The sequence below is a fragment of the Schistocerca piceifrons genome, chromosome 7 (assembly GCF_021461385.2).
Source record: "Schistocerca piceifrons isolate TAMUIC-IGC-003096 chromosome 7, iqSchPice1.1, whole genome shotgun sequence".
NCBI classification, from domain to species: domain Eukaryota; kingdom Metazoa; phylum Arthropoda; class Insecta; order Orthoptera; family Acrididae; genus Schistocerca; species Schistocerca piceifrons.
This window is the reverse complement of record NC_060144.1, coordinates 122,807,640-122,938,139: the sequence shown is the minus strand read 5'-3', so window position 1 is coordinate 122,938,139 and position 130,500 is coordinate 122,807,640. Positions and strand designations below refer to the sequence as shown.

Below are 130,500 nucleotides of genomic sequence, written 5' to 3'. Positions count from 1 at the left end.
ATGATCAGCCGCCTTTTCCCTACAGCCTGTACGTCCCGATCACCTGATCTTAATTCATGTGGCTTCTGGCTGTGGGGCTATCTGAAAGATGTTATGTTCAGCGCTACGACTACAAACTTAGCTACATTGAAGGCAAGCATTGCGCAACACATTCTGATTGTGACCCCAGAAACAAATCGATCAGTTGTGGAACATGCTGTTTCTCGATCTCAACTTATTTCAGAAAACGGTATACAGCATATTGAACATGTTTTAGGGTGATGCGGTTTTTGGCGTCAGGATAGCAAAAAACCAATGTGATTGATGCTTTTTGTGTGGTTTTTGGCCTCAGGACAGTTAAAAACCGATGTGATTGATGCTTTTTATGAGGTTTTTGGCCTCCGGACAGTTAAAAACAGATTTTTGCCATCCGATGGTATATAACCTTGCCGTGGTGGATGGGCTTACGTAACTAACAGTATCACACCTGTACACCCATTCACACTGAGTTGTACAGTTTGTTTAACGTCAAAAGTACACCGTAGGCTTTGTTGTATGATTCATTTGTCAGTTGTAGCTGGCCACTATTAAATTATGATGCTTACAGCGCCGTCTAGTGCTACGTTTTGTAACTATTTATTTTGCTTCTGAAATATGTTTTCCCCCTTCTCCAATAATATTCCTTCGGAATGGTGTTATTTCTACAGCGGTTTGAAAATTTAATTATAGTCAATCTGTATTAGGAACTCCTGGAAGTTCTGTTTATACCTGCCACGATTCAATTTTGTTGTTTTATCTATAACGAGAAACTCATACTGTGAGTGATTCCAGAAATCTGCACATATCATTACAAAATCATTGAACATATCAGTTCCCACATGAGCCTGGTAAATGAGTTTTAAATTCAAACTATCTGTTTGAATTCCCCCTTGCAGTTGTGCATTGAGAATGGCAGGGTTTGCTCCTTTCGAAATGTCGGCGGTGGTCGATGACGTCACCCGGCAGCAAACCCGTAAGTTATTTGAACATTCAATTCGCCGCGAAAAGTTAAGGTCTCACATTTCCTATTTCGCCCATCAAATGAATCAAAAGCTGTTCACACTACCTCCTGTAAGTTCATGGTGATCTTCTTTGATTGTAGGGGCTCTCTGCTCATCTAGTTCCTCGAGCATGGAATTGGAAACTATGCAGACACTTTGCAGAAATGGCCAGGAACGCTGTTGTATAGAAGCAACCAGTTCCACGATAACGCCTGCCCCCACTGCCAGTTTGACGAAGGCTGTCCTTCAGCAATTTGGTTAGGACCCATTGTAGCATCCTCCAACCATGGCATATCTTTCACTGTGTGATTTTCACATCCTTGGCAACCTGAAGAGAGGGGAGCATGGACGTCGCTTTCAGTCGGACGAGGAAGTGCAAGAGCAATTGCGGTAGTACAGCCGTTCAAAAATGGTTCAGATGGCTCTGAGCACTATGGGACTTAACATCTAAGGTCATCAGTCCCCTAGAACATTGAACTACTTAAACCTAACTAACCGAAGGACATCACACAACACCCAGTCATCACGAGGCAGAGAAAATCCCTGACCCCGCCGGGAATCGAACCCGGAAACCCGGGCGCGGGAAGCGAGAACGCTACTGCACGACCACGAGCTGCGGACAGTACAGACGCCAGCAGCCGACTGCATTCTACAAAACAAGACAAGTGGTCTTATCATCCAGTCGAATAAATGTCCTTTGGCCTTTTGGCTGTTGTGGTGGGTGTTCGGCTGTTATTTAAATGCACCTTATACAGGGTGACACAGAAAAACGGGAACATTTCCACAATCCAATAAAACTAGAAGTGATGAAGGAAAGAAATAGCATACATACATAGTAATTGAAACCTTACAACTCTGCCATTTACGAAACATTGATGGCATTTATCATTTTTTAAAAATTACATCTTTTAGATGGCGTCCTCCTGTACGAATACATTCGTGAAATCTGTTGTTGAGATTCCTCGTTGACTACTGCAACATCTCAGCTGGGATACTGTGAATTGCATCTCGAGTTCTCTGTTTTAACTAATCCAGGGTTCTTGGTCGAGTCGTGTAGACTTTGCTCTTGAGGTAGCCCCACAAGAAAAAATCGCAAACGGGTAAATCTGGCGCTCTAGGGGGCCAGGGAATGTTACCGAATCGTGAGATCACACGGTTGCCAAACAATTCTCGCACATATGCCACTAATAGTCGTGCAGTGTGTGATGTGGCAGCGTCCTGTTGAAACCAGGCTTTTTGAACGTTTGGAAAGTTGTTCAATGCAGATGTAACGAAAGTCGTAACATCTCCACATAACGATTGACATTGACAGTTATTGTGTTTCCATGTTCATTTGTGAAAAAATATGGTCCGATAATCCAATGTGATGAAACATCACATCTTGCTGTCACTTTATTAGCGTGTAAAGAGCGCACATGAGCTCCATTAGGATTTGTGTTTGGCCGTTATTGGTAGTTCTGTTTATTCACATAACCTGTGAGGTGAAATTGTGCCTTATCTGACATCCAAACCGTGTTTAGAAATTCATCGTCATTGTTTACTTTTGTTATCACTTGTTGACAGAATCCTACTCGTAACCGGTAATCGTTGTCCTACAATTGCTGCACCATCTGTAGTTTGTGCGGATTAAATTTTAAATGAAGATGAAGAATTCTGCGAACACCCCCCTGGGGCATTCCAACCACTGCTGCTTGCTTATGAATTGAACGCCGTGGGCTCCGTATGACAGACTCACGTACAACATCAATGTTCGCTGGAGAGCGCACACTTCTTGGTCGTCCTGTTGATCTCTTCTTGGTGGCAGATCCAGTCTCTTCAAAGCTATTAATCCAACATTTTATCGCGTTTATCGACGGAACGGCATCATGACGTCCTAAATTATAAAAACGTGGAAATTTCTCCCTCGCCACTATCAAACTGTCATTGTTTTTATAGAACATTTTTATGGCTAACGCACACTGTTGTCCGTTCCACTGATCTATGATTACTGGAATGGCGGAGTGTTTAGTCGCTAATTGTCACGAACCGACAGTGCTGCCACCTGCCCGTGGCTGCCAGTACTCATTTCAAGCATTCCCGTCGTTCTGTGTCACCCTCTACTACAGAAAATTGCAGAGAGGAATTGCTGACGTATCAGTATCACTCACGCAGCTGCTAAGGAAAGGCGTGAAATTCATGTCGACATAAGAGTGTCAGAATGCAATTGAATAAATAAAGAGAGATTTGACATCTAGTCCAGTTCTAGTATTCGCTGACTTTCAGAAGGTCTTTATCCTTTTGTGTCACACACCTAATCATGCTTTGGGATGTGTTAAGTCAGGAGGTTAGTGGAGATAAACATCCTGTAGCCTACGCATCGAGTCAGCTGCATGCAGCAGAGAAAAACTGTTCGACAACAGAGAAGGATATACTAAGCCATATTTATGACGTCACGTATTTTAGATGTTTATCTTTATGGGGGGGGAAAATGTCAAATAGCGACCGAGCACGCTGCCTTGAATTGGTTGTTGGTAGTGAAGCACCTGGCTAGCTGGCTGACAAGGTGATTTCTGAGACTTCACGAGTTCGACTGCAAAATAGTACGCAAGCCAGAGCAGAAGCACAGGAAAGCAGATACATTAAGCGGAAAGGTAGCAGTGTTGTATGTTCTGGGTCCTGGTCTTGCGCAATAGCAGACAGTGCAGGGAACTGACAACGATTTAAACAGTACAGGACCCAACCAAAGTTTTGCTCATTTGGTGGGCTGTAGTTCATAGGTAGTACCAGAGACGTTTAAGGAGCAGATTTTAAAGGACGCGAGTGATCATGTTTTATCTGGTAATGGAGGGTGCAGAGCGACAAATCAGGGAGCAGCCGAGGGGTGCGTTTGGAGAGGAGGGAAGCGGATGTGGGAAGCGAATGTGGGATGTGGGAAACGGATGTGGGTCAATACGTGAGGAACTGCGTACGGTGTGCACAGTGAGCGGACTTGAATCGTAATTGAACGCCATTTCAAAAGCTACCAGAAGGGTCAAAACCATCTGAATTGCTTGACATTGATGTTTTAGGAGGGTTCAGTCATACACCAGCTGAAAACTAATTCGTATTGACTCTCACAATACCAAGGGGGGAGGAGGTGTACATTACATTCACATCTGGAAAATATTGTAATTAGTCACGTATTTTACATTTCAAAATTCTGAAAAAGATATTTATTGTTTTTAATGGTATACATTGTATGCCAGGTTCTGTAGTTATTTTAATTTTTTCAATACAGCTTAACCTAAAAAATTTATCACAAGCTGCTACATCGTCGCGACAAAACAGTGACCCGTATATATAATAAGTTTCCTTTAATTTATGTCTATGGTCACAAACTTTTTGTTAACAGATTACCGGTTTCGGTCTTTAATGACCACCATCAGCTCTGTTTCATAAAACATTAGGACCTTGTTTTTATGAAACAGATCTGATGCTGGTCATTAAAGACCGAAACCGGTAATCTGTTAACAAAAAGTTTGTGACCATAGGCGTAAATTAAGAGAAACCTAAAAAATTTATATCTTAGTACTGATTGCGAAATTTTGCATCAAATTTCATATTCTTAGTTTGAGGTTCAGGGCCTTCTATATACATTAGTCTACCATCAAAAAGTATACTGTGAATAAAAGTCAACGACAATTAACGAAGTCTGTATTATTTTAAAATTTCTGTGGTGTAAAGTACCTCTCCCTGCGTGTACACATTACGCAACATGCATTAGTACTACTGAGATGGCAATGAAAGACATTTTCCGGTTATGGACCACACCTACACTAGTACCTATTTATAAAGTATGTTAATAAAAGATAACAATTAACGAAATTACAGACTAGGTACAAATTTCATCTCGGACTTTCTAAAGGGGACGTATGTTTGTTGCATGTGAAGTAGTTAAGCCCTAATACACTTCATCCACTGGCCAGTAGTAAAACGGAACTGGTACTTAGAACAACAGGTCGTAGTAACTGGGATGCAGATCTAAGATATGTCATGATAGCATATAATTCAGAAGTATGAATGAAGACTGTGTTGTCCCCGTATGAGGTGGAGTATGGTCGGCAAATGCCACCACTGTTCGATTTGATAGAGGTATAGAAAAGTATAACTTGAGAGTCACTACGTGAGTTCCCAAAAACTATCCAGAAATAATGGAAACAAGTACAGAAGGCAAATAAGAAGGCGTTAGAGAAACAGGAGGAAGCAGTGAGACGTAAAGCAAGTTTACCACAGTATGAAGTAGAACAATAGGTGAGGTTATCCAGCCCATACAAGCCAAAAAGGGAAGATGAAGAAGTTCATCACAATGTATCAACGACCCAGTTATGTGGTGGAGACTACTTCACTATTCAATTGCAAGCTCCAGTTACCAAAATGAATGGCAATAGTTCGTGTTGGGCGTGTACGTCATCTTCGAGGAAGTCCAGTGTTGATTCCAGGAGCGTCAAGGATGGAACCGGACAACTCGAAGGGAAGTAGTTTGGTTAAGAGACAAGATGTGGTTGAGACTGTAGATGAACTACCACTTGCACTTAAATCAAGAAGATTGCTTTGTTTATGTGTTTGCGTATGTATAAGATTGTTATGAATGACTTATATTAGTGTCGAGTTTTGTCCTTTTATTTTGCTGTTTGTGCATGGTCTTGCTAGTCACAACAGACATCTGACGCAGGAGGAGGAATGACTTTTATCCCTGCTCACGGGTTGTGATATTTTCAGGACAAGGATAGAAAAGAATACGAGTCATAGCTCTATTAGGTTTTGTCGCGTGAGCAGTACTTGCTGGGGTCACGGAAAACATGAAGGGAGCTACTGCCTCAGTTTAGCCTATTCGCGGAACCAAGCAGACAAAAGCCTACCCTTCTACTAACACACAGCATCAGTACAAGTAAAGACTGACTAAGTGCGATTTTATATTCTAATTCAATTTATAACAACAGAAAAATATGCACAGTTTTAATGATATGCCATTCACACGTACCCAGTGAAGTGAAGTGTTCTTGGAAAGCTCTTGAGGGTGAACATTCGCGAGGTATTATTTATTTCTGAAGTTCATAATAGGCATGGGGTAATGACGCAGGAGTAACAACATTGACGCCATCGTGTGTCTCACTGGGGTGATATAAACTAACCAGAACACGTCCGCGGTGTAATTATTCTTATATCAAGAGAAGGGAACAGATCGTCCAAGGGATGACATGGAACACAGACTGCATTTTAAAAGGGCTGTAAGTACCATGGGACTTAACATCTGAGGTCATCAGACCCCTAGGCTTACAACTACCTAAACCTAACTAACCTAAGGACATCACACACAGCCATGCCGGAGGCAGGATTTGAACCTGCGACCGTAGCGGTCCTGCGGTTCCAGACTGCAGCGCCTTTAACCGCACGGCCACTTCGGTCAGCAGCAACAAGCAGCATAGAAAGTAGATTTGTATGCAGTATCTAATCTATGTGGGAAAGTTACTTTTTTTTTCTTTATTGTTATTTTGCACCTCATACAAGGTGGGTTGGCAGCGGAAAATGTTACTCTACTCTTCAGCCACAAGCAGTACAATAAAAGAGAAAACCAATGAAGATAGAAAAGCAACACAATGGCGGTTAAAAATCAGTATATACAATAATTTAAAAAAAAACAACATGAAGCCGTTCACACTCGACGAAAAACAAGAAAAACTGTCTGCACTGTGCACAAACACTGATTATTTAGACGATACACGTGAATGAAGGAGCGTGGGTGGCGAAAAACATTGAATCACAAACACGACGGCACACACACGAAAAACTGATGGCGATGACCACCGGCGCACAAATGTCCACTTAACGTGTGTGAGTCTGGGGACCTACCAAGAGGGGAAGAGGGTGGTGGGGGAGGAAGAGGGGAGAGCAGAGATGCCAACGGCAGAAGAGATGGTGGAAGGAATGAAGGTATGGGTGTAGGGGAAGACCGGGGGGAGGGGGGAGGAAGGGAGGAGGGAGGGAAGGGAGAGAGATGGGAGAGAGGGTGCCCATAGGAAAAAACACAGGAAAGGGGGGGGGGGTATCAAAGTTGATAGGAGGGATAAATGGAGGGGAGAATGGCATCATGGAGGGGCAGCTGGCGGAAGCCACCTTGGGAGAGGGTAAGGAAAGTGGAGAGATGGAGAGCAAGTGGGACGTGGAAATACAGGCGCGGCAGCAGATGGGGGTGGGAGAGTATGTGAGAGACGAGTGGGTGGGAGGGATCTAGTTTACGGGAGGTGTAGAGGATCCATACCCGTTCGAGGAAATGGAGGAAGTTTGGGAACGGGATAAGGTCGTACAGGATCCGTGTGGGGGAGACGGATATGATAGGCGAGGCGAAGAGCAAGGCGTTCGAGGATTTGAAGGGATTTGTAAAAGGTAGGAGGGGCGGAGATACAGGCAGGGTGGGCAAAGCAGAGGATAGGGCGGATGCGGGATTTGTAGGTGTGGTGGATGGTGGAGGGATCCAGACCCCACGTACGGCCAGAAAGGAGCTTGAGGAGACGGAGTCGGGAGCGTGCCTTGGCTTGGATTGTCCGGAGATGGGGGGTCCAGGAGAGGCGACGGTCAAGGGTGACGCCAAAGTACTTAAGGGTGGGGGTGAGGGCGATAGGACGGCCATAGATGGTGACATAGAAGTCGAGGAGGGGGAAGGAAGGGGTGGTTTTGCCTACAATGATCGCCTGGGGAAGTTACTAGTTGCTTTAGTTGTAAATTTTTCTTCCTGTTTTGTGCGTATGTGTAGTATTACGTTAAACTGGTTATAAGGTCTTGTTGATTGGAGGAGGGATAATGTAGAATAAGGACTATACAAGGTGGTCCATTGATTGTGAGCGGGCCAAATATCTCACGAAATAAGAGTCAAACGAAAAAACTACAAAGACGAAACTTGTCTAGCTCGAAGGGGGAAACCAGATGGCGCTATGGTTGGCCCGATAGATGGCGCTGCCATAAATCAAGCGGGTATCAACAGCATTTCTTTAAAATAGGAACCCCCATTTTTTATTACATATTCGTGTAGTATGTAAAGAAATATGAATGTTTTAGTTGTTTGTGACTACTACAGCCCCATCTATCACAAAGCGAAAAAAGTAGTCCAACTAAAACATTCATATTTCTTTACGTACTACACGAATATGTAATAAAAAATGGGGGTTCCTATTTTTAAAAAACCAGTTGATATCCGTTTCGTTCTCTGTAGTTCTTTCGTTTGAAGCATATACGTGATATATTTGGCCCAGTCACTATCAATGGACAACCCTGTATATGGGCACATTAACGTGAGCATGAGGAGTGCGTTGTAGTAGCACTGACAGCAGGAGAGTTTGAGAAGTTACCATTATAACATTTCAATGACGCCGACGCAATGCTATGACGCACGTTAGCTTTTTGAAAAGTGAACTCAGCAGTACTGCGCTGACTAGTGCAGCAAGGGGCAATGCAGACTTCCACGCTGACAGTGGTATCAGTATTTCCAGAGAAGTGTCTGGTAGTGGCGCACATGCTCAGCAGGAATGCACAAGTCACTATTGTAATTGAATCCTGCTGAACATCGTAGCCCAACCAGGACGACGAAACTGTTCCGGATGAGGACATAACATGGGTCTGCCAACAGAAGTCCCTGATCTGAGACCACAGAAAGGCCACTCCTTTATGCACTAAGCCCCTCCCCAGACATAGCGCCACGGTGCAGTGGCCCACTCCAGGTCATCTCCAACATCACTACTACTTCCCATCCTTGGGGCAGTGGCCACCACCAGTGAACACCAGCCGTGTACACGGTGCTTGCACAGGGCCTGCATGGCTTGCTTACGTAACAAGGCCGCTGATGTACAGTGCGGGCACTGTCAACAGTATCGTGGGATGCACGGGCAGGCAGCCCATCTGAATTCAGTGGCCCGTGGGTTGATGATCAGGTGCCAAAACCAGCTCAGATGTGATCTCTGATTAGATGCATAAACTAGACTGATAGTGAAATTAACAGACCCCTTATGCGCCGAACTCAGTTGCCATATTACAGACTCCAATGATCCACTAAATGCCAATATTTTGCGCAGAGTTTCTACTGTAGAGCCGTGGCGCCCTCGTGTTCCAGGCACTCCGGCCATTCATACGTAAGCGGGCATTCCCAAACATTACATGGAAGCCAGGCCACAATTCAAAAGCATGATGATACAAATATACCTTTCCAGCTTGCCATTTCTGTAGGCCGTTTCCTTTTTCCTGAAATGATAGCTGGAGATGACGATAAACTCCAGCCAGTTGGGTACCCTCTAGTATGCCACTTGTGGGACCCATTAAATGTCACCCAACAATGTATTTGTCTCTCTGATCCCTTACGACTGGAATACACTACTGACCATTTAAATTGCTACACCACGAAGATGACGTGCTACAGACACGAAATGTAACCGAGAGGAAGAAGATGCTGTGATATGCAAATGATTAGCTTTTCAGAGCATTCACCCAAGGTTGGCGCCGGTGGCGACACCTACAGCGTGCTGACATGAGGAACGTTTCCAACCGATTTCTCATACACAAACAGCAGTTGACCGGCGTTGCCTGGTGAAAAGTTGTTGTGATGCCTCGTGTAAGAAGGAGAAATGCATACCATCACGTTTCCGACTTTGATAAAGGTCAGATTGTAGCCTATCGCAATTGCGGTTTCGGTATTGCGACATTGCTGCTCGTGTTGGTCGAGATCCAGTGACTGTTAGCAGAATATGGAATCGGCGGGTTCAGGAGGATAATACGGAACGCCGTGCTGGATCCCAAAGGCCTCGTATCACTAGCAGTCGAGATGACAGGCATCTTATCTGCATGGCTGTAACGGATCGTGCAGCCACGTCTCGATCCCTGAGTCAACAGATGGGGACGTTTGCAAGACAACAACCATCTGCACGAACAGTTCGACGACGTTTGCAGCAGCATTGACTATCAGCTCTGAGACCATGGCTGCGGTTAACCTTGACGCTGCATCACAGACAGGAGCGCCTGCGATAGTGTACTCAACGATGACACTGGGTGCACGAATGACAAAACGTCATTTCTTCGGACGAATCCAGGTTCTGTTTACAGCATTATGATCGTCGCATCCATGTTTGGCGACATCGCGGTGAACGCACATTGGAAGCGTGTATTCGTGTATTCGTCATCACCCGGCGTGATGGTATGGGGTGCCATCGGTTACACATCTCGGTCGCCTCTTGTTCGCACTGACGACAGTTTAAACAGTGGACGTTAGATTTCAGATGTGTTACGATCCGTGGCTCTACCCTTCATTCGATTCCTGCGGAACCCTATATTTCAGCAGGACAATGCACGACCGCATGCCGGCCGGTGTGGCCGTGCGGTTCTAGACGCTTCAGTTTGGAACCGCGTGACCGCTACGGACGCGGGTTCGAATCCTGCCTCGGGCATGGATGTGTGTGATGTCCTTAGGTTAGTTAGGTTTAAGTAGTTGTAAGTTCTAGGGGACTGATGACCATAGATGTTAAGTCCCATAGTGCTCAGATCCATTTGAACCACGACCGCATGTTGCAGATCCTGTAGGGGCCTTTCTGGATACAGAAAATATTCGAGTGCTGCCCTGGCAATCGCATTCTCCAGATCTCTCACCAACTGAAAACGTCTGGTCAATGGTGGCCGAGCAACCGGCTCGTCACAATACGCCAGTCACTACTCTTGATTAGCTGTGGTATCGTGTCGAAGCTGCATGGGCAACTGTACCTGTACACGCCATCCAAGCTCTGTTTGACTCAATGCCCAGGCGTATCAAGGCCCTTATTACGCCCAGAGGTGGTTGTTCTGGGTATTGATTTCTCAGGATCTATGCACCCAAATTTCGTGAAAGTGTAATCACATGTCAGTTCTAGTATAATATATTTGTCCAATGAACACCCGTTTAAAATCTGCATTTCTTCTTGGTGTAGCAATTTTTATGGCCAGTAGTGTACTTTGTGCCAAACGCACACGGCCTCGGGTCACTTTATCGGCAACAGACACATGAGGAGATTAATATTGGCTTGCAGTTACCATGTCATGCCTCTGTGCGTTGTTCTAACGCCGTTTAAGTCCTTGAAGCAATGAATTCACATGGATGTGGAATATCCCTCAAATTCTCGAAGACAGTCTACATCCAGATTGAGATTTTCACTCTGCAGCGGAGTGTGCGCTGATATGGAACTTCCTGGCTTAGCCACAGCCTGGGGGATGTTTCCAGCCATGTCTCCGCAATATCCTTTCTTTCGGGAGAGCTTCTGTAAAGTTTGTAAGGTAGAAGACGAGATACTGGCAGAATTAAAGCTGTGAGGACGGGACGTGAGTCATGCTTGGGTAGCTCAGATGGTAGAGCACTTGCCCGCGAAAGGCCAAGGTTCCGATTTCGAGTCTCGGTCCGGCACACAGTTTTAATCTGCCAGGAAGTTTCAGTGAACATCTGTTCTACTTTAAAGTATATTGACGATATAACAACACAGTAACTTCGTGTAGCTGAATGGCCAGGTCCAATTCCCTCAATTGCACACTACTTTGGAGACTTGTATATCGCTAACCTACCCCAATAATTCTACTGCATAATGGAGACCTACAGTTATAGTGGAATTCTACCACGTGTAATTCCTAGCAAATTTCCATAAAGAGTAGTGGAGGCTAGATAAATCCGCACCGAAAATATCTGTTTTCCAATCACGATTCGATCCCGTGACCCCTCGCTTTTCAGATTTAACCGCTAGCTTCCACACAGCTCCACCAGGCCTGACTCTAACTTAGGGTTCGCATGTTCCAACCTCTGATTAACAATCTTTGCAGTCTCGTTCTCTCTTTGTAGTAGGCCCACTGTTTGTGCTGCAGCTCATGTACGACTTCCCATATACAGCAGCATGAGGGATCCTGGACACCGTCAACGTGCCAGCACGTGCAGGCAGAGGACAGCTTTCACGTGAAGCGGTTGATGGGCGTAGTACCTGCAGATAACAAGACACGCCCAGAAACCAATAACATCAACAGAAGCAGCAGCAGCGGTAGCGGCAAACCCTGTGGGGCGAAGGCCGTGTCGTCTCTTCAACAGCTGCAACAGCATCAGTGTGTTGCCCCTACGGAGCACCAGCCACCACCATCTCCACCACCTCTCTGTATTCCTCCACAGCAGAGCGATCATTTCACTCCCGCGGTGCCATCTCTCCCGCAATCACAACCGCTCCCGGCAGCACCATCACACTCATTATCACCATCAAAGATTCCAGAGCACTTCCAGGAAATCAAGCAGCCAAATCCACAACAAATGCAGCTTCCGCGGCGTCGACGGCAGCAGCTCCGAGACTTGCCAGAATCTTCCCGGAGACCTGAAGATCTGCCAGCAAATCCAACTTTATCCTGCGAAGCAGCCACCGAGCTGCAGAGGAATTACGAGTGTGAAGACTGCAGCAAGCTCTTTGCCACCAAGGCGTCTCTCAAGGTGTGCAGTCTTTTTTGCTGGACTTCGCCATTTTGCGAGTAACTCTCATAAGGGTTTATATCTGTATCTCTTTTTCCCATTATTTTTATTTACTTCCTTACGAATGGATATTCATTGCTTGATTTTGTTACCGATTTGCACTGATAACGTACATATAAAATTTTCTGCGTGTACATAAGACCAGAAATCTCTATTTTTTTTTTTTAATTTTTGAACAGTTACTGCTAGTAGAATTGATATGCTGCATTTTGTACAAGAGTTTGTTACTGGTTCGTACCCTCTAGTTACAAGACTTCTTGAAAGTTATTAGTTATGGTCATCACTTAAACTACTCGGCTCTATCGTCATCGGATAAATATATCAGATGAGTAGCTAATTCCTCCTTCAAATTTGATTCTATTTTTTTATCCTCTGAAAGACATCGATTTCTGTAAACCTCACGTTGGTTCCTGTCACGTAAACACAGCTATTTCTATTTTCCTGTTAATGTTTTTCGATGCGCAAAGGCATTTGTAAACAAGTCTAGCCTACCTCGTGGCATATGAAGACGGCGAATAATGCTGCAATCTCTATCTCCGTTAGTTTTGCTAACTTCACGTGGATCCTTTCTTGATTTAACCCGAATATACACTAACATTGTCATAGACATTCTTGGGAAAGAGACTGGCTTGAATCTAACGGCTTTTCAGAAAAGCACTATTAAATTGGGACCAGAATAGTAAGGAATAGCCACGTGGAATTTATTGTGCCCGTGACTGAATGAAGTGACACACACTTCAATATTTTTTAGGTGGTTCAGGAATGAGCATATTTATTTACACTATTTACAGTACTGATAGCTTTACAAATAACTTCGTTATCCTTGTATTTTTATTATACTGTGAATCACAGGCTGGAGCCCAAAGATCAATTACTCTTTGACTGTTAGGAGATTATTAGTGTCATGGCAAGTGCATCTAGTCCCATGGCAGGTCTTCTAGGATGTGGGACGGAGCTCAGTGTCGCGACGTAAAAGGTCTAGTATTTTAAATTTACTCACAATCGCTGATTTTTAGTCGTAACCGATATATTGTTGTTTGTGCGTTCCTTTATTAAAATAGAATATGTACGTAAGAAAACTAAATGTGGTATGCTAGCCCAAAAGTGTTCTTTAGTAATTACACATTCCTAGCCGTAATTCAGTAAAATGCCACGTTCTTCCGTCATTTGTAGCTCACTCGTCAGCTCCTCTACGCTCTTGCTGAATCTGTACGTAATTTATCACCTTTACACACCATCTCTATCCTCATTTTCATAGTGTCCAGAAAATCTCACTTCGACACTCCCTTTCTCTCTTCCTTCAACCGTTCATTTCTCGTATTTTATGCAGTTTTTTAATCTCTTTGGGCTCATCACCTATGCAAAAGAAAATTTATGAGAACAACAGAAGGGATTAATAACAAAATCACAGCTTCCAGAAGACTCAAGTCATAGTTTACAGTGCTGGTAATAGGGAAAATTAGAATTTCACCATTTCTACAACATCAAATGAACACTAAGGTCCTTCGCTTTTTATTACCAGAGATAAAAGTAGGGAGAACATCCATTTTGTGTTTGATTCGTATAAAAGGTACCCTTACCTCTTACTTAAAATAAACAATGTAATGAAGCTCATAGTAATTAACGAAACAACAGACTTTCATTGTTATAAAAAGGTACAGTACTGCATCAAAATTTTACTTATTGATTTACAAAACAAGAGATTTTCAACCTATATTAAAGCATCATATGTGTCACACTTGTTGTTGCCAAGTCAGTACCGACATCATCACCTGCATGTGTACCATGTTATAAGAATTCACCGGTCTTCGTTTCGTGGGATAGGCTTCGACAGAATGTATCGGTGGCACGAATTGCAGAAACTCCATCAGGTCTCCCTGTTTTTTATATTTTGGCATTGGCTTTTAAACAATGGGTTGAAGGGTGGAAAGTTGTCCAGGCACTTTACCTGTTTCTTGTATTGTCATTGGGAGTTCCTGTTGAGGCAAAATACCTTTAGCTGATGTTGTTTTGTGAAAAAGAGTATTTGAGTAGGCCTTTTCATAATGAAGTACCTACGTTCCTCGTACCCACGGCACAGTTTTCTTGTAGTATTGGTTTAGTGGTTGAAAATCGATGAAATCTTCATCTGACATTTTAATAACAAAAAATTTACGACGCTCTGCGGCAGTTAGATTATTTAGGTCTTCTGTTACACACAAGTCACGTTTATTCTTCTTTTTTAAGTCAATGATCGCATAATGCTGATCACATTTATTGTGTGAGTGTACAGAAACTAGGAAAGGGGGATCAACAGTTTTAATTTAAATGTTCTGAACACTATATCACCAAATTTTTATTGTTAGATGGCTTTTCTTCTTCCTCCCATAGTTTTCACTGTAGGCTGAAATGTGCCTCACAGTGCGAGGAAGACTCTGGATATAGTTCAACAGACAAGATGCTATCTCCTGGCCACCCCTGCTTGCTTGTCCTTCCTGTCACATAAACATATGGGCAGTATCACTGCTTGTACAGCTGCTGCTAGTGATAGTCTTAAGAGTTCGTTACAAGTGGTTTCATCATCATCTTTTGAACACCAAAGCATATCGCAACATGGTTTTAGTCCTTTAATTTCTTGCATTTCTTTTGGCTTCTTTTGCTGCCTCTGCTTACCTTGAAAGAATTTCTTTTTCCAACTTCAGCTGCATTTTTTTTCATCAGGCATGCATTGTTTGATTTATAATTTGCAAACTTTCACAAGTTTCACAGGTATGAGGCCTATGAAACCTTAGGTTAAACTCTGTCTTGAAAATACGTCTATGTAAACTTTCTCTTTCAGGTTTCACTTTTTTTCTTCTTGATAAAATGATTCACTCATTGTTGACACACTTAAGTTTGAGTTTAAATACCTTGGGTTGTTTGCTGGGATTTTATTTGGGGGCTTCTTCTTTCTTCGTATGCCACTTGATGAAATACTACATGGATTTTATTTTTTAAATGGTAACATTTCTTATGCTTTTGTCGAATATTTCAAGAGTTTTTTCCCGTAAGTTTTGTACGCTGCGAAACCATTCAGTTTTCAAATTCCTGATACGTCTTTGGGAGTGACAGCTGTGGTTTTCTTACTCACCATATGCATCTAAGAACGATGTCTGATGTTCCCAGCTACCTAGTTCCGAATACACTTTAAATATTACTTTCCTCTGCTTATGGCAAACATTTTCATTACATTTGTCCCCACGCTGGTGACTGTATTCACGTAACCTTTTCACTTCATGCAACTTCATATTACGATCACTATAAACGTGCCTTGTGTACTTCTGTTTCATTTTCTTGCGACAGTTCCAGCTTTGCTCTCTTCTTCCCCTTTTCCCAGGAGCTGAGGTTAAGGGGAAACAGCGTTGGATGAGAAGTCTTCAATTGGACCAGATCCTTCTTCTTTTGTGTTATCTACGAAATCAAGTTTTTGTAAATTGAACATAATTTTTTTAAATATTAAGAGTTAAAAATGTAAGCGCAAAAAATCCTACTTATAAAAGATTAAAAATGGAATTTGCCTGAAAAACGCTCTTGGATTTGATCACTGTCATCCGAATTATTGTAATCTCTTCTTGATTAGAATCATGCCCGACTCCAAATAGCGGTGCATCACTGCAACTAATAATAAAACTGCCACTGTCATTGTTGGTATCTTCAGGACTGATTCTATTACCTTCCTCAGCCATAGGATATGGAAAAAATTACTTTATTAAAAAATTATTTGTACACAGTTTGATTGTTTATTGCTACACTACTAATAGGTCTATATCAGACACATAATAGTACTATTACTAAGTAAATAAATTGCTAATCTACATCTATGTGATTACTCTGCTATTCACAGTAAAGTACCTGGCATGGAGTTCAATGAACCACCTTCAATCTGTCTCTCTATCGTTCCATTCTGGAACGGCGTGCGGGAGAAACGAGTAATTAAACTTTTCTGTGAGAGCCCTGATTTCTCTTATTTTACCGTGATGATCATTTCTCCCTCTGTAGGTGGGCGCCAACAGAGTGTTTCCGCAACTGGAGAAGAAAACTGGTGATTGAAATTTCATTAGAAGTTCCCGTCGCAACGGAAAACGCCTTTGTTTTAATGACTGTCACTCCAATTCACGTATTTCGCTATAACACAAAACGAGCTGATTTTCTTTGTACTTTTTCGATGTGATCCGTCAGTCCCACTTGATGAGTATCCCACACCGCACAGCAACACTCCAGAATATGGTCGACAAGCGTGGTGTAAGCAGTCTCTGTAGTAGACCTGTTGCACCTTCTAAATGTACTGCCAATGAATCGCAGTCTTTGGTTTGCTCTACCCACAACATTATCTATGTGATCGTTCCAATTTAGGTTATTTGTAATTGTAATCCCTAAGTGTTTAGTTGAATTTACAGCCTTCAGATTTGTGTGGCTCATCGCGTAATTGAAATCGAATATATATAAGGAATCAAGTATACAAAACTAGTATTGTACTTAAAAATTTACCAGTAATTTGAATGTTACGTTGAACTTCTTTCTCACTCAAGTTCACTTTACACAAATTACGTTTTTACTTTCAACAACTGACATTTAGAAACACTAAAATATGACTCAAGCTAGCATTAACGGATTCCTTGTCTTTTAGTCTCATAACGATGACAGTATGGTGAAAAGCTTTTTAAGTAGCACTGATGTCTGCTTCCAGTAACGGAATCATTTGCACTGTTTTGTGGTAAAGGGTGTCTTAGTGCTATTGGACCTCTAGTGCTTCGAAGTTGAATTACAACCAACTAAATAATTAAGAGGTATGACGCTAGGTAATAGAGGATGTCAAGAAAATCACTTGGGTCTCTTTACTACCTAAAAGATAAATATTATCACATCCCATTCTGGTATACAGTTCACTTGTTAAAATGTCGCATAAACCTCTTGACTTTTGTTGTTCACATATAGGTGCAGCACTTACATACATACAAATTTACGTATGCCAGGTAATATAAAAAATATTATATTAAATAAAGACGTCAGGAAAATTTAGTTTTCGGCTTGATTTCATTATCATGAGAATTAAATAATTATACCTGTTCAGAGAAAACGATACAGGATTCTTGTTAAGTAATACTAACTTCACTACTGATAGGAAGAAGAACCAAAATGTTCGTATCGACTTACGTCTAGAAACTGATGGTGAATCTGAAGCCAAGCAATTAGTACCAATACATTACATTACACATTACATGGTATCAATTTCTTACGTGCTATAAACGCCGCCATTGGATTCAGCGGAAGCGTACAAACGTATCACACTTTCCACGTCTTATACTTTTCAGTGTTTCACGTGTCAATCTAACGGTATCACAGGCTGTTCAACGATCTGCACGTCAGTCACCGGTTCAGCATACGCAATACGTTTCAGATGCCACACACGTAAAAGGCGTTGGCAGTTTAAGCGAATCATCGAGGTGGCCAGGCACAATTGCCTTCTCTCCACCTCCAACTCCTGGGAAAGACGATATTGAAGTGCTGATGAAAAATGATACGGAAGTGGGTTGGTGCTCGATTTTGCAACAGCCACATTACTTGTTGTATTGGTAAATGCGCAGAAAACGAGAAAAAATCTTTCGAAGGAACGCCACATACGTCGTAGGGAAGACAGACAGGTCCAAGTAGGTGGCCACTAACGATCCCTGCTTATACACAGATGCTAAATTGTTGCTGATACAACAACTAAACCATTTCCGAGGATCTTCTGTGGCTCACCAATGTCGACTGTGTTAGCTTATGTTGGCAACTCGCTTCATCAGTGAAAAGTGCTCATGAAGTAATTTCCGCAGTGATGGAGGTTTGTTGCAACGGCCAGCTAGCAACCTCCTCTCGTGGAGGAATACCCACAGCGATAACCTTTCCACACGTTGCCAGACATGCTGCAATTAAGTAAAAAGATTATACCACTTAATGTGTAATGTAATGTACCAGTGTTGTTTATACTACTACGGACTCAGCGTCCATTTCCGGATATTGATGTGCACTATTTTGTACTTTTTCCTGTTAGGAATATCCTTCTGAAGTTTATCCGCTAACACTATATTCACACTGCGCAGCCTGGGCTCGATGCAGTAATGTGGGAAGCAGACGATGGGGAGTTATCACTACCTCACCTTCGTATCCGGTGGTACGCCACTCGTCTGGTGTGGACTCTTACGGATAGACAGTATAATCCGTTGTAGTAACGATACGGGAGCTGAATTTGTTACCAATTGAAAAATGGCCATGTCAGAAATATGGACCTGCACACCTACAATCGAGGAGTTTGGAAAAAACGGTGATAATGCTATGCTTCAAGAGAAGGAATGCCACAGAAAGAGTAAAGTATCAAATTATAATTTTGTATAACAGTTGATTTCTTAGTCCCTCTGATTTGTAGAAGATCATAAAGGAATAACACTCTCTCCACATACACATCTCTAAAATGAGTATTGGTACACTGGAATTTTGCCCATACTTTTCCTAACCATAGACTGAACATTTCAACATTCTAATGTAAAAGTGTTAGTATGGGTTCTTAATGGAAAATTTCATGACACGCAAATTTTAGTTTCAGTTAAATCTTTTGGAACAATCCTTTGTAATATACCTGAAACATCGAATACGCTTCATAGAGAGCGTACATTTGAAGATTTAAAGTGATATTTTTCCACGTGGATAATCTCAGGAAGATTCTTTAGATTTAATTTAGATAGGCTGAAAGAGATCTGCCAACGGGGCGACTACAGTTAAAGTACCTTGGGAGAACGCTGTCACTAGGAGAAAGGTTTGCACAACGAAACTGCCAAAATAAAATATCCCTTATATATCAGTACACACATTTATTTCTCAAGAATCCGCATACAAGGGTAAAAACTAAACGTAACGAATATCTACATTAAACAATAGCAAAATATGCATGAAGCATGAACTGTCTCAGTTACCCGTAATACACACATGATTGTCCCGAAAGTTACTGCGAAATTTAATATACAAACATGTTATCTACAGTGATCGCGACACAATCAGCTACAGTGATCGCGACATGGCAGAAATAATTACATTACGTATGATACAAGATGAGGTACTAATCAAACATGAACAAGAAATAATACATGCACTTGCAAAGATAAAGATATGGTAGCACGAAGTTTTAATAAGAATCTACTTCCACAACGCGAAAAAATTGGAAACAGAAACTAAGAATGATGAACATGGCTTTAAGAAATGCCTAACATTATCGTGACACTGCTAAAATTACCGCGGTGCCAGTCTCAGTTAAATTTGGAGGCTGATGCGCGAACACTTGCCACAGCACCAGAATCATACCACGAATTGCTCTAAGAATTGTGCGTCTACCCCTCTGCTCATCGCCAAAGTCGGCCTCTGAGTGACAAAGAACTTCTGCTTCCGAAGTTTCTGGAAACCTATGAAAGAAAAGACTGTGCCAAAATCATAAGTACCCAGTGACGGTCCGTGATTACTTCTTGACCTAACAGAGTTGAGGGAATATTCCACTCGATCCTCTTGTGTTCTGTTGTGTCCCTGAGAAAATCTACACATTGACATTAGCAGCCAATCGGAGCTTTAGGCTCATTGTTGAACTATGAGAGAAGAAGAAACGCTTGTGCCTTTCCCTTCCATTGTGGGTATTTTTGAATTATCCTACCAGGATAACAGACGACAAAAAATTGCGCGCTTTTGCACGGTACACAGGCAACCGCCGCCGCTGCACGTCCTTCTCGTCTGCAGGCGCTTCCATTGTCAGTTAGAAGACTGGATTCTCCAGCGCATTCCGGCCCAAAATATAGTGTCGACCCCCTGCTTCACTTGAAGCCTAGCGACGAGGGACCCTTCTCGTCACAACGACACCTGTGTATATTACGTGGAAGGAGTCTTTAATGACTGAGGAACTGTGTCATAAAAGACACGAGACAAGAGTGAGATTCCTATCTTGAGAACATTACACCAGACGGAAACTAATATTAATTTACTAAAATATGATTTACTTATTCCTTGCAACGTTAAGAGGAGCATCTTATTATGTATGAGTGGTAATAACAGGGCTGGCTACTAATCTGATTGCTATTACTTCTGCTCTGATATCTGCTTATTCTTACACTGAAATAGATGGAAGAAATTAATATCAAATGATGTATGATCAAAGCAAGGGGATCCTTTACTCAGTGTTCAATAGTGGAACCTACACCTGTGTCTTCCTGTATGAACTTTATTAATTTTTCTCTATGTTATCCATTGTGAGAGTGAATTACCGTATTATTTGCCTTGGGAAAGCAGTAAGGGATGCGAACTCATACTATTTATTGATTATTAAAACCTAAAGAATACAGTGATACCTTTCCTTGTGACAGGGTACACTATCTCAGCAAACAGGCAGCGAATGGAGGAAAAAGAAAACAGTTAAAAAATGCAGAAAGATAGATCAGAGGAATCTGAAGGATTACGTTCATCAGATTATGCTTACAAAAAAGGAAATGTTTCGAGACTATCTTGCGGTAAAAGATTAGTTCCAAATATTTTCTAAAGAAAATTATATTTGTTTCTTTCACTGTGCCCTCTAGTTTGTAACACGTAATATTGTAGGATCAGAGCAGTGAATTAGGGACCAACCTTCAGTTTGTTTTCAAAAATCATAGATCAAATACTTGAGTAAAATTGTTCCTGTTATTAAAACAGATCAGAATAAGTTTACAGTGTACACACAGTGCCTTAAAGTTCAAGAAGCTTATAGAGCTAGGCCAGAAAAGGTGTAAAAGGAGTCAAGAGACAATACGTGAGTCACTAGATTACTACAAGGAAACTACAGTAAAATAATCGAATTAAAAAAATTAAATGCCGAAAGCAAAGTATATTAAATGTGCAAAAACGCAATATCCATAGCTACAAATGCTCTAAAAGGCATTTAAAAAGCACAGACCATAGTGTAACAGCATCAATATCTCCAGTGTCAAATACAAAGCCATAGAATAATATCAAAATTCTATTGTGGAATAAAAATTCCAATCAGCCAAGTACCGACCGAAATGCACAAAATAGAGCTGAACTTATACAACAATGCAGGTCACAAGCGTACACCAGAAAATCGAAATAAAACTAATTAGAGTTCGTAATTTGAGATGACAATAAATGTCAAACATGTAAATAGATCAGCTAGAACATTATGACCACCGATCTCCTATCGGCGTAAACCGGTCCAGTCAATAGCAAAGTCACCTGGCCAGGAATGACTACTAGTCAGACACACAAACGGTGGTGTTGTATCAGTGTGCGTGCTGCCCATGCGTAGAATGGGAAAGATGGGCGATCTGTCCGTTTGACCGAGGACAGATTGGCACTAGCATTTCGGAAACTGCACGACTTGTTGGGTGTTTGACGACTGCTGTAGTGATTGTCATCAACACGTGGCGAAATCAAGGTGAAACCGCGTCCAGACGTCTGGGGGTTGGCCGGCTACCCTTCGTGTCAGATGTAACTTGGGCGGACTGGTAAAACAGGACAGGCGGTGAACTGTCGCGGTACTAATATCCGACTTTAATGCTGGACAGAGTACAAGTATGTCTGAACACACAGAGCACGAAGCACTCCTGACAATGGCTCTCTGGGTCCGATGACCCATGAAAGTGCCAATGTTAACACCACGACATTGTCAACTATAACTTAAATGGGTACTTGAACATCGGCCCTAAACGTTGGCACAGTGGCTGAGCGTTGCATGGTCTGATGAATCCCGATGCCTTCTTCATCATGCCAACTGGAGGGCGCGAATCCGTGGTCTTCCAGGGGAACATCCCTTTGACACCTGTACTACAGCCCAAAGACAGTTTGGTGGCGGCTCCAGCATGGTATGGGAAACATTCACGTGGGCATCCATGGGTCCAGAGGAGCTCGTGCAAGACACCAAGGCGGCCGGCAAGAAGTACTATATTTGGTTGCAGACCACGTACACCTCATCATGGCGATCGTATTTCCTCACAGCAGTGGGATTATTCAACAAAACTCGATATGTCACAGAACCAGGAATGTGATAGAGTTCGAGGAATCCAGTGACGATTTTCAATAGATGTAGTGCCTCTCCCCCCCCCCCCCCACAACTCGTCAGATCTGAACCAAATCAAACACATATGGTATGTGACTGAACGTGGCGTCAGAGAGCATCGCCACTCTCCTGCTCTCCTGGAATTTGCGGGAATTAGACGACTTGCGTGTGCATATTTGGTGTCAACTCCATCCAGCGACCTACCAAGGCCTCATAGTTTCCATGTCATGAGGCGTTATCCGTGGCAAAAGAAGACATATCGGCTATTAGGTAGGTGGTATAATATTCTGGCTAATCAGTGGACATGTACTTAGTCCCAAGTGAGAAACAAAAGTGTAAAGGAAATGATTATCACGTATTTATTGTAAACACAAATGATGTCAATTCAATTGTTCCTAATGAAAGAAGACCATCAGAAAAGCAATTCATCGCAAGCAGTAGTCAAAAACGTATAAAATGACAGTGATATCTAATGTAAAAAGGAAATGACGTGTGACTAGCACCTTTGATCGGGTAGACCGTTTGCAGGGTGCAAGTCTTCCGATTTGACCCCTCATCGCCGACTTTCATGTCGATGGGGATGAAATGATAATGATGAGGACAACACAACACCCAGTCTCTGAGCGGAGAAAATCTACGGGCCAGCCGGGAATCGAAACCGGGCCGTTAGGATTGACATCCTGTCACGCTGACCACTCAGCTACCGGGGACAGCCAGTGATATCTAATTATACGTATCGTAATTCGTTACAAATATACAAAGAAACGATCATCTAATAGAAAGTGAAGACTGTCCAGAGGTCTGTTTAATAATACACCAAATCTGGGTTATTTAACATGAAACTGTAGACGTAGCTGGGCCACAGTAGGAAAGGGTGGAGCGATTGATTGAGTCAGGATTACACTTCCATTTTTTAAAATATTTATTAAAGACCATATTTGTATAAATCCTCGGTCGCTGATCACCGAACAAAAAATTCTCTTTAGATTGGTCCACAATACAATAATAGTATCAAACATTGAAACATTGGAAGAAAATTTTTAAAAACGATACTTTAGTTCTGAAACAAACCTTAGAAAGTTATCATCAACCTCTCAATTAAAACAATAAACCTCACAATTTGATGAAAGGACCTAACTTTATCCTACAGTAAATTTCGACGGTGTTTACTTTATGCACTAGTAAAGAACTACCTATTCACACTGACTTACAAGGCAACATAAACATAGCAACTGATACCATTACGAGTCGCTAACCAATTAACAGTTTCACGCTTTAGAAAAGAATCTGTAGCACTAGATATTAATTTTCACTAAGTGGTACGTAATCTGAGATGGACAATAACTTCTCTTGAATCAGATTTTCACTCTGGCAGGACCGAGACTAGAACTCGGGACCTTTGCCTTTCGCGGGCAAGTGCTCTACCAACTGAGCTACCCAAGCACGACTCACACCCCGTCCTCACAGCTTTACTTGTGCCAGTACCTCGTCTCCTACCTTCCAAACTTTACAGAAGCTCTCCTGCGAGCACACTCCGCTGCAGAGTGAAAATCTCATTCTGGAAACATCCCCCAGGCTGTGGCTAAGCCATGTCTCCGCAAATCCTTTATTTCAGGAGGGCTAGTTCTGCAAGGTTCGCAGGAGAGCTGCAAGTCACTGTGTCTCCCACACACATCGGATGATCCGCTAACCACTCGGCCCGGCGTAGCCTTCAGGAAAAGGAACAGCAGCGCTGATAAACCTCCTTGCCACTTACGACAGCCTTCGTACCGCTCTTCAATGTCTGTCGACAAAAGTGTTAAGTATTTTGCCGCCAGCTTCCTTCTTCCCCCAAAGCCCACTCGTTCGCCTAGATAAATCCATTTGGAGCGGAGATGCTTCACTACATCGGGATAAGAAAGTCCCGACAACCAATTCCAGCTGCTGCCAACCTAGATAAAAATCCCATACACGACACAAAATAAAGCTGACAAGAAAAACACATTTGTCACACAGTTCAACGACAATCATACAATTACGATCGTACGCAGTCTTACATAACGAACCAGATGCACAGACTGTCAAGAATTCCCAGTAAGATACACCCATCTTCATGGGAAGCATAAATAGTACTATATTCATCTTCACAATCCCTATTACACTAGGTAATGGGACGTGCTGCTGCGGCAACTGTAGGGCAACTGCTTAATTAGGCGACTTGGAGAAGAAATTGAGAGGAATTTGTCACACCAGTTGGGTGTAGATGGGCCGTAGATATGCAAAGACATCAATCAGTTCGGTCTCTTGCGTTTATGCCATCTCCACCATCTGGCTCGCCTCCTCTGCCATCGAGGAAGTGACAGCAGCGTGTCGAAATATAGTTACTTTCAACATGCACATGTGCTATATAAGCCGCCTAGTTTTCTGGTTAATAATGTCGTGACAGACTTTAGGAAAATGTCTTCTCCATGTCATGAGCTTAATTTTGCCCACTACTGACAAACTGGCCGATCTTTAACCTTCAATGTTTATGTCATAATCCAAGCACGGCCTCTTCCTATGATTTGTCGCGTATTACTACAGACTTGTACAGAGTTCATAGGCCAGCAATTCACCATCTCTTTCATATATAATCCAAGGTTTTATGATAAGCAACCCCATTAAGTAATAATTTTCGTCTAAACGTCTGTTTCGAGGACACGCTCTTACAGTTGTCATGTGCCACACGTCCGTCGATAGAACAGTGGCTCTCCAAGGTTAGAGGAATACTGTTGAAAGCAACAGTCAGCCAAAAGTAACTGCGACGAAGGAGTGAAGTCACCGATGATGGGATTCATCTACGCCCATTCAGACACTAGTAGTTGGGTAAAGAGACTACTAGTGCTGCCAGTATTGTCAGCATTGTTGCAGAATTTAAGATGACAGACCCTCCCACCACCTCTGCCTGGTGTAGAAGTGCCAACATCGCACTGATGACTTGAGCAGATGACATCATTGGTTATTCCCGCACCTTCACTTCCTATAACTTCCCTCAAATCACCTCCCCAAGCCCAGTAGCAAAATGGCGGGAAAAGTCGCACGGGGTATCCTGAGCTGTTCATATGGAAGGAAATAGGATACTTTCGTAATTTTTGGGATGTGCAGGTGCTACCCTGTTGAAAAAACTTTATAAAATTTTCCTCTGTGTGTATTCTAGTTCACGATAATGCCGTACTGGGAAAAGAAATCTCACTTCCATCCCATCCCCGCTCCCCTCCCCCCCCCCCAAAAAAAACAAAAAAAATTGTGGGAAAATCTTTCTTCTCCCCATCCTGCTTAGAAATTGGGGGGTGGAATGCTCGCTCTGTGCTGAGCTGCTGCCTGGAAAGACGTAACATAGTCTTTATTTTCATTCATTTTAGGGATTATCCTGAATGTTCACCACCTTCTGCCTCCATCTTGATGAGAAATTCAAAAATCAGTGGAACAAGTCTATTTTTTTCCTCTGACTGTGAAGCAAGGGAGCTGGGGAAGAGTAGTTGCGATTGATTGAGCACTAGAGAGTAGGTCTAGCCAGTCTCGCCAATAACTGCTGGATATAGAGATGATATTTTCGCTATTGGTCTAGCACTAGAGAGTTACTCCATCTATAATAGCCAATAATGTTATGTGGGAAGGATGGGTAAAAGTAATAAAAGTACTCCAGACTATCATTGAAGTGTAGGGGAGTAGCCTCCAGCCAATCTACAAGTGAATAGCTGCTGGCAGGGACGTACGAATGGGTTATAATTTTAGTAAAGTGACCCACTGTCCAAATAGTGCCATAAATCTATTCTCCCTATGTCCAGGAGTCCTGTACCAACAGCATTAGGAAATTAAACATTCTTACAAGTCACAGATTTTGGCGATTTTGGTATCCAAGAAGTAAACGAAGTCCAGTACATGGCTCTGGCATTGAACATAGAAATTAAATCAAAGAGAACCTTCGCGGAGAAACCATACATAGTGACAAAGACACATTTATGTGAGCAGTGGCGCCATTAAGTTAGTGTACTGTTCTGTATCGCGCCTCTAGGTCGAGGGTAGTATCGACTATCTCTCTTTCCGGTCCCATTGCCAATATCTATCTATCCTGGAGCTGGTGGGATTGTAGCTGATGCAGATGAGGTTTATCCTATCACAACAGCAGTGTAAGTTGCTGGTGAAGGTCTGGTTGTTTCTGGAATAGATTTGGCTCGGGCTTCTTCTTGTGAACACAGATATAGTGATGATGACGGTGGCAATGAAACAGCAATATGAACAAAAGGCGCTGCTGGCTGGTACAGTTATGACACTGGCGGCAGTGGTGGCAGTGGTGGCAGTGGTGGCAGCAGCGGTGGTCGTAATGGAGCTGCTGTGCTTGCTGGGGCACTGATATCTGCACATGAGAAGGTAATAAATCTGGGGATAGAGTGTGTGAGAGGAGGAAGACATGTGGTGTCATCGAAATAGTGGGAAAGGAGGGAAATGAGAGAAGAGCAGAAGAGGATGTGAATATAATAAAGAAACAAGTGGAGATGGTGGAGTACAAATGAGAGTAGATGATTATGTGACTGAGGATGGTGTAGTTATAGGTTGATATATTGGTGAATGAGGGCAGCTACAGCGCTGTTTTGCTGATGGAGGCGAACATTGAAAGCAAATATGTGCATTTGCACTCACTGACAGTGACCAAGTCTGGTTGCAGCAACAAGTGGCAGAAAAGGTAATAAATGGAAGCAAGAACAAGCAGCAAAGATGAGAACTGGGGGCAGAGACGATGACAGTGGTGGGCAACTCATCCTGTTGGCACTGGTGATGACGTAGGGCGTGAAGACAACAGCCGAAATATGTCCCTATCGAGATTCCATCTCTGAGAGCAACCTGGGCAAGTGTTAGTCGATATGGAAAGAGGTGTAACAACCCTCATACCGCCATTCAGAAGTTTGTTCTCGCCTTAGTATTATTTCATCCCCCTCACTCCACATGGGAAGAACTTGGACTGTCAGGGGATACAATTTTCTGCTCTTCAGCCACATGAGAGTAATAATTTTAAAAACTTTGTAGTAAAACTAGACATTCCACTTGACAAAAAAGAATACAGTTTTGCACAATAAAAAATATATCGTCGGTTGTATACGTTAAAAAGTAAAAGACTGATTTGTTGATTACTTAAAATATAGACACAGATGAATGGAACCTGAGTGCTGCACACAGATATATAGAGACCAGTTGACAATAGCATAAGGTAAAACATAGAAGGACGATGTGTTAACTGATTGAAGTAGATGACAGAATTGCTGATTGGAAGTAGATTGTCAGGGATATGGGTATCACAAGAGCACAGCTCTTAAGGATAATATGTATGAGGTGGCCTGTGTCTGTGGTTGTTAGGAGAAAGGATTTTGGAAGAATAAGGAGGAACGCAGTTCTGAACCAAGAATTAAGAGCTAGATGGAGAGGGGTGGAGGGGAGGCAGTCCCGGCAAGGGAACGGTGGTAGGAATCTCTCAAATGTAATAGGACTGAGATATATCAGAGTGGATTCATGGTCAGGTAAGGAAAGGCGATCAAAGTTCCGTTAACAGAGGAAATAAAGGATATGGATGTGTAGTGTTGAGGGAATGTGATGGTAGATGCATGGCAGAGTACCAGGATCAGCCAGCACAGAAGAAACTAGTGGTGGCTTAGCGTTCATTTACAGGCAATGCAGGATCCTCAGAGGTGTTAAAGATGGCTGACTACAGCAGAGAATCTTATGAGTTGGTAGAGGAGGATAGTGGGGGGAGTGGGAGGATAAGCGGATCCAAAACATTAGTTGGAATACATGGCAAACATCTATATGGTGTCATAACATAAGTGGCGAGCAGAAGCCCATGCTCCATGTCCGGCATTGGTAGTTCTAATAATTTTAGTGCATTGTGGGCCTCGTGCTGAATGGTTGGTAGAAGGGGCTCCCTTGTGACTTGGCGTCAAGTGTAAGTCAGAGGTATTTTAGTGTACTAGTTAGTGGATAGAATGGTCGCAAATGGTAATGCTAAAGTTCTTGGGGTTACTCTGCTTGTAATTATTGTCTGAATATTGGTAGTGTTTATTTTGAGGGACCACTGGTTGCACCAGAAGGTGGAATGATTGAGATGGAGCTGGATGGATCGTTGCTATTTCTGGACAGTAGGGTAGACCACGAGAGTCTGTGTCATTGGCATACTGGAGGAGATGAACAGGAGGAGGGATCTTTGGCTTATTGGCTGTGTAGAGGTCACACAGGAGTCAGAGGACAGCAACTTGGGACAAACTTGCAGTGGGATGGAAGATACTGGAGTTGGTGTTGTTCATGATGATATAAGACGAGCAGTTATAGAGAAAGGATTTGATGAGGTGGACATATTTTATGGAAAGTACATAGGTCTGGAGCTTAATGAGGTGATCAGAATGCCATACATGGTCGTATGGCGTTTTTTGGGGTTATAGGAGATAAAAATGACGGATTTTCAGTTTTTGGTGAGAGAGGAGATGAGGGAGGTAAAGGAGTCGGTTATAGGAGTAGAAAGTGGAAGCTACATTGATAAAAAGGAATGGCTAGGTGTTAATGGATATGTAAGAACTGCAAGAACTTAAAAGCCTTACTTAAACACCGAGTAGAGGCTGATGGAACAGTAGGAGAATGTGTCAGGGGCAGGTTTATTAGGTTTAAAGCAGATGAGGATTCGACAGGTTTTCCACCGCACGAAACAGAAACTATTTTATAAAGCGTAGTTAGGATTTCTAGGAAGTAGAGGAGGTATTCTTCCAGGTGTCTGTAGGTTATGCAGTCGTTACTGGGAGCAGTGTTATATTAGTCAGGGGCATTTGTTGAATGAGTTGTGTTGATATCGGAGTACTGAGTTCTGTCTGTGGGATACTGTTGAGGTATTGGAAGCTACGAGCGAAGTGTGGGAGAGCGGTATTGGTATACTCATAGACTTAAGGAAATAAGAAGTAATCAAAGTGGATGTCACCTAAAATGATGAAGATGTCAGAGGGATAGGAGGCAATAATGTTGGCTTTGCTTGGGGTGTCAGGGAGAAGATGATTATCGTGCAGGTGTGTCTCAGTGTGTCTCAGTTTACAAGTCTGCAGGAAAATCGCAAAAGTGATGAGATCCACAGATGAGTAAGATAGCTTGTGTAAAGAGAATGGGACAGTAGGGATATATTGGCTTTGTCGGAATGTGGTGAATTATGGCGTTTGAGAATATCTGTTGTAGGAAGGCGAGAGAATGGTGGTAGGGATGATAAGGAGGACAGGGGAGTGGTCTTCCAGTGGGATCAAGATCTACTAAAGTAATGTGCACAAGGACGTTAGGAAAGGTGGAGATAACGTCAGGAGTGGAACTGCAGTGTGAAAGAGGCTATATCAGCATGGAATGAGTCAGTAAACCGACACAACCACTGGAGGTCAGCATGGGACTGGCTTTGGACGTTAAGGTGAGCAGTAATAGTAAAGGTTGGAAAGGTATGGTTTAAATGGGTGAGGAAGTCGTATGGGATGGAATGATGTGATCGTATATAGGTAAAGGCATAGGAAACAGTCATAGGTTTGAAGAGGAGAGCGTGAATAAGATGTTTAGTAGGAGTATTGCGTAGGGATTGGGGGCGATGCTCTTGCAGCACCCAATAGCAAGTCCACCATGGCCCATGGGTAACAGGTTAACTGTATGGTGGAGGATGTATGACGAAGTGCAGATAGTATGATGGTGTTTGGGGAAGAATTCATTGACAATGACCTTCAATTTGATGTTAGGGTATGGTGTCCAGGAAGAGATATTTCTTGGCTAGACAAGGAGTGGATATTTTATTTTATTTGTGTGGTTATTCACTATTTAGTATGGCCAGGTTTAGGGCCTTGGGCCCTTTCTTACATCTGGACAGGAACAACACAAACAGAAAATATTATTATTCATTGGGGCCATCTAGGATCACGTTAAGATTTTTGCATCTAGCGCGGACCTTGACTTTTTTCTAAGCGCAGATTTCCCTGCTTGCTCTCTTCTTACCAAAGTGTGTCTTATTTTCGGTTGCTCGTGTCGGATTATTCCGGTTCCCACTATCGTCTTTCAGAAAAGATCTTTGGGTTTGATATGTAGTATCATGAGGTCTTCTTTGGTGTTTTTAAACCATGGCATTATAGTTCTAGGTTTTGAATCAAAACAGAGGAATATATTTTTGATTAACTTAATTCCGTCCATTCTTTTCAGGTGACCATAAAATCGTAATCGTTTTTTACGGATTACGTCTGTAATTTCTTCTATTTTACTGTAGACTTCCTTGATGGATCTCTTTTGATGGATGCCATTCTTCTACTTGGATCCTATGATTCTTCTAATGATTTTGCACACTTTTTTCTTCAGTTCTTCGAGGAGTGTTCTATCAGCGTTTACGGATAAGGTTTCGGTTGCATACAAAACTAGAGACTTCGAAACTGTTTCTTAGTGACGAACGTTAGTATTCTGGGAAAGGTATTTCTTGTTGTAGGTCGTGTGGCATGTTTCTAGTTTGCGTATCCGTTCCCAAAGCGCATCCTTGTGCAGTCCATTTATCATGATGATCTCACCCAGGTACTTGAATTTGTCTGCCCGGGCGATTCCATTTTGGTGGGGTGTCTTTAATGTTAGTCTTGACTTATGGTTTCTCAAATGACATTTGCAGACCAGTTTCTTCATCGATTTCTTTTAACAGTTCGATTTGAACTCTAACAGTATCTACGTCGTTTGACAGAACGGCAATGTTATTGGCAAAAGCCAAGCAGTCCACCTATATCCCCTTCGATTTGGACCCAATTTGCAACTAGCTATAATTAGCTTCCATTAATCTTTCGTGACTAGTTCTGACGATGTTTCGAAGGACGCAGTTGAAAAGCACTGTAGACAGGCCAACACCTTGCCTGACCCCTGTTTTGACAACAAAGGAATCCGAAACACACCCGGGGAATTTTATTTTGAATTTTTTAACTTTTAGTGTAGCTCTAATTAGTGCCTGCAGTTTAAGGTCAACTCTGAACTCATTTAGGATGTTCAGAAGGTCATCCAGGTCTATGCAGTCGTATGCCTTCTTGAAGTCCACGAAGACTAACAAGTAGTGTTTGAACATTACAGTATAATATCTGATTATTGTTTGGATGTTGTAGATCTGTTTGTTGAACAACTTTTTATGAAGCTCCCTTGGTATTCACCTATTTGATGTGCGACTTGACCTTCTAAACGCTGCATAATGGTGAGTGAATTTTATAGTTTAACGGGAGCAGGGATATTCCTCGATAGTTGTTAATATTTCATGCTGCCTTTCTTGTGCAAGGGATGGATCAGGGCCGTTTTCCAATCTTCAGGCAGTGTTTCCTCATTCCAAATTTTTTTCTGTTTGTTTTTGTAAGATTTGAAGTGATTCCTTTGGGGCATATTTCCAAAGCTCTGCTACGACTGAGTCTTCTCCAGGTGCTTTGTTGTTTCTGAGACGGGCAATGTGGCGCTTGATTTCATCTTTGTCAGGTGGTCTGGACTCTGGGCACTTGAACAGTGAGATTTGGGGCTTTATCACAGTACAGTAGGTCTCGAAAGTCGTCTGCTAGAATATGACAGTTTTCTTCGTTAGAAGTCGGCACTGTACCATCCTTTCGTTGAAATCATAGGGATAACGGTTTGTAACCGGTCAATTTGCGTTTGAAGGCTCTGTAGTACTCTCTGGTTTCATTCTTCCTAAAATTTTATTCAAATGGTTCAAATGGCTCTGAGCACAATGGGACTTAACTTCTGAGGTCATCAGTCTCCTAGAACTTAGAACTACTTAAACCTAACTAACCTAAGGACATCACACACATCCATGCCCGAGTCAGGATTCGAACCTGTGACCGTAGCGATCGCGCGGTTCCAGACTGAAGCGCCTAGAACCGCTTGGCGGCACATGCCGGCTAAAATTATATTATATTTTCTCAATGATTGATTTTTCGTACTTACGCTTCTCAGATCTGATTGCCCTGGCAGTTTGGGTACGTTGGATTTTGTAGTTTTCCCAGTCAGTTTCCAATTTAGTTGAGTAGAAATGTTTCCATGCACTGAGCGTTTATTTGAGGACTGACTCCCATGTACCATTGTTTGTTTTGATTTCTGCAACTTCTTTGGCAGCCTCTATAAGGCACTTATGATAATGAAGTCACAGTCTCTTGGTCTTGCCTTTTTTTTGGAACTCCATGACCCTTTGGCGAAGTTTATCATTGTCAAAGCGTATAATTTTTTTGTGGTCTTTCTGGTGTCTGTGGGTATAGGTTCGAGTTTAATTATGGACATATAATGCTCTGAAGCCACATTTATGTTTTTCTTTACTTTGGCATTCATAATTTCAGGGCTGTTCCTCCTGGAGATCGCGACGTGGTCTATTTGGAACTCTCTCTGTAGATGGTGAAAGTACGCCGACATTAGTTCCAGGTTGTGATTTTCAGAGATGGATACAGATATATCGCCGATTTGGTTGGTTTTCTTATGGACAAGGTTATTTCATACAATTTTCTTGTATTTTTGTTCTCTGACGAGTTGGGCATTGCAGTCACCCGTAAGGAGTTTCATATGGTGTTTAGGAATTTCAGATAGTTTTTTATCCGGTAGGTCCCAGAAGTTATCCACTTCTTCTGGATCAGATCTATTTTAATCAGTTTAGGAGCATGCACGTATACTAGATGGCACATTTCACTGACAGTTTGGGTAATCTGTCATTCACTGGTTCAAAGTTTGTGACCGATTTAAGGATTGTGGTTCTCACAACAAACGCGGTTCCAGGAATCACAGCTCCATTGAGGATCAGTTTTTGGTCTCCAGTCTTAAAAAAATCGGTAACCGTCGGATTCAAAAATCTCTTCATCTGGTACCTTGTTGCTTGTAGGGCAATTATGGAGAACTGATTTTCTTGTAGGGCTTTAGTGAGGCTTTTCAGCTCGCCAGTTTGTGTGAGTGAGTTTATAAGTTGCTAGAAAGGTTTTTGATTTAGTTTTGACTTTTTGATAGCGCGTAACACACTGAGACGCTCCGATTCGTATCATGTATGATGCCGAGTCTCCCCCAGAATCCGAATGAGGCTCGTGCGCCGTGGTTTCCCCCTGGGGTAATTTTCTTGAAATGTGCCATCATGCTTCTTGAATTGAATTTGTTTCGGACGCATACGCATCCTGGTTTCAACATAGCTGTTAACCCTAGATGCTGGCTCAAGATATTTTCTGGCTTCTGTGTGGTTCTTTCTTCTCAAGGTTTTCTTCCTTTAGCCTTTGATAAGGCAACATCACACTACAAGGCAACAGCCGCTAGTTTTGGTCCACGGATTGACAATAATAATAATTTTCATTATTAATAAAACTAATAATAATAATAATCATCATCATAATAATAGTAATAATAATAGTAACATTACTAATTACAATAAAATAATGGAGAAATTAAAATCGATAATAATTGCTTATTACATCACAAATTCAATAATAATAAAAAATTAATGATTTACAATAATGATAATAACACCACTAACAGTAATAATCGATATCCCCCTTACTGAATTCCATGCTGAATTCCTCAAGTGCAACTTATATAACCAAGTTTACTGTATCTTCCGTCACTTCTTCGGCCACGCCAAATATACATAGACTATTTCATGTTTTGTACTGTACTATCTCGTCCATTGCAGCCGACGGTTTTTCTCCAAAATGTGTCTCTTTCTCATACTTACACAGCCATATTTATTCAACAGTGTCACGATTTTTCGTTAGAACTGCTGCCGTTTCTGCGTTTGATATAGTGCCAGCGATCATATCGAGCATATCTTTCTCGTAAAGCGCTGCCCTTACCTCGGAGCTGACCCGTACGGCTATACCGGGAACTATGGCTTCACATTCCACCAAGAGCTGAGCTGCTACTCCTAATTTCACTGACTCAACTGTTTATACGATAAACATGCTGAGATAAAAACTGTAAGAATGAGGAGAAGACCTCCACCACGGCTTACTGATCAACTCAGCCATCTTATGACTATCAGAGACGCAGCACACTGGAATTATAAACGGCACCCGACCTCCGAGAATCATCTCGCCTACAAGCGACTACGCAACCGAGATAGTCAGTCGGTAGAAATTTAACTCTCACGTACGCCCACTCAGTAAGAGAGGACTTTCACAGGTCCTCTATCATGTGGAAAAATGTACGACGTCTAGGAACAGGCAAAGAATCTGCAGCTGAGCATCTCGTTCCTATTGAGGATCTTAATGAGTATTTCTCCATGTCAGCATCTCTAATAGACCAACGAACAAGGGCTCAAACAATCGAATACCTTGTGGCATCTGCTGTCGGTACAAACAAAAAAATTTTTCTGCATCCGGTAAGCATTTTACACAGTCATGAAGTCAATTGCGCGAATTCATTCTGCTACTGCAGGACGCGACAATATTACAATACAAGAGATCAGATTGCTTGTAGATCCATTAATTCCGGTAATAAGGTATATTTCTAACCATTCCGTGACGCCCAGCATCTTCCGAATGGGCTGGAAAGAGACACTCATAAAACCCCTACCCATAATGGAATCTGCCAAGGAACCTTCTGATTGTAGGGCCGTTTGCATTCTACCAGCATAATCTAAGTCTTTAGAGCTCATTGTTCGCTATCAGCTTACCAGTTGCTTAACATCAACTTTGGATGAATACCAGTCTAGTTTCCAGAAAGACCGAAACACGAGGACAGCGCTTATAAAAGTGGCTGACGAACTGAGACAAACAATGTGTGGCGTCGCAGCTATTACGTGACTGCATATTTTTGCAGTAAGTTTTGTTACGTTATGGCAAGTTGTTTTGGAGGCCTGCAGTATAGTAGCATTCGGCGGCAGCCGACTTGAGGCCTGCCGTATGCGTCATAGAGTCATAGCGCTAAAGCGGACCGTGAGCATGCTCACTGTGGCGTGTACTTAAATCACTTATTCACCTCACCTAAGAAACTAACTAACTATGTTAGATATTATCTGTTTCATTCCAAATTAGGTACACGACCTTTTGTTATTCAGACGAACTTTATGTCAAAATTTGATACCACTACCTATAATAGTTTTGCAGATATAAAAAAGCCATTAAAAAGTACTTAACTAACACGTAAGACAGTAATTTTAGATAGGAACAGTAACAGTTTATATTTCTTTTGTTATCTGAAAACATTAATAGCAATCTCATTGTGCTGGTTTATTTTATAAAGATTTTCAATTCTAAACTTTCGATAATTTTTCTTTCGTAATGAAAATAACAGTTTAAAAGTTAATACTTATATTTTGTGTTACGGTGAGTGTAAATCAGAGTGAATGTGAGTGTGTATTGGAACATACGTCAAATGTAAATTCTGTATTGTATTACACCTTACGTAACTACAGGGTGTTTCAAAAATGACCGGTATATTTGAAACGGCAATAAAAACTAAACGAGCAGCGATAGAAATACACCGTTTGTTGCAATATGCTTGGGACAACAGTACATTTTCAGGCGGACAAACTTTCGAAATTACAGTAGTTACAATTTTCAACAACAGATGGCGCTGCAAGTGATGTGAAAGATATAGAAGACAACGCAGTCTGTGAGTGCGCCATTCTGTACGTCGTCTTTCTGCTGTAAGCGTGTGCTGTTCACAACGTGCAAGTGTGCTGTAGACAACATGGTTTATTCCTTAGAACAGAGGATTTTTCTGGTGTTGGAATTCCACTGCCTAGAACACAGTGTTGTTGCAACAAGACGAAGTTTTCAACGGAGGTTTAATGTAACCAAAGGACCGAAAAGCGATACAATAAAGGATCTGATTGAAAAATTTCAACACACTGGGAACGTGACGGATGAACGAGCTGGAAAGGTAGGGCGACCGCGTATGGCAACCACAGAGGGCAACGCGCAGCTAGTGCAGCAGGTGATCCAACAGCGGCCTCGGGTTTTCCGTACGCCGTGTCGCAGCTGCGGTCCAAATGACGCCAACGTCCACGTATCGTCTCATGCGCCAGAGTTTACACCTCTATCCATACAAAATTCAAACGCGGCAACCCCTCAGCGCCACTACCATTGCTGCACGAGAGACATTCGCTAACGATATAGTGCACAGGATTGATGACGGCGATATGCATGTGGGCAGCATTTGGTTTACTGACGAAGCTTATTTTTACCTGGACGGCTTCGTCAATAAACAGCACTGGCGCATATGGGGAACCGAGAAGCCCCATGTTGCAGTCCCATCGTCCCTGCATCCTCAAAAAGTACTGGTCTGGGCCGCCATTTCTTCCAAAGGAATCATTGGCCCATTTTGCAGATCCGAAACGATTACTGCATCACGCTATCTGGACATTCTTCGCGAATTTGTGGCGGTACAATCTGCCTTAGACGACACTGCGAACACCTCGTGGTCTATGCAAGATGGTGCCCGGCCACATCGCACGGCCGACGTGTTTAATTTCCTGAATGAATATTTCGATGATCGTGTGATTGCTTTGGGCTATCCGAAACATACAGGAGGCGGCGTGGATTGGCCTCCCTGTTCGCCAGACATGAACCCCTGTGACTTCTTTCTGTGGGGACACTTGAAAGACCAGGTGTACCGCCAGAATCCAGAAACAATTGAACAGCTGAAGCAGTACATCTCATCTGCATGTGAAGCCATTACGCCAGACACGTTGTCAAAGGTTTCGGGTAATTTCATTCAGAGACTACGCCATATTATTGCTACGCATGGTGGATATGTGGAAAATATCCTACTATAGAGTTTCCCAGACCACAGCGCCATCGGTTGTTGAATATTGTAACTACTGTAATTTCGAAAGTTTGTCTGCCTGAAAATGTACTGTTGTCCCAAGCATATTGCAACAAACGGTGTATTTCTATCGCTGCTCGTTTAGTTTTTATTGCCGTTTCAAATATACCGGTCATTTTTGAAACACCCTGTAGCAAGTGTTATGCCACCAGGGTGTCATGTAAACTGTAAATCCCCCTAACACGCGGATGATATATGCCTACGAGTGTTTGTTTTTGTAATAAGGCAGCCAGAAAGATAATAACAAGATAATTAGTTCTAAAGTACATTTCAAGCACAGTTTTCTCTTAGTTTTCGTTTGGTTTGGTTTGGTTTGGTGGAACATTTTGTTAATATTATCTGCATGAAATTACGTAAATCCATCTGCGAATGTTGATTGGAGTAAAACATTTTAAGCGCGAATATGATCTACGAAGATTGATCTGATTGGCTGTTCGTTTTGATCAACCAACCATAGTGCATTCTTTCCCGCGCGTTGGAATAAGTTATATGCACTGAAAGCAACGGCATTCAGACAGTCGCGGATTAGTTTCCAGACGAGAAGGTCATGTTAGACGTGTCCGAAAAAGTTATTTGTTTAATGAAGAAGTGACTGTTATTTCGCGTTCTGTTTTATCGCCGTGCAAGCAGATGCCTTTTCAGATAATTCGGTGAAGATGGGGGCATTTTGGAGTGTTTATTATAGAGAAAACTGTGTGTGAAACTATCGGCCTTTGTGAAGAATTCTGTGTGGCATGTTCAATATGCATTTACAGAACATTTTTTGGCGAGCATCTTCCTTTGAAGAATCCACTGAAAAGGACCGAGTGTGAAACTCATTTCGTAGCAGATTATCTCGTAATATTTTGTGTTGGACTTAGTACATTTCTGGCTGTCTTGCGTGTGATATAAGCTGCACGAACTAGTAGTAGATGTGCTATCGACGTAAATGGGGGCTTGTTGGTGAAGGAAGGAAGCATTCACTTTTGCCCATTACTACTAGAGATTTACAGATTTATTTTTTTACCTGAATTACGCGGACTAGGCAATCGTAAGTATGGACGATGATTTTCTTCAACACTGCCTTTAACATCGTCTGCATAGTACCTACGAATGCAGAGCAACTGATAGTGAACGAACGCTGTACTGTGGTAGGTGTACATTAATTTTCCGCCTGCTGTCACTGTTATTATTATTATAATTATTATTATTATTGCCGATTATTAATCGTATTAAAAATGCAAATTATTATTATTGTGATTGCGTGGACAAAAACCAGCGACTACTGCCTTGGCGTGTGATATCGGCTTATCAAAGGCTAACGGAAGAAAACCTTGAGAAGAAATAACCACAGAGAAGCCAGAAAATATCTTGAGGCAACCTCTAGGGTTAACAACTCTAGTTGAAACCAGGATGCGTATGCGCCCAAAACAAATTCAATTCAAGAAGCATTATGGCACATTTCAAGACAAGTCTTCGGCGCACGAGCCTCATTTTGATTCTGGGGGAGACTCGGCATCATACATGAGACGAGTCGGAGCGTCTCGGGATGTTCCGCGCAATTAAAAACTTAGAACAAAATCAAAAACCTTTCCAGAAAGTTTCAACATAAACTCACTCACACAAACTGGCAAGCTGAAAATCCTCACCAAAGCCCTACATGAAAATTAGATATCCATAATTGCCCTACATGAAACAAGGTACCCAGATGAAGAGATCTTTGTATCCGACGGTTACCGTTTTTCAAGACTGGAGCTCAAAAACGGACCCTCAGTGGATCTGTGATTCTTGGAACCGCGTTTGTTGTGTGAACCACAATCCTTAAATAGGTCACAAACTTTCCACCAGTGAATGACAGATTACCCAAACTGTCAGTGAAATCTGCCATCAAAAGCTACGCTCTAGTAAACGTGCATGCTCCTACAAATGATAAAAACAGATCTGACCCAGAAGAAGTGGATAACTTCTGGGACCTACAGCATTAAAAACTATCTAAAATTTCTGAACACCATGTGAAACTCCTTATGGGTGACTGCAATGCTCAACTCGGCCGAGAACGAAAATACAAGAAAATGGTATGAAATTTGCCTGCCCATAAGAAAACCAACCAGAACGGCGATAGGTTTGTATCCATCTTTGAAAATCACAACCTGAAACTAATGTCGACACACTTTTGCCATCTTCTCATAGAGTTCCAAATTGAACATCTCGCTATCTCGAGGAGGAACAGCCCTGAAATTATGAATATCGAAGTAAAGAAAATCATAAATATCCATAATTAAATTCAAAGTTACACCCACAAACACCAGAAAGACCACAAAAAATATTATCCGCTTTGACAATGGTAAACTTGGCCAAAGGGTCATGGAGCTCCAAGAAAAGGCAAGACCAAGCGACTGCGACCTCAATATCACCGGAGAGTGCCTTATGGAGGCTGCCAAACAAGCTGCAGAAATCAAAAGAAGTAAGAAACGCCTGGTGGAATGAACATGCGAGTCAGTCCTCAAGGGAAGGCTCACTGCATGGAAACAATTATACTCAAATAAATCGGAAACGGAATAGGAAACCTACAAAATCCAAAGTGCCCAAACAGCCAGGGCAATCAGATCTGAAAAGATAAGTACAAAAAATCACTCATTGAAAATTTTAGGAGGAATGAAACCAGAGACTACAACAGAGCCTTTAAACGCAAATTGACCGGTTACAAACCGTCGCTACGCTTTCAGCGAAACGACGGTACAGTGGCGACTTCAAATGAAGAAAACTGTCATATTCTAGCAGACAACTTTCGAGACCTACTGATTGTGATAAAGCCCCTAACCTCACTGCTCAAGTGCCCAGAGTCCAGACCACCTCATAAAGATGAAATCAAGCGCCACATTGCCGTCTCAAAAACAACAAAGCACCTGGAGAAGACTCAGTCGTAGCTGAATTGTGGAAATACGCCTCAAAGGAATCACTTGAAATCTTATAAAAACAAATAGAAAAAAATTGGAATGAGGAAACACTGCCTGAAGATTGGAAAATGGCCCTGATCCATCCCTTGCACGACATAGGCAGCATGTAATATTACCAACTATCGAGGAATATACCTGCTCCCGTTAAACTACAAAATTCACTCACCATTATGGAGCGTTTAGAAGGCCAAGTCGCACATCAAATAGGTGAATACCAAGGGAGCTTCATAAAAAGTTGTTCAACAAACCGCTCTACAACCTCCAAAAAATAATCAGACATTATACTGTAATGTTCAAACACTACTTGTTAGTCTTCGTGGACTTCAAGAAGGCATACGACTGCATAGACCTGGATGACCTTCTGAACATCCTAAATGAGTTCAGAGTTGACCTTAAACTGCAGGCACTAATTATAGCTACACCAAAAGATACAAAATCCAAAGTAAAATCCCTCTGGTGTGTTTCGGAGCCGGCCGGGGTGGCCGACCGGTTCTAGGCGCTACAGTCTGGAACAGCGCAACCACTATGGTCGCAGGTTCGAATCCTGCTTTCTCGCTGCGCAGGATCAGCCGAGCAGTCTAAGATGCTGTAGTCATGGACTGTGCGGCTGGTCCCGGTGGAGGTTCGAGTCCTCCCTCGGGCATGGCTGTGTGTGTTTGTCCTTAGGATAATTATTTAGGTTAAGTAGTTTGTAAGCCTAGGGACTGATGATCTTAGCAGTTAAGTCCCATAAGATTTCACACACATTTGAACATTTTTTTTTCCACAACTTCAATTCCAACTGTCATTCTCATTCTTCGTTTCACTCTTCAGTGAGCTACTGCAATCTATTCCATCTACCCCTTACCTTGGGCTTGTTATCAAGCAGAAACCACATCATCATCATCTCCTGCAACTCACCGCCTCTGAGAAGCTTGCCATGAAATGTGAACTCCACCATATAGCATCACCAAGAAATTTCACTCTTCATAGTTTGTTCTCCTTTCTATGTTATTATTACAACTGTTACATTTAAAAGTTGTAGGCTGAAGAGTGCCTGCATCACTGCTGACAATAAAGAAAAAAAACTTAGGAATGGGTGTTTTTCATTACCTTTCCAGCAGCTTATATCTTTACATATAAATTTCTTTTTCAATACTGTTATATGTATTTGTAAACCACATGTGACTACATACAAAAATGATAAACATTACTATGGAAATAGTATGACCACTATTTCGGAATTTTGCATGCATCTTCAATCACAGTATGCATGGATGTTTTTGGTGTCCTCTGCACATTTACTTCAAGCTATACTTTCATATTATACCATTACACTTTTTAGTAATGAAGAGGTTGAGTTTCTTTGGCACTAATATCAGCTTCTGTTTATATTCAAGTTTTTGTCACCCGTCTAGACTTACCTAAATGGATCTATTGAATGTCAGCTATTATATGTTCTGTTATTGTAATATGACTGCAGTTGGTTCTATTCATGTAATATTTAAGCTCATGATGGTTGTAAACTTCTAACAACTAAGCTGTTAATATGGTCCAATATTATACCATTACATTTCCAACAAATTTAAAAGTAATTTTAATTGTAATATTAGCTTATATATTTATCAAGTTGTTGGCACTCATTTAGCTTGCCTAAATAGTTGTGTTGTATGCAGGTATTGTATGTTCGACTATCATAAATGACTATGTTTGATCATACTCACATAGCATTTTAGCTTGTGATGATTATTAACATTTTTTTAAAGGAATAACTCTGAAACATTATTTATTGTCATTTCATTTACGACATATGGTCATTTTCAAATATTCAGAAAGCAATCAACCATATAAAATTACACTGGTAATTATGAAATCGACAAACACGGATAGTCAAAATTTAAAAGCTTGTTAAATGGGGTGTTGTAGCCCACTTAATAATATAAAGCTGTGACATGTTGTGTAAGAGCAGGTACATACAGTGATGTGAATTTTTCTGCGTTCCACATACTATACATGTTAGAAAACTAGTGAAATAATGATGTCAATGCTTAAATCTCGTGTAGCAAAGGTGGTAAATGGATAACACCACCTCACTCTGTAACTACGTTTGCATTAATGACTTCCAAAAATTTGTTTAAGTTGTGGCTCACCAGTCCTTGTATTGGTAACTTTGATTTGATGCTATTTATCATTCGCCATGTAGTATTGGAATGAGTAGACAACACTTTTCTCTGTAAAAAAATGAGAAGCGATATTTGGTTACAAAACATAATTGACAAAATAGGAATATGCCATGAATACTACTCTACAAAATCTGAAAACGTAAACAGACGCAAGTCCATTTTCACATCCTACTCGCTCCTGACACCAGCAGATGGCTGCACTGAAAAATCGATATTTCTCTATGAATAATTGCAAACCAACGTTTGCTTGCAAAATGTAAATAACTAATTACCTATTTATATTTGTTGACCATGAAGATGACCAGAAATACCCTCCCACAAACCCAGGAAACGCCAAATATGGCAAATCCGGTTCCACAGGGCAGTTGATGGCTGCACAGAAAAATCGACCTTAGTTCGATCTCTGTACCACGTCAACAGATGGCTCCACCGTTGAAATCGTCCTGAGGTCGTTTGCTGTACCATATCTGAAAAATGCATTGGCAACACAAAGAGAACAATGACAACATTGCTAACTGAAGTTAACACATGGAAAATGCCATTTAATGTTCCAGCATTGCAAAAAAGCATTTGGAATGTAAAAGAAAACGTAAGTCAATTTCCATATATACGCATGTTCGCCAAATTGTTGCCCAATATCCTGAAGTACGTACCTCTTTGATAGATTTCAAGATCTATTAACAGTAAATAGTTCAAAAGTTAGGTCTAAGAAATTCAATGTTCCAACTTATAATAACGGAAAAAGGAGTCCAGGCAAACTTCCAGACTGAATGTAACTAACTATGCCTACTCACAACACACCGACAAACTATATATACCAGCTTTTATAAACGCTCTCAAGCACCATTTTAGGAGTGGCAAAGATAATGCCTCATATTACTGATTAGCAATAACATAACGAAGCTATTCCATGTCAATTATCGCTATTATTACGAATGACACAGACCGACTGAAGTCTAAGTAAAAAATAGTAGCTGTTTGTAGACAGAAGTCTTCCAAAAAGCTTAATAGTCCATATTTGTCCGATACCATTGCTCGCAGTTTTAAAAAAATACGTTAGCGGTGCGAAAAAAGCGATGCTCACGTATGGTATAAATATGTAAGGTGTGCATTCAATCTGTACAGATGTGTTTCCGGAAACTATGGCTCACGAAAACAAAAACCCGTAACCAACTACACCAGTGGAAATGGACACGCACACACAAACACACACACACACACACACACACACACACACACACACACATACACATACACACACGCACACACACACACAAACACACACACACACACACACATACATACACAAAAAACAGACGAGGAAAGATAGAATGAATGAATAACGTGATTTTGTTCTTAAAACTGTCACACAAACGACAGAGAAGCATGTAGCCTTCAGTTTGTAAACACATGACCAAACACAATAACAGTGGAGGTTTGACATTTTCAAATATTATGTTAGAGTCTATATCTAAAAAACCACTTACCATATATCGTGAGACATCTTACACTTTGCAAGCACGAAGTAAATGTTTCCAGATCTAAATTTTATTTACAACTCATAACAATACATATTTATCGTAATACAAACAAAATCTCAACCAAAATTCGATTTCGAACGTCTTTCAAACACAAAGAGCTATCGCAATAGGCCTAACGTAAGACTTTGTATGTTAACCTCCACTGCTATAAATGCTATAACACTTTTTAAAGTGAAGCTGTTCTCTGTAACATACACATATGTCGGCGTCGACGTCGTTGTGTTCTAACAATTTTGTGAATTACAGCCAGAAATGACGTTAGGGTTCTACCAACTATGAAATTGTCTCAGCTGGAATACAATCTTCATATCAAGTCCTCAACCACATCATTCATTTTTTGACGTCCAATAAGGTTAATCAAAGTGGTTCTAAATATTACGAGATACAGAACCTTAGAATTGCTGTGTGACAGCATGATAGTACCAGGTTTGAAAGATGAAGATATCGACGTCGTAATACACGGAAAACGGAGACGAAAGAATATAACTGCTGCATCGACAGCAGTGAGGCATTAGCAATAGTTGCCAAAGTAACGTAATTACGTTCCGTAAGAGAGTAGTTGACATGTAACACTCAAGTCATCATGTGAATACCCGAACAGTATTTTACTTGGAACAAATACACGAGCCATTCTGCAGTAGTCTCAAGCCAGGTAATAACATCTTAAATCATGTCTAGTAAGGTTTTTAAATCTGTAAGGTGGCTACCAACGATGTTACCCTCTCCTGAGCTTGTGATTTGGCGTATTTAATATAATAGACAAGTCTTACTCTACAATTAGAGGGAACCTGCTTTAAAATGTCAGCCCTAACTGTCTTATCGTATAATGCAACCCTGGGTGCCGCTGTATACGCGACATGTTGCACCTACCTCAGGAATCGAAATGTGCCAGGATGACAGAGAAATTGTTTGGGAGAGATGAATGAACCATTCTGGGGCGTACAGAAATACATGTGCAGGTTTGGCATTGACTTTTATTCTGCGTCCGCTGATCCCGACGACAGTGGCACGGCACGTGTACTTGTGCAAGCGCGAATGCCACTGAGCGAATCTGCTGCTACAGCAGCTAGCTGCTCCATCCTCGGGCCAGATGTCCGAAATTTAGCGCTGCATAAGAGTGGGGAGCATGTGAGCGGCCAGCCCCCGCTCTTTGGCTGACATTGTCCAACGGACTGCAAGCTTATGTCGGCAAGGGGAAGGCTGGGACGTGATCTCGTGGTCTCCGAATTGAGAGGCTGTCCTCAGTCACTGACCAAACGACCCTGGGTGGACGACTGGAGCAGCTGAGGCCCAGCTACAACGATGGCTGCAGATATTACCCTTCGGCACTCCACGTGGTCACCATGTGAAGCCCTTGAGAGAATAGCCAGCCACACTCTGTAGGACAGGCGCGAGGCATCTGGCCCGAGGATGGAGCAGCTAGCTGCTGTAGCAGCAGATTCGCTCAGTGGCATTCGCGCTTGCACAAGTACACGTGCCGTGCCACTGTCGTCGGGATCAGCGGACGCAGAATGAAAGTCAATGCCAAACCTGCACATGTATTTCTGTACACCCCAGAATGGTTCATTCATCTCTCCCAAACAATTTCTCTGTCATCCTGGCACATTTCGATTCCTGAGGTAGGTGCAACATGTCGCGTATACAGCGGCACCCAGGGTTGCATTATACGATAAGACAGTTAGGGCTGACATTTTAAAGCAGGTTCCCTCTAATTGTAGAGTAAGACTTGTCTATTATATTAAATACGCCAAATCACAAGCTCAGGAGAGGGTAACATCATTGGTAGCCACCTTACAGATTTAAAAACCTTACTAGACATGATTTAAGATGGTATTACCTGGCTTGAGACTACTGCAGAACGGCTCGTGTATTTGTTCCAAGTAAAATACTGTTCGGGTATTCACATGATGACTTGAGTGTTGCATGTCAACTACTCTCTTACGGAACGTAATTACGTTACTTTGGCAACTATTGCTAATGCCTCACTGCTGTCGATGCAGCAGTCATATTCTTTCGTCTCCGTTTTCCGTGTATTACGACGTCGATATCTTCATCTTTCAAACCTGGTACTATCATGCTGTCACACAGCAATTCTAAGGTTCTGTATCTCGTAATATTTAGAACCACTTTGATTAACCTTATTGGACGTCAAAAAATGAATGATGTGGTTGAGGACTTGATATGAAGATTGTATTCCAGCTGAGGCAATTTCATGGTTGGTAGAACCCTAACGTCATTTCTGGCTGTAATTCACAAAATTTTTAGAACACAACGACGTCGACGCCGACATATGTGTATGTTACAGAGAACAGCTTCACTTTAAAAAGTGTTATAGCATTTATAGCAGTGGAGGTTAACTTACAAAGTCTTACGTTAGGCCTATTGTGATAGCTCTTTGTGTTTGAAAGACGTTCGAAATCGAATTTTGGTTGAGATTTTGTTTGCATTACGATAAATATGTATTGTTATGAGTTGTAAATAAAATTTAGATCTGGAAACATTTACTTCGTGCTTGCAAAGTGTAAGATGTCTCACAATATATGGTAAGTGGTTTTTTAGATATAGACTCTAACATAATATTTGAAAATGTAAAATCTCCACTGTTATTGTGTTTGGTCATGTGTTTACAAACTGAAGGCTATATGCTTCTCTGTCGTTTGTGTAACAGTTTTAAGAACAAAATCACGTTATTCATTCATTCTATCTTTCCTCGTCTGTTTTTTGTGTATGTATGTGTGTGTGTGTGTGTGTGTGTGTGTGTGTGTGTGTGTGTGTGTGTGCGTGTGTGTATGTGTATGTGTGTGTGTGTGTGTGTGTGTGTGTGTGTGTGTGTGTGTGTGTGTGTGTGTGTTTGTGTGTGTGTGTCCATTTCCACTGGTGTAGTTGGTTATGGGTTTTTGTTTTCGTGAGCCATAGTTTCCGGAAACACATCTGTACAAATTGAATGCACACTTTACATATTTATACCATACGTGAGCATTACTTTTTTCGCACCGCTAACGTATTTTTTTAATACTGCGAGCAATGGTATCGGACAAATATGGACTATTAAGCTTTTTGGAAGGCTTCTGTCTACAAACAACTGCTATATTTTAGTTAGACTTCAGTCGGTCTGTCTTATTAGTAGTAATAGCAATAATTGACAAGCAAAAGATTCGTTATGATATTGCTAATCAGTAATATGAGGCATTATCTTTGCCACTCCTCATTTGGTGTTTAAGAGCATTTTTAAGTGCTGGGATATATACTTTGTGGGTGTGTTGTGAGTAGACGTAGTTAGTTTGCCTGGACTTTTTTTTTTTTTTTTGTTATTATAAGTCGGGTCAATGTGTTACTGCGACATCGAATTTTTAAGCCTAACTTTTGAAATATTATCGTGAATAGATGTTCAAATCTGCCAAAGAGGTACGTACTTCAGGATTTTGGGCAACAATTTGGCGAATATGTGTATATATGGAAAATGACTTAAGCTTTCTTTTACATTCCAAAGGCTTTTTTGCAATAGTGAAACATGAAACGACATTTTCCACGCATTAAATTCAATTAGCAATATAATCATTGCTTTCTTAGTGTTCGCAATGCATTTTGCTGACATGGTACAGCAAACGACCTCAGGACGATTTTAACTGTGAAGCCATCTATTGATGTGGTACAGAGATGGAACTAAGGTCGATTTTTCTGTGCAGCTATGAACAGGTGAGAGGAGGAACTGTAATGTGGAACCGGATTTGCTATATGTTGCGTTTCCTGGGTTTGTAGGCTATTATTTCAGGTAAAACACATGGTCAACAAATATAAATAGGTAATTTGTTAGTTACATTTTGCAAGCAAATTTTGGTTTGCAATTATTTATAGAGAAATATCGATTATTCAGTGCAGCCATCTGCTGGTGATAACAGCGAGTAGGATGTGAAAATGGACTTGCTTCTGTTTGTTTTCAGATCTAGTAGAATGGTATTCAAGGCAAAAACTCATTTCCAACGAATACAAATTCATATTTCATTATTTATATTTTGTAACCAAATGTCGCTTTTCATTTATTACAGAGAAAAGTGCTATCTACTCACTCCAGTATTACATGGCGAATGATAAATAGCTTCAAATCAAAGTTACCAATGTGAGGACTGGTGAGTCACACCTTAAATGAATTTTTGGAAGTTACTAGTGCAAACATAGTTGCAGAGTGGGGTGGTGTGCGAAGAGCAGGGTGTGGAGGGACGTGCTCCATGTAAAATTTGCGGTACATGGCAGGATGTCATAATTTCCGGAAATTAGCTTGGAGATAAGAAAGTGTTGATGCTGACATCAGTTAAATATAATAAACACACTTGTCTGAGCATGATAATTGAAAGCTTAGCTCTAATATGATCCCAAACGTCATTTATAACTTGGCTCATACCAAAAGTGTCCTACTACTAGTGATGATAATAGAAATAAAATCTATGAGCAACATTGCAAAGAAAAGATGCATAGCAACAAAATAAATCTCAAGACATTTATGCTACTTATAGAGAGAAGAAACTCGTACTAATACCAGATAAAATTCACATAGCATGAAATGCGTGCCATAAGGTAACTTTGTGAAGCACACAATGGAGATACCCATTAATGAATAGTCAAAGCAGGACACATATTTGCTTCCATTAACTGGTGCAACACAATGTACATATAAAGCCACTGGAGATCAAAAATAAAACGAAATATAAATTTTCAAAACACAATTTTACAAACAAAAGTTTGATGATGACAGTATCCAGAGTCTTCATGAAATTTGTAAATCAAATAAGCTCAACTTAGACCGTTTGATACATTATTTATATTCATCTGTTGCACATAGCAGATTTGTTTAGGAAAGAACAGCAGAACGTTGTAACATGTAGGTAAGAAGAGGTTTGTGTACTGTTAACATGTTGGGTATGACCATAGATCACAGTACCCAAGACAACACACAATTTGGAGATTATAAAATCAGGTGTGGAAAATGCAATAATTTTAATGTAGGAAGAACAGGTAGAAATGTTAGAAACTGTTTTATATATCTCAGTAACACCACTAAAAATTGCAAATCTTCCTTTGGAAACCATATTGGATCAAGTAAACAGAAGTTAAATAACATCAAAAACTCTTTAGAAGTTCTTCATGGAATTGGAAAAGGACGACACTTGATTAGTTAGATGAGATCGAAATTTATAGGGCATTTATAGACCAGCAGAATATTTTTTGAATGAAAGGACTGACATTAAAAATAAGATATTTTTGGACTCCTTCAGGTACATGTTACAATCTAGTGTTTTTGATATGATTTACTTTAGCCATGTTAGTCCTCAAAAAATCCTTAACCATTCTATCCTTATTGCTATTTAGTGGATGTTTCTTTCCTACGTTTGTGTATTACCTGCGTTAGTTTTATGTATGTGGACCGCTTCTTTCACCTATAACTGCACTTTTATTGTGTGAATATTGATTTATTGTGACTCAATAGTCACTTCATTTTTGTACCTGCTTTTAATCTATATTCTCATTATCACTTCGGGTTCGTTTTTTATTTAACATATATTTGGTCACTTTTCTTCTTTATGCATACATCTTACTCTAGCCACTTATCAACTTCATATATTGGCATCTTTACACTCCACAGCTCACATTGCTTGTATGTTCGCATCTCTGTCGCTTTTATGAGACACTTACCACCCTTGCTGTACGAAATTTAAACATAACCATTGACCTCATTATTTCACCAGCTTTTTAACATGTATAGTATGTGGAACAGCAGAAAAATTCACACCACTATATGTACCTGCTCTTACACAGCATGTCAGAGCTTTGTGTTATTAAGATAGTTACAACACCCCATGTAACAAGCTCTGAACTTTTCACTATCAATGATTATCGAGTTCATAATTACAGGTGTTATTTTATATCACAAATTGCTTTTTGAATATTTGAAAATGACCATATGTCGAAACTGAAATCGCAATAAACCATGTTTCAAGAGCCTAAAGAAGTATTATTCCACTAAAAAATGTTAGCAGTCATCACAGGCTAAAATGCTATGTGAGTATGATCAAACATAGTCATTTACTGTAGTCAAACATACAATAGCTGACATACAGCACAACTATTTAGGCAAGCTAACTGAATGGCAACAACTTGAAAAAAATATAAGCTAATATTACAATTAAAAGGACTTTTAAATTTTTTGAAAATGTAATGGTATAATATTGGACCATAATAACAGACTAGCTGTTTGAACCTTACAACCATCATAAGCTAAAATATTACATGAATGGGACCAACTGCAGTCATATTAGAATAATCGAACATATAACAGCTGATATGCAATAGATCCATTTAGGTAAGACTAGATGAGTGGCAAAAACTTGATTATAAATAGAAGCTGATATTACTGTCAAAGAAACTCAACCTTTTCTTTATTATAAAGTCTAATGAAATAATATGAAAGTACGGCTTTACGTAAATGTGCAGAGGACACCAAAAACCATCCATACTTAGAGGGGTTGAAGATGCTTGCATAATGCTGAAATAGTTGTCATACTATTTCCAAAGTAATGTATACCAATTTTGTATGTAGTCACATGTGGTTTAATACAAATACATATAACAGTATTGAAAAAGAAATTTATATGTAAAGATATAAGCTGCTGGAAAGGTAATGAAAAACATCCATTCATAAGATTTTTTTCTTTACTGTCAGCAGAGATGCAGGCAATCTTCATCCTACAACTTTTAAATGTAACAGTTGTAATAATAACATAGAAAAGTGACCAAAATATGATCATTGAAATTTCTGGGTGTTGCTGATGTGGAGGAGTTCGCATTTCATGGCAAGCTGCTCAGAGGCAATGAGTTGCAGAAGATGATGTTGATGTGGTTTCTGCTTGACAACAAGCCCAAGGTAATGGGTAGATGGAACAGATTCCAGTAGCTCACTGAAGAGTGAAACGAAGAGTGAGGGTGCCAGTTGGAACTGAAGTTGTGGAAAAAAGAAAGATTGCTGGTGTGGGTGTCAGAGGGATGGTGATGGAGCATCTAGGACATTATGTGGTTGGAGGTGCTGTTCAAGGTTGAGTAGGAGTGTATTAGGTCAGGGGCCTACTAGACAAAAGTGAATATGTGAGTGGTGTTTGGAATATGTGACAGTGGCATTTACATGGAATACAGAACAGGTTGCCAGGGTGACCTGTTAGAAAATACATGGATGCTCATGTAGATCGTTGTTTCGAATGAAAGTGATGATGAAGTGGGTGGTGTCTTCAGTGGAAAGAGTAGGTGCAGTGAGAAGTTTGTGTGAAGTGGTGTATAGGAAAGGAGGATTGGGATAGACAATTCAAATTTGTTGGGGTGGGGTTTGGCTGTACACTTACAGGAGTAACTTGGATGGAATTGTTTTGCAAGAGTTAGAGGCAGGTGGGGACTAAAGGTTAGGATGGTGTTAATGCAGGTGGTTGGCTTTGTTGGGGGGGGCAGATAGTAGGATTTTTGCAGTCAGGTGTCAAATAATCGTGGTAGATGAGGCCTTTGTGCCAGTGGCAAGCTTAGGATTGAGCTGGGAAGGCTTAACTTTGTGTTTAGATTGATAGATGAAGGCTCCAATCTGAAGGTAGGGATCTTTGAAGAAGATGCAAATGAGGAACATAGTGCCAACATTGTGATAAATTCGGAGGCCTTTTAAGATTTGAGAGCGGGGATTGGAATTTAACTCCCACTCAATATCTCTCAGTGGCAGGAGTAGTTAGGATTGTCTAGGTCATGGAAGGGAAAGTGTTTATGATTGAAGAATTTGATAACAGAATGTGATAAGATGAAGGAATGGGTAGCAGGAGATATGTGGGGTGGAACAGGAGAGGACGCCATAGGATCCAGTGTGTGAGATTGGTGCAGGACCAGTTTAAGTGGGGAAACTGTACTAGCTGGATTGCAATGATCGTTTGAGGATAGGGTGTCAGAGGATATTGACTATCAGGTGGCGTGGGATTGTAAACAAATTTTCATATTTCTCTTACCTGGAGCTGTTGGGGTTGAAGCTGATGCAGATGTGGTCGATGCAGTCACAAGAGCAGTATATGTTGCTGGTGCAGGTCTGGTTGATTCCGAGTAGGTTTGGATGGTGCTTCGGCTTGTGAACACAGATGTAGTGATGATGCCTGTGGCAATGAAACAGCAATAGGAGCAAAAGGCGCTGCTGGCTGGTGCAGTTCTGACGCTGGCGGCAGGGGTGGCAGTGGTGGCAGCAGCTGTGGTCGCAATGGCGCTGCAGTGCTTTCTGGAGCAATGATATCTGCACATGAGGAGACAATAAAGTCTGGGGATAGAGAGTGTGAGAGGAGGAAGACAGATTGCGTAATCGGAATAGTGGGGAAGGAGGGAAAGGAGAGAGGAGCAGAAGAGGAGAAGAGAATGTGAATAGATATAAAGAAATAAGTGGAGATGTGGGTGGAGTACAAATGAGAGTAGACGATTATGTGACTGAGGACGGTGTAGTTATAGGTTGATATATTGGTGAATGAGGGCAGCTACAGCGGTGATTTGCTGAAGGAGTAGAGCACTGAAAGCAAATATGTGGATTCACAATCACTGGTTGTGACCAAGTCCAGTTGTGAAGGTAATACTTTGCAGCAAGAAGTAGCAGCAAAGGTAACAAATTGCAGCAAGAACTAGCTGAGAAAATGATTACTGGGGGCAGAGACGATTACAATGGTGGACAACACAGCCTGCTGGCACTGGTGATGACGTAGGATGTGAAGACAACAGCTGAAAATTTACCACTATAGAGAGTCCATCTCTGAGAGCAACTCGGGGAGTTGTTAGTCCTTATGGAAAGAGGTGTTACAACCTTCATACCGCCATTCACAAATTTTTTCTCGCCTTACTATTATTTCATCCCCCTTATTCCACATGGACAGAGTTTGGACTGTCAGGGGATACAATTTTCTGCTCTTCAGCCACATGAGAGCAAACGTGTTAAAAACTTAGTAGAAAAACTGGACATTGCACTTGACAAATGAGAAGAATGTTTTGCACGAAAAAAATAGATCGTAAAAAGGCATTTTTGTTGATTACTTAAAATATGGACACAGGTAAATGGAACCTGAATACTGTACACATATATAGAGACCAATTGACAATAGCATAGAGTAAAACATAGAAGGACGATGTGGAAACTGATTAAAGTAGATGACAGGATTGATGAGTGGAGGTAGATTGTCAGGGATAAGGATGTCACAGGAGCACAGCACTTAAGGGTAATATGTATGAGGTGGGCTATGTCTATGGATGTTAGGAGAAAGGATTTGGGAAGAATGAGGAGAAACGCGGTTCTGAAACAAGAATTAAGAACTAGATGGAGGGGGGTGGAGGGGAGGCAGTTCTGACAAGGGAAAGGTGGTAGGGATCTCCTAAATCTGATAGGACTGAGATATATCAGCGTGGATTCATGGTCAGGTAAGGAAAAGTGATCAAAGTTTCATCGGAGAGGAATTTAAGTGTGTGTAGTGTTGAGGGAATGTGAAGGTAGATGCATGGCAGAGTACCAGGATCAGTCAGCACAGAAGAAATTAGTGGTGGGATAGCGTTCATTTACAGGCAATGCAGAATCCTCAGAGGTGTTAAAGATGGCTGACTACAGCAGAGAATCTTATGAGTTGGTAGAGGAGGAAAGTGGGGGGAGGGGGAGGATAAGCGGATCCAGAACGATAGTTGGAATACATGGCAAAGATCTATATGGTGTGATAACATGAGTGACGAGCAGAAGCCCATTCTCCATGTTCGGCCAGTTAGTAGTTCTAATAATTTTAGTCTATTGTGGGCTTTGTGCTGAATGGTTGGTAGAAGGGGCATCCTTGTGACATGGCGTCAAGTCAGAGGTATTTTAGACTACTAGTTAGTGGACAGAATGGTCTCAAATGGTAATGCTAAAGTTCTTGGGGTTACTCTCCTTGTAATTATTGTCTGAATTTTGGTAGCGTTTATTTTGAGGGACCACTGGTTGCACCAGAAGGTGGAATGATTGTGATGGAGCTGGATGGATCGTTGGTATTTCTGGACAGTAGGGTAGACAACGAGAAAGTCTGTGTCATTGGCATACTGGAGGACATGAACAGGAGGAGGGGTCTTTGGCATATTGGCTGCGTAGAGGTCACACAGGAGTCAGAGGACAGCAACTTGGGACACACTTGCAGTGGGATGGGAGATACGGGAGTTGGTGTTGTTCATGATGATATAAGATGAGCAGTTATAGAGAAAGGATTTGATGAGATGGACATATTTTATGGAAAGTACATAGGTCTGGAGCTTAAAGAGGTGGTCAGAATGTCTTACATGGGAGTATGGTTTTTTTTCTGTTTAAGGGAGATAAAAATGACAGATTTTCAGGTTTTTGGTGGGAGAGGAGTGATATAAACGAGTCGGTCATCGGAGTTGAATCGGGGAGGGAAGCTACATTGATGAAGAGGAATGGCTAGGTGTTAATGGATATGTCAGAACTGCAAGAACTTAAAAGCCTTGCCCTCTGTTCCCTTGTAAGAGCTCACTAAACGACATTACCTGTCTAAGCCCCGGACGATGATCTATATCCAAGTGGGCCAGAGTTTCTCTTCTATCTTCCGTTGTCGTCCTGTCATTGTCGAGGCGATGCCGGTATCTTCATCCTCAGAGCCGTCTGTGGAACTCGCCCACGTGACGGGTCTCTATGGCACTGGCACCAGCTTGCATCTTTGCTCCCGTGGTGCTTTTGCCCTGGCTGTCTTTTGCTCGGACGACACCGCGCGAAAACTGCGTTGCGTGGCACCTTCTTCACGTCTCGCGCGGCATCACGTATCGCGTAGGAACACATCCACTTGTTTACAACCATGTCTCCGCAGTAACTGGCAGTAGTCCACCGCACAGACAGTGCACTACTACTCGTCAACAATGAGGATCTGCTCCAACTAATGATCACTCTTCACCGTCATTGGCTGACTGATTTCACTGTAGTATACGTTCTTAGGTTTACTGAACTACATTTAAACATAACATTAACAATATGCCTTAACACAAAATACCTAGGAAAAGATTTAACAGAACGCGTTGTGTATTACAAACACAGCAAAACTTCGCTCCTATATAAAATCTCCAGGTATACGTCCTCTCGTACTACATCGGTATTTTTAATTAACCTTCGTGTCTTACTAATTAATCCGGTTCGTTTAGCTATATCGAATGGCACCATTTCCTTCGAAGAAGCATTCTGTTCCACTTGTCTTTCTCCTATTTTGTTCCGTTCAGTCAACAAAAGAATTCTTGCGCTTTCTGTTAATGCTCTGTCTCTGACAACAAATAAGTTGAATTCGTAAGTTGAATTGTACGTCTATAAACCTTCGTGCCTGCAAAGTTTTACGTTTACCAACTAAAAGTTCAGCTGCATGTGACCTCTTCACTGTACGGTTTCTTTCATCACTCTGTCTCCCAATATACAGCACGCTGACTGGATCTTGTCTCTTTAGAAAGGTAGGCTCGCTCACAAAATTCTCCGTTAACATTGATCTCTCCACTGCAGTCTCCTTTAGTTAATTTTCCTCTTGCCCTTCACATACGTATTTGCCTTAGTCCTCTTATTCCCCTTCTTCCTCGTTATTGACTTGTTTCTTCCCTTCATATTCAACTACCATTGCATCTACTAGTGCCTTCTTTTCACTCTTCCAACTGCATCCATTTTTCCATGATAATACACTACTGACCATTAAAATTGCTACACCACGAAGACGACGAGCTACAGGCGCGAAATTCAACCGATAGGAAGAAGATGCTGTGATATGCAAATGATTAGCTTTAAAGAGCATTCACATAAGGTTAGCGCCAGCGGCGACACCTACAACGTGCTGATATGACGAAAGTTTCCAACCGATTTCTCATACATAAACAGCAGTTGACCGGCGTTGCCTGGTGAAACCGTGTTGTGATGCCTCGTCTAAGGAGGAGAAATGCGTACCACCACGTTAACAGAATATGGAATCGGTGGGTTCAGGAGGGTAATACGGAACGCCGTGCTGGATCCAAACTGCCTCGTATCACTAGCAGTCGAGATGACAGGCATCTTATCCGCATGGCTCTGACGTATCGTGCAGCCACGTCTCGATCCCTGAGTCAAGAGATGGGGACGTTTGCAAGACAACAACCATCTGCACGAACAGTTCGACGACGTTTGCAGCAGCATGGACTATCAGCTCGGAGACCATGGCTGCGGTTACCCTTGACGCTGCATCACGGACAGAAGCGCTTGCGATGGTGTACTCAACGACGAACCTGGGTGTACGAATGGCAAAACGTCATTTTTTCTGATAAATCTAGGTTCCGTTTACAGCATCACGATGGTCGCATCCGTGTTTGGCGACATCGCGGTGAACGCACATTGGAAGCGAGTATTCGTGATCGCCATACTGGCGTACCACCGGCGTGTTGGTATGGGGTGCCATTGGTTACACGTCACCTCTTGATCGCTTTCACGGCACTTTGAACAGTGGACGTTACATTTCAGATGTGTTACGGCCCGTGACTCTACCCTTCATTCGATTCCTGCGAAACGCTACATTTCATCAGGATAATTCACGACCGCATGTTGCAGGTCCTGTACGGGGCTTTCTGGATTCAGGAAATTTTGGACTGCTGCCCCGGCCAGCACGTTCTCCAGATCTCTCACTAATTGAAAACGTCTGGTCAATGGTGGCCGAGCAACTGCCTCGTCACAATTCGCCAGTCACTACTCTTGATGAACTGTGGTATCGTGTTGAAGCTGCATGGGCAGCTGTACTTGTACACGCAATCCAAGCTCTGTTTGACTCAATGCCCAGGCGTATCAAGGCCGTTATTACGGCCAGAGGTGGTTGTTCTGGCTACTGATTTCTCAGGATTTATGCACCCAAATTGCGTGAAAATGTCATCACATGTCAGTTCTAGTATAATATAGTTGTCCAATGAATACCGATTTATCATCTGCATTTTTTCTCCGTGTAGCAGTTTTAGTGGCCAGTAGTGTAATAAGAATATCAATATTACCATGTCCATATCCATCTTTTGCAGCATTATTATCTCCAGCTGCTTCGAAAACTTCCTTATCTCTTCCCTCCCTTGTCAGCCCAATATTTTTCTGTTTCGCTCAGCTCACATACGTTCCGGTTTCGGACACTGTACACCTTTGCAGGTGCACGCGCTCACGCATACGGGAGAGAAGCCGTACCAGTGCGCTGAGTGCGGCAAGGCGTTCACCCAGCAGCGCAACTACAAGTACCACATGTCGGTGCACGCGGGAACGCAAGAGTTCGCGGCGGCGTGTCCCGAGTGCGGCAAGGTGTTCAACAACCGCGGCTACCTCAGCTCGCACATGAAGATCCACCGCAACCGCAGGGAGTACGCGTGCGCCGAGTGTGGGCGGCGCTTCAACCAACGTGTCGCCTACACCACGCACAAACGCATACACACGGGAGAGCGGCCACATGCCTGCTCCCTCTGCGACAAAGCCTTCACGCGCAAGATGCTGCTGAACCAGCACATGCGCACGCACACCGGTGAGAAGCCCTTCAACTGTGAGGTAAGTTATCGGGAACACTGTTTTCTTCCAGCTTACTCTTACTTTCACTGATTAACATTTCCGTCCACATTTCCAAAGCAGACCTGTTCGTGTACAGTAACACACAATAATCTACTTTCTGAGGCACGGGTCTGAGCTAGACTTGGATCCAATCAGGCAGTTTCAGGCAAAGGTTGGGATGGCGCCTAGATTGCGCCTTAAAGAATATGATACTCAATGAGTTAAGATACGATAACTCACCGAACAAAGGTTACATGATACTCAGACAGATGGCACATGGGCTATTCCTCTCGCAGATAACCTTGTCGACTGTGGCTTCAGGAAGGACATCGGACCACAAAGTTATATAATAAAAACGTAATTTTCCGAGCCCCGAAGAAATAGCCGCTTTACGAGATGGGAAAAGAAGAGAATAGATTATCTTTTAAAACCAACTGGATTGATTTCTATTCATTTTGCTGTTGCTTCTTTAAGAGTATAGATGAAGATGTAGGTTCCTGACGCTACATATTTATAGCTCTTTTACAGTTAAATTGCAAGACAATGGGGTGATGTATGGGTGAGCTATTCAAATCTTTATGCTAACATCGTTGTTTAAATTTTCATTGGTTTCCTAAAATCACTTGAGTGAATTCTGGAATGGCTGGTGAAACAACATCACTATCACTTTCCACTTTTATCCTTTATGAACTGAAATACCGGTTATTCCTTCATTCCTAGAAATTAGTGATGTCGATAATTTGATATCGGCCGCTGTGACCAAGCGGTTCTATACGTTTCAGTCTGGAACCACGCTGCTGCTATGGTCGTAGGTTCGGATCCTGCCTCGGGCATGGATGTGTGTCATGTCCTTAGGTTAAGTTACTTTGAAGCAGTTCTAAGTCTAGGGGACTGATGGCCTCAAATGTTAGGTACCATAGTGTTTAGAGCCATTTGAACCATTTGATAATTTGATAAACATGTTGCTCGTTTATGTTGAGAGGCTACTAGGCATGATGTTCCTCTATGGCATTACGCCAATTTTATTGCGCTACACACAGTTATCACATAAATACTGTTGTACAGTAAACTGTTTCTCCACAGCTACATTCCTCACCGTTTGTTGTGAGTGGCACAAACCAGTTTGCTAGTGTCTCTCAGGAGACGTAAGTATTGGTGATGAATGTTCCACTGAATCAAAAATAGAATGCGTCTTTGTTCTTTTCCGTTCCAAAAACTGACTGTCGTGATTAATGCAACTAAGTACAAGGTTTTGGACCACTGTTCGTTAATTTTGGTTGAATCTGTTCTCCAGTGTAGTCGTTGAATTGGTGCTTTCAGTTTTTTTAAGTTCCTGATACAAAGTTAGATTATTTTTCCAATTCATAACATTTTAACTATAAACCGAAACATATTGGTGGTAAACTTCAGCAACTGCATTCTCTTCCACAATTTTAAATCTCAGTGCTAACCTCAACTTTGTTCGTCATTACTCTCTGCACAACCACTTGGAACTCATATTTAAGCCTAATACAGTTGCAGCGAGATGAATCTCACTACGTCACGCAGACAATAAACACAACGCTATTTCTGACTTCTTCCTTTCCTTTTCACTGTTTGAGATACAAAAAGTAAAATAGGACACTTTCCCTCAGTTTCAATAGACTTCAACTTTTACAATCTGAATGTCCCTACGATTACTCTAACGTGTTATTCCAGAGTTGCGAAATGTTGGAGAGAATCGTCAACAAGTACAGTAAGCAGCTGTTCTATAGAGTGATATCCCGTTGCTGTAAGAGTCACTGCCGGCCCTTGGGCATTTCATATTATGCAGATCCTAAATCTACGAATTTAGCTATTTCCAGACAAACGACATACTTAGAATAACCTCCCCTGAACATACCAAAGTAGCGTCTATGAAACCATTTAATGCTTTTAAGTCTCATAAAGTAATGGACTGAGATTATAAATGTGACAGCAGATTGTTTCAGTGTGAAGCAATTCCTGAGAAACACTGACAGATTTGTAACACAGTAAGTATTTTGTTATCTCAAATATGTGTCCTCCTCAGATAATGTTCCCTTGTTTGAAAGAAGTAATGAACCAGTCTCCTTCTAAATGAGACAATTTCCTACATTCTTTGCATTTTTGTGTATACGTCACTGTAGTTTGCTACTACCTGAACTGCATAAATAAAAACATAACCAAACATGTTTTTTGCAGAAATCTTGTTCCGTGTCTCCACGTCTATTTAACAGAAAAAAAGATCAACTATCTGTGCGTTGTGAACCTTGGTCTTAGCTCATGCCTCTGGTGTTCTACTGATGTGTTGAGATTTTAGGTGCAAAATATGGAGGTCTTTTAACGTACGTGTACGAAAGCCAAACCACGTCGCCACAAATACTTGTAGCTGTGTCACATCGTTTCAGTACGCTAGCTATACAGTTTCCTTCCTTGTAAGTGCTTCTTTAAATCATAGCACACGTAGATTCATTGTCTGTACTGCTATGGTACAGGTTTGTCCATTACGCAATATGTTATAATGGCAACGACAGTCCTAATACATCTTCAGTTTCTATCAAACTTTTACATAAATTGGCTATGTGACATCTATAGGAGCTATGGCTAGTTCACTTAACCGATACCAGTACAATATGCAACATTACCTCATGGATTATTCACATGTCCCCACAAAGAATCATCGATACCTGCGAGAAACACTGCAGTGTAAAATATATCTTCCTCCTAATGACGGAGATTTAATTGTCGTATCACATAGTTGACGCACTAAATACTTTATGATGGATGTAGAAATGTATTTTCCCCCTACGCAATGCTGACCCTAAAGGTAACAAGGTGTAAAGTTCTTTCGAGGAAAGCCTGAAGGTTTTACTCATCTTTCAATTTTAGTGAATACTTAGATCTAACGACGGCTGCTCTAGTACGAAGTGCTCCTCATGCATTTTTGAAAAATCGACATTCGAAATTTTAATAGCCCGATGGAAACTATATGAGAGAATCGACTCCCGACCAGAGGCGCTATCGTGATCAGCTAAGGCGGCACACTGGAAACCTAGCCGCACTGCGTTTAATTTTTATCCTAGTCTTTCATCAAACACTTGTATCCCTACAACGAATCGTATTTCTTCGGAAAACAACGGCAATAAAAACGATAATCATTGTGGTGCAGTTACAGTGGGATTCAATAAAGAAATAGTAAAGGGTCATTAATTGATCGATACTGCCGGGCGGGATAGCCGCGCGGTTTGAAGCGCCTGGGTCATTAATTGATCGATACTGCCGGGCTGGATAGCCGCGCGGTTTGAAGCGCCTTACCACGGTTCACGCGGCTAACCCCGTCGGAGGTTCGAGTCCTCCGTCGGGCATGGGTGTGTCTGTTGTCTTTAGCGTAAGTGAGAGTAAGTAGTGTGTAAGCCTAGGGACTCATGACCTCAGAAGTCTGGTCCCAAAGGAACTTTCCACAAATTTCCAATTTTTATCGATTCTTTCATGGACGTATCTCAGTGAGAGCATATCGAGCTATACCTGATTCGAACAAAGTACCTGTTATTTGCAGTAAGAGCCTCAGTGTATTGATTACAAACGATACAATACCAAGATTGTACCATAATGATTACCGTTATTATCTTTGCTCCTCTCCGTAGAAACATGACTCTTTGTAGTGATACGGGTATTTGGTGGAAGATTAGCAAAAAAAGAATAAAAAAGAATGACGTGCAGACCTTAGCCTTACGTGTTGGCGCCTCTACTCGGCGGCTGGTATCCTCTTGTGATATTTATGAGGGTCACTGCAAAAGAAATGCACACTATTTATTTTAAATCCATCTTTTATTTTACAAGTTTGAAAGTTTTACAGTGTGTAGATACATCCTTTAGGAACAATATTTTCATTTCTCCACGGTAAAATTCTGGACCACCCTGTTGGAGTCACTGTTTGGCAGCGTGCACAAGGGAGTCATCATCTTCAAACCTTGTTCCACGAAGAGAGTCTTTCAGTTTCCCTACGAGTTGATAGTCACATGGAGCCGGGTCAGGACTGTAAGGCGGGTGTTTCAGTGTTGTCCATCCGATATTTGTGATCGCTTCCATGGCTATTTGACTGACATGTGGCCGTGCATTGTCGCGCAACAGTAAAGCATCCTGCTTTTGCCGATGTGGTCGAACGCGACTCAGTCGAGCTTGAAGTTTCTTCAGTGTCGTCACATATGCATCAGAATTTATGGTGGTTCTACTTGGCATGATGTCCACAAGTAAGAGTCATTCGGAATCGGAAAACACCTAGCCATAACTTTTCCAGCAGAAGGTGTGGTTTTGAATTTTTTTTTTTTTGGGTGAATTTGCATGATGCCACTCCATTAATTGCCTCTTCTCTGGTAAAAAATGATGGAGCCATGTTTCATCACCTGTCACAGTTGTTCTAAGAAATTCATCTCCACCATTCTCGCACTGTTCCAAAAGTTCGCTGCATACCTTTTTTCTTGTTTCTTTGCGAGCCACTGTCAACCTCCTGGGAACCCACCTGGCACAAACCTCTTTTAACGCCAACACTTTCAGTATTCTGCAAACACTCCCTTCCCCTATCCCAACGTAGCGTGAAAATTCGTTCACTGTGATGCGTCTGTCAGCAGTCACCAATTCGTTAACTCTCTACACATTGTCTGGAGTGTGTGCAGTACGAGGCCTGCCGCTGTGAGGACAATCCTCAATATTGCCGTGTCCGCTTTCATCACGTAACCTGCTTCCCCACCGACTAACTGTACTGCGATCGACAGCAGCATCTCGATACACCTTTTTCGACCTCTTGTGGATGTTTCCCACTGTGTCGTTTTCGCAGCACGTTGCTTCTGACGAACGTCAAGTGTAGCAGCCATCATGAAGACACGCTGTGACGTCGCCACTCACGGGAACAGGTTGAACTAAGTTTGAAAACAAGCGGGAAGAATGTATCTGCACACTGTAAAACTTTACGCATGCAGAACAAAAACTGTATTTTTACAAAAATAGTGTGCGTTTCTTTTGGAGTGACCCTCGTGCCTGTTATTTGTAGTAAGAGCGTCAGTGTATTGAAAAGTATACAAACGATACAATACCAAGATTGTACCATAATGATTACCATTATTATCTTTGCTCGTCTCCGTAGAAACACGATTTTTTGTAGTAATACGAGTATTTGGTGGAAGAAAAGAGTGACGTAGCTACAATGTAGTACAAGAAGACGTGCAGACCTTAGCCTTATGTGTTGGCGCCTCTACTCGGCGGTTTGTATCCTCTTGTGATATTTAACAGGATCGTGATACTTGGAATGTTAAGTTTTGGAAACGCTTGAGAAGGGCATCGTACTACAGCAACATTTGTTACATACAAGTATTTACTAAAATCTTGTCGAACAAGGGGAAAATCGGTGACCCATTAGATGTAGGACTCCAGTGTGACTGAGTTTGGTGCTCGACCTGAGAGCTGTTTGTGTGCAGGTGTGCGGGAAGCGGTTCGCGGACCGCAGCAACATGATGCTCCATCAGCGCCTGCACTCTGGCATCAGGCCTTACAGCTGCGGAGAGTGCGCCAAGGCGTTCACCAAGAAGCACCACCTCAAGGCGCACATGTCCTGCCACACGGGGCTGCGGCCGCACGCCTGCGACCGCTGCGGCGCGCGCTTCAGCCAGTCCAGCAACATGCGCACGCACCGCAAGAAGTGCACAGCGCCGGGTCCGCCACGCGGGGGTGGTGTCGGCGTCGAGGGCGGCGCCGGCGGAGGAAGCGGCGGGCCCACGGCGAGAGCGGCGGGCGCCAGCGTCATCATGCGCGTGTCCGGCGAACTGGTGCAGCGCATGCTGCATCGCACCGACGATGTAGCCGCCGCCAGCGCCCGAAACATCATGTTCACTACCGGCTCCGCTATGTCTCTCGCGGCTCCGACAGCCACCCACACAAGAAAAGTTGAGAAGGCTCCACTCTCGAACTGCAATGACTCAGATACTGCCTGAGTCGCCGCGAGCCAATATGCCAAGGCAATGCCAGTAACTAATTGTAAGAGACGATTATGTAGCAGCGTCCACATGAAGTATTATTATCGTATTTTAAGTTTTATTCAGCAGTGTTGCTTTTGGTGTAATGCTGTTGTCCATATGATTAACTTCTCATGGTTGGGGTTCACAGTCATATAATATTTCTTAAAAGACATCATAGTCGCCGTTGTCTGTATATAATATTTATTATTAATATTTAACACTGCAAAAGTTACCAAAACACAAAAAATACAAAAGTGAATGACAGGGATTATACACATAATCAAGCAAATATTTCATTAAGATACTAGCGCACTTATAAAAGTTGATGAGAAATGAAACATTTAATTGCATTCGAAGAATGTGATTTATTGTATCAATCTACTTCAACAGTGATTCATAGAACTGTACACTTATTTTAGACACTCATCCAAAACATTTTAAGCAATTTCGATGGAATAGTATACATATTTACTTGGTCGTGTTTGCTATAACAGAGCCTAGTTGAAGGATGCATCCTGTATTTGTGCGGAGGCATTGTGATGTTTTGTCCCAATTTGTGGTGCTGCACAATGAACTGGATTGCTAGCGAGCGTTTTACGCCATTCACATTCGTAAAATATATACGCATACAAGGTATTATGTATCAGAGCTCTGTCTTCATCTCATTTACGAGCGCTTAAGTCAACGTGAGACCTTATTAACAGATAACACAGGTATTATCCTCTATTATGTTACAAATAAATATTCCCATCATATCCTACTGCCCTTTACAATCATAGCACTATTTAGGAAGCTGTATGATGTCGACAGATGAAAAGACTTTACGGTATAAAGCTCATAAGTTGTATCCTTGGTGTGCACTATCTTTGCTACGTTCACAGACAGTATCTTTAGTAAATGTATTTTCGCGCCAAAGGACTTAGCTCCACATGTTGTCAGTGCACCTGAACTTGTATGTGTGATGGATTATTGGAACGATGGTAACATTGACAGTTCAGTACACATTTAACATCTTAATGAAATGAAATGCTTGCTTAATTATGTATATACACCCTGTGCTTCCCTTTTGTACTTTCTGTCTTTACGTAACTTTTGCAGTGTTACTTGAAAATGGCCATAAGGCCGAAATTGCAATCGTAATTATAAATATTTTCTACAGTCAACGGCGACTATGATGTCTTTTAAGAAATGTCCTCTATGTATTTTCCAGCCCTTCCAACGTTCCCAATAGTCTTGAGAGCGACTCAGTGGTAATCTTCGTTTCCTTACCTAACTGATCGCTCTGACTGCACTCTACAATTTTTATTATTTCACTCCACATTATCAAATTCTGGAAATTCTCTCCCATCATCAAATGTGGCCTGAAAACTCAAGGAAATAAATCGAAAACATGTCTATTGTGTAAATCGGTCTATACTTTTTGCCACCATTCACAAAGAGCATCAAACTGAATTTGATCCACCGTCAAATTGCCACTTCACTGCATCCAGTTATTTTTAGCAGAATGTCTCTTACTGAGAAGGGCAACAGAAAAGATTAGTCATGTGATATAAATAATAATGATCATTGATCCTTCCCTTTGACATTTTAGGCGGGCTGTGAACAGTTACTTATTTTGCTAACCACAGCCGATGAAAACAGATTACAGCCGTCATAGATTTCGCGTAAAGACTGTCTCATCTTGATAAATTCTTTGCCCATTTCATCTTACATCTTCCTAAAATTTTACTACTTTTGTTTTCCTTTGTATCAAAACAACAGAACGAATTAAACCAATCAGCTTTGTTCTACGCTTTACAGAAGCACATTGCAGTGAATCCTTAATAATCATATGAATTTATTACACCGCACTCATCTTCACATGTTCCGCATGGAACTCTTTGAACTCTGCATTATCTCTTGTTTAAGAACTCTGTTAGAATCTTAGCAGTAATCTTGTCCATCAATGTCGTGCATAAATTTTCGTGGCATCTATCACCAGTCATTGAGCAATATGGCATCTTTGAACATATATTTACATACTTGCATATTCTTTACGTAATTAATTGTAAACACTGATCCAATGCAGTACCATACGAAACAGCGTTGATGAAATTAACGCCATCGTCATCCATGTCTCGATCTCTTTATTAGTGACACTACCAGCTTCTTCCGTAATAACTAATATGCCTTAGAAAATGCAATATTGTGTGAAGATTTTGGCAGAAAATTGTAGCTCCACCATTTCTGTCTAATGCTTCTGATTTAACAGTGTTCTACTGATGTTAATTGCACACATGCCTTTGCTCCACCACGTTTCAAATTTTCCTTGTTTTATTCCCCAGGTTTTCTGTTAATCACGTCTCCCTGTTAAACGGGAGATTACTTGTAGAGGACCGGTTTAGGTAACTGTTCCTCATTTCCAAGCTAATGCGTAACAGTAGCAATTTTAAATTGTTTCCAGGACAACTCTCCGCTCTTGCCGGTCTCCTTTGCTTCACTCTTTTTGCAAATTTTTGTCTCATATATAGCACAATCCTTTCAGTTGTTCGAGTCTTCAGTTCTGCTTTACTGGGGCTTGCCTTAATTTCTACTACTATATTTTGCGTTGACCAGTGGTTTCTTTCTGTGCTTTTGCTCTATGTACATCACAACCAGTCTCTTTAATAACTAAATAGCGAGTTTATTTCAGATGAAAGTTCTCCCATTGCTCCAGTAGTTTTATCCAATGCGAAATTTTTGTGTACTTTGCCACTATTTGACATCATAACGTGTTTTATGAAGCTTCTAATAGACGGATGTATTTAATTCCATAAAATATCTCCATCAGTGGTGTAAAGTCATGGTTTACATGGAGGACAAGCAGAGAACTAAAAATAATTTGTATAGGCCGTACATATGAATGAGAAGTGTTCCAATTATGTTACAGGATCAACATACAGATTCAAGGACACTGTTAGCTGATAAAATCTCTCACAATAAACGAGACGACCAGTTATCAAATCTGCGCTATGTAAGCTACTGTCGTTTTCAGATTGATACAATATCATAAATATCAATACGTTATGGACCTAATTTTCGTTTTCTAAAATCTCATCACCAATACCAAAGAATGACGTGTATCTCGTCTTTACTTATCTATAACGAAAGTATTATGTGTCTAGTCCTATTGAATCATTTGCAAAAGTGGGATGTTTTGACACTGATGATGTTACAAGGTCCGCCAGGTCGAATCATCTGTTTATTGATCCATTTCTTTCGACGGAGACCCACCACTCAAACCATACACTTGGGTTTCTTAAATTTTCGTGTAAAGCACTTACATCACAGAAACTGTGACTTAGTAATTTTCCGTAATGCCGTGTAGCATTAAGTATGGTGCTGTTACGCATTAGCATGTTGCTCACTCATCTGGTAGAGATTCTTATTACAACAGCAATCCATAATTAAATGAAACCTGTGAGAACTTGCATTGTGCTGATGATAACTGATAGCGTATTTTCCACATTCGAAATTTCATGCAGTAAGTAAACACTGAGCAAATAATGTGGGATTGTTCAGATCAAATATTCAGTCTCTGTAAAAGATCGTATTACTTCATAATGGATTCAAATCTTCTTAAAATATTGATAGGTTGTAGCATTCCCTGGCATATATTTATCTCACATTCACTTCATGCTCTTCTAGTCACGTAAAAATGAACAAAGTCTTTAAGTTTCGGAAGCTGTAATTTATTTTTAATTCTTAAATTTCTTCGATGTATCTTCATTCAAAGGTTCAGGGCATATTTTCTGTTATCGGGAACCGAAGATCTAAAAAACATTAGCAGGAATAGGTCTCGAATCGCATTCCTTTTCAGTTGCTTTCTGGTTACTCGGTTTCATCAACAATTGTTTGTCTACGAATTTTTTATGGTTATCACATCTATTCGGTATGCCTGTACCTACCTGGATGTTTTTCATCGTGCTTAACAGAAAATGTTGTTCAGATTTTCATTTCCTTTAAAAGTCCTAAAATAAAACAGAAATAAGAAATGTTCGAAAATTATTTTATCCAGTGGAAGAACATCTTGCTTCCAAAGATTTAGTCCTTGGTTCACCATTACTATACACCGTGTACAACGCATACGGAACACTATTACCCAAAAGCATGATCATAGATTGGTACATTGTTGTTGGCTAAATATTAACCCCAACACTGCTGTGAAAAGGAGACTGTGATGGCCTATTTTTCCGCAGTAGGCAATGTTGTCGGGAATGATTCAGTATATTTTCGTATGCCATATTTTTTGTCCGAGATTTCTGTATTTTTTTTCTGAATGTTGACGTGGCTTGTATTAGGTCACGTGTAGAGAAACTCCCTGCCCCTGTGCCGACATAAGGAAGCGCATAATCATTTGTTGGCGACATAGTCCCTGTCAAATCCGCTTGTCTTTCAGTAATTCGGAAATAAATCGGTATGACTAATACATCCACACCACTCTATCTCCAGCTTCATAAAAAGGTTATATTGGTACTAAATATCAATTTTTAAGTCTTCTTAATCTGGATGCTGCTACTGAATAACATAATTTTTGTCTTTTGAATTATCGAGTACTGTATTCTCTAGTGCGTTCTACTCTTGTTGTGAGAGTACAGTTAAGAAACCTTACAGATAGCTCTTTATAAGAACGACCGAGAAAAGCGATTACCACAGGTAATGATGCTTTTATAATAAGAACTATTGCAGGTACTGATATCTTGTTTTGGCAAGGGTTGTGAATGAATCCCGACTTCGAAATTGAGGGACACTGCAAATGGAAACTGGAAAGGAACTTGATTTTTATGAAGTTAATTTGGTATTCAAATGTTTTATTGACTTTTCTGGGTTTCCAGTCTTTGCATTTCTTGCAAATATGCTTCAGGGAACTTAATCAAAACTGTTAAATACGCCTGCCTTGCTACTCCCTGCAGCTTATGGGTCTTCGGCTGTTCACAAATGTCTCACGATGTCAGTACTCCATAAAACTTTGTGTTCTAGTGTGCAATATTCTCTTCATCTGCTGCTTCGACCGTTTACTCAGGTTTTCTGTTCACAGAACAGAATATTTCAAGTGGTTCGATTCCAATTATGAGACTGCTTTCTCAGTATTAGAGTCGCAGCAATTTTGTTACTTTTATTTTTTAGAAACTGGTTTTCGAACCTTTTACTCTTTTTACAGAACAGGATATTTTAAGTGATTAGATTCCAGTTATGAGACTGCTTTTTCAGCATTAGAGTCGCTGCAATTTTGTTACTTTTATTTTTTAGAAACTGGTTTTCGAATTTGGTTTCTGTTATATTACGCCGCCCACAGTACTCAGAACATTTGTTTACATTACAAACCTCTCGCCAACAAAAATTGTGCCTTGTGGCGTCACCAAATCATTGTCTAGAGGGAGCTGTAAAAAAAGCACAGGACTTTAAGTTGTTGCTTTGGGTGATCTCAGCAATATTTACAAAGAAGTGATCCGTGTACATGGAGGTTGTTTCTTGAAACGGCGACAAACAAATAAAGAGTAGAGTAGCTTGTAAGTTCTTACTTCATGGTGGCCGGCCGAGGTGGCCGAGCGGTTCTAGGCGCTACAGTCTGGAACCGCGCGACCGCTATGGTCGCAGGTTCGAATCCTGCCTTGGACATGGATGTGTGTCATGTCCTTAGGTTAGTTAGGTTTAAGTAGTTCTAAGTTCTAGGGGACTGATGACCTCAGAAGTTAAGTCCCATAGTGCTCAGAGCCATTTGAACCATTTTGAACTTCACAGTGTAGATCTGAAATGCCATCCACTGGTACACAATGAAGCTTGAATTGTAGAAAATTGAGGGCAAAAATATCTAGAGCTCCTTTTGTATATGAATTTTTATATTTGTGGCACGATGCATGGAAACAACAGTTCTGTTGTTAGAGCTGCCATATGGACGTGAGTGCAGTCCGTCCTAGATACAGTATTACAAATAAAGAAAGCATTTCCGATGATGCTTTCGCACCAGTTTTTATGGCAGTACGTGTGACAGGAGAGCATTCGTCTGGTTGATAAAAGAGGTGGTTTTCCGAATTTTTTGCTAGTTTCTGGTGGGTGTGGTTATCACTATTTAGATGAAATTGTTTTCGTAAATTTCCCTTATTTTAAAAGGGAACTATGCCACCTTTTTCGACATATTCCTGTTCTAAAACACATGTAACTGATGGGTTATTAGATGATATAGTTATGGTGGATAAATGAGAAGATTAAGACGACTACATTTATTCAGATATGTTTAAGTCAAGTCTCATGTTATGAGCACATGCTTTTAATCTCTCTTTCACTAGAATTAACATCTTGAGATGACTGTACTAATCACGGTAGGCTTCCAGGTAGTATTTCTCATTTATTTTACTACATACCGATGTTTAATGTAAGAAAAAGGTCAAAAGGTAAAGTAAAAATTCTTTCACAACCTGCTCCACTGCTGATAAACGGAGAATTCGTGGTTTATTGATCTCTGTAGGACTTGCTTATGTATGTGGATCAATGATCTGTGATACGTTTTTTACTATTGATCTCCAATGAAGATATAAACACCAATTCAGTATGAGATAGACATAGTAACGAAATCCAAAAGTACGTTTCATATCTAGATTTTCGATGACCTAACTATGTGAGATAAAATATGATACAAAAGGGTGAGGATATTGGTATGAACACATACCTAGTTCCTACTTGGCTTTTCTGTGTTGATGGCCCCCTTTGTTGTTGAGAATCTCTATGAAAAAACATATTTTACTTATTTTTATGTAAATTTTACCTATATTTTCAATAAAAAAGTTGCTAAAATTAAATTGTTCTAATGTCCTCTATTCCATATTACGTTATGTTACTCTGATATTAGGTATCCAGATGCAGGTAGTATCAGATGTGTGGAACAAAAGGTATAATGGCAGCGAGAAATTATTAAAAACTGAAAATTCGTAGTTTAGCTTCAAGTATTAATCGAGAAGACAGCTGGTAACTCATGGTTTTAGTGTGTTTGTGTAAATCATTACTGACTGAGTCAGATAACATTATAAAATTGATATTTGTAAGTATAATATCAGAAAACTTTTCACATAAGATTGTTAAAAGCGTTAATGAGTCAGTTCTCTGACCGTAATTGTTTCACTCAGCGAAAATATGATACTTAAAATCGAAAACTTTTTCATCTTTATCCTTGGATAAAGGCTGTTCTATATGGTACACAGTGGATTCTAGACGAATCATTACAATGGTGAGTATGAAACGCTCATCCGTAAAATCCTACAAAGCTTCTTAGTAATTAACACTTTATACGAGACTGGGACTTGAAGCTCGCAACTTTTAACTTAAAACGATGTGAAAAAATCAGCAATTGTAACTGTACAGAAAATCTCAGTATAAAAATGTTGCACCTCACAAAGCGCTAATTGGAGTGACACGAACTTGGCACTTCGTTAAGGCTTAATACAGTTATGTGGGTGGAAAATTATAACACTGACATTTTGATTGCTGGAACACTAACAATGCTACGATAATAGATCAACAGAATCATGAATGACAAGCTGTGCAGTTAGATTCGTGTAAACTGATTCACTGAATAAACGCTCAACATTTACCTGAACTAGTTACTATAATTTGAGAGTGCACCCTGGCTTGCTCTAACCAGACGGTTGTAGATACTAGACTGCAGTGCACGTTGATTGGTAGGGGATCTTGATCAATAGGTTGTCGAGCAGACAGCACTGAATACAGGCACACTGAACAAAATTAACATACGCGGTCGGAGCGTCGGTAGTGATCGGGCCTCAGAAAGAGCTTCTGCACATTTGTGGTGGCGTAGAAAGGGGTGGGATGGCGTTTGGGCGCGCAAGAAAGTCCGTGCAGCGCGGTCGGCACCAAGTACTAGCTCCATGGGGCTGACAAGACTTACATATTCTGTGGCACGAGCTGCAAAAATATTTTTTTCGTCATACAATGCTGAAACTTTAGAGAGTGGTCAGGCAACGAGAGAGTTCATGTATTTTGGGTATGGAGTGGGCCTGACACCTTTCCATGGGTGCATTTTACTGCTACAGTAGTGTGCAAAGAAAATAGTGTATTTTCTCCGATTGTCTACATGTCTGGAACAGCGTAACCAGAGTCACCGTCGGCGTTATTGTCTCACATTAAACAGGTAGCACGAAGTGTCTGAATAGACGCGATAGTTGGTGTTATATAGCTAGGGAAGGCCGAAATGCCGCTATAAGCTTACGCAGGATGGCGTGAGGTCTGAAACAGGATACGTAATGAATGCTATAAAGAAAAGTACGTAGCTGCTGGAATACTTAACTTTAATCATTTGTATACATCGTTCTTGATGAGACATGCTTCATACGATAACTATCAATTGCTATGGCGCCTTGCTAGGTCGTAGCCATTGACTTAGCTGAAGGCTATTCTAACTACCTTCTCTGCAAATAAACGAGGCTTCGTCAGTGTTGCATCGCTAGCTAAATCGTCCGTACAACTGGGGCGAGTGCTCGTAAGTCTCTCGAGACCTGCCGTGTGGTGGCGCTCGGTCTGCGATCACTGACAGTGGCGACACGCGGGTCCGACATGTACTAATGGACCGCGGCCGATTTAAAGCTACCACCTAGCAAGTGTGGTGTCTGGCGGTGACACCACATTTGGCATTGTCCTGCTACCGCGCATGGCAGAATAAAATATTCATTCATTTGTACTCTGTGATGAAATTATTTATATATTTTGTATGTAATGTTTTCTTCTCTTAGTCGTAAGACTAAGGGGTTTCACTTTTCTTAATGCGGTATGCCTGGAAATTCTTTCGGGCTAGTTCATCTACATGTGCATCTACATAGATACTCCGCAAGCCACCGTAAGGTGGCGCAGGGTACCCTGTACCACTGCGACTCATTTTCTTTCCTGTTCAACTCACAAACAGAGCAAGGGAAAAGGACTGTCCATATGTCGCCGTATGAGCCCTAATTTCTCTATATTATCTTCGTGATCTTTACTCACAATGTACTTTCGCGGCAGTAGAATCGCTCGGCAATCAGCTTCAAATGCCAGTTCTCTAAATTTGCTTAGTGGTGTTTCTCAAAAAGAACCTCCAGTGATTTCCTTTTGAGGTCTCGAAGCAACTCCGTAAGACGCAACGTGTTGTTCGAAACACTGGTTTGTGACGATATTCGTGATGAAACTGTGAGATGTTTCTCAGTGCTTGAGATGATAACATTTTAAACACTGAGTACAACACTCATTCTGATATTGCTGCCACTTCTCGCTAGGGCGCCCATACCCGGAAGCAAAGGGAGCGTTGCGGTCCTCCCGACATCTAGGCCTCTGCGAAAGGAAAATCGTAGTGTAGTCACGCGTTTTTCTTTAAAGAAAATGATTTAAGAGTTCGCATTTCCAATTTTTTAACAGGGCCGCAACTGGAATTTTTTATGAGCAGTTGCAAGTCGCCATTTGTCTTCGAAGATATTAAAAATACTCCATACCCCCTCGTCTAACACCACACCATCACAAACTATTTTATGGGCAGCCTTGAAATGTAGTATTTAAACGGTTGTAGTAAATAATGGGAACTTTCTGATCTGGACGGAAACAAATGAGACATCAGCCATTTACCCAAACGGTCCCTAATAAAGGACGCATCGTTATTTTCACATATCTACCTGGAGGTAGGGTGGTCAAGTGCTCAGCCGTTGCTACTAGTTTGGTACGTTACATTCTGTTGTGTAACAACAAGACATCGAAAATTACAAGAAAATACAATAAGGTTTCATTATCTAACGCAACCATGACATCAATTAGTGGCATTACTCGATAATTAAACATAAGAACATATTTAAAAGGGGACAAAATATGCCTATTGTTTACTAATCGTGAATTTCTGACCTTTACAGGGAAAAATACATGACAGCATATTTTCCTACAGAATATCTTATGACTGAAGAGAAACTCATTCCATGTCGGGAGCGCTGACTTTTTAAACATTATTTTCCAAAGGATCCAAAACAATTTGGAATGATAGGTGATTGCGATAGTGGCACATAGAAGTTTGTATTTGGGCAAAGGTTTTACCGGAATGCCGTCTGATAGTTCGTTCAGGCAGTCTAAATTGATATCGCGTTTTCTTAAACATCGTGTTACTCACATGAAAGACTCAGGGAGAAACACAAGCTTTCATAACACATGCCAGTGTCCCAGATGGCAGAACACTGATCGACTCAAAACAGACTTTATTTGGAATTTGTAAATACTACACAATAACAGACTCGTAATTCTTGCTGAGATTCACCTCAATAAACATAGAAATGTTGAGTTTAAGTTTGCTTGGATGGGCGAGACAAATGGGTATTCTGTCTTACGTTCTGCGGAAGTTACACTACGTAGTTCTAATAAAAACAATGGAAAGTGACAACATCCGTGAAGAAGTCTGTATAAAATGTGACTTTCTACAACTTCACTAACTAAGGACTGGACACATGCAAACACCTATGTGACAGGTACACTACTGGGCGTAAAACAAGCATCAAGCATATAATTTAAAATGTAGGCATCAACATGAAACGAAATCGTCCATGTCGCACACACAGCAAGAAAGAAGGAAAAGAAACAGACCGCTACAGTTTTGGAAGACCTATCGCTGGTCAGGTCAAAGCTTAAATTTGTTAAATCGTCACCATATTATTAAAAAAGCGCCAGATCAAAAATTCATGGAAGAAGACGTAAAATGTCTACTGTAGTAGTAACAGACTATGAGCAGGTTGAACAGGCATTACAATGGTCTATATGACATAACAAGCACATACATTAGTAACAAGAGAATAAATGGATTTCATCTAAATTTAGTTACTGAGTGAATAATAGAAAAATATTAAGAATGATTAAGCAGGCACAGTAATAAATGAAGAACCTTTTGGATAACACAACCTGTAGACACTGATAATCACTCAACCACATCACTGTATGGGCAAGAAGAAACGTAATACCTATACTCTAGATCGAACAGATAGAAAGTGAGAAAAAAATACTATTGCATATGGCAGTAACACAACCTAGTTAAATCTCACTCGATTAGAGTGTCCTCATAAAACCTCATAATAATCAGAAATGAATGTTTGTGCTTAAGGACAACAGCAGCTGACATATATAAAGATTCAAATACGTCACATATATCATTCAGTCATTAATATTGCTCATGGTATAGTTTAATCTTTTCCATATGGTGCCTGCCCTTGTGGCATGAGGTATGCTGATGGTTACACCCTCAAAATAGGTTATATACTCTTTCCACTTGCTATGTTTCCAGTTTCGCTCCTGGCCATCTGATGCATCGTGCCTTGAGTTCTAATATCCGTAGGTTCCACGGTCGCCTCTGTAACCACCATGGCCACAGAAACCACCATAATGTCTCCTGTCATTATTAATATTCCAATGTCGTCCACCATGTCTTTTGTTATGGTTTGAATGGTTATTTGTGTTGGGTTCACTGTTCCCTGATAGTCTTCGATCATCTTCGTCTCCTTCTGTTCCTCTTGACTCATACAAGTCTAATTGTCCTAAGGCCGACTTCATTGCCTCTTGTCATCTCTAGGGATTGCTAGCAAATTATCCTGAACTCTAGTTGGTTGTTTACTTATGATCAGGGACACTGTTGCTTCTGTCGTCATTGGTTCACCTAAAAACAAGTTCCTCTCACAATAATATTGACCTTGAAAAATTTTCCTTAAGTTCTGGTAACCCCTCTCTCAAACCTTCTACCTTGCTATAGACTGTTACGTACTTCATTTTGCTTCTGTCACAACCAATATTGTTGCAAAACTTCCTTTTCAAATTCAGCAAAGGTCGTACATTCGTGTCCTATTCTCATACCCCACGTACCAGCTTCACCTTCCAATCTTGCTGCAACGAAGGGTACCTTTCTTTGCTTGTCCCATAATTCAGGTAACACGCCCTTAAATTGATCTAAAAAATCTCCAGGATGCCATCTTCCATTTGGTTCGAAGTTCCTAAAATTCCCTTTGCCAAGGAAGACCTCATCATTTTGTATACCAATTAAGCTACGTCCGGCAATGCTTCCATCACGTAATAGTGATTTCACTTCACTCTTCACCTGCTGATTGACCTGTTCCTTAGTCTTGCCTTCCTCACTGTACACCTCTTCCACTCGCCGTGCATATGCATCCTGGTTTAGTGCAACAGCTGATATTCTGTGTTTACAGTTTTACACTTCCTCATCCATTTCTTTGCAATGCTCGTCGTAAATCTCAATCCTTTTACTAAGTTCTTCTTTCACTCCTTTGACATCTTACTCTGCCTTTTCAAAACGTTTAGCACTGTCTGCAACGTTCTCCTCAAACCGAACGGTAAGTTCATCTATTCTCTGATGACTTGACTCAGCCAGTTTCCTTGGAGCCTCATTAGTCTCGTCGATCGTTTTACTGAGTTGTTCGTTATCTGCTCTACCGATTGCCTAATATCTTCCCTTAATTGTTTTTTGTTATGCTCTACTGATAGCCTAACATCTTCCTTTTGGCACGTAATATCTTCCCTCTAGCGTTTAATGTCTTCCTTTATTTGTTTATTATCATGCAGTAATGTTGTGAACATGTCAACGAAAGACATGTCAGACATAAATCTACACTCATCCCGTCAAGGCGTCTCCACGATTGGTGACGACATTGCATTAGGACTTCCCATCTCTGTTGATATACTACTGTCACCTATACCGGAATCCTTCGGCATTTCCCTACTACTTGCTTCTGTTTTCGTCTCCACCAGATTACTTTCACCGAAAGAGTCTCCTTTCACCTCACTGTCTACTGCAGTTGCACCAACCTCAGTATCTGCAATATTGAACCATACATAAGTCACTCAAGGAAACAATAAACAAATCACAATAACGCTCGTAGCACCGAATGGATGGCAATAACCACAACAAAACTACAATGCCGTATGCGCTCAACGCTGTAATTCGTGCTCAGAAGCACACATAACATACAAGATCACGTAAAAGAAGAAAAAATGAAATATAAGCTAAGGTAAATACAGTTCGGCAACTGTATTACCTGTTGTTAAAAAATTAGTCTACTAAGTAAGCGGGGTCTGGCAGTGACATATACTTTACTCTACGGTCGGCAAGGTAAATAATGTCTCGTGACATTAATTTAATGATACAAAAGAATTTTAACTGTCACTGTTTGTAGTTACGTAATTAGAGAACGCAATCTGCGCTGCCAGTTAATTACTCTCGTTGCTTCAGTTGCGTGTGGTAACGTTGTGAAGCGCGACTTACTTTGCGTTGTATTCTGGCCCCGTAGTAGCAACCGTTCCGTAGCGCCGACTCAGTAGACGCCGTCCGGCTGTCAGCACTGCACCCTCTCTGCAAAGCATGGTAATGTTTGCGGCATCGCTCCTAGGCGCCGCTCGCGTCGTATATGATGATGGCTGCCAAAACGTTTTCACTTTTGCCCGTAGGTGACACTATCGTCGTCTACCGTTATGGCTGTCAAATAAGTGCTCACTTGCGTACCTAGGTGCCGCTAGCGTCGTCAAAAGCGCATCACTGTGGAGTATGTTTACTTCGGACTTCGACCATAAATATAATAGGCTGCCCTGACGTCATTTTCGTGGCTCCGACATCTCAGGGTTAAAGACACGTGAATGTTGGCAAAACATGATTGTTTCGTGTTGCGCTTATGGCTGTACTCAGCGTTTAGTCGGGGGAAATGACATTACATTTCACCTGTGTTTCTATGATATTGCAATGCGTTTATTGAAATCTGCTGAAGTGACTTATATATATGTTTTTTACACTTGAAATAGAGTATCACGTAAATTAAAGTGTTAAAAGTGATGCCTGTAGAGTCAGACTCATATTACATTTTGGAAAGTATCTGTGATAATTCGGTTACAGAAGTAAGTATAACTGTTTCTTGTTCCTACTCATAGGTTCCCTAAAGATGAAAAACGAAGGCAGCTTTGGATACAGGCCCTGAAACGGAAAAACTTTAAGCCATCTGCACATACGCCCCTTTTTGTATATACAAGTGAGATTATAATAAGGTAAGAGCACCCATAGTCGGCACATGAAGAGAATTTTTTTCTGCCTTCTAATACTATTAAATAAATGTAGGCTCCAAAATTATTTTCTGAAACTTCAAAGTCTCACCTTTCCTCTAAAATATCATTTTTTTTTTAAACTGATAGTTTAAACTTCTGTAAAAATAGTAGGAACTGAACCTTTGAAGTGCACCTAAAATTGATACTCTAAAATGGACCTGCTCCTAAAGTCGACAATTTTTGCACCTATAGTTGACATAATTCCCATATCCCATTTTCATTTATGACTAGAGCTCAAAACTCGGCGAATCCAATGTTTAAAGTTTTGACACGAGCCCACTCTTACTGTTTAAAAGAATTTTAACATTTTACTTTAATTGATAGTTTATAGTAATTTCATCCCGCTGCCCACCAGAGGGGCGTTCGATGTGTTTGTTAGATTTTATAAATGGCACTGTGAACAAATCCAGGTCAAATGTAGTTCTGACATAATTTTTCGCAAATAAAAAAGTAATTTTTGTTGGAAGCGTTTGGCAGTCAATTGAGAAATGTGGGTAAAATGCGATACAAATTTAGGATGGCAGACCGCTGATTTGAAATCCCGCCACGTTTTGGCAACAGTCACGTGGTTTGTGTTGGAGCCGCAACTGCCCTATAGCTTCTGCACGGCAAGGCCAGTCTATTAGTATCTATGGTCGTAGACTTGGTAGCACTAGACCATAGCACTGTCACGAATCAGACGAGTACGTACAGAGTGTTACAAGCTCTTTGACGTACACATCCCACTCAACAATCCAAATTAACAGTCACCGTTTATACAGAAATAGTTCACTCTCCTAATTAATTATATGGCACTTCTTATCCGAAAATTGCAAGTACTGAATACACGTCACCATGTAACACGCCCAGGGGTACCAATGTCGGAGGAACTCAAACTGATTTCGGTTCTGCTGTTCTTGCTCATGCGCTCTGTCCACACCACGTACCGAAGTGGCCGTGCGGTTTTAGGCGCTGCAGTCTGGAGCCCGAGACCGCTACGGTCGCAGGTTCGAATCCTGCCTCGGGCATGGATGTGTGTGATGTCCTTAGGTTAGTTAGGTTTAACTAGTTCTAAGTTCTAGGGTACTAATGACCTCAGAAGTTGAGTCCCATAGTGCTCAGAGCCATTTGAACCATTTGAACCACACCACGTATCTGATAATCCCGTGGTGGTCGTATTGTTCTGCTCCACACTGCTGCTGACTTGCCTGGAATTACGAATCTACTTTTGCTAGCGGATTTAGGTGAGCCACTTAACGTCAAGCACAACACTGTCTTACGTCTGGTATGAACATCTATATTCTGAGACGATATGAAATCACAGGTTGCACTACCCACATTCTAAGTCATAAGTGTTTATCCCAATTAATGGGTGATTACCAGTCCCCAGTCTGACGAGTGTAGGCGTAACCGAACACGGCACGGATGATTGTTGATGAAGCGGAAGCCGAATAATCGAACGAAAGTTCTTACGCTCGTCACGCATACACAGATTTCTTTTGGTACCAGTCCTCCTTGACACAAGTAATGATATAACTCTGTTCATAGAGTTAATTATGAAGTTCTCAGTTCTCACTTGTGCAAGCATAGGCGTAACCGTCGCGACGCGGCTGATTGTTGATAATGCGGAAACACGATGATCGAACGCACGTTCTCACGCTCGCCACAGACACTGACACTTGACTGCAATCTTTTATAGTAACTAATTTTTACTGATTCACGTTCGTTCATTCTGAGAGATAGAACACGTCGCGGATAAATGACGTATGGCGCGACGCGCGACGAGAGGATACGCAAGTACGTTATTCGTGGCACTGCTCTTTTTTAATTACATCATTACGCATCTTCCTCTGAATCATTTCCATTTTTAATCACTTCTGTAATAGCACTTGCAGCAACACTTGAACTTCCATAATAACAGTACATCTCAAATGCAGAGCTACCTACAAAACACGTAACAGTTCCGTGTCCCGTGTTCGACTCTGCAGATGCGGCTGCCCACAAAGATACTCCACAACCAAGCCAGCGATATGACAAATCGCTTACACAGTGTCGGAGCGCGAGTGTCCTCTGAAATATGTAATCTTCTACTTCCCGCATTTCTCTTTTGTTCTGTGTATTGACATGATTCTGATTTTGTTGGAATTTCCTAATTTGGTCGTACTCTTCTGTGTCAGTAAAGGCTACCGGTGTTCTATCATTCAGATCATCATCTTCCTTCGCAAATAAATTAGTTGGTCCGCAAGTTCGACTACTTTTTCCGATAATGTACTGATATCCTCCGTGTGTTTTTCTGAACCAAGAGTGTCCATTTGTGTCGAAGTCGTATGTACTGTGTGCTTTAGGTTTCCCTGATTTTGTACAAGTTGCGTGACCGTATCGGTTGACGGAACTGAGTCAATTTTAGCCTGCAAGGTGTCGTGATTTTCGTGAACAATAGTCTGAAGATCTTTTATTGCTGCTTCATGATTCTGTAATACGTTTTCATGCCGCGAATGAATAGGCTGAAAATGTTCACAAATTTGAGTTTAAAATATTCAGAAATTTTTTGACATTACGATTCGATCTTAAGTAACTCAGTGGTTAAACCGTCACGTGTTTCTTCAAGCGTTTCTTTAATTTGTTTCTGATTTTGTTCCATTTGTTGCTGTGATGGTTACTTATTTTGTTCCATTGTGTCTAATTTTTGAAGCTATTCTCTAATGTCTTGCATTAATTGTAATAACAATATATTAGTGTCTGGAACATGTGCCTTTGTGCTTTTTGGCAGTGCATTTGCACCGGCAACATTCACGTTTTCAAAAGCACAGTGTGAGCCTTGACTTAATTGAGAAAGAGGTAAGGACGTAAAACCTGAATATACGGTATTTGCAAGAGTTTGTTCTGTCATTTCGCATTTCTGAGGCGAGCTATTGCTGACCGATCGATCGACAATACTTCCCTGTTCACTAATTGATTCACTGTCTACACCATTATTTACTGCGTGGTCCATTTCCCTACGCACAATTTCCAAATTATTTTGGACATCTTTCACTTCACTACAAGGTTGTGCTGACACGCTACACTCGTCGTCACTGTTGTTGTTGTGGTCTTCAGTACTGAGACTGGTTTGATGCAGCTCTCCATGCTACTCTGTCCTGTGCAAGCCTCTTCATCTCCCAGTACCTACCGCAACCTACTTCCTTCTGATTCTGCTTAGTGTATTCATCTCTTGGTCTCCCTCTACGATTTTTACCCTCCACGCTGCCCTCCAATACTGAATTGGTAATCCCTTGCTGCCTCAGAACATGCCCTACCAACCGATCCCTTCTTCTAATCAAGTTGTGCCACAAACTTCTCTTCTCCCCCATCCTATTCAATACTTCCTCATTAGTTCTGTTATCTACCCATCTAATCTTCAGCATTCTTCTGTAGCACCACATTTCAAAGCTTCTATTCTCTTCTTGTCCAAACTATTTATCGTCCATGTTTCACTTCCATACATGGCTACACTCCATACAAATACTTTCAGGAATGACTTCATGACAGTTACATCTATACTCGATGTTAACAAATTTCTCTTCTTCAGAAACAATTTCCTTGCCATTGCCAGTCTACATTTTATTTCTTTTCTACTTAGACCATCATCAGTTATTTTGCTTTACTACTTTAAGTGTCTCATTTCCTAGTCTAATTCCCTCAGCATCACCCGACTTAATTCGACTACATTCCATTATCCTCGTTTTGCTTTTGCTGATGTTCATCTTATATACTCCTTTCAAGACACTATCCATTCCGTTCAACTGCTCTTCCAAGTCCTTTGCTGTCTCTGACAGAATTACAATGTCATCGGCGAACCTCAAGGTTTTTATTTCTTCTCCATTGATTTTAATACCTACTCCGAATTTTTCTTTTGTTTCCTTCACTGCTTGCTCAATATACAGATTGAATAACATCGTGGATAGGCTACAACCCTGTCTCACTCCCTTCCCAACCACTGCTTCTCTTCATGCCCCTCGATTCTTATAACTACCATATGGTTTCTGTACAGATTGTAAATAGCCTTTGGCTCCCTGTATTTACCCCTGCCACCTTCAGAATTTGAAAGAGTGTATTTCAGTCAACATTGTCAAAAGCTTTCTCCAAGTCTACAAATGCTAGAAACGTAGGTTTGCCATTCCTTAATCTAGCTTCTAAGATGAGTCGTAGAGTCAGTATTGCCTCACGTGTTCCAACATTTCTACGGAATCCAAACTGATCTTCCCCGAGGTCGGCTTCTACTAGTTTTTCCATTCTTCTGTAAAGAATTCGCGTTAGTATTTTGCAGCTGTGACTTATTAAACTGATAATTCGGTAATTTTCACATCTGTCAACACCTGCTCTCTTTGGTATTGGAATTATTATATTCTTCTTGAAGTCTGAGGGTATTTCGCCTGTTTCATACATCTTGCTCACCAGATGGTAGATTTTTGTCAGGACTGGCTCTCCCAAGGCCGTCACTAGTTCTAATGGAATGTTGTCTACTCCCAGGGCCTTGTTTCGACTCAGGTCTTTCAGTGCTCTGTCAAACTCTTCACGTAGTATCATATCTCCCATTTCATATTCATCTACATCCTCTTCCATAATATTGTCCTCAAGTACATCGCCCTTGTATAGACCTTCCATATACTCCTTCCACCTTTCTGCTTTCCCTTCTTTGCTTAGAATTGGGTTTCCATCTGAGCTCCTGATGTTCATGCAAGTGGTTCTCTTATCTCCAAAGGTCTCTTTAATTTTCCTGTAGGCAGTGTCGATCTTACCCCTAGTGAGATAAGTCTCTACATCCTTACATTTGTCCTCTAGCCATCCCTGCTTAGCCATTTTGCACTTCCTGTGGATCTCATTTTTGAAACGTTTATATTATTTTCTGCCTGCTTCATTTACTGCATTTTTATATTTTCTCTTTTCATTAATTAAATTCAGTATATCTTCTGTCACCCAAGGATTTCTACTAGCCCTCGTCTTTTTATCTACTTGATCCTCTGCTGCCTTCACTGCTTCATCCCTCAAAGCTACCCATTCTTCTTCTACTGTTTTTCTTTCCCCCATTCCTGTCATTTGTTCCCTTATGCTCTCCCTGAAACTCTGTACAACCTCTGGTTATTTCAGTTTATCCAGGTCCCATCTCCTTAAATTCCCACCTTTTTGCAGTTTCTTCAGTTTTAATTTACAGTTCATAACCAATAGATTGTGGTCAAGGTCCACATCTGCCCCTGGAAATGTCTTACAATATAAAACCTGGTTCCTAAATCTCTGTCTTACCATTAGATAATCTATCTGAAACCTGTCAGTATCTCCAGGCTTCTTCCATGTATACAGCCTTCTTTTATGATGCTTGAACCAAGTGTCAGCTATGATTAAGTTATGCTCTGTGCAAAATTGTACCAGGCGGCTTCCTCTTTCATTTCTTAGCCCCAATCCATATTCACCTACTACGTTTCCTTCTCTCCCTTTTCCTCGTAGTCACTATCATTTCTCAATTTGCTTTGTAACTTAGTGTTGCGCTTTTCACACGCCATGATTATCATAGAATTTCACGCGATATCACAGAAAAGCACAATTTAAAGAGCAAAAATAGCCTTGAAAATAATAAATATCTAGTTAATTGCAAAAGCTACTGCAAAATACTTAGTGCAAATCCACATGCATGCCACAACTGCTTTGCTCATTACAATATCGTACAACAATGAAAAACTACAACTACGAAGGAAATTCTCTACACAATTACGCGCTAGCAGGAACAAGAATTTCTAATCATGCATTAATTATTCAAACTACCAGAAAAATCAGAATATTTCAGTGAGGTGTCCTCGGCTAAGGGCTGACAGATGAAACTTCTTTACTTAAAATGAGTGTGTCCGCAAATAAATTGCTGAATGACTGATACGCACAATATCCTAGCGCAACGCAATCTGAGTGCTCAAAAAGAGATAACCTGACTTCAAATAATTAACTCAAAAGAATGGCCCTGAATAAAAGGAAGTCCTAACAATAACATATAAATTTCATTAAGCACTTACCTCACAAAAATTTTCATTACCCGAATTACTGCAATACAGCGAGCGTCAATACTACCTGCTAAATAAAACATTCTAACTACCAAAGCCACTAACTACTAATAGGCATGTGGTCAGCAAAGGGAAGATTTTGTTGCAAACCAAATAATGTATTTTTTTTTACCTTAATAATGTGACATCCAGTTCAGAACGTATATAAATCGTCAGTGACACCTAGAACAAAGGTTTATAATCATGGACAAAATTCAGCCTACAGGTCGAACATGTACAGATCGTTAGCCTACGCTAACACTTCAGACCTCTGCCTTCCATCAGTGCCAATGTCTCACATCTAACATCATTACCTCTGGCTGTTCACCTCGAACTGCCCAACAGTACTTCCATCACTGATTTCGACTAACTTCCAACTGCCCAGCACTACTGGCGATTAACTTCCAACCAGCCACAGAATCTCTTACATAGAAAACGTAGTCAGAGATCCAATGCAAAGCGCTACACAGCGTTACCAACACAAAAGCAGCCTACGTAGACTTTGAACAGGTCAGTATTAGTCTTGGTACTGGCCTGATGCCTTACCGCTTTCACTGAGTTGTATTTCACTGTAAGGCTTCCATGGCGTGTTTTACATTATCCCATTGGGTTGATTTGTAGGAGGAGACCAAACAGCGAGGTCATCGGTCTTATCGGATTAGGGAAGGATGGGGGAGGAAGTCGGCCGTGCCATTTCAAAGGAACCATCCCGGAACTTGTCTGAAGCGACATAGGGATATCACAGAAAACCTAAATCAGGATGGCCAGACGCGGGATTGAACCGCCGTCCTCCCGAACGTGAGTCCAGTGTGATAACCACTGTGCCACTTCGCTCGATAGTATCCCGTATATTCTTATTGTTTCGAAAGCCACCCCGAAAATTCAGTTTTTCTCATTGAAATGACACTCGCTGCTGCATTTGAGAAGCTCACTATAATATGATGTTATATACGTATATGTACCACTCAGTCACTACTGTGCCGTTCTTAAACACATCAATCTTAAACTAAACGCATGCCGTGTGCGGTTCACGTAATACAACGACTACAAAATTCCTCACTACATCAATCAACGGCATGCAGCAGTGAGTATACTTGGCGTGTTTTATTTGTCGACAGCGTTATACCTTTTATAATTAGTTGGTCTTTATTGCATTGAAAGTTCGACATAGCCACAGCTTGTTTTGTTTGTTGTTTTTCGCTGGTATATAATACTACTGAGCAGAAGAACAAATAGACATAAGCTGGTATTTTAACACTGATTTATAAACAACGTGGGAGTAACATGCGGCTATCATAAGAAGATACTAGCTGTTTTGGCCTATCTTCCCTACTTCGTTCTTATTGGAGCAGTCTTCAAATAATTTGACGACAATGGACACCGCGATGTAATAAAAATACAAAGGCTCATTGGCCTCTTCGACACGACTTGCCGAACAAATGAAAGCGCCAACCTATATTAAAATACACTGAAATTCGTTGCGACAAATCCACAATGCTCCCAGTTTGTGACACAATCTCATACAAAATATTGAAATCAAAGAATAATCAAATTGAAAAGTGTAACTGGCTCCATATTTATTATTGCCTTCTGAAAAAATTTTAAAAAAATTATTAAATATGACTTTAGCATAATTTCAGGGGGCCCGAAAACCGGACTTCGACGTCCGGTTGGGACGTTCGACTGGTCACCACAGTTTTTGTTTAGAAACTGAACTATTCGATCTAAACCCAGACAGTTGGAAACCCTGGAGGAAATGGTTATATGTGTTATTAGACGGCAAATTCGTCGCTACGCTGTTGTGAACAATATGAGGAAATAACAGATTGTGTCGCAGGGAAGGCTTGCAAGAAAATTTCGACAAAGACTGGGATTTGGTTTTCAGAGGAACCAAAATAAGCATCCTGAGAACCGACATGACAGAGTTTCATAATAAGCACACTATATATGATTTTTACTAAAAAAGTTGGCATCAATATGGAAGTGGTGAGTGGTTTCATCAGGCGAAATGTTTATACGTACGGATTATAATTAGAGCAAATATTGTGAGAGTGGTAGAGTGCGAGAAATATTGTGCAACGAAGTTGGAGTACACTGTTTGATTGTTATGTTATGCAGGGTATTGTTGTACAGTCGTGAGAGACCAGCACCTGTAAAAATACAGGAGTGTACGCTATCACTACTCCTCCTCCTTATTGCTCGTGCTATAATATGGCGGAGCTGCCAACCTGGCCAGGTTTTCAGTTTGCTTTGCTGCGTTGATGATGGAGGGCATCATGTGAAGCCCATACTGCTAGTATAATGTTACATATCCACGTACAGAACGTTCGTAGATGTACAGAAAGTAAATATCCTACGCGTAACTAACTCTTCTAGTGTGACACTTTTATATAATTCTGTCAGGTCGGAAGTGTTATATTAATAGATAAATGTTATTTATGTTACTATGGCTGTCTCGTTGTCTACAGTGTCGGTTCCTGCTTGTGCTTTCCAATTAATAGGTCCAACGTTTTTTGTTTCAGTAAAGATCTCTGGAATATTGTTGTTTTTCGGAATAATCATTATTTGTTCATAAATTCTTGACACTTTCTATAAAGCCACTTGTTAACTAAATGCATCGTACAGCATTTCAAGAAGACACAAAGAACTTGACAGCTACATTGATCGATTTAGACAACAACTGAGACTGTTATGGTATGCTTCGAGCTTAAAATTTCTACAAGTATTACGTACGTAGCTTCCAGATCCTTCTGCAACAGGACGTATTTCTAATGTCTCAATTGAAATTACTGTTTAGGTTTAATTTACATTATGTTTTCTGCAACTAGTTCTTTGTATAAACATTTATGCACCTAATAATTAATAATGATGTTTGCAAATTCTGTCAATACATAAACTATCTGCTTCCTCTCTTTGTGTAACTGTTGATTGAATTATCAATAGTACAACTAGAAAAAGTAAAAATGAAAACAGAAATTTGTTTACAGGAAAACTAAAGTCTAATAACATTGGATTCACTGTAAAGTGGATTTTGACTCCTTGACGTTAAGATTTGTGATTACTAATTTTCATGGTTCAAGATCGATGTTGCTAAATGGTTCGATATGAAAAGTAAATTTGTACTATCAGGAAAATTTCGATTTGGTGATCAGATCGAAGCAAAATTGTCTTTAGATGTGGACTATATAATTTAACAATGAAAATTCACCCCCAAGTTTATACGGAACGGAACGTTTCAACTGAAGTACGAAAGTCCTGAGGAGGCAAGATTCATTACGCTAGGTAAACATAGAAGTGGTTCTGCGACGGTGTTTGATTATTAAAATTGTACGTATATTTAGTTTTGCTTTCTCCAGCGTACCTGCTCTAGGTTAGGCGTGCGGAGCTCCTGACTGCCGCCACCCACTTGCTGTGAGGCCTACCCTGCAGGCGTCCAGCCGTGCACGCACCACGCTGCCCACGCAGCCCAGTTCTCTGCCTTCAGTAGCAGGCAGAGTCCACAACGACTCGGCGGGCACGCGCCTCTGCTGCCCACACAAGAGCTCCTGCGTCGCCTCGTCACCTGGACGACAGGTGCTACTGGCTGACTGAGCTGCCGTGCTGTGTCGCCTTGTCAACTTAACAACAGCTGCTACTTGCTCACCGAGCTGTCGTGCGGGTGACAAGACGACGCAGGATCTCAGGCGTGGGCAGCAGAGGCGCGTCCGAGCCGGCTTCTTGCCGCCGCTGCCTGCTATTACGGCCCGAGAGCTGAACCGTGTGGGCGGCGCGGGGAGTGTGCGACGGGACGCCTGCAGAGCAGGCCGGTCACGACTATTGGAAGTTCCCACGCGTCTAATTTAATGCTGTCGTGGTGCAGAAACCAGAATTAAATATGTGGTTGCGCTACAAGTTTAGTTGAAAAAAGAAAAATGAGCGTTTGGCGTCAATGGCCGGGAGGCCCCTTGCGGGGCAGGTCCGGCCGCCATGGTGCAGGTCTTATTACTAGGGCCCGGATTTTAACTACCTAAAAAACAGTGAAATATGCAAGCATTTATGACCTAAAACTTAAACAAATGTCACCTTAAAAATAAAATATGACTTAATGGAAATTTATTTAAAGCACTCTTATTTGTTTATTTAATTTTTTATTCACCATAAAGTAATTCAAAATTCACTTCTTAAAATATTGTAAGTATAATTATTTCTTTCTGCAGGGTTTGTGGCTAATTTGCACTTATTTTTTTTAATGTCTGAAAGTTTTATTTTCTAAACACTAAGTACAGTGAAAAGATCATCTATCGAAACAGGGCCTCAAGCAACACAGTAAAACCATGTTTTTATTTCTACATAGTATTTAAAGCGTTTCACATTATTTAATACCGTATGTCAATCTTCAGTATCTGCAAAGTTGCACTGGATCACAAGGTGCATTTTCAGGTTTTCCATTGTCAAAGATCTACGGCTGTCGCTGAGGATAGTTTTGTACCTGAAAAAGCTCCTCTCCACTCCACAAGACGTCACTGGAGCGTATTTGAAGGCAGCCAGGTCACTGTAGTTCAGCTTTGTTTCAGTATCTGTAAATGTTTCGGCATTCCCTGAAAGACTGTCACTAATTTTGCACAGTGTAGAAAATCCAGGATTCCGTTGGAGAACACTTTTCAATTTGGTTTTCACTTTGTCAGCCACATGACCACGAGCTCGACCCAACTAACTCTGCAGATGTTGCACAATACTCAGGGCCTCACGTAGCTGAGCGCCAATAGCTTCCAGTCGTTTGATGGCTTTTGATATCACTGAAAAATTGGCGTTGATGTATGCCAAGTTTCGAGGCAATGTATCTGTAAAAACTTCTTTCACAATTTTGATAGCACTTGATTCATCGCTATCAAGGTCACAGAAGATTGTCTTTATTTGGGTGTAGTTGATGCAGTAATACTCAGCAGCATTAAGCCAAGAACCCCATCGTGTAACAACAGGTTTAGGTGGGAGGGGCGTTGAAGGTGCTTGTTCCTTGAATTTCTGCACCCGTAGCGGAGCCCTCACATAGATTTTATTGCCACATGAAATTAATTTGTCCACATCAGCGTAATTTGATCACATCTCTTCGGAAATTCTATGCAGCGCATGTGCAAGACAAGTGGCGTACACCATACTGTGGTAGAGAATCTGGAGCCCTCTGGCTGCTTTAGCCATATATGAAGCACCATCTGTTACAAGCAGCAAAACGTTGTCTCTTTTCGCACCATCCGGCCACAGTAGCTTCAGAGAGTTGTCAAACAAAATAGCAATCGTCGAATTGTTTACTCTATCGAGAGTTTCACACGTTAGTAGAAACATATCTCTCCAGGGCCATCAACTTTTAGAACAACAACAACAACATTTGCAATATATCGCCCACTAATATCCGTAGTTTCATCTATCGACAGCCAGATATTTTGCTCAGCAATAGTAATTCGTATTTTGTTGAACACGTCATTGTAGCATACGGATAAATAGTTCTTTCTCAGTGTAGATTCGTCTGGAACTGGATGTGTTGTGTACTTCTCCAAGAACCGTCTGAAGCGTTGGGACGTTGCAGGACACCATCATCTCACACAAATCCCTGCAGAATGATTGCACGGTTGACGATTGACCTGTTTGTTCAAATAACAGCGTTTACCTGCTGTTATTTTCAGCACTTCGTTTCACACAGCTGCTGTGTTTAGCGGTATTACGCTGTTGTTGCAGATTAAAGCGCTTTTCTGCACTAACTTTAACGTTATACAGTTTACAAAATAATATTTTCCCATCAGTACTAAAGAACTTCTCTCCAAATTCTCGAACATATCCTCGCAACTTCACGCTGTCAGAGCACTTTGCTTTAATCATGTTGAACAAGGCAAAGGCTGCATTCAAACTGGTTACTGGGCAAACATGTGCGACAGCGATGATTATTACGGCAAAAGCCGCCTTTGTTGGCTCTGAGATCGTCTTGTCAACTCTGCGCACCAATGTTTTATGTTCTCGAAACGACTTTTGTGGTACACCGATTTTCTGCTACAGTCCTGAGAAATAAAGCTGTTAACTAATTTATCTGTTTATCTTTCATAATAGCACGTTAAATATTGTCTCGTGAGCGCAGTATTCATTTTCTTATTCGTGTGTCCCGTAAGATATGAGAAAAACGGTATGTGCATTTTTGGCAAAAGTTGAAGGAAATATGACCTATTATATTAAACGTTAGCCGCAATATTACCTATTACTAAAGTTTGTTAAAATATGACTTTATATTCACAATCAAAATACGTTTTTCGACACTAAAATTCCTAGATTTGTGTATAAATTGTTCTAAAATTGACCCTATAGTTCAGAAAAAAATATGACTTGTCATTAAAATCCGGGCCCTACTTATTATATTCGTTGCTACATTGGGCGACCTGCGCACCGGATGGGGATAATAAAGGCAACACAACAGCCATTCCCTGAGAAGAGAAAATTCCCCGTCCCAGCCGGAAATCGAACCCGGGCTCGTAGGACGGCAACCCGTCACGCTGACCACTCACCTATCGGGATGGACACAAGTTTAGTTTACTGTTTAATTGTCTGATATTAAAATGTGTGACAAAATTAACGACTCCATCGAGTGTGATGTTAGTACCATAATTTGATTTCTGTCTACAAGAAGAAAGAGAAGAAAAAAGTGATGAAATTTGACCCCTATGCTACAAAGTCATTTTGAACACTGTGTCATTAATCCCATCGGTGAACTTCAGTACAAGAATTGAATTTACATTGTTATTCGTTTAATAACCTTGATCACGGATGGCTATAGTCCTATCTCTAGTCTCAATAAATATACAACAAACTGAAAGTAACAATGGTAGATCGTTCCTCTCTTATAAATTCCCGTGACACATCATTTCTCACTGAACCGCATCAGGCGTCAGCATGTTGTTTGATATCCTTGTATCAGGTGTACCTGTGGGTCACATGGGTGGGTGGCTATCTGCCTACAATAGATGGAAGCTGCGCAGACTACACGGCCGGAGCTCACCAGAGAAAACATCAGTATGGTAAAACCACAAGGAAGACACAAAAATATGGAGCAGTGATATTCCCGAAAATCCATGCCATATCTTCACTATTGAAGGAACAAAACAAGAAATGGCGACTCACGTACATATGACCATATAAGATCGCAGGGGCCTGTCTATTCTTGCATCGCACGAGTGAAAACATCAAGGACCTGCACACCCCATACACATTTAAAACGTTACTACAGTTGATTATTCGCTCGAATATGTCTTGAAAATTGCTGAATGTAGGAATAAGTGACGTAATTTAAGATTCACATTGTTCTGTTTTAATTATTCTCCAATTAGACAAGGATTGTTACTATGATTATGTATGTATCTCACAATGTAAACGTCCAACTCATTAAGTTACATGAAGCTTTCCTTAATTAATTCAGGTTTTGAGAATTTCTGTCGTAACTAAGGTCATTATGGAATTGAACTCATTTAGAAATTAATGGATCTCATGAAGTTTTCTCAGCAGTAATGTATTACTGAGTTGTGGTGGGCGAGCGATGCCAGTTTACTGCTACGCTAGTTACATAAAGGAAAAATTGGATTTCTAGGGTGCATGTTAAGCATTTTTTCTTTTCTAAGCTCAGTACCCAATCCTTGGTATTTGTGAAACCTGGACATTCGGAGTAGTAATGTAGGTGAACCTTCACACTGATGTATAGCGCATGGCGTACTGTAACCATTGGCACATCTATTAAATAAAACTATGTGTGACAGTTAACAGCCAATTAGTAACAAGAATGAATGTAGAGACTGACTGAAGCCCATATTCAATCTGTTTTGAATAATTGGGGTACGAAGCTATTGTCAAATATAATGAACTCTAACATGAATAATCCTAAACGCACGAACTACCATAGCTGACATCGTGTGAGGAAGTCATTACCCCTTGAACATGTTTATTAGTGTATTCTCAGTGACTGTATTGGTGAGTGACTGTATGATGCTAATCTGCTGTTTACTAAAGAGTGAATGATGATCATAATATTCTTTGGGACTGCAGTTAAATCGAGTATGAATGAGTCATAACTGTGGACTAATCCACTTCCTCCAGCCCAATCAGTATTTTTGTTTTTCTAATCCTATTTTTCAATTTTTCCGTGTCCGTACCAAGCTTGATGTCTGTGCCTGAATGCAAGCCATCCCTTTCCGAACGAGTGCTGCTGAGAACGTACATCGCCGTTTATCACATCACTGGCTCCTAACGTGATTCCTTCAGCCTTGCTGCCTACTTCTAACTACAACTGCAACGTCTACTATAGCCGTTATCCGCTGATCTACACAACGTGAAGACTGTATGAACAACCTGTATATCTGTCCATGGACTATATCCACGTTGTCAATGGCTGTGATTAGGCTTCAGTCGATCATAATATTTTATGAAACATCGGTATAGAATGAAATTTTCACTCTAGTGCGGAGTGTGCGCTAATATGAAATTTCCTGGCAGATTAAAACTGTGTGCCGGACCGAGACTCGAGCTCGGGACCTTTGCCTTCCGCGGGCAAGTGCTCTACCAACTGAGCTACCCAAGCACGACTCACGCCCCGTCCTCACAACTTTAATTCCGCCAGAACCTCGCCTCCTACCTTCCAAACTTCACAGAAGCTCTCCTGTGAACCTTTTTAACATCGGTATAGCTTACGTATGGTTACATTTGTGTTATGTAATACACATTAACAGGAAAAGAAACTATGTCCCTCAGAATCGAATACCTTACTCAGGTTTTTCCGGGTTTCATTATGAATGAAACCCCTATGGGGAGATAGAGTTATTAATCCCTATTTTAAAATCTCTTCCGATTCTGAGATTCTTAGTTGCACTAGTTGTTCCAGTAATACAACACCAACAGCAAAATAACTGTCATAGAACATTCCGATAGCCGGCCGCTGTGACCGAGAGATTCTAGGCGCTACAGTCTGGAATCGCGCGTCCGTTACGGTCACAGTTTCGAATCCTGCCTCGGGCATGGATGTGTGTGATGTCCTTAGGTTAGTTAGGTTTAAGTAGTTCTAAATTCTAGTGGACTAATGACCTCCGAAGTTAAGTCCCGTAGTGCTCAGAGCCATTTCAACCATTTTCGAATATTCCGAAAACGAAATTTTTCAGCCAAGGATAGTTAAAGCATATCATCCAATTCATATAAAAATTGTCGTTTATCACTTCACGAATTCATGGTTAGTTTACCACTTGGTGGGGATTAAATTATCCCCTCTATTAGCCCCTTTTGCGGCTGAAGAAACATTCACGTGATGGGACATTCTTAGTATTTAAGTAAGTACTGCTCTAAAGGTACTTGCTGAGTAGAGATACAATGAACTTGTCATAGACTCCCCATGGGATACTTAAATTTTGCTATTATTCTACGGTTAACTTATGAATACCATATTGGTTTTCTTTTGGAATGGATATAAATTTGAAATGAGTGTGAGGTGTACGTGATCCGCCGGCCGAGCGGTTCTAGACGCTTCAGTCTGGAACCGCGCTACAGCTATGGTCACAGGTTCGAATCCTCCCTCGGGCATGGATGTGTGTGATGTCCTTAGGTTAGTTAGGTTTAAGTAGTTCTTAGTTCTAGGGGACTTGTGACCTCAGATGTTCCATAGTGCTCAGAGCCATTTGAACCATTTATTTGTGCGTGATCCTATCAATACAGTTTTTGGACGACAGTTTTAATCTGTGACCTTAAGGCACTTGGGAAAGTTAGAGAGCATGGACAGAGGAAGGGTGGTTAGAGGGTGACCGAGCTACCGGCGACCTGTAGTGCAAGAAGGGCTCAGCCAGAGGCCGGCAAGTGGGGAGCAACACGAAGGACAAACTCTGCGGGTCGGTGCCTGTTGTTATGGGGTGGCTGCGGACGGTTGACCATCCGATATTGCAGACATAACCACCTACAAGGCTATTGTTATGGACTGTGGGCCACAATCAATAGAGCGCCTTGTTCTGGGTTTCGTGCTCCTCGATGTGAACTGCCTTTACTAGGCTCGGAACGCTACAGGGAGGCCTGTTGTTGCTTGCAGTCGTACTACAAAAGCCCTTGCAGCTTTGTGAAAAGAATGGCTTTCACTTCCTACAGAATTTATAAACAACATCGTGAACAGCATAAAACCTGCACGGGTAACCGGGCTTGGTAACGCACCGCTTTCGGTTTTCCGGGAGGCAAGCCTGCCCCAGATCGAATCCTCCTCGCCGTTTAATGACGATGGCTGGCGAGCCGGTCCTACCGGATGTGAGTTTTAGTTGGTCTCCCAGACCTAATTAGAGAAATACGGGGCTGGAGCCAAGACCCACCACGATACATGGTACGCAAACATTTAGAAAAACAGTAACGAAACGTCCTGGCAGATTAAAACTGTGTGCCGGACCGAGACTCGAATTCGGGACCTTTGCCATTCGGGGGAAAGTCGTAGAGCAAATAGTTTTAATCTACCTGGAAGTTTCATATCAGCGCACACTCCGCTGCAGAGTGAAAATCTCGTTTTGGAGACATCCCCCAGGCTGTGGCTAAGCAATGTCTCCGCAATATCCTTTCTTTCAGGAGTGCTAGTGAAAGGTATAGGTTATTGTTAGTCAGGGCCATTCTTTTGTAGGGATTTTTGAAAGTCAGATTGCGTTGCGCTAAAAATATTGTTTGTCAGTTTAGTGTTGATCAAAATAGGTGAAGTGCGAAATGTCTGAGTACGTTCAGTTCTATTCAGCTGTTTGAAAATCAAATAATGTAAGAGGTTTATCAGCACAGTCATTCATACATTTTCTAAGGGGACGTTTCACTAGTTCTACAAGATTCGCATGAGAGCTTCTGTAAAGTTTGGAAGGTAGGAGACGAGGTACTGGCAGAAGTAAAGCTGTGAGGACGGGGCGTGAGTCGTGCATGGGTAGCTCAGTTGGTAGAGCACTTGACCGCGAAAAGCAAAGGTCCCTTATTCGAGTCTCGGCCCGGCACACAGTTTTAATCTGCCATGAAGTTTCATATCAGCGCACACTCCGCTGTAGAGTAAAAATCTCATTCTGATTTTAAAAAAACGACTCTCACACTTGAACATAGATTCGCTCTACGCATGGACAGATGGGATACACAAGATTCTGCCCCAGGAGAAATGGTGGTTTCAGAAAGGGCATCCGGCCACCGACTACCACTAACATTGCCTCAACTCATATAACAGTGACGACCTTGTAGAAGAAATGGAAAAAAAGGCAAAGGAGAAGAAGAAGAGAAAGTTAAAAAGAAAACGATCGTTAAGAGCGTAACTCTCCGCTATACGGGTTGTTTTGTTCTTGCCGGCCTGAGTTGCCGAGCGATTCTAGGCGCTACAGTCTGGAACCGCGCGAGCGCTACGGCCGCAGGTTCGAATCCTGCCTCGGGCATGGATGTGTATGATGTCCTTAGGTTAGTTAGGTTTAAACAGTTCTAAGTTCTAGGGGACTGACGACCTCAGCAGTTAAGTCCCATAGGGCTCAGAGCCATTTGAACCATTTGTTTTGTTCTTCGATGTACTCAACTCTGTACTGACATTAATTATTGGAATGGGCTGTGGGCCACCATCGATGGAGCACCTTGTTGTGGGTTTCATGCTCCTTGAGTCAACTGCTTTTACCAGGAATATGGATGTATTAACTTACCTGTCTACAGTCGAGACTACATAGCACTGGTGGGCCATTTGGCATTTGTGTAATGCGGCGACGTACTTTGCATGTGCTTGCCAACGCGTGAGTCAAGTTTATATTCACGGCAAAACCTGGCGTCGAGGATCGATCTACTGTATTATAAGAAATGATGATTTATTCTGTTTCTGCCCGTATTCTGGTGGAAAATTTTGGATGACGTGTATGTAACGCGAGGCAGATGTACGGTATCCTTGCGTGTTTGGTATTCAAAATGTAATCTTTGAACGTCAGTCCAGTCCAAATTGTTGAGCCAACCCCTCCCATATGTTTCTATTGGATTCCATGATGCTTAATACGAACAGGTAAAATATGTTCCCTTGTGTTGTTGGGAGAGCAAAGTGCTTTGGACATGTTAACCGTAATTATGTATCTACTTGTACCGGCCAAATTGATTACAACTCTTTGTTTGCTACAAAGGTTTATTTATCTCTTAAAATGTAAAGCTTGTGTGCAGGTTGAATGAGGCAGTGGGAGCACGGATCGCCTCGTGCTGGGGTTGAATACTTGTCTCATTAAAGTAGTTTCATTAACACGCTGGCGTTGTCGCTCAAGGACTGTCTTACAGCTGCTTTCTTTTGTAAACTGGATTCAACCAAGTAAATATAAATTTTACTATGTAGTTAGCCCTGGTCGTCCTGATCGTTATTCACAAAAAAATAAATAACCTGAAGCAGATATTTCCTCTGAAGATGATATTTTTAACTATTAGTCATATACGTCTTATGATTAGTGACGCTAAAACAGGAGGTCTTCTAGAAACATACTGGAATTTTCTTAAAGGCATTGAATATTCTAAGGGTCAGATTTTTGGTCGCTGTTTAAGTTCAGTACCCAAAGTTTTTTAATGTTTGTATGTGAAATGTAATCCTGAATTTCAGTGCATCGTAGTAACTGGTAACTTCCTTTGTGTCCGAGCATGTAGGCATGTTGCGTGATCCTGTTATGGCGACTGGGTACGTGTTTCTTAAACTGTGACGTTTAACTGTGAATGGTGTATGGAAAAAAAATTAAGTTTTTGTGGTGTGGTCCTACTAAAAACAACTAATTACGATGACGTTATGGTGGCATCCCCGGTTTAAAATGGTAGCTACAGAGTATGCTTGTTCATTAGGGATAATTAACTTAAAAAAATCTTTTGCAGTTGAAAAAAATATTTCTCCCTTTGTATTTTGTTGTGCGTGCAGACACCACCGTCTCCTGACTGTTTCAGAATAATGGAGCAGAGGTAATGTAGCCACGAGGTTGCATGAGTATAGTATGCCTTAACTGGGAGCAGCACCTATACAAACGTTAATTTCGCTGCCAGTCGTAAGATGACAGCGTTGCCGAATTTAGGGCACGCTTGCATACCGCTTTGAACTGTCCATTGCGCGTAACCACTGACAACATTGGTGAGGTAGGCCCAGCTCTTGATATTAGCATTGCAGCTCTCTGTGGCGCGCATGAGAACACTTATAGAGACGGGGCCCCTCCACGCCCGCACCAACGTGGTGACTAAAACCAAAAGTTCTACTGTCACCTCCGTAAAACATGTTAGTTATCTAGTAAGTGGATCACAGGATGCTGGGCTGTGATGTTGTCCGTGCGTCTGGGTAGGACTACGCATTAACACGGTCCATCAGGTGATAGATAGTGGACGAAACGCGAGTGAGGGTAGCGATTTGAAGAGCAGAGGGAAAAAAGTGCCATGGCTCGTGCCATGGGAAAAAAACCCTCTGCGACAGTGGATGGGTAGTAAGAGCAGTAGTGGCTTACTAGCTGCGATAGCTCATCCAAAGTTGGATTTGTTCGTATAGGTATCATGCATCATTACCGTGACAAGCGATGGCGATGTGTCCCAGTTGCAGCAGCTGCTACATTCCTGGAACAATCAAGATCGTTATACAGTAGTGGGAGATCGGCCATGCGATCTCACAATACTCGTTGGGTTAACTGACAGTAAGATTTTAAACACATTAAGAAAAATTCTGGGGTGATAGATCGAGAGGGTTGTTGCAGCCCAATCGATACGAATAAATCAGGTTGTCAAGGAAATAAGGGAGTTGCAGGTGGACCGATACCAAAATCGTTTGCTGGATTGTCGAATCTCATTGTGCACTTATTGCAAGAAATTACAGGTCTATCGGTCAGGACTCTTGGATAAGATGTGGGTATTTTCTGCCGTAACGTCTGTTTCGAATTTTACTCTGTCGCACTAGTAAGTTGTTCTTACACTAACCAGTGGCACAGTCTTTCTGTAGTGATCAATAATGCACAGTACAGATGTTACAAATTCGCAAGACTTAAACGTTTATTTGTATGCTTGTGTCCCATGGGACTAATTCTAGCATTGCATCGCCAAAAAAATCACCTTTTGTGAATGTATGCCTATACTTAAGAACGTCTGTTGGATTATGGTATAGATCACGCTCGTCTGTCATCCAATTCTTTATACATCCCATCATATTACACATATATTCCCACTCATACCATGAATATTGACTTGTGGGAGAGACGCACTGCACGTTTTCCTTCCCTAATCCGATGAGACCGATGACCTCGCTGTTTGGTCTCTTCGCCCCAAATCAACCAAACCCCCAACCACAAAGATTCCTCAGGAAGGTTCTTGAGTCAGTTCTTCCTTATGGGTCAAAGGTGGGAGATTACTGATTTACATCTGTGCCCATTTCAAACTAAAACTCTTCCTAAAATTGATTCCCACTACCATTCACTTCGAACCTTCTCTCGTAAAATGTCTTCATCCTCCCAAAATGCTATGGAAAGGATATCTCATCACTCCCTCGAAATATTTTCTTGATTTTGCTACTCCGCCCGCAAAATTACACATTTATGACAATCACACCATCCACAGATAAATTACAATCTCTTAGCTTTGTTGTTCATTTCCGTGTCTAATAATTTCAACTCTGCTTGAACACGTAGGCTTTTCATCTAAAATGTCTTAACGTCAGGGGACAATTTTTAAATCTGGTCTTTCATTTTCGCTTCTTCCACTGATCATTCAAATACTATACAACTAAAATATCTGATTTGGTTATTAATTTTACATATCTCTCCCGAAAATTAAGTTTCCAAAGTTTCCTTAAACTCTTCATGATGTTCCAGAAATCCCATTGCGAGTTTCATTTGTAAGTCATCTACTAATATTTTATTCTTTTCATCATTCTCTGACTTCTCCTTCTCCCAGCCTTCTGCCAATCCACTTTTTGTCAGTCACTAGAAAACGAGCAAAAAGCTCATGTCTGTCACCTCCTCTAGCCATCTTGTCGAAATATTGCTTTCAGATACTGAAATAAATTACAGTATATCCTCTCAATATTTTCGATTCTACCCAAACTATCAAATCGTTGGTATACGAATTTTGTACAGATACTCCTAATGAACTAATTACTTCTCCAAATTCGAAATAAAAACAAAAATTAATGTTTCTAAGCCTGTAAATTACTAATCACTGCTGGATGCCCACGGATACACAAAAAATATAGTATTTAGTGTACCCCGCAAGTACTTTTTTCCTTACGTTTAGTACAAGTACATGCATAAATTAATTGTTAAACTTCGCTCAACAGTTTTCCTTAATCCGGAAATGCGTGTTTTAATCCACCTGTCACCGCTGGTACTTTCCTAATCTCATCATGAGTGCCTTTTTATCCCTTCGTCGACGACAACGTTAATTAAATTTTCCCGCCCACTTTCGTACAAAAGCGTTATCTTATACAAATAACGGTTAAATACTTAGATTTCCTTTTCCAGACGACAGATTTCCCGGTTACGTATTACAGATTCGGGTGGGACAAAACTTGTCCTGTCCTAATAGTCGACAAAAAATGTGAGGGTTCCTACACAGGAAGTGGTAGTACCGCCATGTTATCCGTGTAAATCGGACTTCTCCCGTGGATCGAACGAAGTACTGAATGCAGTGAAAGTATTGGCAAAATTAAGTTTCCAGGATACCAGGCGAAAAACCTGTGACGGCCCCTGTGGCCGAGCGGTTCTAGGCGCTTCAGTCTGGAACCGCGCTACCGCTACGGTCGCAGGTTCGACTCCTGCCTCGGGCATGCATGTAAGTGATGTCCTTAGGTTACTTAGGTTTAAGGAGTTCTAAGTTGTAGGAGACCGATAACCTCAGACGTGATGTCCCATAGTGCTTAGAGCCATTTGAACCATTTGAAAAACCTGTGTCTTATGTTTTTTCTGCGAGGGCGTGAAAAGTAAAGCCTCCGATTTTTCACGTGAAAATTCTTAAAGCCAACTTTATTAACATTCTACATCATTATTCTTCATGTCTACATACTTACACTGAGGTGACAGTAGTCTAGGATACTTCCGAATTTCGTGTCAGACCTCTTTTGTCCGGTGCAGTGCAGCAGCTCGACGTGGTATGGACTCAACAAGTCGGTGGAAGACGCCTGCAGAAATATTGAGCCGTGCTGCCTCTATAGGAGGCTCGCCTACGAAGTATTGCCAGTGCAGGAAGTTTTGCATGCACCGACCTATCGATTACATTCCGTTAATATTCGATGGAATTCATGTCGGGCGATCTGGGTGCCACGATTGTTCGTTCGAGTTGTCCAGAATGTTCAATCCAATCGCCAAAAATTGTGACGCGGTGACATGACAAAATCGATTGATAACATGAAGCAATGGCCGCAGATGGTCTCCAAGTACCCGAACATAATCATTTCTAGTCAACGCTCGGTTCAGTTGAAGCAAAGGATCCAGTCCATTCCAAGTAAACAATGGTCATGCCGTTATGGAGCCATCACTAATTTCTATAGTATCTGGGTCCTTGGCATCGTGGGGTCTGCGCCACAATCGAACCATAACTTTAGCAATTTAAATCTGGTCCCATCCGACTAGGCCACGGTTTTCCAGTTGTATAGGGTCCAACCGACATGGTCACGAGCACAGGAGAGAGCAGTAGGCGATGTCGTGCTGTTACCAAAGGCACTCGCGTAGGACGACTTCTGTCATAGCCCATTACCGCCAGATTTCGTCGTATTATCCTGACGGATACGTTCGTGGTACATCCCACATTGACTTCTGCGCTCATTTCACGGAGTGTCGCTTGTCGGTTAGCACTGGCAATTCTACAGAAATGCTCTCGGTCCAAATGTTCAGATGTGTGTGAAATCTTCTGGGACTTAAATGCCGAGGTCATCAGTCCCTAAGCTTACACACTACTTAACCTAAATTATCCCAAGGACGAACACACACACCCATACCCGAGGGAGGACTCGAACCTCCGCCGGGATCAGCCGCACAGTCCATGACTGCAGCGCCCTAGACCGCTCGGCTAATCCCGCGCGGCGCTCTCGGTCCTTGTGAGATGGCCGTCGGCCATTGCTTTGTCCGTGGTGAGACGTAATGACTGAAATTTGGTATTTTCGGCACGCTGTTGAGGCATGGATCTTGGAATATTGAACCCCCTTATCACTTCCAAAATTGAATGTTCCATGCGATTAGCTCCAGCTGCCATTCCGCGTACAAAGTCTGTTAGTCCCGACGTGCGGCCGTAATCACGTTGGAAACCTCTCCAATGGATCATCGGAGTACAAATATCAGCTCTGATGATGCTTGCCCATTTGTACCTTGTGTACGCGAGACTAATGCAATTTGTGTATCTTTATATCGCTATCCCATGACATTTGTCACCTCAATGTGTTTCTGGTGACAAACACATTTCCTCCAACGAGAGACCGGTTCGGCGATAACGTCACTGCGGAATGTTTGTCTTTGTTGAGGGTGCCACAACCTCGCCTATCCTTGCACCGCTTCATCACTATCAAAGTGAAGTCCTTGAAGGTGCTCTTTTAAGTTTTGGAAACAGATGAAAGTTGGATGGGGCAAACTCGGGGTTGTATGGAGTATGATCGATTATATTGAATCCAAGGCATCGGATTGTTGCAGACATTGCAGCGTTTGTCTGTGGTCTGCCACTGTTATGATGAAGGAGCTCCATGTGTGGACGAACTCTTCCAGTCCGCGCCTTCAGCTTTCTGAGGATTTCCTAGTACCTGTAACATCCACGAGATAAATTTTAGTTACAGTGCGACGGGAGGAAATTATGCCTCTAATGGTTACAAACATTATGTATCCGACATATGGAAAAACAGTGAAATAAAACCAAACGAAGATAAATATTAACAATTTACATAATATTTTGTGACGTTATTGGACATATCGATGTGTATCATGCAAAGACAATGATAATTGTAATTTCCTTTTATGATTTGCGTTTGTCTTCCTTTGTTTTTACCTTTTTTTTGGTTGGCTTTTTTCGGTTGCGGACGCAAGACGCACATCAAACTCAGGTCTGTTAAGAAATTGTAAATATTTGTTAATTATTACGTGAGAGTAGAGCTCATTATTATTATAAATATAAGTGAATAATCATTTGTAACTTTAGTTCCTCTCTGAATAAGCATTACCTGTGATAATTACTTCTTTCCGCTGCCAAGGAGTGCAGCCATTGATGATAGCGATTTGTATCGCATTTTTATCTGTGTTTCCTACGAAAGTATCAAAGGTTTGCTCGATGAAAATTAGTCTAAATAGTGCACAATGTAAAAGTCAAGTTTAATAGGCGTTGATATAAATACTTATCCTGTTAAAAGGAAATTTGCTCAAACAATAGAAAGTCTCTGTCAATTGTCTGCCTCCATCTTAACAATTATCTCAGCGGCAAATTCAAATTACGCAACTCTGCAGACATAAATGCCCGAAGGTAATAAAAATGTGTAAAAATAAATGTGCACCAGTGGTCCCGAAGTCATTTTAATGAAAATAATTCGAATCAGATTGGTTCTTTTAAAACAGTGCTCATAGCACGATCCACATAACAAACTTTCTCTTGCTGATGTATGAAGTCGAAAATGATTACGCACGTGTTGCGAAGAATATTGTTACAAGTAACATACGTCAGTGTTGTGCGCGGCTGATATTCGGTGGTTTTAATTATCGTTTTGCTGAAGATAACTGTTTCTATCATAATCAATAGTTGTATAGAATCTGTTGTATGAACTGTGATTTAGTGACACTTACACAGCTTACAGACAACACTATAACACAACGTTAACTTGAATTTCTTTAGCAACTTGGCCAAACCTTTAGCCGTGAGAAAAAGTTATTCTGTAATTACTCAGTGTAATGAAATAACATTATCATTTTCATTTACAAATTAGTTAAATACCAAACCACTGACTAACACAGCGAACGCCACATACCTTATAGAGGTTATGGCGGTGCGTTTAGCTATGAATTCCAAATGCACCACACCTTGAAAATCCCAGAACACTGTTGGCATGACCTTGCCTGCTGCTGGCACGGTCTTGAAGTTGCTTTCTGATGGGACCCATTGATGTCCTCTCGGTCTGGTGGTCAAAATGGGGAACCCAGCTTCCATCATCTGTCACAATGTGTTAAGGAACTCATAACCCACAGCTTAAAACGCAAAAAGTTGTTGACAGATTTCAAATTCCCTCTATTTTATGTTAGGAGTTAGCACCCGAAGTACCCACCGTGCAAACATTTTTCTGTAGCGCAGTTCTTCAACGATGGCCTGTAAACGTTCTCGTGAAATACCACACATAACTGAGATCTGTGTCAGTTTTTATGTGTCTGATTTTTTCTTAGGCGTTCATCAACCAATTTCCGATGACTCTCTTCGTTTGCCACGCCTGATTATCCACCCCGAGCTCTGTCACACACGTTGATGACGATAATATCACGGTATCCTTCATTATGGGCACGTCACACATTACTGTTGCCGATACGATCGCCACCGCACACAGATTTCATTCTTCAATGGATTGCAACAGGAGGTACGTCTTCTGGGAACTCGATTACAGCACGCTGTTTCTCAAGCACCGTCATAGTTACGGTATACGTCTCGATGTTACAAGCTACAATTCGGAGATCTCTATCGCTGAGAATTGCCACTAGCGACAGCGAATCGAAATAGTCGACAGAGTAGCGTACATGACGTGTAATACTATAGCCGATAGTCGACTGTCAATGGTTTTCTTTCAAGTTATCGTAACCCAAGTCAGCTGCCACTAATCTTATCTCTTACAGATTTTATTCATGGTTTTTATCTTTCATAGCGAGAAGGTTGTTGTCTCCCCTGTCAAATGGCTTTGAGCACTATTGGACTTAACGGCTGAGGTCATCAGTCCCCTAGAACTACTTAAACCTAACTAACCTAAGGACATCACACACATCCATGCCCGAGGCAGGATTCGAACCTGCGACCGTCTCACCTGTCACTAAATGTCTCTTTCTCAGTAGAGAATAACAGACATTTCTTCTGCGCCATGAAAACACGGACACACTCAAAAAAAGCTTCTATTCCCTCTTTGTTCACGTAAAAACATTTAACTCATATTATAATTTTGTTTGGGTAGTGAAAAAAAAACTACCTGCAGTTCTGCTATGATAAATACACGCAGCTGTTGAAAGGAATTCGGTAGTCCACTCAGTGAAATACAACCATATTGTTATCTCCGTCGACAGCCATGTTAGATACAGCAGTGTACATGGCTTCCGTTTATTCGAGGTGAAGCCAGTTGCTTTCGGTTTCTTTGGTAATTGTCAATATGTCACAAATCGGGTAACTAAATGGTGCCTCTTAAATACTCCGTGAACACAGATGTTTGTGGATAGTGGAATGTGGTACAATGAGAGAGAGTGGAGCAGTTCAGTGGCTCACATGAAGTCACACTGAACAGTCAGGCAGGCATGGGCAAGAAGCGCGGTATCGGCCAGTTTTATTGCACCAAGACAGTGATTGCTTGACGCATGACACAAGAACGCATTTTCACTGGCTTTTCGCACGCTAACGTAAAAAGATCGCCCCATGAGATCCTAAAATCGGGGTAGAACTGTCACTGTCAGTCAACTATTAAGGACAGTAACACGTAAATTATAAAAATCTCGAGCGCACCTTGTTAATTCTAGCCGGCAAGTTCGAATCCTGCCTCGACCATGGATGTGTGTGATGTCCTTAGGTTAGTTAGGTTTAAGTAGTTCTAAGTTCTAGGGGACTGGTGACCTCAAATGTTAAGTCCCATAGTGATCAGAGCCATTTGAACCATTTTTTTTTGTTAATTATAATAATGGATACATGGCCCGCACAGCCCAGTAAATCACCTTCCCAGATGTTTAGGACGGGTGGTAGGGACAGAGCATCGAGTGACATTATACTGAGTGCACTATCCGAAAATTACCTCGAGCAATTAAACAGAGAACCGACTCGTGGAGATAACATATTGGACCTACTGATAACAAACAGACCCGAACTTTTCGAATCTGTATGTACAGAGCAGGGAATCAGTGATCATAAGGCCGTTGCAGCATCCCTGAATATGGAAGTTAATAGGAATATAAAAAAAGGGAGGAAGGTTTATCTGTTTAGCAAGAGTAATAGAAGGCAGATTTCAGACTACCTAACAGATCAAAACGAAAATTTCTGTTCCGACACTGACAATGTTGAGTGTTTATGGAAAAAGTTCAAGGCAATCGTAAAATGCGTTTTAGACAGGTACGTGCCGAGTAAAACTGTGAGGGACGGGAAAAACCCACCGTGGTACAACAACAAAGTTAGGAAACTACTGCGAAAGCAAAGAGAGCTCCACTCCAAGTTTAAACGCAGCCAAAACCTCTCAGACAAACAGAAGCTAAACGATGTCAAAGTTAGTGTAAGGAGGGCTATGCGTGAAGCGTTCATTGAATTCGAAAGTAAAATTCTATGTACCGACTTGACAGAAAATCCTAGGAAGTTCTGGTCTTACGTTAAATCAGTAAGTGGCTCGAAACAGCATATCCAGACACTACGGGATGATGATGGCATTGAAACAGAGGATGACTCGCGTAAAGCTGAAATACTAAACACCTTTTTCCAAAGCTGTTTCACAGAGGAAGACCGCACTGCAGTTCCTTCTCTAAATCCTCGCACAAACGAAAAAATGGCTGACATCGAAATAAGTGTCCAAGGAATAGAAAAGCAACTGGAATCACTCAATAGAGGAAAGTCCACTGGACCTGACGGGATACCAATTCGATTCTACACAGAGTACGCGAAAGAACTAGCCCCCCTTCTAACAGCCGTGTACCGCAAGTCTCTAGAGGAACGGAGGGTTCCAAATGATTGGAAAAGAGCACAGATAGTCCCAGTCTTCAAGAAGGGTCGTCGAGCAGATGCGCAAAACTATAGACCTATATCTCTTACGTCGATCTCTTGTAGAATTTTAGAACATGTTTTTTGCTCGCGTATCATGTCATTTCTGGAAACCCAGAATCTACTATGTAGGAATCAACATGGATTCCGGAAACAGCGATCGTGTGAGACCCAACTCGCCTTATTTGTTCATGAGACCCAGAAAATATTAGATACAGGCTCCCAGGTAGATGCTATTTTTCTTGACTTCCGGAAGGCGTTCGATACAGTTCCGCACTGTCGCCTGATAAACAAAGTAAGAGCCTACGGAATATCAGACCAGCTGTGTGGCTGGATTGAAGAGTTTTTAGCAAACAGAACACAGCATGTTGTTATCAATGGAGAGACGTCTACAGACGTTAAAGTAACCTCTGGCGTGCCACAGGGGAGTGTTATGGGACCATTGCTTTTCACAATATATATAAATGACTTAGTAGATAGTGTCGGAAGTTCCATGCGGCTTTTCGCGGATGATGCTGTAGTATACAGAGAAGTTGCTGCATTAGAAAATTGTAGCGAAATACAGGAAGATCTGCAGCGGATAGGCACTTGGTGCAGGGAGTGGCAACTGACCCTTAACATAGACAAATGTAATGTATTGCGAATACATAGAAAGAAGGATCCTTTATTGTATGATTATATGATAGCGGAACAAACACTGGTAGCAGTTACTTCTGTAAAATATCTGGGAGTATGCGTACGGAACGATTTGAAGTGGAATGATCATATAAAACTAATTGTTGGTAAGGCGGGTACCAGGTTGAGATTCATTGGGAGAGTGCTTAGAAAATGTAGTCCATCAACAAAGGAGGTGGCTTACAAAACACTCGTTCGACCTATACTTGAGTATTGCTCATCAGTGTGGGATCCGTACCAGGTCGGGTTGACGGAGGAGATAGAGAAGATCCAAAGAAGAGCGGCGCGTTTCGTCACTGGGTTATTTGGTAACCGTGATAGCGTTACGGAGATGTTTAATAAACTCAAGTGGCAGACTCTGCAAGAGAGGCGCTCTGCATCGCGGTGTAGCTTGCTCGCCAGGTTTCGAGAGGGTGCGTTTCTGGATGAGGTATCGAATATATTGCTTCCCCCTACTTATACTTCCCGAGGAGATCACGAATGTAAAATTAGAGAGATTAGAGCGCGCACGGAGGCTTTCAGACAGTCGTTCTTCCCGCGAACCATACGCGACTGGAACAGGAAAGGGAGGTAATGACAGTGGCACGTAAAGTGCCCTCCGCTACACACCGTTGGGTGGCTTGCGGAGTATCAATGTAGATGTAGACATCCAATGGTAGGCGACTATAGTCCAGGAATACTATGTAACATCCAAAGCTGACTCCTACGTACGGGATGCAGTAGCCTATAGAGGTTCCCTAAACCTGTCGCAATGATACGGATAATGCTAATGATCAGAATGATATACGCGTGTGTCTTTACAATTCTGCTTGGTTAAATCACTGCTTTCAAGGGACATGACGAAAAATTCCAACGTTGTTGGAACCCTAAATGAACATCTGACTGCGTAATGTTTTTGTTTTTCCACAGCAGTGAACCTCCCATATAAGAATTGAATTAAGAGCTGAATTCCAAATAATACTATACCAGCATCTAACAATCGTTTAAGGCTTCTTGTTTTAAAACTTTATCCTGTCTAAAGCAAGTGTAAACACTGAACATACACCTTTCTGCTTTGTTTCACACTCTCTTTTAAAATACAAATATTGAATTCAAATAAGAAGATGGCATATTCTTCAATAAAATTACAAACACCGCACCTTATTGCAATGTCTAATCGAATCTGATTTGAGAATATAAAGCAATAAAATAGCATAATTTTAGCCTAGCGCAAACAAAAGTTGTCAGTGCAGTTGTAATACAGAGCAACGACCAACTTCGTTACTAAGCAGTGTTAATTCCTTTTATTTAAAATCATATGGTGTGTGTGGAGGCTGCGTCATTGTGTTTCCTTCCCATTCTTCATTGCCTCCATCGCCATCATTTTCCTCTATTGTCTCCCTTTTATTAACACTCAATAACGGATCCATATGTGTCACCCTGTTCATCGCATTGCACGGGACACAGAAAATAGCGTACACCCATGAACGTCACCCCGATGACACCTGAAGCATTGGTAAACATCTGGACTGAATAATCGCAGTATACTGGGATAGCTGTTGATACGAATACAGCGGAAGTCACATGAGGCTACATGAATCCACCAGGTTTTGGTAGATATATTCTTTTGTGGGTAACATTTACACTGGATGTAATGAGATCCCTGACACGTCTACCATCGTCTCTCACTCGAGGTAGGACGCAGAAATCCAGTGTGCAAGTATGTGGATCCGTTTGCTCCCCTACTGGACCACAAAGCACCTTCAGCAAGGGTGTGTAACGCCACACCGCTTCCTAATCTCGCTTCAGTGTTTCGAACATTACTCCATAGATATAAATCTTCTTGCGTTGACCCCAGGTAAATAGAATTCAATGTTATTGAGCACACTGTACGCCATCCAGCGATACGTGGAAGCCTTGAAGGTAGCACCGCTCAACCCATGAACTGGTGGCGGCGGCCGCGCAGCGTTTGCTCGTAAAAGACCCTCAGTGGTTCATAGAGTGCACGTCACGACGAGGTGTCTTCATCGCCAGCAGGTGCCACAAATATTACATAGGAGTCTTTGATTCAATTGTTCATGGCTGCGAGGTTCCATATTACATGCTACAGAGTCACTGTTTTTTATATACGTGTAAGTTTTACACAAATAGATAGGATTTGACTAACTTTCTGATGTAAAAATTACCAATAGAATCTGCATTTCATTCGGCAACAAAGTCGTCATGAGTATAAATAATGACGAAATTGTAAAGGAAAGCGTGCGGGCGGAAGCTACACTACTGGCCATTAAAGTTGCTACACCAAGAAGAAATGCAGATAACAAACAGGTATTCATTGGACAAACATATTATACTAGAACTGACATGTGATTACATTTTCACGCAATTTTGGTGCATAAATCATGAGAAATCATTACCCAGAACAACCACCTATGGCCGTAATAACGGCCTTGATACTCCTGGGCATTGAGTCAAACAGAGCGTGGATGGCGTGTACAGGTACAGCTGCCCGTGCAGCTTCAACACGATACCACAGTTCATCAAGAGTAGTGACTGGCGTATTGTGACGAGACAGTTGCTCGGCCACCATTGACCAGACGTTTTCAATTGGTGAGAGATCTGGAGAATGTGCTGGCCAGGGCAGCAGTCGAACATTATCTGTATCCAGAAAGGCCCGTACAGGACCTGCAACATGCGGTCATGGATTATCCTGCTGTAATGTAGGGTTTCGCAGGAATCGAATGAAGGGTAGAGCCACAGATCGTAACACATCTGATATGTAACGTCCACTGTTCAAAGTACCGTCAATGCGAACAAGAGGTGACCGAGACGTGTAACCAATGGCACTCCATACCATCACGCCGGATGATTTGCCAGCATGGCGATGACGAATACACGCTTCCAATGTGCGTTCACCGCGATGTCACCAAACATGGATGCGACCATCATGATAAACAGAACCTGGAGTCTTCCGAAAAAATGACGTTTTGCCATTCGTGCACCCAGGTTCGTCGTTCAGTACACCATCGCAGGCGCTCCTGTCTGTGATGCAGCGTCAAGGGTAGCCGCAGGCATGGTCTCCGGGCTGATAGTCCATGCTGCTGCAAACGTCGTCGAATTGTTCGTGCAGATGGTTGTTGTCTTTGGCTACACGATCCGTTACAGCCACGCGGATAAGATGCCTGTCATCTCAACTGCTAGTGATACGAGGCCGTTAGGATCCTGCACGACGCTGCTTATTACCCTCCTGAACCCACCGATTCCATATTCTGCTAACAGTCATTGGATCTCGAACAATGCGAGCAGAAATGTCGCGATACGATAAACCGCTTCCGCGATATGCTACAATCCGACCTTTATCAAAGTCGGGAACGCATTTCCTCTCCTTGCACGAAGCATCACAACAACGATTCACCTGGCAACGCCGGTCAACCGCTGTTTGTGTATGGTTCCTCATGTCAGCACGTTGTAGGTGTCGCCACCGGCGCCAACCTTGTGTGAATGCTCTGAAAAGCTTATCATTTGCATATCACAGAATCTTCTTCCTGTCGGTTTAATTTGGTATCTGTAGCACGTCATCTTCGGGTGTAGCAATTTTAATGGCCAGTAGTGTATGTGCGTCTTTGACAAAGACGAGGCGCTAAAAGCTAATGGATTTAAATAGAAGCAGGTTAGTAGGTTACTTGTGACAGCAAATTACCTGTATGGGTGGAACATTTACAACATTTCAAAGTTTGACTAACGCGTGTAGACAAAGAAACAGTTGGCTTTAAAGCAGACATACTGTTTTTAAGTCACTGACGCAGCTCACTGGCCTCTGGCAGCAGCCGCAAACATGAGCCGGTCTACAGTGGCGCACTGCCGCTTCCGCAGGTTGGTGGCGGTGCAGCTCCAGCCTGGCAGTACAGAATGTGGGCATCGCGACGCGAGGTGGATGCTGCACCGGATGTGCGTCCAGGTGCCGTACCTCAGTCACACTATGTTTATCCTCACTGACAACTGGTTCCTTTCTGTACATTTTGCTGTACTAGCCCTAGCGTGCGTCATAAGTAAACAAACCGGAAAAGGTAGAAAATCTTCACTCTGTCGTTGTTCTCACGTCGTTGTGTCGTATATGGTTTGTTAACATCGCTTACTCCTAGACTTTCAAGTCTTTAATTTTTACGAGAATGAGCCTGCTACCAGGAAACTACAGCTGATAGTAAATTTTCATTATTTTTCATTGTTTACTATATAAATTATCCTATAGTTTTATTTAGTAAAGGATTTCAGATAAATAACATTTCACTCCTAATTCCGTATTATTACAACACAATTTATTAACAAAATCTTAATGCCTACAACCATCGTCCGTTACATTTATTTTATATCCTAGGTTGCCGAAACTGACTGGCTTCCGTGCCTCAATGATACAGGAGTAATGGGATGATGGGACTCAGGGTGCCCTTTTGATATCACATTTAAATGCACTTTAATTAACTGATCAATTAATGATCCAGCACTGCAGTTGACGTCATGAGTTTTCCCGAGCTGGCAAGTGATTCCCCGCTCCCTCCCGTTCCCTTCCCTCCTCCTCCCCCTCCTCTTCCCACTGCCCTATTTCGAATTTTGGCGGGATATTCAAAAAATGGTGGGCACTTCAAAATGGTGGGAACTTCTTCGTCCCAAGGCTTTGATGATGTCCCACCCGCACCCCACACCCGGGAATTGACAGGAAATTCAAAATTGTGGTGCCCTTTCCGCGCCTCGAACCCCTGTCCCTTTGAGTGGAAGCCGAAATGCTCCCCACTACAAAGGGAAACTGTCCAGCTGCGGGAGCAGAAGGTTAGGTTTGTGTGCTTTGTCTATTTTCGTTGGTAAACTGAACTAACAATGGTTCTAATAATATAGTTAATCGTAAAGATTGGACCTAATTACACATCTATATGCATAGTGCTACAAAAGGAGTGCCTAAAATCGCAATACAAAACTAAACTAACCTAAACACCGTCCGAATAGGCCTTCGAGGCCCAAAGGTACCGACCGGCCGCCGTGTCATTCTCAGCCCACAGGCGTCAAAAAATGGTTCAAATGGCTCTGAGCACTATGGGACTTAACATCTATGGTCATCAGTCCCCTAGAACTTAGAACTACTTAAACCTAACTAACCTAAGGACAGCACACAACACCCAGCCATCACGAGGCAGAGAAAATCCCTGACCCCGCCGGGAATCGAACCCGGGAACCCGGGCGTGGGAAGCGAGAACGCTACCGCACGACCACGAGATGCGGGCACAGGCGTCACTAGATGCCGAAATGGAAGGGCATGTGGTCAGCACACCACTTCCAAGCCGTATGTCAGTTTATGAGACCAGAGCTGCTACTTCTCAGTCAAGTAGCTCTTCAGTTTGCCTCACAAGGACTGAGTGCACCCCGCTTACCAACAGCGCTCGGCAGATCGGATGGTCACCCATCCAAGTGCTAGCCCAGACTGACAGTACTTAACTTTGATGATCTGACAGGAACCGGTGTTACTACTGTCGCAAGGCTGCTGGCCCTAAAATCGCAATATGTATCAAAAATTAATACTGTTATACAACTAGCGTTATCCTGCTGCGGAACTAGTGGCTGATGTACTCAAACTCTTGACCTACAAGCAGGTGGAAGAAGGGCTGGACTGGAAGGTACTATTTTATTTTTGGCGGGAAATGTATTCAACTGACGAGATGTTGGACAGAGAGGAGTCTAATAAGGATTCAATTGAGGACTGTGTCTATCATTGTTTCCCGTCACAGTTTACTACGGACGCCTCCCACTGCATTGTTTGGCAAACACCCTGAGCATTGGGCAAAGAGGGTTCTGGTCCACTCTGCATTTTTGCCCGATTTGTCCAACATGGCGGCGATGACTTCGTCCAAGATGGCGGCATGTAGACTTGGCAACAGTGCATGACGTCATACAAGATGGCGCCCATGACGTCAGCTGATGACGCAAGTATCATTATACAAGATGGCGGCTTTTGGCGGGAAAGTGCCACGCCCCCTCCCCGAGAAAAATGGCAGGAAGTTCAAATTCCAACAGGATAATGCATCACACCATGGTTATCTCCACTAACCTACGAAAATCGCTGGAAGATACATCACTTGGCCTACCTCCACTAACCTATGTCACCTGAAGGCCACTTGTTCCTATGAACTGGAGCCAAGTTTGAATTTAGGCTGTAAATAAAGGTGAATTCGCATATATCTACTAAGAAATTGGCACAAAAGAAAGGACATTTGGACTAACCTCAGTCACCTTACCGCCACTTCCTCCTAGGAAATGGTGCCAAGTTTGAATTTTGGCAGTAAAGAAAGGTCACTCGGAGTTTTGCTACCAGCCTAAGAAAACTGCAGGAAACAAAGCTCACCTCCACTAGCCTAATTCACCCAGCCACCACCTCTTTCTAAGGTTCGTGGGAAAACGACTCAGCCTGCACTAGGCCGATGGAGAGAGGAAGGTGTGTACTATATTTATTTTGGAGCAGTTTATTTAGGGATGGAGTATATTTATCACAGTGATACAGAAAACATGCTCTCTAACATGCCACACAGCATACAGACCTGAAAAATACTCCTACATAACTCATGTATAATGCTTTACACACGTGCTTGGGCCGGCCGCGGTGGTCTCGCGGTTCTAGGAGCTCAGTCCGGACCCGCGCGACTGCTACGGTCGCAAGTTCGAATCCTGCCTCGGGCATGGATGTGTGTGATGTCCTTAGGTTAGTTAGGTTTAAGTAGTTCTAAGTCCTAGGGGACTGATGACCTAAGATGTTAAGTCCCATAGTGCTCAGAGCCATTTGAACCTTTTGAACACGTGCCTGCTAGTAGTAAACTGTCAAAAATAACGCACTGCACAGCCTACAGCCATGCAAACCACTCAAAAAAAAAATGCAATACATTTATGTCCAGAGAGCCAAACAACTCGTAAATTGTCAGAACAATAACCCATCGAAAAGACTCTGCAAACATGCTTGCTAATCGTCAACTGTCGAAATCATGCACCAGTCTTTACTGAAACAATTAGAAGCAGCACCAACAACCAGTGTGTTTGCCACGAGGTCCACACTCCAACCGACCTAGTACACAGCGCCATCACCAGGGGGCACTGTCGTCCAAGTTGGCGGCCATGATGTCAGGTGATGATGCAAGTACCATTATCCAAGATGGCATCAAACAGTGTGTTCACCATGAGGTCTTACCTAGTACTCAGTACCTCCACCAGAGAGTGCTCTCGTCTGTTTCCTGATGTAACCCAAAATGGTAGGGGGAAATCGCGGGAAAACGACTTTTCCTGTGCTGAGCGTAAGTTTCTAGTTTGCAGGCAGTGTATCCACCACGAGATATAGACTCCAACTGACCTAGCACACAATAAAGCCACCAGAGGGTGCTGGCATCTGTCCTGTGACATAATCCAAGATGGAGGTCTGGGGTGGGGGAAAATGGTGGGAAAATGACTCTGCCTGTGCTCGACATGAGTCTTTATTTTCCAGACAGCCTCTCCACAACAAGATCTAGAGTCCAACTACCCAATACACAGTACTGTAACCAGAGTGTGCTGTCATCCCTCATTTTACATAATCGAAGATGGTGGTCTGTAGGGGGGAAATGGCAAAAATAACTCAGCCTGCACTGGGCTGCTGGTGAGAGTAAGGGTGGAGTTGACTCTATATATTTTGGAACATTTTATTTAGGGATGGAGTATATTTAGCACACCGACAAAAAACAGTAGCCCTGATGAGCTTGGGATCACAATACACAGTCTGCAGACCCGTAAGCTACTTCTAAATAAAGCATTCCAGACAAACAGACAACTCCAAATTTTCCAAAATAATTTCAGTGCAGACCTGAAAACTGCTACTAAATAATGCAGCACACAGATGTGCAACACGAAATCAAGTCGTAAACTGTCCAAATAGTGCATAGTACAGCCTACAGGCCCACTTGCAAAATAATGCCCCCCACGGCCTGTCCACTGGAACGCACAGGAGGTTAGTGGCAACCCCTGAGAAGTGATGAGGCCGTCAGCTGTCAAACCACACACAGGTTCCCTCAGACATCAGGCAGCGACATCCCTTTCATACTTGACACCAGAGAAATTCCCATCTAAATACGTGTTCACCTAGACACAAGTGCTGACGTGATCGGGTTGGGTGGAGACGCTCCACGAGCGTGCACAGCCATGAGCCACTGCCAGACGCAGGTGAAGGTTGCCTCTATTTTCGAATATACAGTCTCTGTTATACCGATGTCACAGAACTCCAATGCACACTCACGTCTGTCTCATACGTGAGACACTTCAGGGCAGCACTTGTCTTTACCGCTCATGAACAAATAGCACAGGCTGCTTTCCCCCTGCAGGAACATATGAGCTGCATTCAGCTGTACATACCCGCCCCAGTGTCACTGAAACCTCGCCGCAAAATGTCCGCATGGCGACTTGCCATCTAAACAGTTCTCAATGTTTTCTTATGTCACATGGCTTTGTAAAAAGTAACAGCCAAGTCGACCTCTCAGGAATTGTATAGTGTCCCAGAAATAGTTAATGCTTCCCTAACAGATCCCGTTTATGAAAAGAACGCCGAATGCAGTCCTCCTCATGGACCTAACATGATACCCAGTCCATCACATGTTACCCTTCCTGCTTTCAACACACACAAACCTTCCCTCCACCACGTAGAGGGTCCTATATCCCACCACAAAGGATGTGAATGAATCGAGCATTATGATTGGCTCTTATCGAATTTACTTGCCAAATTGCTGACGCCGCCAGTATCGAAGCATCATCAGCCTTTGATTTCCTTCTGCAGAGGAGACTTTCAGCGGCAATAAACTATTTTACACTGATCAACATATTACACCAACCTCACAAAGTGCCATACATAATGTCAGATACAGAAAGACTCTTACTCATTTACACTGCTCCCCCACTGAGGGCAGCAGCTTAAATATTACTCCGCGAAACCGATCTCCAACACAGTAGTATCAGTTTGTACCATGTCAATGTAGTAGATATACAATTCATATCCTATGCCATACAGTATCATTCGTTTTACATCGTTCATACATATACCATGAAGTCAGACAGTACTGTATATATACTCCTCTCAACACTAGGGCATCTATGCCTGATGGGTGGCCACAGCAGGTCAGCGGGGCGATGTTGCTCTCAGTACTGTTCTACAAATTTGGGATTGTTTCCCCTTGGCACAAACACTTTACTGTTTCTGCTCTGAACCTGCTTCATTGCTTGCTCGCTTTTCTATGCACAACTCCAGACTTGTGGATTACAAGGACACACGTATTTTTGCATGGGTCACCATAATATTATACCATTTTCACAGTACTTCTCGATATCAAGCACTAGGCAGCATCCTACCGATCGCTAACACAACATACTTCTCAAGGTTCCCACCTTTTTCTTAGTTTAGTAGAGGTTTCATTGTTCTGACAGAATTTGAACCTCCCACCAGGGTGGGGGGGGGGGGGGTATGATAGGGGGGTGTGGCACTTTTTCCGCCATCTTGGATAACGTCACGGCCGCCATCTGGGATGACATAATAAACTGATTCACGGACGCCATATTGGATGATGTCATCAAGTGATGTCAGTACATGTCATCGCTGCTATTTAGGGTAATGGTATTTTGGGGCTGTACCCGCTTTGGGGTTGAGTGACGTCATTGCCGCCATCTTGGACAACGGTACTTTGGGGCCGCACCGTCATTGGGGCTGTATCGTCATTGGGGCCGTACTGGCTTTGCCCCAACACTTTTGTATCGTCAGCTGGTGATGCCTATCGACAGAGGATGAGACTGGAGCTGGTCAGTACTATTGTGTCTTCCGAGGCCTGTTTGGTTGGAGATTATTTTAGTTTTTTTGTGAATGCATGATGACATTTTTGGAGAATGGAAATCTCCTCCACAATAATCAACATGTATTCTACAAAGAGAGGCCATGCGAAACTCAACTCCTTCTGTTCCCCAGTAAAATGCACACTATTGTAAATATCAGACCTAATGTTGCCATTATATTCCTGTTCTTCACGTAGGCATTTGACCTCAGCCCACACTGCCGGTTAGTGAAGAAAAATAAAGGCTTACCGAGCATAGGACCAGATTAGCGACTGGGTACAAGTCTTCCGCGCAAAGAGAGCTTAATGTGTCACCCTTAACAGACAAAATAAAACAGATAGGAAGGTAATTTCAGGAGTACCCCAAGAAAGTGTGATATGACTGTTCCTGCTTACAGTATGAGTAGTGGGACAAAGCTGCTATGAGTACAGTTCTGATATCAAATTTATATCCAATTAATTATGTGAATTACCTAAAATTAATTTTATTACCCCACCCTACCCCCAAATGACATCATGGGTTCTACCCAGCCAGCATGTTGGCTCCCCACTCCTTCCCACCACCTTCCGTGTAGAGAGGAATTTCGAATTTTGGCGGGAAATTAAAAAATGGCGGGAACTTCTTTGTCCCAAGATGGTTCTCACGCCACACCCCACCTCCCACCCAGGAATTGATAGGAAATTCGAATTTGGTTGGGAATTTTTTTTCTCCACTCACATGACCAGAAATGGTGGGAGACATTCAGTCTGTGCTGAGCTGTCATTGTGGAAGCATCACAACGTGTTCGATCAGTGAGTTCAGTGTGAAGGGTAGACTGGCTTTCAGTAGTTGTATTACATACTATATATTTGAGGGAGGATTGTAGCCATTACTTAGTACCCAGGGAATGGAAGACTATAGCAATGGAAGAGTGTACAAGAAAGAAGCAGTTGGATTCAATTCAGCAGAATGTTGCATTACAGAGGGATAAATGGCTTTGAGCACTATGGGACTTAACATCTATGGTCATCAATCCCCTAGAACTTAGAACTACTTAAGCCTAACTAACCTAAGGACATCACACAACACCCAGTCATCACGAGGCAGAGAAAATCCCTGACCCCGCCGGGAATCGAACCCGGGAACCCGGGCGCGGGAAGCGAGAACGCTACCGCACGACCACGAGCTGGGGACTACAGAGGGATAAAGCCAAGATGTATATTGCAACTGATGCACGGTTATGCACATGCACAAAATGCTGAGATATTACACAAGAAGTGTTCACTCTTCGAAAATGGAAGAGGGGGTCGGTTGGTACTAATTTGCTTCCATAGAAGCATATTCGTACATATGATATAAACCACTTAAAAGCATTAACTGCTCAATCCCATCCGCTTTCCCTCCACCAACCCATCTTCTCGTCCCATCGTCAGACACTCACTATGCTCGGTGCTGTGTGCAATGTTTTCTTAGGAAGAGCTGCTAGTGTCTGACCAGGTGTTTAACAGCCATGTTGCCCACAAGCATAGTACCGAGGACTGCGCCTGTGGCCTCCTACATGCAGAATGTAAAGGGGCTGTACTGTTATGAGTGCCAGAAGAAGAAGAGAAATACTGTCCAGCAGATATTGCTATGCAGCAGAATGGTATGAAGGTACATTCTGCAAGTCATGCAGACTACTGCTGTTGTTATAACTGCTTGCAGTTTTTTTGAAAGGCATAGACAGTTTTCTACAACACACAAGACATTTGACTCTGATCCACAGGACGGAGTATCTGATCTAGTTCACTATTATGCCGCAAGAGACGCTCTAAATTGGCAGTAACCAATAGAAATGCAGCATCTGATCACATATAAAGCGGACCCAGCACCTCTCCAGCCTCGGTAGCAGTCAGTCAGTGTTAAACAATGGCCCAGATCGCCTGCCACTGCCCAGTCGCAGCAGCAGCCCCCTTGCTTAATGTCTTTGTTTACTGTTGTTGTGAGAAAGATGAAGTCCTTGTGCTGTTATTATCGCTTGTAACGATTTTTCTTCTTTGTTCATTAGTGGCTGTGGCGTATTCGAGCTCATCAGGACCTGCAGCAGCAATGTGTCCCAACAAGTCAGGACCATCCAGCGTGTCAGGACCCGCCGCAGTGGGAGCAACTTGGTATCCTGTTGTTCATCTGGTCATCTTATTGCAACAGAATAAGGAGTTGTCACTGTTGGTTGAAGGTAGCCAGTCCCTGATTTGCAGAAGTGCAGCGAGAGTCCTTAACAGCGTGATGCAGGTCGGTAATGGACCCCATCATGTGCGCCATCACATAATATTCCAGTCATGCTGCATAAACAGAGTGAGGATACAGTGGATGAGAAGAAACCACTTACGCACTATGCACCACTATTCTTCATGTGAGCATGTAAATTTAATGTTCGAAGCATTGGTATAGAATCTGTGCTGGCGTAAGCTGTCGCCAGCGCACTGTAGGGCAAAGACGAAGCGAAAAGCGATTAGTAGGTGCTGGATCAAGTGCGCCTATGAAAAGAGAGGCCAGACAACATGGCACCAAAGCTCTCTCGACAGGAAGTATTGACGCCACCACCACTCAATCGAGGGCCCCACTAACTCACACCCAGTTTGGCATCTGTTAGTTGCAGCGGGGGCTCAGTTCACAATGCAGGTTGCAACAGTACATAGCATCCAGATTAGTGCCTGTAGCGAGACTAGCAGTGAGAGTAAAGTTTGTAATAGCAAGGTTACCGATACTGTCTGCAAGAGCATGTTTACTGATGAGCTTGCACCACAGAACGTGGACTCTATTCAAGTTAACTAACAGCTTCATGTAAATAAAGAAACATATAGTCCACGTGTGCATTTGTGTTGTAAAAATAGGATATCAGCCACCCATAACAACGTCCTCTCCCTTGCTTCCTTGCGGTACTATACTCTACATGCGGCGATGGGGGTTCTATAGTGGAGATGAGAATAATTCAGTGTTGATCGAAGTTAATCAACTTTTCCGAATATTGTGCTTGCTTCTCTTGTGTTTTAGCTTGCAGAGGTATCGTTTTCATGTGTTTCTATATGCTAGTTTGTTGTCTTCTTGCATGTACTGCAGAAGGGGAGGCGCAGAACTAATCAAATTTCTCTTTTCAGAGGCTGCTTGCTTCTCGCTACAACGTATTTCTGTACACCATGACTTTCCCACCCCCTCCATCCCTGTCCCAACGCCTCATCCACATACGGGCAATCTGATGGATCTATCACAAGTTTTTCAGTTTCAGAACCAGAAATGGCAACCTTACAGACGATGGCACAACAACTACTGGCTGAACAAGCTGCGTCGGCCGCAAAACCGAACAAACAACCAGCCGGCCAGTATACCAATGTTCTGGCAGTGTGAAGCAAAGAATGGTTCAAATGGCTCTGAGCACTCTGGGACTCAACTTCTGAGGTCATTAGTCCCCTAGAACTTAGAACTAGTTAAACCTAACTAACCTAAGGACATCACACACATCTATGCCCGAGGCAGGATTCGAACCTGGGACCGTAGCGGTCTCGCGGTTCCAGACTGCAGCGCCTAGAACCGCACGGCCACTTCGGCCGGCCAGTGTGAAGAAACAGAAGTGGAATGCTCGAGTAACTGACTCAGTTCCAAGCACACTGTCAGGTTCATAATGTTCAGGGTACTGTAAAGTTACAATCCTTTCGATTGCAGCATCCTAAGTGTTAAGGTTAGTACAAAAAACTATTACTAACCGCCTCTCCATACGAACCTAGCTATGACGAAGTAATCGCGGTATTAACTCTGACCAGCAAGTCAAAGTAGCTGCAGCCAGATATGTTCTTTCGCTTGCAGAAAAGGCCGGAACAGACGCACCTCCAGTGGTACTCAGAATCAACGGGCATGACAAGGAAGTGTAAATTTAAGTGTAGCTGTGGCAACTTCTACAGTGATTTAATGATCCACGATGTAATAACATTCAATGTCCCAGATACTAGAATACGGGAACAGAACTTAAAGTACTTTCATTCATCACTTCCCCAAGTGTTGCAATATGATTCGGGTGCAATAGCAGCCGATAAGTTTGACCAGGCCCCAATTTGACGGGTCGAGTCGCCTTTCGTTCGCGAGCGCTCCAAGCAGCCACAGCAACGAGGATGTACACAGTCGACCGGACAGCCACTTAGACATGAAAACAGGCCTGTGAATTTAGCGAATGTCTTGCCCTAGATGTTTTGCCCGCCATAAAAGACAGGATTGCCCACCACGTAACGCAACGTGTCACTCCTGTGAAAAAAGGCCATGACCAAGCAGTTTGTTTGCAATGGCAGAAAAACGAAAATTTCGCCATCTCCCACAAAAAACAGGCTGGTACGCATGCAGCGAACGCTGCGTTTTCGAAACCTACAACAGGTGCAGCCAAATTAAGATTAAGGTTGTGCGTGCTGCTCGCCCGAGTGCTGTGCAACGACGTTCTAACAAATTATTTGTCTCATTACGAATTGCTGGCCATTGTGTGAACTTTCAGTTAGACACAAGTGCCTCGGTAACTTCGCTTAATTGTGCCATGTACGAACAGTTAGACCCACAGCGCCTTTCTAAATCTAGCAAGCATCTCCCTGCTTACAACAGAAACGAAATTCCACTGCTTGGACAATGTAGTTTATCTGTAGCTTACAAATCTCTCACTGAGACTGTGATTTTTAATGTGCTGAAATCAAGAGACAGTGAGAACATATTCGATTTAGATGCCTTTGATTTGTTTGGCCTTAGTTTTAGCTGGCTTAAAGAATTTCCTGAAGTATTTTCAGTATGCATGGGAAAATCTAATAGCTTTGTAGCATATGTTACATTGAAAGACAATGCACAGCCTAAGTTTTTCCGGGCCTGCCCTGTTCCATATGCTTTCAGAGACAAAGTACCCAATGAACTGAAAAAATTTCAAGATAATAGTTTTGATTCTAATCAGTGGGCAAGTCCTCTCACTTTGTTGCCTAGGCCTTCTGATGGCATTCGCATATGTGTTGACTTCAAGTCAGCAGTCAACCCACAGACAGTAGTTTTCACTTATCCGTTACCTCGCCCTGCGGAACTCATGCACAGGCTTCGCACAGGACGTTACTTTTCTAAGATAGATTTGCGTGATGTCTACTTGTAAATTCCATTGGATGAAGAGTCACAGAGAGTGTTTGTTGTAAATACACAGTTAGGACTGTTCAAGTATTTGTGTTTGCTCTTCGGCAGTGCTTCAGCACCCACCACATTTCAACGTCACTTGGAACACCTGACTGCAAAACTGTCATTTGGTTCGAACTACCTTGACGATATTGTCGTCTCAGGTCGTACAACAGAGGAACACATTGCTAATTCGCATACTCTTTGTCGAGTGTTGTCAGAAGCAGGACACAAATGTCGTATCGAAAAGAGTGACTTATTTCAAACTGAACTTCAGAACTTAGATCATGTGATTAACGATCAGGGTGAGCATCCCATCCAATAACATTTGCTTGCAATCCGTGACCTGCCTGTTCCTCGCAATGTGTCTGAACTGCAAGCATTACTAGACAAGATGACATACTACATTCGATTCATACCGAATGTCACTCAGATCGCGGTTTCCTTGCATCGCTTGCGTCGCAAAAATGTGCTTTTCGTGTGGGCCAATGAGTGTCACGACCCATTTCAGCAACAAAAAAATGCTTAGCTTGGTTACAGACGTTTAATGCATTTCACTCTGCCAAGCAAGTAGTACTGCAAGTCACCGCTTCTTTCTACGGAATCGACACTGTGCATTCGCACAGAATTGGTGCACAAGAGAGACCTATTGCTTTTGCCTCAAAAGCTGTTAACTCAATCTTAGTACAATTATTCACAAATTGAAAAAGAGGCTCTCGCTATTGTTTATGGTCTGACAAAATTCCATCACTATTTGTAAGGTCACAAGTTCTATTTAGTGACAGATCACAAGCCTTCACAGTCCTTGTTCCATCCGTCAAAGCCGTTTCCTAAATGCACTACTGAAAATTGCAAAAATTGCAACGAGGAACTTTGTTGCTTTAGTAGTGGCAGTATGAAATAGTGTACAGGCCTAATGCAAAGCATGACAATGCAGACGCCCTATATCGCCTTCCGATTGGTTCAGACTCTGATTTTGATGCATCTGCCGCACCTAGTTGCCAAATCGATGTGCAGGACTCTGAATTGCTGGAATCTTTTCACTTGTACTACATAAAAATAGCACAGGCCACGGAAGCAGGCCCAGATCTGAAGATTTTGTTGCATTACATTCGCATGTTTTGGCCTTGTTCATTGAACAGTATCCAGAACTCAATTGTGCGTCTATGTTTTGCGCGTCGGCGTAACCTTTCATTTCAACAGGGTGTGACTCCAGTTCAGAATGACAGTGGACAATCGCGTGTTCTTATTCCCAAGTGTTGCAAAAGGTGTGTTGCGACTGCTCCACCAAGGACATTAAAGAATTGTTTGCACTAAACAGCTAGGACGCCGGCACTGTACTTGACAGGGTACGGACGCCCGTATTGAACAGACGACGTCCCAGTGTCGCGCATTTGTGGAAGACTAATCCGCTCCGCCACAGCTTGGCCTTTGACTCAATAAACATGGTAACGAGTGCACATAGACTTTGCTTGACCATTTTGGAATACTCATTGCCTAATAGTGGTAGTGAAACGACCCCTTTGAACAATTATACACGACTGTCCTTAAACTGATACACAATATTTTTTTTTAGCGCAACGCAATCTGACTTTCAAAATTCCCTACAAAAGAATGGCCCTGACTAACATCAAACTATACCTTTCACAAATCACTTACCTCACAAAGATCTTCGCTGCTCAAGCTACTGCAATACAGCGAGCGCCACTACTGCCAGCTAAATAAAAGATTCAAACTATGGAAGGCACTAACTACTGATAGGGATAGTTAGCAAATGAAAGATATTAATAGAGAACAAACAATGTATTTACCTTGATATCATCATATATAAATATAGCAGTTCATGACAAATTTCAAAACTCCGCCATCTCTCTCCCCACATCCACCACTGCTGGCGGCTCACCTCCAACTGCGCAACGCTACGCGCTGTTCACAGCCAGCTGCCTAACACTACAATGGCGAGTATTACAACAATGCAAAGCAGCCACAGACTGCACACAGCACAGCCAGTGATTTTCATATTGAGCGCTACGTAACGTTGCCAATAAGAAAACATAAACAGCCTACTTACAGTAGGTATATCCTTTTAGCAAGTTCCCATTTGCGGTGCCTATGACTTCTACCAAATCACGTAGCACCATTCAAGCGTTGCCCTCCGTATTTTGCATTGAAGGTTTGCCAGAAGTACTTCTGTTAGACAACGGACTACGGTTCACTTCACGTGATTTTGAAAAGTTTTGTGAACAAAATCACATTCGTCAATTAACAAGTGCTCCGTTTCACCCATTGCGGGACCGATGGCCATAGCAGTCTGGTCCCTTCAATCCCACAAACCAACCACTCCCTGTCCAGCGGAGAACCAGAATGCTTCGTACGCACTTTCAACTAACAGAACGCCAAGCTTCGCACCACCTACACACGGGAACAGGCACTGCTGCTCTTTCTCGCCTCCTGTCGCTCCAATCCACAAGACGGACCATCACTGGCAAAACTTCTGCATGGCCGCCGCCATCGGACGCTGCTCCACTTGCTACACCCACCGCAGCATCCGTCGCCGTCAGTGGTCCACAAGTATCGCTTTGCGCCGCTCGATCTTTTCCATTCAGGGTTTATAGCAACCGTGGGCGCAGGAAATTAGGTATCCTCGAGGAACACATTGGCTCGTTTATGTATTGACCGCAAGTCTCGATGGTTTTCAGCGCTGCCACCAGAACCTGATTCGTTCATGTCATTTGCCTCATGATTCTGCTGCTTTTCTTCCCACAAGATTCACCGCCTCACGGGGCCACGTGCCCTTCGCAGCTGCCCACTGGTGCCGCCAGGGTACCCAAGGAGGAGCGGGTGGACGATGCGTCCTCGCCCCCGCTGTCCCCACTCGCCGATCTGATGGACCTGGACTCGCCATCGCCGTCGCTATTATCGTCCCAGGACATGCACTCCTTCCTGGACTTGTTCACTGGCAGCAGTTTTCTGGAGGATGCTACTGTTGCTTCACAAGCAAGATCATGGGATATGGTTAGAAGAATGCCATTCGCCCCTCGTGGTCCCGCGGTAGCGTTCTCGCTTCCCGAGCACGGGGTCCCGGGTTCGATTCCCGGCGGGGTCAGGAATTTTTCCTGCCTCGAGATGATTGGGTGTTGTTGTGTCGTCTTCATCATCATCATTCATTCCCATTACGGTCGGAGGAAGGCAACGGCAAACCACCTCCATTAGGACCTTGCCTAGTAAGGCGGTGCGGGTCTCCCGTATCGTTCCCCTACGCTCTGTAAATAAGCATGGGACTTCATTTCCATTTCCATGCCATCCTCCACAGTCACATCTCCTGGCTCAGTTCTACGTCCAGCGCCTTACTTCTCTTCCGTTTTCCTTCGCATCCTCCCAACATGAAGATGGTGTGACATTTCAGGGCGGGATGTATGTGCTGGTGTAAGCTGTGGCCAGCACACATGTCAGGAAAGATGAAGCGAATAGCGGTTAGTAGGCACTGAATCAAGCGCAGCACCTATCATTATGGAGGCCAGAGAAACACTGACAAGCAACAGGCCACCAACAACCTCTAGACAGCAAGTATTTAGTGCACCGCCAGTGACTGGAGGGCCTCACTAACTCATATGTCAGTCACGGAGGTTGGTACTTAAATAGTGGTAACTATGTACTCACAACCGATTCAAAAGAGTTACTGTTTTCACCTGTTACTGTCCTTCAAAGTAGTCACCAGCGTTGTGTGGAACCCACTGCCAGCGCTGTGGAAGGCGTAGTATACCGTTAACGGAGCCTGTTCTGTTGATGGCGCGAATGGAGCGGTCTACTGCCTGTCGAATCTCTGGAACAGTTCTGAAGCGAATGCCACGAAATGGTTCCTTCATCTTCGGAATCAAATCAAAGTCACAAGAACTTAAGTCTGGGGAGTATGGTGGATGGTACAGTACTTCCCACTCCCATCGACCGAACAGAGCAGCCAGTGCTTGCGCTGTATGCGCCCGCCCACAGTCGTGCAAAATGATTGGTGGGTCGCGCAGATAGTGTCACCACTTCTTTCGCAAAGCTGGTCGCAGGTGATGCTCCAAAAGCGAATAGTAATACTGTGCATTGACGGTCTGCCGCGGAGGAAAGTAATTCATTAGGACAACAGCATCACAGTCGTACACGAGAATCACCACAACATTCACTATACTGGGGTTCCGACGCACTTTCGACTTTCGCAGCGACCCATGAAGACGCCGTTCGTTGGATTGGCTCTTACGATGTGACTCATGTCTCATCCAGTGTTACGATACGGCGAAAGAAAGCCTCGCTTTCGCGCTCATAGCGTTCCAAGTGCGTCTGAGCAGCGTCGTAACGCATCCATTTCTGCATTTCCGTCGAGTCATGTGGAACCCATCGTGATGCAATTTTTCGCATGCCCAGGCGTGCCTTCAGAATGTGAAGCACGGTCGTATCAGCTAATCCGGTTTCGTTGGCAAGCTCACGAATCGTATGGTATCGATGACTGTCCACTAACGCGGAAGCAGCATGCACTTCTTCTTCAGAGACGCTAGGACGACCTGCCCGATGCATATCTGCCACAGTCTGCCGACCTTCATTGAAGGCTTTCACCCAAAGTGCCACTATTCTGTACGGCAATGCCGATTCCCCGCACGCCTCTTTAAGACTTAATGACACTGTCGTGCCGTACGACCTCTGGCTCATTCAATCTTGATCCTACTCCGTTGTTCCTGTTTCGAAAACATAGTGACACCGTTAAGTTAGACCGGTGACGTGGGACGGGCGAGTCCATTTGCTCGGACGTAAGGTAGGTATGTCAACAACGTATGGTATCAGGGATAACTGTAGATTCCACTGCATAGTGTCTTCACAGCAGTATTGCCACTATTTAAGTTCCAACCGACGTAGTTTCAATGCAGGCTCAGTTCATATCGCAAATTACGGCAACACATAGCGACCAGTGGGATTGACAGTGAGACTACAGTTTGTCATAGCAAAATTACCAATACTGGGTGATGAACTTGTACCGAAGAACATGTACTCTGTTCAAGTTAAGTGACAGTTTCATGTGAATAAAGAATCGTATTTGTTGGATCCTGCCCACTCGTCGCTTATAGGGTGCCTAAAGGATGCTGCGTTCTCAGAATACTATACAACAATTCAAGCAAACAACGTTAGTAGTCTTATTTCTATAAAGCAGATTTGACAATACTTAACTTTGGTCACAATAAAAGTATGACAGCCAAAACCAGTTGCAGGATAAAATTTTTTATTAAAATTCTTGACCAAGGTTTCGATACATAATTAAGACATCATCTCCATTTGTACAAATGTCTTAATTATTGACGACGCCTTTGGCATAATTGTTTTATTATTCTCCATTGCATGATGTAATTTTAGAAGTTTTACTTATGATGAAGGAATATTTATATGTACCGAAACCTTGGTCAAGAATTTTAATAAATATTTTATCCTGCAACTGGTTTTGGCTGTCATCCTTTTACTGTGAAGAATTTTAACAGTTGCTGCAGCCATGTTTAAAATCTTGACTTAACTTTGGAGTCACATAGGTGTCGTACGTGACATGCAAACAGTAATGTACATCTCTATAGACAAAGTCCAGACACGCAATTGATGAGGTTCACTACTAGCTGTTCTCATACTAAGCCGATACTGAGCGGCCGAGGCTGCCAGCAGTGCCACTTTTGTTCACTTCTTGCAGCGGGCGCTCCTGGCGCAGCGCGGTCCAATGCCGCGCACCATTGGCCGCCGTTCCTCACCGCCTTCTGTCGTCTTATGTTCCGCATCTTCATTCCGGCGCTGGTGGTTACGCCAGAACAGTATTAATCCATGTGTGCATTTGTGATGTAGGAAGAGTTCCTTGGAGTTCAAGACTCTCCTGTGGCGATGAGGATACTACAGATCCATACACTGGTATGTCGTTATAGAGATCAAAAATGTAGCCAAAAATGTTATAGGACTGGAATGGGATGAACTGTGTCTTGCAGAAGCCAACATTTCGAGATTCCGAGGTGTGTTAACAGGGAATACATTATGGAAGACTATGTGGAAACCAGGAGAATACGGATTTGTGGATATAGATGTAGCAGGGGGACCTGGTAGCATATGTTAATAAAGAAATACAAATAACATCTACTATTTCGACTCATTCTGCTACCTGCAACCTCCAGAATAATTACAACAGTACTTCACCAGCAAAAAACATGTTTTCTACAATCTTCGACGCTACAAAACTTTAATTTATTCCTGTGTAATCATCTATGCATCATGTTCCTCCTGACGTTCACAAATGACACACAGGGACGGGCATTAGGCATCCATTCACCAGTTGCCCTTTAGATGCAGTGTCATACAATCTGACATTAAAAGAGCGATCATCTATATTACATGCAAATTACTTCCCACCAGTCGATCTAAGCATTGCAGATTGTAGTATCACATTGATGGGAATGGAGAAATACAACACTATGCCAAAAATCACAGAGACTAACAATGAAATGCATCTGGACATTAATCGTGAAAACGAAATTGTGGATTGAACATGATACATACGATACTGACAACTTAAACGAAGCTTTAAATCAGTCAAGAAAAGGGACTGAGCTCCGTGCAAACATGTGTACACTTAAATATGAAATAAGGACGGTGAATGGATCGATTGACTTTAAGCAGAAAGGTGCAATAGGCCCACTACTGGGCTTCACAAAAGGACAGATTTTAAAGATGAATCCCAGTAAATTTCATAAATGTCATCAGATAGTGGATATCCTGCATGTCAGCACAATCTCTGTGAGTGTAACATTCAAACGAACACATATCTCAACGATAGATTCATTCACTCAATTAACGGATTCTTCCTATCAGTTGGAACAGGTATACGATTACTGAGACTCCTACCAGTGCTATATACCTTCCAGTGACAGCTCAGACATTGTACTACCTGGAGCTGCACATTGTGGACTAGAATAACCAACTTGTTTACTTTTGCGTTGAGGAGATCGTTGGACGATTACATCTGAGACAAGGTGGGCATAATGTACAAAATCAGCCCGCACAGCCTACAGCACAGCACTTCGCAACAGAACCGCAAAGTGATAACAATACGCTTGAAACTTGACAATGACGTCGTCGCTCAATACATCTCAACCAGTTGGACATGATGAGCAAAACATACGCCAGGAATACTTCTCACATAAACCTTAGGCTTCAACGTCATTTAACAAGATCGATGAAATAAGGATTGTCATCCAGCACTAATACGCGTCAGCTCTTCCAAACAGGAGTTTCATATACTGGGATGGATCATTTAAGAAAAAAGATAGTAGTCATACTGTGGGATCAAAGTTTATACGTAACGCTTTGGCATTCCTGATCCAGGAAGCATGATACGAACTTAGTGGGACTGAGATCCATCGTACACGTAATGTGAACATAGCATAGACCCTTAAAACATTTGGCCGGCCGGTGTGGTCGTAGGTTCGAATCCTTCCTCGGGCATGGACGTGTGTCATGTTCTTAGGTTAGTTAGGTTTAAGTAGTTGTAAGTTCTAGGGGACTGATGACCTCAGAAGTTAAGTTCCATAGTGCTCAGAGCCATTTGAAGCATTTGAACCACTACAACTCAGTCAGGGCGGAAGAGCATCTACCTAAATATTTCAATTTTAATTAAAACGTAAGTTGAAGAGGGGATACCAAGTGCTGCACTTGACTATTACTGCCAATTCTGGTATTATCACAGACTGAAAGGAACCTAACTGTTATACGGTATGGATTGGAAGACTTGCTTTTGTTAAGTGATTTAAGTTGCTCCACTAAAATTCCAGGTACACAATTTTAGCAGAGATACTTTAAATCCACAGTTACACTGTTTTTAGAATAAGCTAAAAGTAATGCAGATGTGCTTCTTTTAACACCACAATATACAATTCATACAGTAGCATTGGCTAAGTGGATTTACAGTTTACAGTTGGGACAGCAGCTCTTTAACACCTCGCAGTTGATGCAGTAGCACTGGTTGAGTACAGTTTACAATTGACACTGTAGCACTTTCACAGTTGTCAATGAACTGGAGACTACATCTACATTAAACACCAATGTGATTGGGTGAGTGGCAGTGGGTGTAACTTAAAAACTAGAAACTATTTATCTTTCACACACATTAGCACACATGGTGTGTATAAAAATTTACTGTTGTATGTGGTACACATGGTAAACGTTTATAGATACTTACACACACACACACACACATACACACATAAACAGGACACACGTACTCTCTCTGTCTGTCTCTGTCTCTCTCTCTCTCTCTCCCTCTCAGTCAGCCTCCCCCACACCCAAACTCTCATCAAGTGAATACTGCGAGTGTGGGCTAGTTGCAATCCCATCCTCGCAAACGACCTGCTTATCGTAATGACGTGACAGGCCGACTTCAGACGGCAGCACAGTGTACAACTCATGTCCTAGGGATCGAATTCTGGTTCGCTATACCATGTGTGGCGGATACAGCGGAGCATCGTGAACACCACTATACAGGCACTGCAAATAATTTTCGATTTCGAGGACCCTTGATGCCACATGGCAAACACCCTTTGCCCACCTTTGGGTGTCCCCTTCCACTGTGCGAAATTCCTACATATTGGAATACAGACCTATAAGTTTCACACTCAGAGACCCATCCTCCTCAACTTTCATTAGACCGATAAACTTCTTGTTCTGCAGAACAATACCTTAAGGATTATGAGCCACGTATGAGGAAGTTTCGAATTCTTCAACACAGTACCTCATTATGGATCATAGTCCTTCACCCAGTAGATGAAGCTATCTCTATCCATATAAAATAATTTCAGATCTGCCAAATGAGTTTTCGCAAACTAATTTCCAATAAGCGCATGTGGAGTTTAGATAGGTCCAGTGTTCATATCCCCATGTACATAGTTTTTGTGAACTCCAATGCGACCTACGCCATCTCCACAGCAACAAAGTCTTTATTAAAACAGTAATTTGGTCTTTCTGTACATTTCCTTACGCCATAACCTCCACCCCATTAGGTTCTAATAAGAATATTGCGGTGTTTTCTCAAATTTTCCATTGCTTTGCCGAAAATTGCATTATTGCTTA

The 130,500-nt window shown here is 42.1% G+C and overlaps 1 protein-coding gene across 1 annotated transcript; it reads left to right on the top strand.

Moving 5' to 3' along the window:
- Positions 1-11,994: 11,994 nt before the first annotated feature.
- On the top strand, positions 11,995-66,601 carry LOC124805495 (oocyte zinc finger protein XlCOF6.1-like). The gene is made up of 4 exons (XM_047266058.1): positions 11,995-12,498; positions 57,264-57,650; positions 63,122-63,389; positions 66,567-66,601. The coding sequence occupies exons 1-4, from the start codon at positions 11,995-11,997 to the stop codon at positions 66,599-66,601; spliced, it is 1,194 nt and encodes a 397-aa protein (XP_047122014.1).
- Positions 66,602-130,500: the final 63,899 nt, after the last annotated feature.

What these genes read in the sequence shown, in the direction of transcription:
- LOC124805495 (XM_047266058.1), top strand. Translation starts at nt 11,995, where the DNA reads ATGGGCGTAGTACCTGCAGATAACAAGACACGCCCAGAAACCAATAAC. An exon ending in AGAAGCCCTTCAACTGTGAG is followed by an intron (nt 57,651 to 63,121) that starts GTAAGTTATCGG and finishes GTTTGTGTGCAG; the next exon opens with GTGTGCGGGAAGCGGTTCGC. An exon ending in GGGTGGTGTCGGCGTCGAGG is followed by an intron (nt 63,390 to 66,566) that starts GCGGCGCCGGCG and finishes ATTATGTTACAG; the next exon opens with GATCAACATACAGATTCAAG.